Consider the following 129,422-nt stretch of genomic DNA (forward strand, 5'->3'; position numbering starts at 1 on the left):
AGGAAGCTTCTGCTCAGTGAGCTCAGGTGGACGTTCTGTGCCATGCAGCTTAAAGCATTGGAGTTTGTGCGGCTCTACACACCCCAGCTACAGAGCGTGGCGGGCGGAGGTGAAGTCTCTACTGACTCACGGATGAGGAAAGGGTCCTTCTTCAGAGATGATGACAAGAGCCCAGATCAGCAGGGAGGCAGCGCTGCCACCTGTCCTACCCATGGTGTGATGCACCAGGCCGGTGTGGGGTCTGGGACTCACCACGGTTGCCCTCCAGGATCGTGTCCCTTGCCTTCCTGACGCTCTTCCCTCCCCGTGGTACAAATGTTTAAAAAACTATGTAGGAAGGGGGATGTTTTCATTTTTCTCCTTGTATGTCATGTCCTGAACTTGACGAAAAAACATCAGTGCAGAAAAGTGTTTTTCTCTCAGACCTCGTAAAGATAGCTAGTCTAGAAAAACAGAATAGTCCTAGTCTCTTGCCAACCTGCCATTTTAGCTGTCAGAACACCTGCAGTTCACATATTTGTCCACTAGAAAGTAATACATTTTAGGAGAACAAGGATCTTTGTCTTGTCCCATCAGCCTGAGGGCAGTGGCCAGCACATAGGGTTTCTACAGACTAATCATTACTTTATCCTCTACTTTTGGAATTTAGAATAAGAAACAAGGAGTTGGGTAGAAGTCAAGGTGTCATCCCTATTCTTCAAAGTTCTGAGGCCAGGCTGGCTATCGTCGCTCACCCCTGTAATCCTAGCACTTTGGGAGGATAAGGCAGGTGGATCGCCTGAGGTCAGGAGTTTGAGACCAGCCTGGCCAACATGGAGAAACCCCATTGCTACTAAAAATACAAAAATTAGCCAGGTGTGGTGGCATGCACCTGTAATCCCAGCTACTCGGGAGGCTGAGGCATGAGAATTGCTTGAACCTGGGAGGCAGAGGTTGCAGTGAACCTAGATCTTACCATTGCACCCCAGCCTGGGTGACAAGAGCAAAACTGTCTCTTAAAAAAAAAAAAAAAAAAAAAAAAAAAAAAAAAAAAAAAAAAAACACCACTACACACAAACACAGAGGCAGGTGGCCTGTATCTGTAGCTTCCTAGCACTCTGCCACAATCAGTCTTCTGCCCACCCATCCCATCCAAAGCAAAGCTTGCTGCATGAAACAGGAAAGTGTGTACACATCTGGAGACAGGAAGCTTGTGAAGAGCACTTAGAAGGTTCACTTCCTCCCTCCTAGTCGTACCACATGGATAACTCCCTCCTCTACCTTTGGAGATGGCCAAGAGGCTCAAGAGAAAGAAACTCTTTTCTAACAGGCAGCAGTGAGAAGAACACAGCTTTCTGCCAGTGTGGAGCACATCAGATTCTAGGCGGTTTCATGGTCCTCCTCCTGGTGTTCCCATCCTGCCAGATCCCCTTCCCTCGGGTGTGGGAGGGGCTTTTAACTTACTTCTATTCAAACAGGATGCGGCAGGGTTGATGGAATCTAACTTCTGTGATGCCATGAGATTCTGTCTTGCTGAGCAACCGTCTGTCTTGCTGGCTTTGAAGATGCAGTCTGCCATATGGAGAAGGCCAAGCAGAAAAGAGCTGGGGATGGCCTGGGGCTGACAGTCGAGAAACCAAGGCCCTCAGTCCAGCAGCCTGAAAATAGATGCTCCCGGGACCTGCATGAACTTGGAAGAGGTCCTTGTCCCGGTTGGGTCTCAGATGAGACCACAGCCCTGGCCAATACCTTCACTGCAGCCTTGTGAGACCCTGAGACAGAGGATCCAGCTGAGTCATATCTGGACTCAAACACTGAGATCACGAGTTTTAACTGCTGAGTTTGTGGTAATGTTGTAAACAGCGACAGACAACTAATACATGTAGGTAAATATTGGTGGAGCGAATTCTCCAGCCACTTCTAGAGCTGCTTTACAGAGATTCATCTCTTCTTGAAACTAATTCTATAGGGTAAGAACAATTTCTCCCACTTTACAGATAAAAGCCCATGGAAGTTGACCTTTGTATAGTGTCACAAAAGTCACTCAGAGCAGCCAGAATTTGAACACAGGTCAGCATCAAAAACTTGAAGCCGGGCACAGTGGCTCACACCTGTAGTTGCAGCACTTTGGGAGGCTGAGGCAGGAGGATCACTTGAGCCCAAGAGTTCAAGACTAGCCTGAGCAAGATAGTGAGATGTTTCCAAAAAATAAAAAAAACATTGTTTCTAAACTTGACTTTTCCCTTTGACCTTCCCTTTGGCTGCAACTTTACATAGTGGGATATTTGTCACAGTTGGGGGTGGGGTAGCAGCAGTGCTCAAGGTAATTGACCGGACACAGGAGGAGGACATTGTGTATTTTTTAGCTATATATAAGGTGATAGACAAGACTAACATAGTAATGCTTTGTTAACACAAACATTAATGGTGTTTTTTTTTTTTTTTTTTTTTTTTTTTTTTTTTTTTTTTTTTTTTGAGACTGAGTCTTGCTCTGTTGCCCAGGCTGGAGTGCAGCGGCATGATCTCAGCTCACTACAAGCTCTGCCTCCCGGGTTTACCCCATTCTCCTGCCTCAGCCTCCCAAGTAGCTGGGACTACAGGTGCCCGCCACCATGCCTGGCTAATTTTTTGTATTTTTAGTAGAGACGGGGTTTCACCGTGTTAGCCAGGATGGTCTCAATCTCCTGACCTCGTGATCCACCTGCCTCAGTCTCCCAAAGTGCTGGGATTACAGGCCTGAGCCACCGCGCCTGACCTCCTTGCCTTGTCTTTATGTTAGATGGACATGTGTCCCATGTGGGAGAAAAGGTATCCTGAAGACAGATATTCTGATTCGGAAGGGCTAACTTTTCCCCCACTACTCTACCCATTCACCTCGTAAACCCCATCACATTGGTCCAATGTCCAAGTATTTTATAAACAAACACTCCCAGAACACACAAGCATTTAAAAAGTATTCCTGCAAAGAAACCATACATTGAAGAAGATAATCCTTATTAAGAACAAACTGCAGAGTTGACGTTTCTCCTATACCGATATAAACTTTACCAGCTCCATTGCAATGGGAGCAGAGAAGGGGGCATGCCAGTCCCTGTCTAATATATGCTGACAGGGAATGATGCTAACACATTCCCCAGTTTGAAAGGGGTTGTTGGAGTTATAGATTTACACACAGTACAGTGAGTGGTTTGTGGAAGGTGGTTGTATGGTAGAGGCAACATTTCAGTTAGTAGAATGAACCCCAGAAATGGATTTCCTGGGTCTGAATGGCAGCTCTGTTACTTATTGGCTGTGCATCCTTTTTTTTTTCTTTTTTTGAGATGGAATCTCACCTCTGTCACTCAGGCTGGAGCGCAGTGGCATGATCTCAGCGCACTGCAACCTCCACCCTCCTGGGTTCAGGTAATTCTCCTGCCTCAGCCTCCCAAGTAGGTGAGATTACAGGCACGAGCCACCACACTGGGCTAATTTTTGTATTTTTGGTAGAGACGGGGTTTCACTGTGTTGGCCAGGTTGGTCTCAAACCACCGACCGCAGGTATTCCACCTGCCTCCGCCTCCCAAAGTGCTGGCATTACAGGTGTGAGCCACTGCACCTGGCCTTGCTGTGCACTGTTATTTTCTGTACCTCAATATCCTCATCTGTAAGATGGAAGCAAGAACTATCCTTACCTCCAAGGTGTTGTAAAGACCAAATAAGTAATTCATACTGCTTAGGACAGGGCATGGTATACAGTAAGGGCTGTGTTAGATATCATCATTCATCACCATCATCATGGATGAGAGAAATAAATACAATAAATCATAAGAAGTACATTTTGGCAAGAATATAAGAGTTTTCCACTCTTCTAGGAATAGACCGATGGTTCTGTAGCCACAGTAATAAGTAACTACCTAGACAGGTTTAAATCCATTCAATGGATCCAAGACAACTTACCTCAGTGAACATGCTTCTTTACAAGCCAACGAACAGCTGCTCTTTGCATCTGAAATTCAGCCAGTCATGAAGGGATGCACTTTGATGAACACCCCTGTACCTATCAGCCTCACCTGAGTAACCACAGGCTACCTTATACCTTCAAGGTTCAGCCTCATTCTGTACCCTCCCCAAATTCCTGCCTACAAAGATCAGAAGTCTGCTCTACTCAGAGAGACTGTGGTAGACCAAGTTTTCATTACACTAAGGAACAAATTAGACTTTATGTTTATAGTTCAGATATTGAGTGACAGTAACCATACTTTGGTATTCAGGTATGTGCTTTAAAAAACCAGTAATTAGTTGGCCAAGCACGGTGGCTCACACCTGTAATCCCAGCACTTCGGGAGGCTGAGGTGGGCGGATCACAAGGTCAGGAGATTGAGACCATCCTGGCTAACACCGTGAAACCCCAATTCTACTAAAAATACAAAAAAATTAGCCGGGTGTGGTGGCGGGTGCCTGTAAGTCCCAGCTACTCGGGAGGCTGAGGCAGGAGAGTGGCGTGAACCCAGGAGGTGGAGCTTGCAGTGAGCGGAGATCACCCCACTGCACTCCAGCCTGGGTGACAGAGCGAAATTGTCTCAAACAAAACAAAACAAAAAACAAAAAAACACCACTAGTTGTGGTACCCAAATTCAGGGGCTGCTTTTGAAGATCTAGGTCCTCCTAACCTCTCTACTCCTAAACCATATCCTCACACTAGTTAAGAAAACCACTACTTGACACCTTTTCCAAATGCTCTGTGTTTATTTCATTCCCTCTGTATGCTTTGAGGTAGGACTGACATTTCACAGATACTCAGTCCTATGACTTGAAGGTCTCCAGCCTTCAAATCCAGTAACCAAGGTATATTGAACAAAGAATCACTACCATTGAGGGCTTCATGAGAATCAGAAATCATTCTCCATCTTTGAGAAGGAACTCCCAGGGGCATGGCTTGCTCTGAGAAAACAGCATTTAAAGTTCCTCCATTAGATGGGTGTGAGTGGGGCAGGTTTCCGTATCTTCAGTTTTTCCACCAGTACCGGTCATCTTCATCAAAAGAATGCCAACTACCGTCAATTACGATTCGGGGCTTGAGCAGCTGCACTTCCTCCAGCAGCTTCTTTATTTGCACAGGGTACTGCCATTTCCACAGCCTGGGGAGACAGAGAGAGGACTCGCTACTGAGACGTTGCTTTCGACTCTTCTCCCTTCCTCAAAATTCCTGGAAGCCTCATCAAGGATCTCAAACCTTTTCTTGTACTCTTAAGGAACAGTAGTTAAAAGAGTTAAAGAAACCAATGACTAACAGAAATTCTTGAGTTTGCAGGATGGCAGACAATAAAAGAAACAGCTTGCTGAAACATGTAGACTCCCCCACCTCTACTTATGAAAGAACTGGCTGAAATCGGCTAGAAAAAGTATGGCAAGGCTAGAGTTTGCAGAGAATGAGCTTGCTGATGTCACAGCCTGAATTTTCACCAGGTTTTATACTAACTCTCCCTAAATTGGCACATGCAACCCATGAGGTAGCATGAATAGATAATTACACATGCCCAAAGACTTTCCAGACCTCCCCTTTTCTTCTAATCACCTACTAATCTCAGAATCTACTTCTTGAACCTTTTCTAATAGAAATACTGCCTTGAAGCCAGCATGGAGAGACAGATTTGAGCTTGACTCCTGTCTCCATGTGAGCTGACCTGCAGTATAGGGCTTTTATTCCCCCTCAAATCTCCAATGTCACAGTACTGGCCTCTAGCACATCAGGCAGTGAGCCACTTTTGCTTGATAACAGTAGCATGTTCCCTATAGAATAAAAGTAATTCTCTGCCTGTAAAGAAACTTGGACATGTCAGATACTATGCTGAGCTTTTAAAGGCACCTGCTCCTCACAACAGTCCTAAGATGCAGGCATGATCCTTCAGTCCATCATGAATTCCTTCTTTAGAGTCTCTGTGTCAGGTCCTCTTACAGGGTTTGGGAAGGTACAGTAAAAGTTCTCCCTTAATGTCATTGATAGGTTCTTGGAAACAGTGACTTTAAGCAAAACTACTACAGCAGATTCTTAAAGAATGTCATTTTCTTAAGAGTCATTGTCATAACCACGAGAAAACATTGGTTTCATTATATGTCGTTTTGCTTAAAGTCACAGTTTCTAAGAACGTATCCATGACATTAAATGACAACTTCCCATATAGGGATGGACAAGGCAAAGTTCCCCCCCTTACCAAGCTTACAGTCTACTAGAGGAAAAATAAACATATTTAAATAGATACATAGCACCACCCCCATTTCACAGATAGGGAAACAGAGCCACAACAGGTCAATCAGTAAATCTAGGTCTGACTTCTATCCTACTTCAACTACTAAGTCCCAGTCACCACTGATCTTGTCAACTGCTATCATGCCTTGTAAGTCAAGGATACAAACACATTCTTTCAATAGCACTCCATCTTTTCAGCTCATTTTGTCACTAACAGTTCTGACCACACCAAGACTCCCAGATTCATTGAGCCATGTTTCTCAATCCATCTTCCCCACCCTGTCTTCACTTTCCTCCTATGATTCCAGGGTCTACCACAGCCACTTTTGACTTCTTCCTGGTTATACCCATGTGCTAGAATTTGAACCCTGGATAAACTCAACTGCCATCGGCTGGGCCATACCAGGGAAAACAGTTACTCAACTGAGAAATTTTCTATTGATTATAAATATACCACAAGGAGGTCGGGCGTGGTGGCTCATGCCTGTCATTCAGCACTTTGGGAGTCTGAGGCTGGTGGATCATATGAGGTCAGGAGTTTGAGATCAGCCTGGCCAACATGGTGAAAACCCATCTCTACTAAAAATGTAGAAATTAGCCGGGTGTGGTGGCACATACCTATAATCTCCACCATTCAGGAGGCTGAAGCAGGAGAATTGCTTGAACCCAGGAGGTGGAGGTTGCAGTGAGCTAAGATCACACCACCACACTCCAGCCTGGGCAACAGAGTGAGACTTCATCTCAAAAAACTTGAAGTAAAATACATAAATACACCACAACCAACCTCAAATGGGCTATCAATGCTACCAGCTGTGTATTTCTCAAGATTTTACTCCCTTCAAGTACAACTGTGTCCTTCATGCTCAGGGATATCTCTGAACTCCTGTTTGTCTATGAATATGAGGTCCTAAATGACAAATGCATTTTTTACCACTAAACACTGAAGACATCAATGAACTGCCACTTTCTCATGAAAGAAACTACTAGTCTTAAGAGATGGTCCTGAAGAACTTCTGTGAATTCCATCAACTCAGCCTTCCAGACTTGTACAAGGAGTGAGAGGGGAGGCTGAAATGTTGTACGTGAGCTACTGAAATTTTCTGCTAGGTGAATTGTTCAGTGGCGTTAAGTACATTCACATGGCTGTGCAACCATCACCACAACCATCTATCGCCAGAATTCTTCATCTTGCAAAACAAACTCTGCACCTGTTGCACAACTCCCAACCTCTCACCCCAATCCTTTGGAAATCACCATTCTGTCTCTATGAATTTCACTCTTCTACATACCTCATAGAGGTAGAATCCTACAGTATTTGTCTTTTTAGGACTGGCTTATTCTACTTGGCATGTCAAGATTCCATCATGTAGCATGTGGCATGTGTCAGAATTTTCTTTCTTTTTTTTTTGAAACAGAGTCTCGCTCTGTCGCCCGGGCTGGAGTGCAGTGGCTGGATCTCAGCTCACTGCAAGCTCCGCCTCCTGGGTTTACACCATTGTCCTGCCTCAGCCTCCCGAGTAGCTGGGACTACAGGTGCCCGCCACCACGCCTGGCTAGTTTTTTGTATTTTTTAGTAGAGATGGGATTTCACCATGTTATCCAGGATGGTCTCGATCTCCTGACCTCGTGGATCCACCCATCTCAGCCTCCCAAAGTGCTGGGATTACAGGCTCCAGCCACCGCACCCAGCCAGAATTTTCTTTTTAAGGCTGAGTACAATTCCATTGTAGGTATATATCACATTCTATTTATCCTTTCATCCATGAACGCCTGGGCTACTTCCACCTCTTGGCCGTTATTGTGAATTATGCTGCTATGAACATGGGTGTGAAATCTGAGATCTTGCTTTTAATTCTTTTGGGTACATACTCAGAAGTAAGATTGCTGGATCATACAGCAATTCTAGTTTTTCAGCATACACATTTATAATGTTCTTTCTGTACCTTTCCAACACACTCAGAAGTAAGCCATGATATTAGGCACCTGGCCTCTATCTCCAGTATTCCTGTATCTCCAGCATCCAGCATGGTACTCAGAATGTAGTGGTCACTCACCAACAGAGTAAAATCTGGCTGCCAAGCCATGACCTCAACTTTTCCCCTAAACTGCTTCTCCACCAGCTAACAAGCCTGGAACAGAAGCAGGTCTGTGTTTAAGACAATTGCTGGGGACTTACCCAATTATTTGTAGGTTAGATGTGGGACAGGCAAAGGCCGAACACAGCTTCATCATTCCTTCGGGACTGAAGTTATTCTGTACCAGGTTTAGACTGGTCAGGTGCCGGTTGCAAGAAAGGGCCAAGGAGAGTGCCTCACAGCAATCCGAAGTCAATCCACATGCCTTCAACCTGCAGGGTCAGGACACCCAGGAAATAACCCCAAAGATCAATGATGGATCCTTCGTTCAACCCATATGAATTTCACCTTGATACTTTTCCTTTGGGAAAAAAAAAAAGTGGTGGGCTCTGCCTCCCAGTTTCTGGTTTAGTTGTTCTGATGAAAGACCCAAATATTTGTTTTTTTGTTTGTTTTTTTTTGAGATGGTGTTTCGCTCTTGTTGCCCAGGCTGGAGTGCAGTGGTGTAATCTCAACTCCCTGCAACCTCCACCTCTGGGGTTCAAGCGATTCCCCTGCCTCAGCCTCCCGAGTAGCTGGGATTACAGGCACATGCCACCAAGCCTGGCTACTTTTTTGTATTTTTAGTAGAAACGGGGTTTCATCATGTTGGCCAGGCTGGTCTTGAACTCCTGACCTCAGATGATCCACCTGCCTTGGCCTCCCAAAGTGCTGGAATCACAGGTGTGAGCCACCATGCCAGGTCAAATATTTGCATTTCTAATGAGTTCCCAGGTAAAGCAACTGTGCTTGGTTCTCAGTTTGAGAAATGGCAGGTAACTCAAAGTAGAGATGTGGAAGACAATGAAAGAAAGGCTGAGCGTGCCTGTCGCGAGGGAACGTAACAAGGAACACAGACCTGCAGAGAAAGCAACACGGCACCTCAAGAAAGGTGAGATGGCAGGAAGGACATTGACAAAGGCACGGATATAAAAAATCACCTCTACACTGTGCTTGTGGAAAGAAGGGGACACATTTGAGAAACAAAGATGACTAGATGGCTCGAGCAGAGCCACAGACAGTGGTGAGAGTAGAGGCTGGGCACGTAGGTCATACTAAGGGTTTAGAATTTCACCTTAAGAGCAATAGAAAGCCAAGTGACCTCATTAAATATAATAACGGCATTATATAGGACTGTTCTCCTATTTTGAGGGGAGCACGCTGGTTATTTTGGGGCGGGATGTCAAAATCCTTAAGTTGCTGTGAAATAGTTCACCAGAGGCTGGGCGCTGTGGCTCAAGTCTGTAATCCCAGCACTTTGGGAGGCCGAGATGGGCGGATCACAAGGTCAGGAGATCAAGACCATCCTGGCTAACACAGTGAAACCCCGTCTCTACTAAAAAAATACAAAAAAAAAAAAAAAAAAAAAAAAAACCAAAAAATTAGCTGGGTGAGGTGGCAGGCGCCTGTAGTCCCAGCTACTCGGGAGGCTGAGGCAGGAGAATGGCGTGAACCTGGGAGGCGGAGCTTGCAGTGAGCCAAGATCATGCCACTGCACTCCAGCCTGGATGACAGAGCAAGACACCTTCTCAAAAAAAAAAAAAAAAAAAGAAATAGTTCACCAGATATACTAAAATACTAATCATTGTTTAAATTAGGTGGTAGCCATATAGGTTTTACATGTCCTAATCATTCTAGATTGTGCATTTTGGATTTTTTTTTTTTTGAGACTGAGTCTTGCTCTATTGCTCAGGCTGGGGTGCAGTGGCACGATCTCAGCTCACGGCAACCTCCACTTTCCCAGTTCAAGCGATTCTCCTGACTCAGCCTCCTGAGTAGCTGGATTACAAGAGCCCGCCTGTATTTTTAGTAGAGATGGGGTTTCATCATATTGGCCAGTCTATTCTCAAACTCCTGACCTCAAGTGATCCACCGGCCTCAGCCTCAGCCTCCCAAAGTGCTGGGATTACAGGCATGAGCCACCGCACCCGGCCAGAATTCTTATGATAGAGTAAAAAGTTAATGAGATGCAGCTCAAGTTATTTTAGCCACCTATGGCTAGATGGTGAGATTAGATTGTTTTTCATTTTGCCTTTAAAATAATATCTGAGCATTTATAAAGACAAAACATCCAGTAGGGAGGCTGAGGATAGATGCAAGGGGGAGGTATATCCGTGATGGTGAAAGGTGCTGCACACAAATGACTGTGGGATTCCCAATGTAGAAGAAACTAACCTTTGATTAACATGGGTCAAATTAACTACTGCAGGGATACTTTTGTTTTTTTGAAATGGAGTCTCACTCTGTTGCCCAGGCTGGAGTGCAGCGGTATGATCTCAGTTCATTGCAACCTCTGCCTCCCGGGTTCCAGCGATTCTCCTGCCTCAGCCTCCCGAGTAGCTGGGATTACGGGTGCCTGCCACCAAGCCTGGCTAACTTTTGTATTTTTAGTAGAGATGGGGTTTTGCCATGTTGGTCACACTGGTCTCGAACTCCTGACTTCAGGTGATCCAACCCCCTTAGCCTCCCACGGTGCTGGGATGACAGGCATGAGCCACCACGCATGGCCATGCTTTATTTATTGTGGGTAAATAAAGATATAGGGTAACCCTGTCTCTACTAAAAATACAAAAATTAGCCAGGCATGATGGCGGCGCCTGTAGTCCCAGCTACTCAGGAGGCCGAGGCAGGAGAATCACTCGAACCTGGGAGGTGGAGGTTGCAGTGAGCCGAGACCGTGCTACTGCACTGCAGACTGGATGAGAGCTAGACTCTGTCTCAAAAAAAAAAAAAAAAAAAAAAAAAAAGGAAGTGCTGATATATGCCACAACATGGATGAGCCTTGAAAACGAAGAAGCCAACCACAGAAGGTCACGTGGTATATAATTCCATTTGTATAAAATACCCAAAATAGTCAAATTCATACAGAAAGTAGAGAGGTTGCCAGGGCTAGAGGGAATGGGAAATAGAAGGGGCACAGCTAAATGGGTACAGGGTATCCTTCTGGGTTGATGGAAAGAGTCTGGAAGCTAGTAGAGGTGGCTGCACCGCACTGTGAACTGCTCTGGAATGGAATGTTTGCTACTACATGTGAACATTGACCATCCACTAGTCTTGTATGGATGCTGCTTATAACTCTCCGTGGCACCCGGGGAGGCGGTCATATTCCTATTGTGTTAGTAAGAGGCTTTAATCTAGGCACACACCTCCCTTTTTATTTTTTTGCGCAACAGAGTCTCTGTCACCCAGGCTGGAGCGCAGTGGCACGATCTCAGCTCACTGCAACCTCCACCTTCCACCTTCTGGGTTCAAGCCTCAGCCTCCCGAGTTGCTGGGACTACAGGTACCCGCCACCATGCCCGGCTGTGTGTACTGGTGCAGATCAAAGTTGGCTTCTTGAGACAACGTTGAGGGCTTTCAAAGTAAATGGTTTTATATATTTGAAGGGGTGGGGGTCGTTTGTTAAGCATCCAGAAGAGCAAGGTAGGTGCACATGTCTCCAGGGAATGAAATTGTTGTGAAATTGTCTCAGGTAGTGGGGAAAATGAGTGGACCAGATGACTAATGCTGGGAAAACAAGTTTATATCCATGACCCCTGATTGCACAGGACAGCAACTCGCCACGGCCTGTTTTGATCCTGCGATTCTCAGCTACCGAACGGCAGGTGCCGAGAGGGTGGAGAATGTGGTTCAGTGAAGCTTGGAGTGTTTGTAGGTGGACACACCCAAGAACAGAAGGCTAAGGGAGAGACTCCACATTTAAAAGAAAAACAGGCCGGGCGCGGTGGCTCACGCCTGTTATCACATCCCAGCACTTTGGGAGGCTGAGACGGGTGGATCACGAGGTCAGGAGATGGAGACCATCCTGGCTAACACGGTGAAACCCCATCTCTCCTAAAAATACAATAATTAGCCGGGCATGGTGGCGGGTGCCTGTAGTCCCAGCTACTGGGGAGGCTGAGGCAGGAGAATGGTGGGAACCCGGGAGGTGGAGCTTGCAGTGAGCCGAGATTGTGCCACTCACTCCAGCCTGGGCGACAGAGTGAGACTCCGTCTCAAAAAACAACAACAACAACAACAAAAATGCAGAAAAAGAAAAATAGAACATGGAGCCAAAAGATAAATGAAGGTATTATAGTAAGATAAAAAAGCCCTGATTTAATAAGAAATAAGATAAAGTTTAATAAAATCATAAAAATAAAACACAAAGCTAGATAGAAGGGGAACTAAAGAAGGGGCATGACCACGCAGAAAGAAGTTGAGGGGACAGAGAATCAAAGCGTGATGAACTCGAACAATGCATGACTTCAAGAAGGAAAGGGGTCCCGGCCAGACGCGGTGGCTCACGCCTGTCATCCCAGCACTTGGGAGGCTGAGGCCGGCGGATCACTTGAGGTCAGAAGTTTAAAAGCAGCCTTGCCAACATGGTGAAACCTCGTCTCTACTACATGTATTAAAAAAATTAGCCGGGCGTGGTGGCGGGCGCCTGGAGCCCCAGCTACTCAGGAGGCTGAGGCTTGAACCTGGAAGGTGGAGGTTGCAGTGAGCTCAGATCGTGCCACTGCACTCCAGGCCTGGGTGACAGAGACTCTGTCGCAAAAAAAAAAAAAAAAAAAAAAAAAAAAAAAAAAAAAAAAAACAGTTGGGGGGGAGCCCAGATAAAAGCCTCTTAACACAATAGGAATGTGACCCCCCCACCCCGGTGCCACGGAGAGTTATAAGCAGCATACATACAAGACTAGTGGATGGTCAGTGCTCACACGTGATAGCAAACATTCCATTTTAGAGCAGTTCACAGTGCGGTGCAGCCACCTCTACTAGCTTCCAGACTATTTCCATCACCCCAGAAGGAAACGCCAGACCCATTTAGCTGTCCCCTATTTCCCATTCCCTCTAGCCCTGGCAACCTCTCTACTTTCTGTATGAATTTGACTATTTTGGGTATTTTATACAGATGGAATTATACACACCACGTGACCTTTTGTGGCTGGCTTGTTTTCAAGGCTCATCCATGTGGTAGCACGTAGCAGGACTTTTTTTTTTTTGAGACGGAGTCTGGCTCTGTCACCCAGTCTGGAGTGCAGTGGCATGGTCTTGGCTCACTGCAACCTCCATCTCCCGGGTTCAAGCGATTCTCCTACTTCAGCCTCCTGAGTAGCTGGGATCACAGGCATGTACCACCACACCCGGCTAATTTTTGTATTTTTAGTAGAGACAGGGTTTCCCTATGTTGGCCCAGCTGGTCTTGAACTCCTGACCTCAAGTGATCCACCCGCCTCAGCCTCCCAAAGTGCCGGGATTACAGGCGTGAGCCACCGCGCCCGGCCTCAGCACTTTCCATTTTACGGCTGAACCACAGTCCACCATACTGGAGCTCTGTCTTAAGCTCCCGGGTGGTTCTGATGCTCAAAGAAGTTTTGAGGACCACTCAGGTCGTCCCTTGCTTTCTGCCCGTCTTTGTCTCTAGACTGTTCACACTACAACACCAAGGTCTTTTCACTTCCATACTTCTGCCACTTAGCACCAGGACTAGCACACAGGGGTCATTCAACGGGCAGCTGAGGATTTTCTACCTCCAGACCTTGTTCCCAAGCATTTGCCACTTCCTCCGTCTCATCCGTAGGAGCCGAGCTGGAACTCACACCCAGATCTGTGGTGCTGCAAAGGTTGCCCTCCATCTAACTTGATGGACTTACGGAAACCAGATCATCATCCTTGTTCAAGCAACCTCACGCTGGGGTCCTCCCGGCCCCCGCTCCTCCCAGCCCGGCCCGCAAACAGGCACCCCAGGAAGTTACCCGAGTCTCGTCAGAACGCTCTTCTTTTGCTTCAGTCCCTCGCACAGCGCAGTGACCCCACCGTCACCCAGGGCGTTGTCCGTGAGGTCCAGGCTCTTCAGGTGTCTGCTCCTTGAGATCACACAGGACAGACTCTCACAGCACGCGGCGGTGAGATGACACTTTACCAACCTGCAAGAGGCGGGAAATAGAGCTGGTCTGCTTCCCTCCAGGAAAGTGAAGCAGCGGGAGAAGGTTCAGCAGCATCGACTGCAGTTTCCTTTACTCCTTCCTGACAGGCCACTGTTCTGTCCACTCCTGTGAACGGCTTAGACCATGTGGTATCCGTTGGCTCGAGAGAGGGACGACAGCGGAGGGTGGGGAAGTGTCTGGTGTGATTGAAGGTATCTTTATTTTTTTAATTAATTATTTTTTTTTTTTTGAAGAAGGAGTTTTGCTCTTGTCACCCAGGCTGGAGGGCAATGGCATAATCTTGGCTCACTGCAACCTCCGCCTCCCGGGTTCAAGCTATTCTCCCTGCCTCAGCCTCCCAAGTAGCTGGGATTACAGGCATGCGCCACCATGCCTGGCAAATTTTGCATTTTTAGTAGAGACTGGGTTTGTCCATGTTGGTCAGGCTGGTCTCAAACTCCAACCTCAGGTGAGCCGCCCACCTCGGCCTCCCAAAGTGCTGGGATTACGGGTGTGAGCCACCTCGCCCACCCTATTTTTTACTTTTTCAAGACAAAGTCTCATTCTGTTGCCCAGGCTGGAGTGCAGTGGCACGATCTCAGCTCACTGCAACCTCCACCTCCTGGGTTCAAGCGATTCTCCTGCCTCAGCCTCCCGAGTAGCTGGGATTACAGGCGCCCACTACCACATCCGGCCTGGCTGAAGGTATCTTTAAAAGAAATGAGCACATCAGAGTTTGCTTCCACTTGGAGATGAGGTCAAGATTCTCCATGGGGGAGGAGGAGGGAAATGCGGGGAGGGGGAGAAATTGGAAAGCCTCTGACAGAGCCGAGATGGAGAGAAAAGGGGACGGAAGTTACTGAAATGCTGGTAGGTCTAGAATCCAGAAAGGGAAGCTTTGTGCTTGTATTCCTAGGGAAAATGGGGAAAATGGGGTGGGTGGCCCCCAAAATAACATCTGAGTGGTTTATCACAGGAGAAATGACTGAAATGGCCTCCAAGTCTATCTTTAGCTTGGGAGGCTAAGAGTAGAATGATAGCACTGGGGCTGGGAGGGTCCATCTTCGGGAGCCATTGGGTCAAGAATAAAGAGGGATGCAGCCAGGTGCAGTGGCTCATGCCTGTGATCCCAGCACTTTGGGAGGCCAAGGTGGGTGGATCACCTGAGGTCAGGAGTTCGAGACCAGCCTGGCCAACATGGTGAAACCCCATCTCTACTAAAAATACAAAAAATTAGTTGGGCATGGTGACAGGTGCCTATAATCCAAGCTACTTGGGAGGCTGAGGCAGGAGAATTGCTTGAACCCGGGAGACGGAGGCTGCAGGGAGCTGAGATTATGCCATTGCATCCAGCCTGGGCAACAATAGCAAAACTGTCTCAAAAAAACAAAAACAAAACACAAAACACACCAAAACCAAACAAAACACAAACACAAAGAAAACAATAAAAACGAAACAAAAAAACAAAACAAGAAAACCAGACGCAGTTGTGAGGGCCAACCCTTGAAGGTCAGGTAGGGGTGACCCAGTCTTTGGTGCCAGCATGGATAGTGATGGAGAGATCCAGATAACCTCCCAGCACTTAAATGCCATCTTAAAAAAAAGATGTCTCTAATTGACTAAGATTAAGATTCTACATCATGCAGAAGTAGGACTTGAAACAACTCAAACAAATGGTGGAATTAATACTTGGGGGCACTCAGAAGTTTGTGAACTAGAATCCATACCAAAGTCTGTCCTTTTATTCTTGGGAAGAGAGAGATCTCAAAATGAAACCTCACTCATGGACCATTAATTCTACCTTTGTAATGAAAATGCAGATGCTACCAAGTACACGAAGGTTTAGAATGAAATCATTTATGCTCATGATGGAAACACTAGATATAAGGTACGTGTCCAGCTTTAAGAGACTTTTAAAGTTTAGGAGATTTTTTTGTTTTTGTTTTTGTTTTTTTTGTTTTTTTTTTTTGAGACAGAGTCTGGCTCTGTCGCCCAGGCTGGAGTGCAGTGGTGCCATCTCGGCTCACTGCAAGCTCCGCCTCCCGGGTTCCAGGTTCACGCCATTCTCCTGCCTCAGCCTCCTGAGTAGCTGGACTACAGGTGACCGCCACCATGCCCGGCTTTTATTTTTATTTTTTGTATTTTTAGTAGAGACACAGTTTCACCGTGTTAGCCAGGATGGTCTTGATCTCCTGACCTTGTGATCCACCCACCTTGGCCTACCAAAGTTCTGAGATTACAGGCATGAGCCAACTGCGTCCAGCCAGAGATTTTTAAAGAACATATCATTCAATGGAATACCTCACCGTACTTCATTTATTATAAGGGACATATCCTTAGACGCAATGTGAGACCAATGCCAAAAGTTTTGGTTTCTTGGGAGTTCTAGTTCTCCACTGGATATGATGGGGGGTGGTGAGACTACATGAGGTTAGATATACAAAATATTTAGTGCTCTGCCTGCCACATGTTAAGAATGCATTAAGTGCTTGGCAGGGTGCGGTGGCTCACACCTGTAATCCCAGCACTTTGGGAGGCCAAAGCGGGTGGATTGCCTGAGGTCAGGAGTTCGAGACCAGCCTGGCCAACATGGTGAAACTCCGTCTCTACTAAAAGTACAGAAATTAGCCGGACGTGGCAGCACACGCCTGTCATCCCAGCTACTCAGGGGGCCAAGGCAGGGGAATTGCTCGAACCCCGTATGTGGAGGTTGCAGTGAGCTGAGATCATGCCACTGCATTCCAGCCTAGGCAACAGAGCAAGAGTCAATAAATAAATAAAAACAATGCATTAAGTTGCATTAAGTGCTGACTACTACGATCCTTTCTTTGTAAACCATCAAATGCACGTTTGCATCTAGGACGAAAGAACCCCAGAAGACATTCAAACCACTAACAGGGATGACTGCATCATTGTGAGACTGAAGATTGATTTTTGCTCACTGAGCTCTTTTACTTTTTCCACAGTCTGTTTAATGACAGGATATTCCTATTCAATAGAAACATTTCCACAAAGGGTGAAGACATTTGAGCCCCAGAGGGAAACAGATTAAGAGACAAGCACTCTCCCTTCTCCATATAGATAAATAACTGAAGATGAACTTAGGGCAAGATACCTTCCTCTGAGGAACGACAATGTTTAGGGACCAAGGGTGACTCAGAACTCATGGTTCCTCCCATGAGGCTCCACTGGCCCTTCCCGTGCTCACTGTGGTGTTCACACCTCAACTTACCTAGGGTGCCGTCAGAAAAACGAGTGTCAGAGCTCACCCTGAAAGCAGTTTTTGGTTCCAGTCTCCCTGCTCCTATCTCTTGACCTTTCAGGAACTCCAGACCCCCGTATGATAGAGTTGACCCAACACCCATGGGAAACTCACTCCAGGTCCTGGAGATGACAAGATGGTTCTCTCATGACCTCACACAGAAGCTTCATGCCGTTGTCTTCCACAGGGTTCATGCTAAGGCTCAGGTGCGTCAGCCACGCGTTACCCATCAGCGCAAGTGCAAGAAAACCACAGCCAGCCGTGTCCAGGTTGCACCGATTCAGCCTGTGGGCGCACACACGGGAAAGAAGATCAGGACACTCATTCTCCCGCATGACCTCAAGTGAGCTGCTGCTCTCTTCCCAGCTCCAGTCTGCTTCTGTGTAGGAGGGGTCATATTTGTTTTCTTTTTCTTTTTTTTTTTTTTTTTGAGGAGTCTTGCTCTGTCACCCAGGCTGGAGTGCAGTGGGGCAAGCTCTCAGTTCACCGCAGCCTCCACCTCCTGGGCACAAGCGATTCTGCTGTCTCAGCCTCCTGAGTAGCTAGGATTACAGGCATGCGCCACCACGCCCGGCTAGTTTTTGTATTTTTAGTAGAGATGCGGTTTTACGATATTGACCAGGATGGTCTTGAACGCCTGACCTCGTGATCCACCTGCCTCGGCCTACCCCAAGTGCTAGGATTACAGGCGTGAGCCACTGCGCCCGGCCAGGTTTAAGACCTTCCCTCTGACAGAACCTACCCAAATGAGAAGGAACCAGAAAACCAACTCTGGCAATACGACAAAACAAGGCTGTTTAACCTCCCCCCAAAAATCACACTAGTTCACCAGCAATGGATCCAAACCAAGAAGACATCCTTGATTTTCCTGAAAAAGAATTCAAGAAGTTAGTTATTAAGCTAATCAGGGAGGAATTAGAGAAATGTGAAGCCCAATGCAAGGAAATCCGAAATATGATACAAGCGAAGGGAGAAATATTTAAGGAAATAGCTTAAAGAAAAAACAATAAAAAAATCAGGAAACTTTGGACAAAATTTTTTTTTTTTTTTTTTTTTTGAGACAGAGTCTTGCTCTGTCGCCCAGGCTAGAGTGCAGTGGCATGATCTCGGCTCACTGCAGGCTCCACCTCCCGGGTTCACGCCATTCTCCTGCCTCAGCCTCCCGAGTAGCTGGGACTATATGCGCCCGCCACCGCACCCGGCTAATTTTTTGTATTTTTAGTAGAGACGGGGTTTCACCGTGGTCTTGATCCTCTGACCTCGTGATCTGCCCGCCTTGGCCTCCCAAAGTGCTGGGATTACAGGCATGAGCCACCTCGCCCGGCCTGGACACATTTCTAGAAATGCAAAATGCTCTGGAAAGTCTCAGCAATAGAATTGAACAAGTAGAAGAAAGAAATTCAGGCTGGGCACGGTGGCTCACACCTGTAATCCCAGCAGCACTTTGGGAGGCCAAAGTGGGAGGATCACCAGGTCAAGAGAGTGAGACCATCCTGGCCAACATGGTGAAACCCTGTCTCTACTAAAAATACAGGCTGGGCGCGGTGGCTCATGCCTGTAATCACAGTACTTTGGGTGGCTGAGGCAGGTGGATCACCTCAGGTTGGAAGTTCGAGACCAGCCTGACCAACATCGAGAAACCCCGTCTCTACTAAAAATACAAAAAATTAGGCAGGCATGGTGGTGCATGCCTGTAATCCCAGCTACTTGGGAGGCTGAGGCAGGAGAATTGCTTGAACCCAGGAGGCGGAGGTTGCAGTGAGCCGAGATCACACCATTGCACTCCAGCATGGGCAACAAAAGTAAAACTCCATCTCAAAAAATAAATAAATAAAATAAAAAACAAGTTAGCTGGATCTGGTGGCACGTACCTATAGTCCCAGCTACTTGGGAGGCTGAGGCAGGAGAATCGCTTGAGCCCAGCAGGCAGAGGTTGCAGTGAGCCGACATCACACCACTGCACTCCAGCCTGGGTGATGGAGCGAGACTGTCTCAACAACAACAACAAAAATTCAGAACTTGAAGCCAAGGTCTTTGAATCAACCTAATCCAACAAAGACAAAGAAAAAGAATAAGAAAATATGAACAAAGCCTCCAAGAAGTCTGGGATTATGTTAAATGCAAACCTAAGAATAATTGGTATTCCTGAGAACAGAAAGAATTCTAAAGGCCTGGAAAACATATTTGGGTGCATAATTGAGGAAAACTTCCCTGGCCTTTCTAGAGACCTAGACATCCAAATACAAGAGCACAAAGAACACTCGGAAAATTAATCACAGAAAGATCTTTACCTAGGCACGATGTCATCAGGTTATCTAAAGTTAAGATGAAGTTAAGATGAATCTTAACAGCTGTGAGGGCCGGGCGCAGTGGCTCACGCCTGTAATCCCAGCACTTTGGGAGGCCGAGGTGGGCGGATCACAAGGTCAGGAGATCAAGACCACGGTGAAACCCCGTCTCTACTAAAAATACAAAAAATTAACCGGGCGCGGTGGCGGGTGCCTGTAGTCCCAGCTACTCAGGAGGCTGAGGCAGGAGAATGGCGTGAACCCGGGAGGCGGAGCTTGCAGTGAGCCGAGATCGCGCCACTGCACTCCAGCCTGGGCGACAGAGCAAGACTCTGTCTCAAAAAAAAAAAAAAAAAAAAGAGCTGTGAGACAGAAGCACCAGGTAACCTATGAAGGAAACCCTATCAGATTAACAGAAGATTTCTTGACAGAAACCCTGTAAGCTAGAAGGGATTGGGGCCCTCCCTTCGGCCTCCTCAAACAAAACAATTATCAGCCAAGAATTCTGTATCCAGCGAAACTGAGCATCTTATATGAAGGAAAGATACAGTCTTTTTTAGACAAATGCTGAGATAATTTGCCATTACCAAGACTCCACTAAAAGGAGCTCTAAATCTTGAAACAAATCCTGGAAACACATCAAAACAGAACCTCTTTTAAAGCATAAATCACACAGGACCTATAAAACAAAAATACAAGTTAAAAAGCAGAAACAAAAAACAAAAACCAAAACCCAAGGTACACAGGCAACAAAGAGAACGATGACTTCAACAGTACCTCACATCTCAATCCTAACATTGAATGTAAACGGCCTAAATGCTCCACTTAAAAGATACAGAATGAAGAATAAAAAGAACTCACCAACCATCTGCTGCCTTCAGGAGACTCATCTAGCACATCAAGACTCACATAAACAAAGTAAAGGGGTAGAAAAAGGCATTTCATGCAAATGGACACCAAAAGCGAGCAGGGGTAGCTATTCTTAGATCAGATGAAACAAACTTTAAAGCAACAGCAGTTAAGGAGACAAAGAGGGACGTTACATAACGGTTAAAAGGCCTGTCCAACAGGAAAATATCACAATTCTAAACATATATGCGCCCAACACTGGAGGTCCTAAATCCATAAAACAATTACTAATAGACCTAAAAAGTGAGATAGACAGCAACACAATAATAGTGGGGGATTTCAATACTCCACTAACAGCACTAGACAGGTCATGAGGCAGAAAGTCGAAGAAACAATGGATTTAAACTATACTTCGGAACAAACGGACTTAACAGATCTATACGGAACATTTCATCCAACCACAGCAGAACACACCTTCTAATCGACAGTGCATGGAACTTTCTCCAAGATAGACCATAACAGGCCATGGAATGAGCTTCAATAAATTTAAGAAAATTGCAATTATATCAAGCACTCTCTCAGACCACAGTGGAATAAAACTGGAAATCAAAAGGAACCTTCAAAACCACACAAATACATGGAAATTAAATAACCTGCTCCTGAATAAGCATTCAGTCAAAAATGAAATCAATATGGAAATTTAAAAATTCTTCAAACTGAACAGCAATGACACAATCTATCGAAACCTCTGGGATATGGCAAAGGCAGTGCTAACAGGCAAGTTCATAGCCCTAAACGCCTACGTCACAAAGACTGAAAAAGCACAAACTGACACTCGAAGGTCACATCTCAAGGAAGTAGAGAAACAAGAACAAACCAAACCCAAACCCAGCAGAAGAAAGGAAATAACCAAGATCAGAGCAGAATTAAGTGAAACTGACACAAAAAAATACAAAAGATAAATGAAACAAAAAGCCGGTTCTTTGAAAAGATAAATACAATTCAAACACCATTGGTAAGATTAACCAAGACGACAAGAGAAAATCCAAATAACCTCACGGAGAAAGCGAACAGGAGATATTACAACTGACACCACTGAAATACAAAAGATAATTCAAGGCTACTTTGAACACCTTTATACACGTAAACTAGAAAACCTAGAAGAGATGGATAAATTCCTAGAAAGATACAATCCTCCTAGCTTAAATCAGGAAGAATTAGATATCCTGAACAGACCAATAACAAGCAGTGAGATTGAAATGGTAATTAAAAAAATTACCAACAAAAAAGTCCCAAGAACAGACAGATTCACAGAATTCTACCAGACATTCAAAGAAGAATCGGTACCAGAATTGGTACCAATCCTTTTGACACTATTCCACAGGATAGAGGAAGAAGGAACCCTCCCTAATTCATTCTATGAAGTCAGCATCACCCTAATACCAACATCAGGAAAGGACATAACCAAAAAAGAAAACTACAAACTGATACCCTTGATGAACATAGATGCTAAAATCCTTAATAAAATCCTAGCTAACTGAATCTGACAACATATCAAAAAGATAATCCACCATGATCAAGTGGGTTTCATACCAGGGATGGTTTAACATGTACAATAAATGTGATACACCACATAAACAGAATTAAAAATCACATGATCATTTCAATAGATACAGATAAAGCATTCGACAAAATCCAGCATCCCTTCATGATGAAAACTCTCAGCCAAGTTGGCATACAAGGGACGTACCTTAATGTAATAAAAGCTATCTATGACAAACTCACAGGAAACATAATACTGAATGGGGAAAAGTTGAAAACATTCCCTCTGAGAACTGGAACGAGACTGAGGTCTTCTGAGCAGGCTGCACCATGGTCAAGCCATCCTGACCTCTGTGACTCACACGTACACATCCAGAAGGCCTCTTGGAGCCAGAACGTCTAGGACAACAGGAAAACCACAAAAGAAGAAAAACAGCTAGCTCCTGTCTTAGCCAATTAGCCAGCCTTGAACATTCTACCATTGCAACATGCTGTACCCTAACTGATCAATCAACCTAGTGACATTGTGCCTTGTGACCCCTCCCCACCTTGTGACAATGTTCCTTGTGACATTCTTCCCCTGCCCACAATAAACGGCCTCAAACTGTAACTTTCCAGTGCTTACCCCTAAATCCATAAAACTAGCTCCAATCCCACCACCCTTGGCTGACTTTCTTTTTGGACTCAGCCCGCTTGTACCTGAGTGAATAAACAGTCCTGCTGCTCACACTTAGCCTGTTCAGGATGTCTCTTCACTTAGGGACGTGCATAACAAAGACAAGGATGCCCACCCTCACCACTGCTCTTCGACATAATACTGGAAGTCCTAGCCAGAGTAATCAGACAAGAGAAAGAAAGAGCATCCAAGTCAGTAAAGTGAAAGTCAAACTGTCGCTGTTGGCTGACAATATAATCCTTTACCTTGAAAGCTTTAAGGACTCCTCCAGAAAGCTCCTAGAACTGATAAAAGAATTCAAGTTTCCGGATACAAGATTCATGTGCACCAATTAATAGCTCTTCTATACACCAACAGCAACCAAGTGGAGAATCAAATCAAGAACTCAACCCCTTTTACAACAGCTTCAAAACAAAACACAACACAACAACACAACACAACTTGGGAACATACCTAACCAAGGAGGTAAAAGACCTCTACAAGGAAAACTACAAAACACTGCTGGAATAAATAGACAACACGAACAAATGGAAACACAGCCCATGCTTATGGAAGGGTAGAATCAATACTGTGAAAATGACCATACTGCCAAAAGCAATCTACAAAATTCAATGCAATCCCAATACCATTGTCATTCCTCACAGAATTAAACAATTCTAAAATTCAAATGGAATAAAAAAGAGCCCACATGGCCAAAGCAAGACTAAGCAAAAAGAACAAATCTGGAGGTATCACACTACCTGATTTCAAACTATAAGGCATAGTCACCAAAACAGCATGGTACTGGTACAAAAATAGGCACATAGACCAATGAAACAGAATAGAGAACCCAGAAACAAACCCAAATACCTACAGCCAACTGATCTTTGACAAAGCAAACAAAAACCTAAAGTGGGGAAGGACACCCTTTTTGACAAATGGTGCTGAAACAATTGGTTAGCCACATGTAGGAGAATGAAACTGAATCCTCATCTCTCATCTTATACAAAAATCAACTCAAGGTGGATTGAAGACTTAAACCTGGCCGGGTGCGGTGGCTCACTCCTGTAATCTCAGTACTGTGGGAGGCTGAGGCGGGCAGATCAGGAGTTCGAGATCAGCCTGGCCTACATGGCAAAACCCCGTCTCTACTAAAAATATGAAAATTAGCTGGGCGTGGTGATGGGTGCCTGTAATACCAGCTACTGGGGAGGCTGAGGCAGGAGAATCACTTGAACCTGGGAGGCGGAAGTTGCAGTGAGCCGAGATCACGCCATTGCACTACAGCCTGGGCGACAAGAGCAAAACTCTGTTTAAAAAAATAAAAATAAAAAGAAGACTTAAACCTAAGACCTGAAACTCTAAAAATTCTAGAGGATAATGTTGGAAAAACCCTTCAAGACATTGTCTTAGGCAAGGATTTCATGACCAAGAACCCAAAAGTGAATGCAATGAAAACAAAGATAAGTAGCTGGGACTTAACTGAACTAAAGAGCTTTTGCACAGCAAAAGGAACAGTCAGCAGAGTCAATAGACAACCTACAGAGTGGGAGAAAATCTTCACAGTCTACACGTCTGACAAAGGACTAATATCCAGAATCTACAATGAACTCAAATCAGTAAGAAAAAATCCCATCAAAAAGTAGGCTAAGGACATGAATAGACAATTCTCAAGATACACAAATGGCCAACAAACATATGAAAAATACTCAACATCACTAATAATCAGGGAAATGCAAATCAAAACCACAATGTGATACCACCTCACCCTTGCAAGAATGGCCATGATAAAAAAAAACAAAAACAAAAACAAAAAAAAACACAGTAGATGCTGGGGTGGATGTGGGGAACAGAGAACACATTTACACTGCTGGTGGGAAAGTAAATTAGTCCAGCTGCTATAGAAAACAGGGTGGAGATTCCTTAAAGAACTAAAAGTAGACCTACCGTTTGATCCAGTAATCCCACTACTGCGTATCCACCCAGAGAAAAAGAAGTCATCATTCGAAACAGATACTTGCACCCTTATGTTTATAGTAGCAAAATTTACAATTGCAAAATCTTGGAACCAACCCAAATGCCCATCAATCAATGAGTGGATAAAGAAACTATGGTGTGTGTGTGTGTGTGTATACATATATATCAATGAGTGGATAAACTATGGTGTGTGTCTGTATACATATATATATCAATGAGTGGATAAAGAAACTATGGTGTGTGTATACATACACACACATATATACATATACATATCACACACACACATACACACGATGGAATACTACTCAGCCATAAAAAGGAATGAATTAACAGCATTTGCAGTGACCTGGATGAGACTGGAGACTATTATTCTAAGTGAAGTAACTCAAGAATGGGAAACCAAAGATTGTATGTTTTCACTGATATGTGGGAGCTAAGCTATGAGGACGCAAAAGTGTAAGAATGATACAATGGACTTTGGGGACTTGGTGGGGAAGAGTGGGAGAGGGATGAGGGATAAAAGACTACAAATAGGGTGCAGTGTATACTGCTCGGGTGATGGGTGCACCAAAATCTCACAAAGAACTTACTCATGTAACCTGACCAGGCATGGTGTCTCACGCCTGTAATCCCAGCACTTTGGGAGGTCGAGGTGGGCAGATCACCTGAGGTCAGGAGTTTGAGACCAGCCCGGACAACATGGCAAAACCCTATCTCAACTTAAAATACAAAAATTAGCCGGGCATGGTGGCGCATGCCTGTAATCCACATTTACTCGGGAGGCTGAGGCAGGAGAATCGCTTGAACCTGGGAGGGGAGGCAGAGGTTGCAGTGAGCTGAGATCGTGCCACTGAACTCCAACCTGGGCAACAGAGCAAGTCTGTCTCAAAAAACAAGAACTTACTCATGTCACCAATCACCACCTGTACCCCCAATAACTTATGGAAAAATGAGAACTGCATTTGTCTCTATCACTAGCAATGAATAAACGTAGTAGTAATCAACACAATTGATCCTCGTTATTCATGGATTCTGTATTTGTGAATTTTCCTATTTGCTAAAATGTGTTGGTAATTCTCCAAATCAACACCGGGAATGCTCAGTCCTTCCTGGACACACATGTGTGCAGAACACAGAACTTGAGTCTCCAGGCGCCCATGTTGCTCCCAGTGGAGGCTGAACTGATTTCAGCTCTCCACTGTCAACAAGTGTCCTTTATGAGGGTCTTTAGTGCCATGTTTGTTAGATTTTTGTGCTTTTTGTGGGCAATTTTCTTTTCTTTTTTTTGTGTGATGGAATCTCACTCTGTCGCCCAGGCTGGAGTTCAATAGTGCAATCTCGGCTCACTGCCACCTCCACCTTGCAAGTGATTCTCCTGCCTCAGCCTCCTGAGTAGCTAGGATTACAGGCGTGCACCACCACGCCCGATTAATTTTTTTGTATTTTTAGTAGAGACAGGGTTTCGCCATGTTGGCCAGGCTGGTCTTGAACTCCTGAGCTCAAGTGATCCACCTGCCTCAGCCTCCCAAAGTGCTGGGATTACAGGCATGAGCCACCGCGCCCCGCTGCAATTCTGTTGTTTAAAATGACCTCCTAGCGTAGCGCCAAAGTACCCTCCAATGCTGGGGAGGGTGGGGAGGCTGTGAGTTCCATCACCTGTGTTAGGTGGACTTTGTCAGGCACGAGTCACGGTGCCGTTGGTCATGCGCTCAATGTTAACGAATGAACAATGTGTATCAAGTAAAAGCCATTGAACAGAAACAAGAAATACAAAGTTTTCGACTGATGAAAACGTGAGTAGAGGTTCACAGGAAGCTAACCCTGTACCTCTCCCAGGGGCAATGGCTCCATGACTGTCCTTGAACAAATGACTTCCCACTGTAAGATAACACAAAGGCAGACACAGAATTTTCCAAGAAAGGATGACATCTAGGAGATGTGAACAGAATTCGGCACATACTAGGTCCCTTCATATGACGATGTCCACACCCCACCCCACTGCTTTCTGCTTTGAGAGCTACACCACGCTATGTTAGAAAGCTAGGAAGTCCTCACAGGGGAGCAAGCCAGACTCACATCAGCCTCCGCAGACTACAGTGGGGAAGCCTCATGGATCGACACAGCAGATTCACACCTTCGTTCCCCAGGTCGTTGTTGGACAGGCACAGGTGTGTCAAGCTCCGGTTGCTGACGAGGGCTGAGGCCAGACTCTGGCAACCCGTGGCCGTGATGCCACAGTCCTCCAGTCTGCAAGGAGAGCACCCCAGAGAGGACATGATGAGGTGCGCCTTCTTCAAGTTCCATCTCTCCCCCTCCTTCGCAAGGAGGGGAAAGACATATCACCCCCATAGTTGGCATGTCCTTGCAGACATATAGTGAAGTCACATCCTCTGTGCCTTTGACTTGCAAACTCAACTCCAGTGTATCAGTCCCAAGAAAATACTCTAAGTATCGTGGGTGATTAGATCTGCCAGTCACAACGGGGAATGGCTGGGCAACCTGGGTCTGCTCTCTCCTTAGCCATTTCCAGTTCCCACATGGCCATGATGTAAGGCTTTGCCAAAATGAGTAATTTTTCCAATTTATTTATTTACTTATTTATTTTTATTTATTTGAGGCAGAATCTCACTCTGTTGCCCAGGCTGGAGTGCAGTGGCATGATCTCAGCTCACTGCAATCCCCGCCTCTCAGGTTCAAATGATTCTCCTGCCTAAGCCTCCTGAGTAGCTGGGATCATAGGCATGCACCAGCATGTTTGGCAAATTTTTGTATTTCTAGTAGAGACAGGGTTTCACCATGTTGGTGATGCTGGTCTTGAAGCTGGTCTCAAACTCCTGACCTCAGGTGATCCACCTGCCTTGGCCTCCCAAAATGTTGGATTACAGGCGTGAGCCACTGTACCACGCCAATTTTTCCAATTTGAAAGTACACTTAGGCCAGGCACCATGGCTTATAGGTTTGTAATCCCAGCACTTTGAGAGGCTGAGGCAGGAGGACTGCTTGAGCCCAAGAGTTCAAGACCAGCCTGGGCAACATAGCAAGACCCTGTCTCTAAAAAAATTAGCCAGGCATGGTGTTATGTGAATGTAGTCCCAGTTACTTGGGAAACTGAGGCAGGAGGATCCCTGGAGCCTGGGAGGTAGAGGCTGCAGTGAGCTGTGATTGTGCCACTGTAGTCCCGCTGGGTGAACAGAGAGCAAGACCACCCCCCAAAACAGGACATTTAACACATCATGACCCTGAGACATAAACTACATACTCTGTCCGCTTTTTTAAAGCTTAGGAAGTTGTTTTTTTTTTTTTTTTTTTTAAGACGGAGTTTCACTCTTGTTGCCCAGGCTGGAGTGCAATGGCATGACCTTGGCTCACTGCAACCTCTCTCTCCCAGGTTCAAGTGAGTCTCCTGCCTCAGCCTCCCGAGTAGCTGGGATTACAGGTGCCCTCCACCACGCCCAACTAATTTTTTTGTATTTTTAGTAGAGATGGGGTTTCACCACATTGGCCAGGCTGGTCTTGAACTGCTGACCTCAGGTGATCCGCCCGCCTCAGCCTCCCAAAGCGCTGGGATTACAGGCGTGAGCCACCACACCTGGCCATTTAAGCAGCTTTTTATGTAGCACTGAGGTGATTCCAGACACAGTCTGCTACATGAGTGATACACGTTTTGCTGTAACAAGAACTTGGAGTGAAAGCCCCTTCCCGTTGAGAATGACACCCAAGACTGAGAGCTCAGAGTGTGATGGGGCCACACCCTGTCACCCTCTAAGCCTGGATGTCTCATTGGTGACACCAGCACTGCCATCCAGCTAAGATTCAAGGTCACCTAGAGCTGTGCTGTCCCGAATGGAAGCTGCTAACCCCACGTGGTTACTGGGCTCTTGACATGGGTCTAGTATGATGAGGAGACTGACTTCCCCATTTAATTTAGATTTGGCTGGCCACACGTGGATACTGGCTGCCACACTGGGTGGCTAACCTGAATCGGACCCACCCTTGACTCCCGGCATCACCATCCAAGCTCCGTCCAACTGTGGGACAAGTGACACAGCCTTTCCGAAGCTGTGTCATCTGTCAACTGGGTTATCAACAGCACCTGTTCCGTAGACCTGTTCTGAGAACTCAGCGAGGAAGGGTTGGAGGGATTTTAGCGCAGTGCTTGGCACAGCTCAGTGAGCATTGAATAGTGGGTGCTGTAACTCTGCTGCTGCTTCTCCTCCCTCCCTTGATCAGTTATCAGTAAGCAAGTCATGTCCTTTGGGCCAGGCACAGTGGCTCACACCTGTAGTCCCAGAACTTCGGGAGGACAAGGCGGGAGGATCACGTGGGCCCAAGAGGTCGAGGCTGCAGTGAGCTAAGATCTTACCACTGCACTCAGCCTGGTCAACAGCAAAACTCTAACACGGAAAAGGAAAAAGGTGATATCCCTTTAGGCGTCAGGGTGCAGAACTGCCGCCCCTCGCATTTCCACTCGGAGGCATTTCTGCTAGAATAACACAGGCCTGGGCTCATCCCTGCTCTGGGCTCCCTTGTCTCCAGAGGTGGTGGTGAGATTGGGATTTTGGGTGATGCTCTGCTCAGACCCTCCTTTTTGAGTCTCTCTGTGTCTGGAAGCCCAGAATGCACGAGCTCTGGCCTGGACTTTATCAGGCAGAGGGGAGCCTGACCCCCACCCACGTTGAGTGACTGAGTGGGCGGGCATCTCTCTCCAGTCGTGGGGACAAGCATTCACTAACCCACGGTGTAAGCTGCACACATAAGCCTCATGCCCAAGAGCGCTTTATCAGGAGGGAAGGTCATTATTCAATTTCCATCTGGCTGATTCCCACTTCCACCTTGTATCTCCCATTTAGAGTTTGGCAGCAAGAACAGATGTTTATCAGGTCACTCTTACACCCTGACACTGGGGCAGTCTCGGGAGGTCCCAACTTCCTTCCTCACCCTGTTTGTGCATCTGCTCATTCCCCTCCCACCATGACTGGAGAATCGAAGTCACGATAATCCCAGTGGAAAGGAAGTGGCACTCACGTCAGCTTCTGCAGGGCGCACTGGGAGACCCTCAAGGCATCACTGAGGGGCGTCACTCCCTGGTCTGTCACCTCGTTTCCTGCCAGGCTCAGAGACTTCAGGCTGGGAGAGGTCGTAAGGATTTGGGAGATCTTCAGGTAACAGGCGTGGGTCAATCCACAGCGATCCAGCCTGCAGAGACAGGCAGCATCTTTTCTGACAATGTGTATCTTATTTATTCTTTGAATCTAAGCTCCAGCTCTCTGCACTTGTGGTGCAGAGAGTGAGCAAAAGAGTGAGCATGTAGCTTCCTCCAATCTGTTCCCAGATAAACCCCACACGAGGCCAGGCACAGCATTTCCGTCCTGAGACAACGTCTATGCTTTGGCCAATTTCCCTGGGTTACATCTTTTTAAAGTACAGTTCCCTGGCTACCAGGCAAACACACACATGGTGCAAAGCAAATTCTTCTTATTATTCTTCGATGTTAGTTGATGTGCCAACTAACAAAGCTCAAAGCAGGGCTTGTACTTGTCTGTCTCAGAATACTATATTTGGGAGGGTGCAGCAGGTGGATCACTTGAGGTCAGAAGTTCGAGTCCAGCCTGGCCAACATGGTAAAATCCCCATCTCTATTAAAAATACAAAAATTAGCCAGGTGTGGTGGTGCACGCTTGTAATCCCAGCTACTTGGGAGGCTGAGGCAGGAGAATCACTTGAACCCGGGGGGCAGAAGTTGCAGTGAGCTGAGATCACACCACTGCACACCAACCTGAGCAACTGAGCTAGACTCAGTCTCAAAAAAAAAAAAAAAAAAAAAAAAAAAAAAAAAAAAAAAAAAAGGAAAAGAAAAATGGAAAAGAATACTATATAAACATTAAATAGTTGTATCTCTAGACCAAGCTAATCTAATGAACAAACCACCTTCCCAGGACTTACAAACCACAGTGAGAGCCCCAAACCGGAACCAACCAACCAACCAACCAACCAACCAACCAAGCAACGTGTCCCTGGACAGGGGAATGGTTCAACTGCGGTACTTCATAGCATCGAATGGCTGTCACCAAGAGAAAGGAAGAAAATGTTGAACACTTGACTGCTTGGATGGATCTCAAGCACTGATGGAGCAAAGCCCGTCTCAGGCAACGATGTACCACACTGATTTCACTGTAAGAGCATTGTCGAGGCCGGGCGCGGTGGCACACGCCTGTAATCCCAGTACCTTGGGAGGCTGAGGTGCACGGATCATGAGGTCAGGAGATCAAGACCATCCTGGCTAATATGGTGAAACCCTGTCTCTACTAAAAAAAAAAAAAAAAAAAAAAAAAAAAAAAAGAAAAATACAAAAAATGAGCCGGGCGTGGTGGTGGGCGCCTGTAGTCCCAGCTACTCAGGAGGCTGAGGCAGGAGAATGGCGTGAACCCGGGAGGCAGAGCTTGCAGTGAGCCGAGATCGCGCCACTGCACTCCAGCCTGAGCGACAGAGTGAGACCCCATCTCAAAAAAAAAAAAAAAAAAAAAAAAAGACCAGACTGGGCAACCGAACGAGACCTTGCCTCTGCATAATTTTTTTCTTTTTCTTTTGAGATGGAATCTCGCTCTGTCACCCAGGCTGGAGTGCAGTGGCGCCCTCTCGGCTCACTGCAAGCTCTGCCTCCCAGGTTCAGGTCATTCTCCTGCCTCAGCCTCCTGAGTAGCTGGGACTACAGGCGCCCGCCACCACGCCCGGCTCATTTTTTTTTGTATTTTTAGTAGAGACGAGGTTTCACTGTGTTAGCCAGGATGGTCTCGATCTCTTGACCTTGTGATCCGCCCCCGCCTCGGCCTCCCAAGCATAAAAATTTTTTAATGAAACTGAGTTTTTATTGTGATAAAGCATTTATAACCAAAAATGGACTATTTTAATTATTTAGGTGTGCAATTCAGTGGCATTAAACTCCTGCAACCATCACCACCATCCATCACCAAAACTTTCTCATCTTTGCAGCTCTTTAATTTTTGCCTCTTTCTGTAATCATTTCAAGCAAAAGTAAAAACGAAGAAACGAAAGGCAAAAGCCCTACCAGAGACGTACCTCAAAGACTCCAACAAACATTTTGGGTGTTTTAAGGCTTCACACGCCATCCTTACATCCTCTTCCTTCAGGTGGGTGCCTCCCAAATTGAGGGATCTTAGGTTACGGTTGGCAATGAGGGTTCTCCAGAGGTGCTGCAGACCAGAGGCAATCTGTGCATTCCTGAACCTGCAGGAGACAGGAAAGGGGAGACACATGTGACACTGGTGACGTTTTGTTGTGACCTCACTTATCCTTCCCATCCTTCTCCCATTCTAACTTGCAAATTTCTAATTGTATTTCCTTGTAAAGCAACGAATACCTGAGTGCCTGTGATGGGCCAGCTACTGGGAATAGCGTATTAATCCTTGCCTTGAAGAGTTTAATCCATCCAAACCCGTCCAAACCTGGTGTCAAGGAACCTGCTTCAGTAACACCACAAGGTTTTTGTTTTGTCTGAGATAGAGTCTCGCTCTGTTGCCCAGGCTGGAGTGCAGTGGCGCGATCTTGGCTCACTGCAACCTCCACCTCCCTGGTTCAAACAATTTCCCTGCCTCAGCCTCTCAAGTAGCTGGGATTACAGGCACGTACCACCACGCCCTGCTAATTTTCTTTTGTATTTTTAGTAGACCTGGGGTTTCACCATGTTGGCCAGGCTGGTCTCGAACTCCTGACCTTGTGATCCTCCCACCTTAGCCTCCCAAAATGCTGGGATTACAGGCGTGAGCCACTGCGCCCAGCCGATCACAAGGTCTTTAGCAACTCCCCACTCTGTGCTTTTGGGAACTTGGTTCCTACACCTTTGGTGGCACTGATGCCCTCAGGCTGAGCTTGAGGGGTTTCAGATGGGTCTCCTCTCAGGAGCAGGGGAGAGCTGGGACAGCGTCATGGGAAGGGATTCTCTTGTAGGGGGTGGGCAGTCTTACATCAGGGTCTGTATCTTGCAGGTGGAATGCCTCAGCTTGGCACACAGGGTCTTCATGGCCCGCTCTGTCAGGATGCTGCTGCCCAGGTCCAGCTGCCGCAGGTGGGGGTGGGTGCTGAGCACAGAGCAGAAATCTTCCCACTGATCCTCCATGAGGGTCTTACCCCGCATCCTACATCAGGGGACAGAAATGGGCTCGTGGGATGGAGTTTAACGTGAGCAATCGTGGTAACATGTCGGAGAGGGACAGAGCTATCGAGGCACATCCTATGTTTGGGGGGGGGGACAGAAATATGGGCTCGTGGGATGCAGTTTAAGGTGAACAATTGTGGCAACACGTCGGAGGAGAGGGACTGAGCTATCGAGGTGAGACCGGGGCAGCTTTAGAGACTCTGAGGCAACTTAGCGGCTGCCATCAGGCTTTGCACGACTAGCCCTGCGTCCACCCTGCCTCCTGGATATATTGATACCCGAGGGGGTATGCAGGCATGACTAGGAACTGCCAGCTCCTGAGTCAGATTTTTTTTTTTTTTTTTTGAGATGGAGTCTCACTCTGTTACCAGGCTGCAGTGCAGTGGCGTGATCTCAGCTCACTGCAACTTCTGCCTCCCGGGTTCAAGCAATTCTCCTGCCTCAGCCTCCCGAGTAGCTGGGACTACAGGCGCCTGCCACCATGCGCAGCTAATTTTTGCATTTTTAATAGAGATGGGGTTTTACCATGTTGGCCAGACTGGTCTCAAACTCCTGATCTCATGACCTGCCCCTGCCTCGGCCTCCCAAAGTGCTGGGATTACAGGTGCGAGCCACCGTGCCTGGCCCTGCATCAGGTCTTTGCTTCAATTCCAGCTCCACTTGAACGTAAAACTGTGCAACAGCTTTGGAAAACAGTACAGAGGTTCCTTTAAAAATGTTGAAATAGAGCTACTGTAGGACCTAGCAATCCTACCTCTGGGTGTAAGCCCAGAAGAACTGAGATCAGGATGCGGAAGAGGTATTTGGTCTCCCACGCTCACTCTGACATTATTCATAACAGCTCAGATGTGGAAAACTTACATGTCCATCCATGGATGAACAGATAAACAACATGCGATACGGCCAGGCGCGGTGGCTTATGCCTATAATCCCAGCACTTTGGGAGGCCGAGGCGGGCAGATCACCTGAGGTCAGGAGTTGGAGACCAGCCTCAACATGGAGAAACCCCGTCTCTACTAAAAATACAAAATTAGCCAGGCATGGTGGTTCATGCGTATAATCCCAGCTCCTCGGGAGGCTGAGGCAGGAGAATTGCTTGAACCTGGGAGGCAGAGGTTGCAGTGAGCCGAGACCGCGCCATTGCAACAAGAGCGAAACTCCATCTCCAAAAAAAAAAAAAAAAAACAAACACGCTATACATACGTAAACAGAATATTACTGATCCTTAAAGAAGACATTCTACCGTTTTTGACAGCGTGGATCAACCTGGAGGATATTGTGTTAAGTGAGCTATACCAGTCACAGAAGGGCAAATACTGCATGATTCTACTTTGTTTTGGAGACGGAGTCTCTGTCGCCCAGGCTGGAGTGCAGTGGCATGATCTTGGCTCACTGCAACCTCTGCCTCCCAAGTTCAAGTGATTTTCCTGCCTCAGCCTCCCAAGTAGCTGAGATTACAGGTGCCCACCACCACGCCCAGCCAACTTCTGTATTTTCAGTAGAGATGGGGTTTCACCATGTTGGTCAGGCTGGTCTCAAACTCCTGACCTCAGGTGATCCACCCGCCTCGGCCTCCCAAAGTGCTGGGATGACAGGTGTGAGCCACCACCACACTCGGCTCATGATTCTACTTTGAAATATCTAAAATTACAGAAAGTAGAATGGAGGCTGCCAGGTGACTGGAGAGCCGGGGAGATGGAGTTATTCTTCCATGGCTGTGAAGTTTGAGTTATGTGAGATAATGTGACATTATCTGCTGTACAATGTCATGCCTGTAGTTAACATTGTATTGTACACCTAAACATTGGAGCAATTAGTCTCCCATCCACTGGCAGTCATCTCCTGTCTGAGTTTATACCTTCCCACGTTTGTGAACAGGGAGTTAACCTCATGGGTTTGCCCTGAAGAATAAAAGAAACAGAAGCTGGGCACGGTGGCTCACGCCTGTCATCCGAGAACTTTTGGAGTCTGAGGCGGGAGGATCACAACGTCAGGAGTTTGAGACCAGCCTGACCAACATGGTGAAACCCCGTCTCTACTAAAAGTACAAAAGTTAGCCGGGTGTGGTGGTGGGCAACTGTATTCCAGCTACCCAGGAGGCTGAGGCAGAACTGCTTGAACCCAGGAGGCAGATGTTGCAGTGAGCCAAGATCTTGCCACTGCATTCCAGCCTGGGTGACAGAGTGAGACTCCGTCTCAAAAAAAAAAAAAAAAAAAAAAAAAAAAAAAAAAAAAAGATGAATAGATGACCCTGGAGGACATTAAGTGAAACAAGCCAGGCACACAGAAAGACAAATACTGCCTGATGTTCCTTACACATAGAATCTAAGAACATGAACCTCACAGAAGCAGAGAGTGAAATGGTGGTTACCAGAGACTGGGAGGGAGGGACTCGGGAGATGTCGGTCAAAGGATGCAAAATTTCAGTTAGGAGGAATAAATTTTAATGACATACTGCACAGCAGGGTGATTGCAGTTAATAATGTGTATCTTAAAATTGCTAAAAGGGTAGTTTTAAAATATTCTCACCACCAAAAGTTACAGAGGGTAAGATAATAGATGTATTATCATGATTTAATTATTCTACAGTGTATATACATGTATCAAGCTATGACAGCACACCCCATAAATACACACAATTATTTGTCAAAGAAAAAGGTGAATACAGCTGGGGGTGGTGGCTCACGCATGTAATCCCAGCACTTTGGGAAGCCAGGGTGGACAGATCACCTGAGGTCAGGCATTTGAGACCAGCCTGGTCAGCATGGTGAAACCCTGTCTCTACTAAATATGCAAAAAATTAGCCGGGCATGGTGGTATGTGTCTGTAATCTCAGTTACTCGGGAGGTTGAGGCAGGAAAACTGCTTGAACCCAGGAGATGGAGGTTGCAGTGAGCCGAGATCATGCTGCCGCACTCCAGTCTGGGGCAACAGAGGGAGATTGTTTCAAAAAAAAAAAAAAAAAAAAAGAGAAAAAAGTGAATGGTAAGTGTAGCATGGGGTTTGTGAACACAAGTAGCTGTGATTTTTTATGACATGTAAATTTCCCATCTCAGTGCTTAGCCTTGTGGTTGTGCACGTTTTCAGTCAATCTACAGGAAAATTGCCCAGGTTGTAACTCCCCTGATTGTGGAAAGAACATAACGGGCAAGCCGATCTTTTTCTGCACTGACATGAGCTCTTCTCTCACAAAGCAAGCATCTGTACTTAATTGTTTTCCAACCAAGGGTAGCTGCCATGTTATCAAGGCCTTAGCACACACCAGGAGTTGTGCTGGACCTGTTTCATGTGAGGTGTTTGTTTTTGTTTTTGTTTTTGTTTTTTTTTTAGACGGAGTTTCGCTCTTTTTGCCTAGGCTGGAGTGCAATGGCACAATCTCGGCTCACCGCAACCTCCGCCTCCTGGGTTCAAGCGATTCTCCTGCCTCAGCCTCCCGAGTAGCTGGGATTACAGGCATGCGCCACCATGCCGGCTAATTTTGTATTTTTAGTAGAGACAGGGTTTCTCCATGTTGGTCAGGCTGGTCTTGAACTCCCGACCTCAGGTGATCCACCCGCCTTGGCCTCCCAAAGTGCTGGGATTACAGGAGTGAGCCACCACACCCAGCCTTTTTTTTTTTTTTTAAAAAGACAGAGTCTCACTCTGTTGCCCAGGCTGGAGTGCAGTGGCATCATCTCGGCTCACTGCAACCTCTTCCTCCTGGGTTCCAGCAATTCTCCTGCCTCAGCCTCTCTAGTAGCTATGATTACAGGAACTTACCAGCATGTCCGGCTAATTTTCGTAGTAGGTGATCCACCTGCCTCGGCCTCCCAGAGTACAGGGATTACAGACATGAGTCACCATGCCCAGCCCCACTTGAGAATCTGATGCTGTTTTAAACCCATGAGGTTGATGCCATTTCCGCCATATTGTCAATGGCAACAGGGCTAGTTAGTGGCAAAGCTAAAATTCAAAACCAGGTTTGCCCAGTGTACCATATACACCAGCACTCCATTTAGCTCTGGTAGTATCATTAGCTGACATCTATTAGTAAGTGCCAGGCCCAGTTCCTGAGTGCTGCGGCTGTGTATACTGTCTCCTGACAACTGGATAGGTAGCTGCCATGACCTCTGTTTTACAGATGGGGAAACTGAGGCACAGAGCAGCAGAGTAACTTGCCCAAGGTCACACTGCCAGGAAGTAGCAGACCTGGGCTTCACTTATTAGCAGATGGGTGGCCATGGTCACTTTTTTAAAAAAATTTTCCTAACAACTAGACCACCAGGGAATGTCCACATTCTTTTTATTATTATTTTTTTTTTTTCCAGGGACAGGGTCTCACCCTGTCACCTATGCTGGAGTGAAATGGTGTGATCATAACTCACTGAAGCATTCAGTTCCTAGGCTCAAGTGATCTCCCTGCCTCAGCCTCCTGAGGAGCTGGGACCACAGGCACACACCTCCACCGTGGCTAGTTTTAAATTTTCTTGTAGAGACAGGGCCACACTTTGTTGCCCAGGCTGGTTTAAAAAACCTGGCCTCAAGCAATCCTCTTCCCTCGTCCTCCCAAAGTGCTGGGATTACAGGTATGAGCTGCTGCACCCAGCCTGTCCACAGAGAGGGTCTTACTTTGTTGCCCAGACTGGTCTCAAAAACCTGGCTTCGGGCAACCCTCTTCCACCCAGCCTGTCCACATTCTTCGCTGCTGTGTTTTGGGTCATAGGATAACGTTGAGATGGTCCAGCAAAGTGTGTTTTCTAGACCGGCATTGTTCAGTAAGCATCAGCCACGTGCGGCTATTTAAATACAAACGAGGCCAGGCACGGTGCCTTACGCCTGTAATCCCAGCACTTTGGGAGGCTGAGGTCAGGAGTTTGAGATCAGGCTGGCCAACGTGGCGAAACCCCATCTCTACAAAAAAATAGAAAAGTTAGCCAGGTGTGGTGGTGCCGCCTACAATCCCAGCTACTTGGGAGGCTGAGTCAAGAGAATCACTTGAACCTGGGAGGCAGAGGTTGCAGTGAGCTGATATTGTGCCACTGTACTCCGGCCTTGGTGACACAGTGAGACTCTGTCTCAAAAAAAGAAAAAAAATACAAATGAGTTGAAATGGAGTAAGATAAGTTTCGCCTCCACAGTCTCACTCACCACATTTCAGGTGCTCAACAGGCTTATGAGGCTGGTGGCTGTCTTACTGGACAAGGCACGTGGAATATTTCCATCACAGAACCCTCTACTGGACAGCACGGCCCTGGACTCCATACCAAACAAGCAGTCCACAAACCTGAGTGATCACATTGACAGGAGGAGCTTGCTCATGCCTGTAATCCCAGCACTTTGGGAGGCTGAGGCCGGTGGATCACCTGAGGTCAGGAGTTCGAGACCAGCCTGGCCAACGTGGCAAAATCCCATCTCTACTAAAATTACAAAAATTAGCTGGGTGTAGTGGTATGTACCTGTAGTCCCACCTACTCAGGAGGCTGAGGCAGAAGAATTGCTTGAGCCTGGGAGGTGGAGTTTGCAGTGAGCCGAGATCGTGCCACTGCACTCCAGCCTGGGCAACAGAGTGAGACTCTGTCTCAAAAATAAAATAAATCACATATTCCTGGGTTTCAACCCCAGATCCTTTCCTTTAGAGTCTTGGGTGGGGCCCTGTATTTTGAAAGACCTTTCCCAGGTATGGACAATGAGCCAGATTCAGGTCCTAGCATTTTAGCCAGCTAGACATCATCTGGGGGATTCATCCTGAAAGAATTATCTGGGACCTTGAAGTTCCTAGAAGTCTTGTCAAGTCCCAGCAGTAGGGACACAGAGCTCAGCACAAGGAATAGGATAAAATTGCCTGGGGTACTCACCATTGAGGAACCACAGGCCACGCCTCAGCTAACTCATCTCTTGGGAAGATCCCTTTGACATCTACCCGAATTTTCCGCAAATACGGACCGTGCTGGAGGCAGAAGGAAGATGCTATCAAGTCCAGGTTCTGGTTAATCGGAAGCCACACTTCTTGGAAGCCGTTTAATGCCGAGCGAACAAACTCTTTGTCTTGAGTCTCGAAAAGACAGCGGAAGGCATCCAGGGTGTCTCCCGGGGTGGCGGCATTGGGCTGCTGACCCAACAGAGACACCCAGTGCAGAAGCTTCTGCTTCACCCCCAGGGGAACGGGACAGCCCAGCAGGACCTCCAGTGGCCTCCTTACATCTTCGCTCACCAGGCCAAACAAGAAACGCTTCATCCAAAGCAAGTGGATGTGGAAGCCTGCTTGTTGAAGCTCCATGGACCTCTTCGTCTTCTCAACGAACAGAGGGCAGAGAGCCGGCTCGATCTCCAGCCCCTCTAACACGTAGTACAAGGCAGCACAGAAGTCCTGGAGACTGAGGTGGAAGAAGGTGTAGAACTCCTCGCAGTGGCTGTCTCGAAGAAGGATATTCATGTGAAACAGAGTACGGAGTTCAGACTCCCCGAGTCCGTGAACCATGAGGTCGTCACCATCAAACACAGACTTCATATTCCACACTCCCTCCACAGCCATGCGGCAGAAACGCTTCAGGACAACTCTCTCCTCCAGATTGAGGCAGCGCCGGGCCACGCCTCGAGGGGTGAGCTGATGAAACACAAAAGCCGCGTACAAGCCTGTGAGCGTTTGGCCGAAGGGGGCGATGCTCTCCCCCACCACATCCTGCAGCTGCAGAGCCACGCAGATCAGAGAGCCCACGGCAGGGACCTGACACTGGTCGAACAGCTTACGGTCGTTCATTATCGCACACAACCCTTGCGTCTTCTGATGCTCACCGATCCCACGCTCGAGGAGCAAGTGGATTCTTTGTTCTGCGGTGATTCCTCTAACAAACAGGTAACGGGGAGACACGACCTCCGACGTGAGCTTCTCTATGCCCACGTCTCTGACGGTGACCATCAGGAAGGACTCTGGGAGCAGGACTTTCCTCAGCAGACTCTGGATGAGGATGAACGGGGGCTGCTTCTCAGCCCAGTCTTTGCAGAGCTTCGTGTCACTGTTGAGGACAGAGCCCAGGTCATCGAAACCATCAATGATGAACAACAGCCTTTCCGGTCGGGACATGATCTCCGTCACTGGAGCCTGGGCGTCTGGCCATTCCCTGGAGATGAACTCTGCGACACTGCTCTCCTTCTTCTGCTGCATCTCTCTAACAGGGAGGAAGAAGACGTAGGAGAACATTCCCTGGTAGAGTCCACCTTGTGCCCAGCACAGCACGATCCTTCTGGCCAGAGCCGATTTCCCAATTCCTGACTTTCCGTGTAGAACCACCGTGTGAGGCCGGAAGCCCCATTGGTCTGAATTAAAAGCACCAGCCAACATTTGCATTTCTGGCCAGTCAGCGGTTTTTTCAAAACCACGACGTACATCCTCCTTCACGGCGAATTTGGTCACCACGTGACTCTTGTAGTCCCATTTGTCACCTCCACATTCTGAAGTCAGAGAGGGTAGAAAGAAAATCAGGAAACAGTTTGAAGAAAGCACTTGACCACTCTTGGCCGTATGTTTAGCATCCATCAAACAAAGTTATGGTTGACTCGAGTCGCCTAGAATTATGGGTTCTTTAGAATTTTGTCTTCATAGTATCTGACTGTAGATAATCACAGTAAATGTGCATAGCTCTATCCATGGGACTGATCGAGAGCGTGAAGGAAAGGGGTTGATGCCAGAGACAAATGAGAATGAAGAAAGGCAATCTAAACTATATACCCTTGCAACTAAACTACTTACACTTCTTTCACCCAACTTTCTTCCAGGAGGGCAACCAAGGAATAAATCTGTTTTCCTCACCTTGTTCTTCTGTCTCAGCTGCTGTGGCACCTTCTTGTTCCATAGCTTGTGAAATTTCTGCAAAAGAAGAATGAATTCCAACATACTTGTGTTTATTATTCAAATCAGATATGTCAGACACCCCCAAGATAAGCTCAGTCATGCCATATTTAGTTTTCTGGCCAGTTTAAAGCATGGCAACCACTGGCTCAGCTGGAAGACAGAATGTGCTAGTACAATGAGCACTAATTCAAGGCTTGAGGGTGAGAGTCCCAGGCTCATTTCACCTTGGAGAGCCTTGCACAAGTTATTAAAATGAGGGGTAGGTCGGCTTGGTGGCTCACGCCTGTAATCCCAGCACTTTGGGAGGCCAACGCGGGCAGATCATGAGGTCAGGAGTTCGAGACCAGCCTGGCCAATATGGTGAAACCCCATCTCTACTAAAAATACAAAAACCAGCTGGGCATGGTGATAGGCACCTGTAATCCCAGCTACTTGGGAGGCTGAGGCAGAAGAATCGCTTGAACCCGGGAGGCAGAGGTTTCAGTGAGCCAAGATCGTGCCATTGCACTCCAGCTTGGGTGACAGAGCAACACTCCTTCTCAAAAAAAAAAAAAAAAAAAAAAAAAAGTCATGAAGGCAAGACATGTTTTTCTTACCACTGTAATTCCATCACAATTCTTCAAAGGCAGGTAGGTGTTCATGTACATATTAGTTGATAGAAGGAATTAAGAAAATTACTGCCACTTAAGTTTGAAGAAAGCACTTGACTATTCTTGGCCATATGTTTAGCATCCATCAAAGTTATGGTTGACTCAAGTCGCCTAGAATTATGGGTTCTTTAGAATTTTGTGTTCATAGTATCTAACTGTAGATAATCATAGTGAACTTGTGTAGCTCTATCCATGGGACTGATCAAGAGCTTGAAGGGAAGGGGTTGACACCAGAGACAAATGAGAATGAAGAAAGGCAATCTAAACTACATGCCCTTGCAAGTAAACTACTTACACTTCTTTCACCCAACTTTCTTCCAGGAGGGCAACCAAGGAATAAATCTATTTTCCTCACCTTGTTCTTCTGTCTCGGCTGCTGTGGCACTTTCTTGTTCCATAGCTTGTGAAATTTCTGCAAATGAAGAATGAATTCCAACATACTTGTGTTTATTATTCAAATCAGATATGTCAGACACCCCCAAGATAAGCTCAGTCATGCCGTATTTAGTTTTCTGGCCAGTTTAAAGCATGGCAACCACTGGCTCAGCTAGAAGACAGAATGTGCTAGTACAATGAGCACTAATTCAAGGCTTGAGAGTAAGAGTCCCAGGCTCATTTCTCCTTGGAGAGCCTTGCACAAGTTATTAAAATGAGGGGTAGGTCAGGCATGGTGGCTCACGCCTGTAATCCCAGCACTTTGGGAGGCAGAGGCAGGCAGATCACCTGAGGTCAGGGGTTCAAGACCAGCCTGACCAATATGATGAAACCCAGTCTCTACTAAAAAAATACAAAAATTAGCTAGACGTGGTGACATGTGCCTGTAATCCCAGCTACTCAGGAGGCTGAGGCAGGAGAATCACTTGAACCCGGGAGGCGGAATTTGCAGTGAGCTGAGATCGTGCCACTGCACTCCAGCCTGGGTGACAGAGCGAGACCCCGTCTCAAAAAAATTAATAAGAATACAAAAATTAAATGAGGGGTAAAACCTACAGTTAAGAATTAAGGATCTTAGAGCCAGATGTTGTGATACATGCCTGTAGTCCCAGCTACTCGGGAGGCTGAGGCAGGAGGATCACTCGAGCCCAGCAGTTTGAGGCTGTAGTGTGCCACGGTCGTGCTTGTGGATAGCCACTGCATTGCAGTCTCAGCAATATAGCAAAACTCTGCCTCTTAAAAAAAGAATTAAGGATTTGAGTCAGACACAGGATTCAAATGAATTGTCATATACTACTTGTAAGATCTTCATCAATTACTGAGGTTACATGTTTCTGGATGTTCATCTACAAAGGCGAAGAAATTATTCCTACATTGTTGAGTTGCTGTGGAGATGATTTAGTAGAGTAATAACACAGCCTCTGGCACATAGTAGCTACCACTGACTGAGAATAACAACTATATATATTTATCAGGACATAGTTACCATGTGAGGCTAAATACAAATTCCTCTTAGGATCTATGAGAATAGATTTGCCATTTTAAAGAATAATCATTAGGGTGGTCTTTGTCTTGTAAATTAGAGAAAAATTATCTATTTTTCAAAGAATCACAAACAGAATAAAAACCATTTAAGGATTTTTAAGCAGGGGAGTAAAGTTACAGATGTAAATTTTTAGATCACCTTGGTTATTGTATGAAAAATGGATTGTACGTAAAAATGAATTGCATTTGAGATGCAAATGAAATGCCTTTAAATACAGCAGATGGGAAGAACTGTGAACAAATGGGTCATATATTACAGGTAGAGACCATGTGATTTTCTGATTTGCTAGATATAAGGTGGAGAAAAGAAATATTAAAAAATACAGCTACTTAGGAAGTCGAGGCACGAGAATTGCTTAAACCTGGGAGGCGGAGTGAGCCAAAATTGCACCACTGCACTCCATCCTGGGAGACAGAGTGAGACTCCATCTCAAAAGCAAACCAGAAAAAAAAGTGACTTGAAGCTTTTGGTGTAAATGACCAGGCATATAGTGATGCTATGTACCGACACGGAAAACAGTGGAGGCAGGTATCAAGCGAACCCTCCACCCAGAAGCAGAAAACATGCCCTTCTCAACTGCAAACAGACCTTCTCCAAGATAGACATATCAGGCATAAAACATGCTTCAAGTTGATGTGCTTTGAAATTATACAAAGTATGCTCTCTTAACACAATGAAATAAGATTAGAAATCAGTAAGAAAATTTGAAAATTTCCAAATACATAGAAGTGAAGCCACAATCGTGCGACCTCAATAGGTCAAAGCGGGGAAACAAAAGGGAATTAAATACTTTGAAATGAGTGGAAACAAAACACAGTAGTATTTACGGTGTGTAGATAGAGCCGTGCATAAAGGAAAATTTATAGCTATAAATGCCCAAGATCTGAAATATAACATAACTTCCCACCTTAAAGCAGCAAAGAACCCTTTTTGGGGTTAGTGAGCAGCAAACTAACCCCAAAATGGACAGAGAAAGGGAATAAAGAACAGAAGTAAACAAAATACAGAATGGAAATACAATAGAGAAAACAAACCCAGCAGTTTGTTTTTTGAGAAGAACAAAATTGACAAACCTTTAGCCAGACTGACCAAGAAAAAAAAAACAAAAAAAACAACAAAAAAAAACCAGACGGCTAAAATTACTGCAGTCGGGAATGAAAGAGGGTCACAACTAACAACCTTAAAGAAATGAAAAGGATTTTGGCCAGACACGGCGGCTCATGTCTGTAATCCCAGCACTTTGGGAGGCTGAGGTGGGTGGATCACGAGGTCAAGAGATCGAGACCATTCTGGCCAACACGGTGAAACCCTGTCTCTAATAAAAATACAAAAATAGCCAGGCATCATGGTGGTGGGTGCCTGTAGTCCCAGCTACTCAGGAGGCTGAGGCAGGAGAATGGCATGAACCCAGGAGGAGGAGGTTGTGGTGAGCTGAGATTGTGACACTGCATTCCAGCCTGGGTGACAGAGCAAGAATCCCTTTCAAAACAAAACAAAACAAAAAAGATGTGGTATATATACACAATGGGTTATTCAGCCCAAACACACAGGAAATTCTGTCATTTGCTACAACGTCAAGGAACCTAGAGGACATTATGTTAAGTGAAGTAAGCCAGGCACAGAGAAATACCAGAGGATCTGACATGTGGAACCTAAAAATGTCTAACTCAGAATTGGAGGGTGGAACGGTGGTTACCACAGGCTGGTGGGGCAGACAGTGGACCGGGAAAGGTGGAAAACATTAGTCAACAGGTACAAAGTTACAGCTAGACAGGAGGAGTAAGTTCTGGTGTTCTACTGCACAACAGTGGTGACTGGTTAATAACAATGTATATTTCAAAATAGCTAAAAGAGGATTTTAAATGTTCTCAGCATGGCTGGGCGCGGTGGCTTAAGCTGGTAATCCTAGCACTTTGGGAGGCTGAGGCAGGCAGATCACACGAGGTTGGGAGTTCGAGACGAGCCTGACCAACATGCAGAAACCCTGTATCTACTAAAAATACGAAATTAGCTGGGTGTGGTAGTGCACTCCTGTAGCACCAGCTACTTGGGAGGCTGAGGCAGGAGAATCGCTTGAACCCAGGAGGCGGAGGTTGCAGTGAGCCGGGATCATGCCATTGCACTCCAGCCTGGGCCACAAGAACAAAACTCCGTCTCAAAATAAACAAAATTTTCTCAGTACAAAGAATATTTGAGGTGATGGATATGCTAGTTACCCTGATTTGATCATTCTACAATATATACATGTATTGAAGCCTCATGAGCCCGTAAATATATACAATTCTTATTTTTCAGTTAAAAATCAAAAAACAGTAGTGTGAATAATCAGAGAACATGCAAGGTTCTGTCCATGGTGCTGATCCCAAGATCTCTTAGGGAAAGGACTCATACACCAGAGACAAATGAGAATGAAGAAAGGGAAAGTGGATTTCCCCGTCATTTGAACTGCATGGACTTTTCTCACCCAGCTTTCTTCCAGGAGGGCAACAAATGAATAAATCTATTTCCTTCACCTTGTTCTTTTGTCTCTGCCGCTGCAGCACTCTCTTGTCACACAGCTTGTGAAATTCCAGCAAAAGAGGAGGGAGAAGAAGAAACACAAACATACTGTCTATATTATTCAAATCAGAGATGTTGGTCACCCCAGATAAACTTAGCCATGCCATATTTAATTTTCTGACCAGTTTAGAGGACAGAATCACTGGCTCAGCGCCAGGGCAGAGTGTGCCAGTAACATAAGCCCTGAATTCAAGACCAGACTATTCAAAATCAAAAGTATTTCTATACACTGGCAGTAAACAAAATAAAATGAACAACTTGGTCTGGCACAGTGGCTCATGCCTGTAATCCCAGCACTTTGGGAGGCTGAGGCAGGTGAATCATTTGAGGTCAGGGGTTTGAGACCAGCCTGGCCAACATGGTGAAACCCCATCTCTACTAAAAATTCAAAAAAAATTAGCCAGGTGTGGTGGCATGTGCCTGTAATCCCATGTACTGGAAGGCCGAGGCAGGAGAATTGCTTGAACCCAGGAGGCAGAGATTGCAATGAGCCGAGATCACGCCACTGCACTCCAGCCTGGGCAACAAGAGCGAAACTCTGTCAAACAAACAAAAAAAGAACTCCACTTATAATAGCATAGAACAAAAAATTTCAGAATAAGTTTAACAAATGAAATGAGAGACTTGTATCCTGAAAGCCACAAACATAACAGAAAAAAATTAAGAAAACCCTAAATTAATGGAAAGACCACCATGTGTCCATTGGTTGAAGACTTAATGTTGTTACTGTGTCATATACCCAACATTAATCTACATGACATAATGCAATCTTATCAAAATCCCAGCTACCTTTGTTGTTGGCAGAAATTGTCAAGCTGATTGATACTAAAATTCACATGGAAATTCAAGAGACCCAGAATAGCCAATCTATCTTGAAGTCAAGTTGGAGAATCACACTTTGAGTTCAAAACTATAAAGCAACAGTAATTAAGTCAGTGTGGTTCAGGTATAAGGTCAGATATAGAGATCAACGGAATAGACTTGAAAGTTTAAAAGTAATCCCACACATCTCTGATTTTAGACAAGAATATAGACAATGAGAAAGAATAGTGTTTTCAATAAATATTGCTGGAGAACTGGTTATCTACAAACAAAAGGATGAAGTTGAGCCCTCTACTTCATGCCATATACAAAATTAGCTCAAAATGTTTAAAGACCTAAATGTTTTGGCCGGGCGCGGTGGCTCAAGCCTGTAATCCCAGCACTTTGGGAGGCCGAGACGGGCGGATCACGAGGTCAGGAGATCGAGACCATCCTGGCTAACACGGTGAAACCCCGTCTCTACTAAAAACACAAAAAACTAGCCGGGCGAGGTGGCGGGCGCCTGTAGTCCCAGCTACTTGGGAGGCTGAGGCAGGAGAATGGCGTAAACCTGGGAGGCGGAGCTTGCAGTGAGCTGAGATCCGGCCACTGCACTCCAGTCCGGGCTACAGAGCAAGACTCCGTCTCAAAAAAAAAAAAAAAGACCTAAATGTTTTTAAGAGCTGTAACTACAAAATCCTTAAGAGGAAATATTGGTGTAAACCTTCTGATTTTGACCTTCTGATTTTGGGTTAAGCCCAATTTTTTTTTTTTTTTTTTTGAGATGGAGTGTTGCTCTGTCACTAGGCTGGAGTGCAATGGTGTGATCTCAGCTCACTGTAACCTCTGCCTCCCAGGTTCAAGGGATTCCCCTGTCTCAGCCTCTCAAGTAGCTAGGACTACAGGCATGTGCCACCATGCCCAGCTAAATTTTTGTAGAGATGGGGTTTCACCATGTTGGCCAGGATGGTCTGGATATCCTGACCTCATGATCCACCGCCTTGGCCTCCCAAAGTGCTAGGATTACAGGCGTGAGCCACCGTGCCCAGCCAGGTTAAGTAATTTTTTAAAGATATAACACCAAAAGCACAATCAATCAAGGAAATAAATTTATCTTCATAAAATTAAACCCCGCTATGCTTCAAAGGACAACATCAGGAATGTGAAAAGACAATCCAGAGAACAGGGAAATATATATTTTAAATCATGTCTCTATATAATCTGGATAGAACCTTAGTAAATTATTGCAAATCAACAATAAAGTTAAAAATGGACCAAGAATTTGAATATACATTTCTCTGAAGATACAGAAGTGGCCAGTTAGCACATGAAAAGGTTCTGAACATAATTAGGGAGATTCAAATCAAAACCACAGTGCATATTTCATACTTACTACGATAGTTACAATAAAAAACAGAGGAGCAAATGTTACTGTAGCTTTCATTAAGGTGTTGGTGAGGATGCAAAATGGTGCAGTCACTTTAGAAAAACCGTTTGGCAGCTCCTCAAAAAGTTAAACACAGTTGCCATATGACCCACCAATTCCACTCCTAGGTATACGCCTCCCTGAATCGAAAACACGTCTACACAGACAAACACGAGAATCCACAGCTGCATCATTCATAATGACCAAAAAAAAAAAAACAAAAAAACCCCCAAATGTCCAGTCCATCATGTGATAAATGAACAAGAAGTGTTTTATATACATTTATATATGTAAATGGAATACCTTTTTTTTTTTTTTTTTGAGGCAGAGTCTCACCCTGTCGCCCAGGCTGGAGTGCAGTGGCACCATCTGGGTTCACTGCAAGCTCCGCGTCCCAGGTTCACACCATTCTCCTGCCTCAGTCTCCCGAGTAGCTGGGACTACAGGTGTCCGCCCCCACGCCCGGCTAATTTTTTGTATTTTTAGTAGAGACGGCGTTTCACTGTGTTAGCCAGGATGGTCTCGATCTCCTGATCTCGTGATCTGCCCGCCTTGGCCTCCCAAAGTGCTGGAATTACAGGCGTGAGCCACCGCGCCCGGCCGGACTACTGTTTAGCCGTAAAAACTTATGAAGTCCTGAAACAGGCTATGATACTGACAAATCTTTAAGGTATTATGTTAAATGAAGGAAGCAAGTTGCAAAATACAACAAAGCATCCAGTTTCATTTATATGGAAGGTCCAGAAAAGGCAAAAATCACAGACACAAAGTAGATGACTGATTTCCAGGGCTTGGGTGTGGGGGGATGACGGCTAATAGGTATGTGGTTTTCTGGGATGATGAAAATTTCCCAAAATTAGATAGCAGTGATCGTGGCACAACTTTGTTAATACACTAAAACACTGAATTGTATTAGGATGAATTTTATGATATGTGAATTTTCTTTCAACTTTAAAAAAGCAAGGAAAGTATGACGAGATTACAGACCGGTTCACTCAAACACAGACGCCAAATTCGAAGTGATTTATCAGCAAACTGTGTCCAGAACTGTATCAAAAGGTATGTAATGCTGCTTATGTCACATGTATTTCAGGAAAGCAAGAGTGGTTTAACACTAGAAGGAAGTCATTCATTGTTCTTTGAATGACACTAGTAAGTGTCATTCATTCCAGTAATAGGTTCAGGAAAAGTAATTTTAAGTTCATTCCAAATTATGCAAAAATAAAACATGCCAATTTTCTCCACCTTGTTCTTTTGTCTTTCCTGAAGGATGTTTTTTTGGGCGATAGAAAAATCCTAAGACTGGACTGTGGTGATTGTTTCATGTTTACAAATTCTTGAACTGTATTCTTAAGGTTTTATGATATGTAAACCGGCATTTAGTTATCTGGAAAGAAAAAAAAAAAAAGGTCGGGCACAGTGGCTCACGCCTGTAATCCCAGCACTTTGGAGGCCAAGGTAGGTGGATCACGAGGTCAGGAGATGGAGACCATCCTGGCTAACATAGTGAAACCCCACCTCTACTAAAAACACAAAAAAATTAGTCAGGCGTGGTGGCAGGTGCCTGTGGTCCCAGCTGCTTGGAAGGCTGAGGCACGAGAATGGCGTGAACCTGGGAAACGGAGCTTGCAGTGAGCCAAGATCGCGCCACTGCACTCCAGCCTGGGTGACAGAGCGAGACTCTGTTTAACCAAAAAAAAAAAAAAAAAAAAAAAAAAAGCAAAACAAAAAAAGCCACTAGGGGAATACCTTTCCTTGTTGGGGTGGATTTCCATTAGGAGCTATGTTGTGAGCATAATACATTTGATCTATTAGACTAAATAGATTCGTCATGTAAGAGATGAAAGAATCTGAAGTTACATAGAATTTATAAGATCTAGGCCAGGCGCAGTAGCTCAAACCTGTAATCTCAGCACTTTGGGAGGCCGAGGTGGGTGTATCACCTGAGGTCAGGAGTTCGAGACCAGCCTGGCCAACATTTTTAGTAGACAGTAGCCTGTCTACTAAAAATACAAAAATTAGCCGGGCATGGAGGCGGGTGCCTGTAATCCCAGCTACTCAGGAGGCTGAGACAGGAGAATTGCTTGAACCCGGGAGGCAGAGGTTGCAGCGAGCTGAGATCCTACCATTGCGCTCCAGCCTGAGTGACAGAGTGAGACTCTGTGTGTGGGCGGGGGTGGGGAGGTGGAGAAGGAAAGAAATAGAAAAAGAAAAAAGATCTAACACAAAGATGACGTCTCAGTCTGGGGGGGAAAAAAAAAAATCAGACTTTCTCTCAACTGATCTACCATGGGCAAATCTGTCTCTGGGCTTTGGAGTCATCATGTATACAATGCTGACTTCAGATGGATGTATCTTATTGCCTTCTCTACGGTTTTGTGATAGATTTATGGAAACAAATTTCACAAACCATACAATTCACCCATTGAAAGTGTGCAATCGTGATTGAGAATATTCAGATTGTAACCATCCCTACAATTTTAGAACGTTTTAATCACCCTCAAAGAGAATCCCTGCCCTTAGTCCTCACCCTCTAAGTTTCCCCATTCACCCCAGCCCTAGGCAACCACTAATCTACTTTTAGTATTTAAATGGATTTGCTGATTCTAGACATTTTATATGAATGGAATCATTCAATACATATCCTTTTGTGATGTGTTTCCTTCAGTTAGCCTAGTGTCTTCAAGGTCCATCCATCTGTAGCATGTATTAGTATATATATTTTTTAAGACACAGTCTTGTTCTATCACCCAGGCTGGAGCACAGTGGCACAGTCATGGCTTACTGCAGCCTCAAGCCCCCTGGACTCAAGCAATCCTCCTGCCTCAGACTCCCAAGTAGCTGGGACCACAGGTGCTCACTTCCACACCTGGCTGATTTCAATTTTTGTAGACATGGGGTCTTGCTACATTGCCCAGGTTGGTCTCAAACTCCTGGGTTCAAGCGATCTGCCTGCCTCAGCCTCCCAAAGTGCTGGGATCACAGGTATGAGCCACCTTGTCCAGCAGTCACATCATTCCTTTTTTTTTTTTTTTTTTTTTTTTTTGAGACGGAGTCTCACTCTGTCGCCCAGGCGGGAGTGCAGTGGCCGGATCTCAGCTCACTGCAAGCTCCGCCTCCCAGGTTTATGCCATTCTCCTGCCTCAGCCTCTCGAGTAGCCGGGACTACAGGCGCCCGCCACCTCGCCCGGATAGTTTTTTTTGTACTTTTTAGTAGAGACGGGGTTTCACCGTGTTCGCCAGGATGGTCTCGATCTCCTGACCTCGTGATCCGCCCATCTCGGCCTCCCAAAGTGCTGGGATTACAGGCTTGAGCCACCGCGCCCGGCCTCACATCATTCCTTTTTATGCCAAGTAATATACTATTATATGCATATACCACATTTGATTCTATAGCTTGATAAACAGCTGCATTTATTAGGTTGGCTTAGTTTTAAGGGACATCTTTCTTTTTCCCTCCCAGATGGAGTTAACCTCTTGTTGCCCAGGCTGGAGTGCAGTGGCGCAATCTTGGCTCACCACAACCTCTACCTCCCAGGTTCGAGTGATTCTCCTGCCTCAACTTCCCAAGTAGCTGGGATTACAAGCATGTGCCACCACGTCTGACTATTTTCTTTTCTTTTTGTATTTTTAGTAGAGACGGGGTTTCTCCATGTTGATCAGGCTGGTCTCGAACTCCCACCCTCCAGTGATCCACCCACCTCGGCCTCCCAAAGTGCTGGGATCACAGGCATGAGCCACCAAGCCCAGCCTTTGAGGGACATCTTTCCATACCCAGCCAATTAGTGATGACAAAAGCTTGTGACCCCCTATGATGTAAGCTTCTTGAGGGTAGCGTGTCTGTCTCTGATGGCCCTAGCCTTTGCACATAGGTAACACCTGGAGTCAGGTCTTTCCGGCACAAGCCGGCCTTGCCTCAGTGTAACCATGTAAGATTTTAGCGTGCCATTGAGCTCCTGGGTCTCAGCGGACAACTAACGACCGTCACTACCACGTAGAATTGAGAAACATGAGCTTCTCACGCACTGGCACAGTACGTGATCCACAGGGTCTCGAGAAGCGGTAGTTCTTGTGTCCAGGAGTTCAGAGGGATTTCTTAATGTGGCTGACAGCAAGACCCCCGGCTTTTGCCAGGTTTGTTTCAGTCCCACTGTCAAGGTTAGTCTGTGTGTTTAGTTTATGCTATCTCTAAGCCACCGTTCAGTAACTTATAAAACCTCTAAGACGCAGTGTTTTTCTGTTTTGTTTTGTTTTTGAGATGGAGTTTCACTCTTGTTGCCCAGGCTAGAGGGCAATTGGCACGATCTCGGCTCACTGCAACCTCCGCCTCCCAGGTTCAAGCGATTCTCCTGCCTCAGCCTCTCAAGTAGCTGGGATGACAGGCATGCGCCACCATGCCAGCTAATTTTGTACTTTTTTTTTTTTTTTTTTTTTTTTTTAGTAGAGACGGGGTTTCTCTATGTTGGTCAGGCTGGTCTTGAACCCCCAACCTCAGGCGATCCACCCGCCTTGGCCTCCCAAAGTGCTGGGTTTACAGGCGTGAGCCACCGCACCCGGCCGTCTAAGACGCAGTTTTATCACATGAAGGATAACACGTCACACTCACCTTGTGAAACCTGGATTGACATCAAACTCTGAGCAATGCCGAAATTTTGGGACTCAGCCTCTGGCTCATCTAGATGCCTGTTACTCAGATGTTAGCTTTGAATAGTTCTTTCCCACCCACAGCCTGAGCAAATCTCCATCAAAACGGAGGTTGGTTTCAACCCCTTCCAAACCAGATTAGGTTTCACAGTCAACACTGGCTACTGGGAGATGAGCAAGACGGTGGTGGTGGAGGTAGCAGCAAAGAATGTATGTTGTCTACACAAGCCTGCCTTTCTCCCTGTGTATTTTGCCTTCCCTGGTGTCATCTCAGTTTTTTCGTTTATCTTTCCTGTCCCACAACGTGTGAATTTCATGAACACACGTGCTTCAGCCAACGATGTATTGTAAATATGCAGAGCGGTGGCTGGCACGTGGTCAGTGCTCAGATGTTTGGGGAATTGTATTGAATCTGGTTTCATGCTATCTGGTTCTTTCCACCAAAGCCCCCAAACTGGGTTATTGGGAGGAGCTTGTCATAGTAGGGTCATAAAGGTTACCCAAACTGAAGATGACGGGAAGTCCTCAAGTTGTAAGAAAGCCTTAAGACCACAGAACTCTTTTTTTTTTTTTTTTTTTTGAGATGGAGTCTCGTTCTGTCACCCAGGCTGGAGTGCAGTGGTGCGATCTTGGCTCACTGCAACCTCTGCCTCCTGGGTTCAAGCGATTCTCCTGCCTCAGCCTCCTGAGTAGCTGGGATGATAGGCATCCGCCACCACGTCTGGCTAAATTTTTTGTATTTTTAGTAGAGACAGGGTTTCACCATGTTGGCCAGGCTGGTCTGGAACTCTTGACCTCAGGTGATCCACCCACCTCAGAGTGTTGGGATTACAGGCATGAGCCACCAAGCCTGGCCCCAGTTGAACTTGAAAAGAGAAAGACCAGAATTACCAGGTCCTCAGAACCCATCTGGTCAGCTAATGGCAGGGTAGTGAGACTAGAAAGGACACTGGACTACTGGAAGTCATGATTCTAACCCCTAGAGATGCAAACTGGCTGCCACGTGTCTTTAAGCACATCTTATTTCCCCCGACTCCACCCCACTCACCTGGCACTTCTTCCTTGCTTGGTCCTTGGCCAGTCGTTGTTGGTTCAAGATCTTCTGGTGAATGTCCTACAAGACAAAGAAAAAGGGAGATTGGCCTCAATGAAGTCACTGTAATTACCCAAGCCAAGGATAATAATGTCCTGTGCCCAAATTACAGGGGGGAACCAAGCCAAACCTCAGGATCTCAGTTTATTCCATGATTGGCCTCTAATAGAGACCACGGAGTCAGACCTTCCTGTGCCAGCCGCGGCACACTTCAGTGTGAAGTTTATAAAGAATCCTCTGACCTCAGTTTTGCTGGATGGCCTTGGGTAAGTCACATAATTAGGTTAATCACAGTGATTAAGTGTTTCTTTTCAGTCCTCCTCAAGACCTGTTTTTTTTTTTTTTTTTTTTTTTTTTGAGATAGAGTCTTGCTCTGTCACCCAGGCTGGAGTGCAGTGGGGTGATCTCAGCTCACTGCAAGTTCCGTCTCCCGGGTTCACGCCATTCTCCTGCCTCAGCCTCCCAAGTAGCTGGGACTACAGGCGCCCGCCACCGCACCCAGCTAGTTTTTTGTATTTTTTAGTAGAGACGGGGTTTCACCGTGTTAGCCAGGATGGTCTCGATCTCCTGACCTCGTGATCCGCCCATCTCGGCCTCCCAAAGTGCTGGGATCACAGGCTTGAGCCACTGCGCCCGGCCTCAAGACCTGTCTTGAACGCCAGACCCAGTTTAGTCAATGACTCACTGCGTGTCTACGAGTTACCCAAATACAGGTGCCTTCAACATAGAAGATCCAACCTTGACTACCCACCCCCCAATCTACTTTTCACAAAACATCTCTTCCATGGGGTGAGGTCATGGAACCCATCCACTCAGTTTATCATGCCAGAAACTTGGGGATCACCCAGGACACTGTATTCTCTGAATTTAGTTCTTAAAAACTGTCTTGTATACTTCTGAAGCATCTTCCATTTCTACTTCTTTCTGGGCCATCACCCTATGCTAAGCCACCGTTATTTATCTCATGGACACTACGAAGATCTCAGACTCGTCTCCCTACGTCTGTCCACTACTCCCTCTGGGTCACTCGACACTTTGCAACAGTGCTGAAATAAAAGTTTGATTATTTCTACTACCACCCCTTTAAAACTATGTAATTGCTTCTACTTACTATTGCAAACATTTTCAAGATGCCATGTTATCTGACTTCTAGTCTCTCCATCTTTATCTCCTGCTCATTCTCCGTGGCCCAGCCAAGCGCTCCGTTAAAGGCTTTGGAATGTTCCTACTTTATGCTCAGAATGTTTTTCTCTACCATGCTGAGGCAACTTGGCCAACTCCTTTTCTTTTGTCTAAGCCTAAAGCTCACTTCTTCTAGGAAGTGACTCTAGACTTCCCTGTAATCTGGAATAGGAACTCTAGTTTTCTCTCTCTCTCTCTCCCCCTTTTAAGACAGAGTCTCACTCTGTCGCCCAGGCTGGAGTGCAATGGCACGATCTTGGCTCACTGCAACCTCTGCCTCCTAGGTTCAAGTGATTCTCCTGCCTCAGCCTGAGTAGCTGGGATTATAGGCGCCCACCAAGCCCAGCTAATTTTTTGTAATTTAAGTAGAGATGGGGTTTCACCATGTTCGCCAGGCTAGTCTTGACCTCAGGATCCTGACCTCAAGTGATCTGCCCACCTAGGCCTCCCAAAATGCTGGGATTACAGGTATGAGCCACTTTGCCCGGCCATAAGACATTTTTATATAACATCTTTTTTTTTTTTTTTTTTAATAAGGAGTCTCACTCTGTTGCCCAGGCTGGAGTGCAGTGGCTTGATCTTGACTCACTGCAATCTCTACCTCCGCAGGTTCAAGCGATTCTCCTGCCTCAGCCTCCCAGGGAGCTGGGATTAGAGTGTGCCACCATGCCCACCTAATTTTTATATTTTTAGTAGAGACAGGGTTTCACCATGTTGGCCAGGCTGGTCTCGAACTCCTGACCTCAAATGATCCACCCACCTTGGCCTCCCAGAGTGCCGGGATTACAGGGATGAACCACCCCCACCTGGCCTATATCATCCATTTTCTCTCTCTACCTCACAGAAAGCTGCAGCTCTCTGACACTTGACATATGAGAATTCAAACATATGCCATGGTAGATGAACGTTAACAACGAATCTCATCTTTGTCACGTATTAGCCCATGAAGTTGGTCAAGTTATGCAACTTGGAAGATCTTCTATTATAGCTTCAGCCACGGGGAACCCATTTCATTGGGTGGGGTTGAGTCAGATGGGGGGGGCATGACAGTTTCAGTGCAGTGCTGACTTGATAAACCCCAGCTCTCATTTAATTTTTATGCCTTCTTCCTGTGAATAATACCAAATGCCCTCCACAGGGGACCTCTTCCAAGTTCAGAAGACAGAGCTCTTGAAGTGCTTTACAGCGAACGCTGCTGAGCTGCATCAGGTGACTGATGTGCAGGCATGCCACCTGTGTGTGTGTGTATAAATTTACATGTTTATCTACATATGTGTATATATAAACATGTGTATAAACATGTGTGTGTATATATAAATATGTGTGTGTATGTGTGTGTGTATGTGTATATAAGTATATACGTGTATATATATATACATGTGTATATATGTGTGTATGTGTAAATATACATGTGTGCATATAAATATGTGTATGTGTATATATAAACATATGTGTATATAAATATATGTGTGTATGTGTATGTGTGTATATATGTGTGTGCATGTGTGTATAAATATATGCATGTATATGTGTATATAAATATATGTGTGTATATATACGTGTATGTGTATATATGTGTATATATAAAAATATATGCTTGTGTATATATATACATATATATGTATATATGTGTGTGTATATAAATATGTGTGTATATGTGTGTATATAAAAATATATGTGTATAAATATATGTGTATAAATGTGTGTATATATAGATATGTATATATGTGTATATATAATATGTATATGTGTATATACACATATATATGTATCTATATACATTTTTTGAGACAGAGTCTCACTCCACTGCCAGGCTGGAGTGCAGTGGCATGATCTCAGCTCACTGCAACCTCCGCCTCCTGGGTTCAAGCGATTCTCTTGCCTCAGTCTCCCAAGTAGCTGGGATGACAGGCATGTGCCACAACGCCTGGCTAATTTTTTGTGTTTAAGTAGAGACGGGGTTTTGCCATGTTGACCAGGCTGGTCTTGAACTCCTGACCTCAAGTGATCCTCCCACCTCAGCCTCTCAAAGTGCTGGGATCACAGCTGGGAGCCACCGCGTCCAGTCCACACCTGTATTTGTAGGGCCAATTCAGGGGCTCAGTCAAGGGATTTGTTTTCAGTCTACAGTGGAAGGGATTCTCCAGATAAAAAAGAACTACTATTTTCTAAATGACCTTTCTCCTAAATACCCTAAAATAACCACAGAATCTGATCTGAATTCTTGCTGCACTATGGACACCAACAGTCTAAGAAAGACCAAGCTTTAGATCAGCACCTGGAACCTCAGTCCTTCATCTCATGGCCAAGTGTGAGACTCACACCGAACCACTATTAGTGTTCTCAACCAACGAGGTTCTTAGCCACTTTCTACTCATTGCATTATTGAGCTTTTGCAATGGCACACACAGTATCACATTTCCTGTTCCAAGATGTGGGAACCAAGGGTCAGAACAGAAGGAGACCTTCCCAAAGTCTCACGACAGACCCATGATAGTGCCACTCAAGCTTAGCACTTACACCTCAAATCCTATTAACTTCAGTGGAAGTCCGTGTGAGTGGAGCCGTTGTCGACCCATTTCTCCCTCCTCCGTCACTTTCCAGGCTAGACACTGCACTAATTTCCAGCCAATGACGATGACCAATGAGATCCTTCTCACAGCTCAGACTCACACTGCAGAGGTCGACCCGGTTACTGAACAATGATCCTTCCCTGTTCCCATGAGAACCTGAAATCATCTCCCCTGCCCTGGACTTGCCCCAAGTCTCACTTACTTTTCATGTCATCCCTTGCTTTCTCCGAGAGGGTTGGCAGGTTCATACTTTCAAAGATGCTAATGGACGTAGCCCAGGCGAGCGACGCTCCGTAATACTCATGCAAGAGGAGTGCCAGGCATTCCACGTTGGCGTTCTCGATTTCGAACTGTGGAATAGAGCATGTGGTCGATTCTGAAGATTTCTTCTTTAGTAATTCCTTAAATGTCTGAAATTCTTCCTTGTCTAGCTCATGGAGACACCATTGCAGCCCGTAGCTGGAAAAGGTGAGCGATTTGTCTCCTTCCATCTTGAGACAAGGCTGAGAACTCAGGTTTTGGGGGAAAAGTGGATTCTTTGGTAACATGGAGCAAGTAGGACCTGTGGAAAGAGTGACAAGATTCAAAAGAGGATCTTGCAGCAAATCCTCGAGTTGATACAACTAATGTCAATCACCGCACTAGATGAACAGCCTTCTCTCCTTTCAATTCTTCATGGATGAAGCATTTGTTGCCACAATATCTGTTTATCCCGTTACTAGAACATCAGTGCTGGGATATTTTGTTTTCTGTACCCTTAGTTCTCAAACAGCATCTTAGAATAAAATTGGACATGCATGCCGCAGATGCTCTTGGCTAGTATGTCGTACTCAGAAACGCTGGCTGTGGCCAGGAACAGTGGCTCACGCCTGAAATCCCAGCACTTTGGGAGGCTGAGGCAGGTGGATCGCTTGAGGTCAGGAGTTCGAGACCAGCCTGGCCAACATGGTGAAACTCCATCCCTATTAAAAATATATTTAAAAAAATTAGCCAGGAGTGGTGGCATATGCCTGTAATCCCAGTTACTCAGGAGGCTGAGGCAGGAGAATCGCTCGAATCTGGAAGGCAAAGGTTGCAGTGAGCTGAGACTGCGCCATGGCACTCCAGCCTGGACAAGATTGAAACTCTGTCTCAAAAAACAAACAAAAAACCACTGGCAAATAGATTCCTACCAGTTACTAGTAACCAGTTACGGGATTCTTCCATCAGTTGATTTTTGTTATGCCTGTTAACATCGAGTTCCATAAACACAGTAAACAGTCTTGGTGTAAAAATAAACTGATAAATACTTGAAAGTCATATCTGATAAGGGATTTACATCTAGATAATATACATGCAGTAATAGGGAGACAAAGAATCCAATTTAATATGGGCAAAGGGTCTGAATATCCATTTCTCCAAAGAAGCTATGCAAGTGGCTAACACGCACATGGAAAGATTAACGTCGTAAGTCACCATCAGGACCAATTCTACCCCTATTTGCTAACTCGTTTTACAGATGAACATCCAGGACCTCTGCTATGAATTGCTTCTCCAAGTTGTCAAGAAGCCTGGTCTATGATGACATCAAAATGTAGCAGTTGTTATAAGACCCCACGAATAATTCCTAAATCTCTCAAATGTTTTTTGTCATTATAAGAGCTCTATAAATAGTGACAACCAGTACTGGTTGGCCAGTTAGAGCAAATCTTGTTTGCCCCCACCATTACTTTGTGGTAGACAAGAAAGCAATCGAAGGCATACTACATAATAAAACATTTTAAAGACTCACATAGACAGCAGCTTGTCATTTTCTGAGGGGCGGTATTGGTGTGAGGTCACCCTTGCTTGACACCTGTGCATTTATAGTTTTTGAGCTAGACTTGCAGATATGCAGTAAGGTCCTGTCAAGTCACCTCCCTGGACTTGGAAGCATCCCACCAAGGAAAAAAATCAACCTGCAGGGGGCAGGTTCTGTTAACACTGATTTTTTGCTCCGCTCGCTTAGACAGGGCACCTGCTTTACACTCCCTCGACCTGCAGGGACAAACTCGTCCCCAGTAGTTAGCCCCTGTCTTTCCTTCTGCCTACCGTTCTTTCCATGGGAAAGTTTTAAGATGGGCTTGCTGAGATTACTTCAATTAATTACAAGAGTCAGAAGATAATTTATAAAACACACAGAAGAAAATATTTAAAGGAGGGTAGAGATGGGAGACAAGAGCCTAGAGATGTCATGGTAGCTAAAATCTATTCAACGAGGTTTTTTTTTCCTTTTTTTTTTTTTTTTTCCCCTGAGTCTTGCTGTTGCCCAAGCAGGAGTACAGCAGTGCAGACAGAGCTCACTGCAGCCTTCAACTCCTGGGCTGAAGCAATCTTCCTGCCTCAGCCTTTCTAGTAGCTGGGACCACAGACTTGCTGTCACTGCACCAGATTTTTTTGTTTTTTTTTTTTCTTTTTTTAAGTAGAGACAATGTCTCACTATGTTGCCCAGACTGGTTTCAAACTCCTGGGTTCAAGCAATCCTCTTGCCCTGGCCTCCCAAAGTGTTGGGATTGCAGGCTTGAACTACTGCACCCAGCCAAATTTGAATTTTTTTTTTAGACGGGGTCTCGCTGTGTCACCAGGCTGGAGTGCACTTGCGCAATCTCGGCTCACTGCAACCTCTGCCTCCCAGGTTCAAGCGATTCTCCTGCCTCAGCCTCCTGAGTAGCTGGGATTACAGGTGTGCACCACCACACCCAGCTAATTTGTGTTTTTAGTAGAGACAGGGTTTCACCATGTTGGCCAGGATGGTCTGGATCTCTTGACCTCGTGATTCACTAGCTTCCCAAAGTGCTAGGATTACAGGTGTGAGCCACCGCACCCCACCAGGTTTGACTATTTCTAACCCGGTTCTGATTTAATAATTTAATTTGCTTTACAAGATGAGGCAATACCTGTGGGTACACGTTTTCCCGAGGCGCAGGAAACAGGTTATCACAAATACCCTTTTTACGGGAGGGGCCTCTGAAATGAGTGGAGAGGTGACAGTCCCTGGACAACTGTTACTGAAATGAGTGGAGAGGTGACAGTCCCTGGACAAGTGTCACTGAAAAGAGTGGACAGGTGGCATTCCCTGGAGAACTGTCACTGAAAAGAGTGGAGAGGTGACAGTCCCTGGAGAACTGTCACTGAAAAGAGTGGAGAGGTGGCAGTCCCTGGAGAACTGTCACTGAAAAGAGTGGAGAGGTGGCAGTCCCTGGACAGCTGTCACTGAAAAGAGTGGAGAGGTGACATTCCCCAGACAACTGTCATTGAAAAGAGTGGAGAGGTGGCAGTCCCTGGACAACTGTCATTGAAAAGAGAGGAGAGGTGGCAGTCCCTGGACAACTGTCATGGGTGGACCAACTTCCTGGAGAAGCGAATATGGCTTTTTCCTACATTCTTTTTCTTTCTACCGCGGGGAGTGTTCTGCCACAACGGATTGCTAATAACATTGCAGCAAACAGCAGCTAAGGCAGGGAATTAGATCCACATGTCATGGTACCAAGGCTGAGGGTTGCTTTCCTCATAGGTAACTCAACTCTAAGAGGCTGTCGACTCCTCCTCCTGTAGTGAACCTCAGAGCAGAGGGACAGCTCCAAGTTGAAGTCCTTCTGCAACCTTCATCACACATCCCCGTGGAAAGTACCTGAACATCTAAGGCTGGGCTCTCCTCTGGAAGCTGGAAATCAGAGTTCCTGCCTCTTCAAGGATTGCTGTGGGGTTTCAGTGAAGCAACAAATGAGGCAGAAGGGCTGGCACAGAACATGCATGGGAACCGTGACCACCACCTGCTCTAAAGCTACCTGCCAGACCGAGATGTCCTGAGCAGAACAGTATGTCACAGCACACAAGCACTCAGGCTTAAGACGCTACTGCCGAGGACAGATCACCTGAGGTCAGGAGTTCGAGACCAGCCTGGCTAACATGGTAAAACCCCATTTCTACTAAAAAACACAAAAAATTAGCCAGGCATGATGGCATGCACCTGTACCACCAGCTACTCAGGAGACTAAGGCAGGAGAATCACTTGAACCCGGGAGGCAGAGGTTGCAGTGAGCTGAGATTGTGGCATTGCACTCCAGCTTAGGCAGCAAGAGCGAAACTCTGTCCGCCTCCCCCCGCCCCACCCCCACCAAAAAAAGATTTAGTAGGATCTCAATTATGTGGATTCTAAACCAATCAAATTCATAGCAGCAGAGGGTAGAATGGTGGTTGCCAGAGACTGGGGAAAAAATGGGGACAAAGGAAATATTGATGAAAAGATACAGACAAGTTTCAGTTAGATCAGAGAAACGAGTTTTAGGGATCCCCTGCACAGCACGGCGACTAGAGCTAATAATGATGTATTTAACCTGCCATGGAACTCAAGAAAAGATGTATTAATATACATTCCAAAATTGCTAAGAGTAATTTTAAACATCCTCACCACAAAAAGTAACTAAGGTGATGGACATGTTAGCTTTATTTCTGCAATGTATACATATATCAGAACATCACATTGTTCCCCGCAAATATATACAATTATTGTCAATTAAAAATAAAAGTGGATTTAGGATTGCTTCGATTTGTCAATCTGCGGGTGAGGCTAAAGTGTGTGTATATATATATGCCCACATATATTTTGAGATGAAGTCTCGCATTGTTTTCCGGGCTGGAGTACAGTGGCACCATCTCAACTCAATGCAACCTCTGCCTCCTGGGTTGAAGCAATTCTCCTTCCTCAGCCTCCCAAGTAGCTGGGATTACAGGCACCTGCCACCATGCCTGGCTAATTTTTTGTATTTCTAGTAGAGATGGGATTTTACTAGGTTGACCAGGCTGGTCTCAAACTCCTGACCTCGTGGCTCGCCCGCCTTGGCTTCCCAAAGTGCTGGGATTACAGGTATGAGCCACCACACCTGGCCTCATATATATTTTTAGAGACAAGGTCTCAACTCCGTCCCCCAGGCTGGAGTGCAGTGACTATCATAGCTCACCATAGCCTTGAACTCTTGGGCTCAAGTGATCTTCCTGCCTCAGACTCCCAAGTAGCTGGGACTACAGGTGCATGCTACCACAGCTGGTTTCTTATATTTTTCTAATTTTAGAATGTCTGAAATTCAGGCCTGAGATAAGATAAATCTAATCCAATCTTTGTAATTCCTACTTGATTTCATTAAAAGAGGCAAGGTTTTCATTAACCTACCTACCCTCCAGGAAAAGATGTTTTCTTTGTGTGTGTGTGCTACCGTGGTTGTTTTGACTATTTTGATTATAATAAAACTGTTTGTAAGAGTAGATAGTACTTCCTGCCCTTCTACCTCCAACGTTCAGAGAATAAAATACAGCTTCAATGGATGTATAAATAGTATCAACAGAAACACTTTACAACCTAGGACTAGATATCCTTCAAATTAGTTTTTTTTTTTTTTTTTTTTTTTTTTTTTTTTGAGATAGAGTGTCACTCTGTCACTCAGGCTGGAGTCCAGTGGTGCAATCCTAGCTCACTGCAACTGCTGCCTTCTGGGCTCAGGTGATCCTCCTGCCCCAGCCTCCCAAGTAGCTGGAATTACAGGTGTCTGCTACCATACCCAGGTAATTTTTTGTATTTTAACCAAAACTTTTGATTTTTGGTATTTTGGTAGAGATGGAGTTTTACCATCTTGGCTAGGCTGGTCTCGAACTCCTGTCCTAAAGTAATCTGCCCACCTTGGCCTCCCAGAGTGCTGGGATTACAGGCATGAGTCACCTTGCCCAGCTATCTTTTAAACTTTTACAGAACTCATACCAATTCTTCTCAAACTATTCCGATAATTGAAGGGAAGGGAATTCTTCCTTATTCTATGAACCAAGCACTGTCCTAATACCAAAACCAGACAAGGACACACACACACAAAAACTACAGGTCAGTATCCCTCATGAACATAGATGCAAAAATCTTTGACAAAATTCTAGCTAACCAAATCTAAGAACACATCAAAAAGATCATTCCCCATGATCAAGTGGGATTCATCTCAGGGACTCAAGGATGGTTCATCAGCAGAATGAAGGACAAAAACCACACAATCATCAAGACATGCAGAGAAAGCATTTGATAAAATTCAATGTTTATAAGAAAAAAACATTTACAAGAAAAATACCCCATCAAAAAGTGGGTGAAGGATATGAACAGACACTTCTCAAAAGACGACATTTATGCAGCCGACAGACATGTGAAAAAATGCTCATCATCACTGGCCATCAGAGAAATGCAAATCAAAACCACAATGAGATACCATCTCACACCAGTTAGAATGGTGATCATTTAAGAAGTCAGGAAACAACAGGTGCTGGAGAGGATGTGGAGAAACAGGAACACTTTTACACTGTTGGTGGGACTGTAAACTAGTTCAACCATTGTGGAAGACAGTGTGGCCATTCCTCAAGGATCTAGAACTATAAATACCATTTGATCCAGCCGTCCCATTACTGGGTATATACCCAAAGGATTATAAATCATGTTGCTATAAAGACACATGCACATGTATGTTTATTGCAGCACTACTCACAATAGCAAAGACTTGGAACCAACCCAAATGTCCATCAATGATAGACTGGATTAAGAAAATGTGGCACATATACACCATGGAATACTATGCAGCCATAAAAAAGGATGAGTTCATGTCCTTTGTAGGGACATGGATGCAGCTGGAAACCATCATTCTCAGCAAACTATCACAGGAACAGAAAACCAAACACCGCATATTCTCACTTACAGATGGGAATGGAACAATGAAAACACTTGAACACAGGAAGGGAAACATCACACACTGGAGCCTGTTGTGGGGTGGGGGAAGCGGGGAGGGATAGCATTAGGAGAGACACCTAATGTAAATGACAAGTTAATGAGTGCAGCAAACCAACATGGCACATGTATACATGTGAAACAAACCTGCATGTTGCACACATGTACCCTAGAACTTAAAGTATATATAAAAAAGATGAACAAAGAAAAAAAATTCAATATCCCTTTATGATAAAACGCATAAGAAACATAACTCAGAATAATTAAGGCCATATATGACAAACCCACAGCTAGCATTATACTGAATGTGGAAAAGAAGAAAGCCTTTCCTCTAAGAACTGGCACATACGGTGCCTACTTCCACCACTCCTATTTAACACAGTACTGGAAGTCCTAGCCGGAGCAATTAGGGAAGAAAAACAAAGGGCATCAAAATTGGAGAAGTCAAATTGTTCTTGTTTGCAGGCAATATAATCTTACATTTAGAAAAGCCTACAGACTTCACCAAAAGACCGAGAACTGATAAATGAATTCAGTAAAGTTGCAGAATCAACATACAAAAAATGTTGATTTTTGGATAAATTTTTCAGTATGATGCAAGTTTTTGCATAATAAATGAACTCAGTATGACGCAAAAAAACATAAAAAACAGTAGCCTTTCTACACACCAATAATGAACTAGCTGAAAAAGAAAGCATTGTCCTTTATAATGGCTGCAAAAAATACCTAGAAATACATTTAACTAAGGAGGTAAGAAATATCTATAGTAAAAACCACAGAATACTGAAAAAAATTGAAGAGGGAACATAAAAATGGAGACATCTACTGCTCGTGGATCAGAAGAACGTTGTTAAAATGACCATCCTGCCCAAAGCAATCTACAGATTCAACGCAATCCCTATTAAAACATCAATGACGTTCTTCACAGAAATAAACAATCCTAAGATTTGTATAGAACCACAAAAGATCCCAAATAGTCCAATTTTGAGCAAAAAGAACAAAGCTGGAGGTGTATTACCTGACTTCAAAATATACTACACAAAGCTATAGTAACCAAAACAGCATGGCACTGTCATGAAAACAGACATAGACCAACGGAATAGAGAACTCGGAAATCCATATATTTACAGCCAACTCATTTCTTTTTTAATGTATTACTCAGAACTTGTTAGAATATTTTAATGTTTAAATTTTTTTTATACTTTAAGTTCTAGGGTCATGTGCACAACATGCAGGTTTGTTACATATGTTTACATATGTATACATATGCCATGTTGGTTTGCTGCACCCATTAACTCATCATTTGCATTAGGTATTTCTCCTAATGCTATCCCTCCCCCATTCCCCCACCCTATGACAGGCCCCAGTGTGTGATATTCCCTGCCATATGTCCAAGTGTTCTCATTGTTCAATTCCCACCTGTGAGAACATGCAGTGTTTGGTTTTCTGTCCTTGCGATAGTTTGCTCAGAATGATGGTTTCCAGCTTCATGTCCCTACAAAGGACATGAACTTATCCAACTCATTTTCAAAGGCACCAAGATTAGGGAAAGCATGTTCTGTTCATTAAGTGGTACTGAGAAAACTGGATAACCGTATGCAGAATGAAACTAGACCCCTGTCTCTCACCATATATGAAAATCAACTCAAGACAGATTAAGCACTTAAACACAAGACTTGAAACAATAAAACTAGCAGAAGAAAACACAGGGAAAGCTCTTCTGAATACTAGTCGAGGAGAATATTTTGTGGCTAAGACTTCAAAAGGACAGGCAACAAAAGCAAAAATAGACCAATGGGACTACATCCAACTAAAGAGCTTCTGTATAGCAAAGGAAATGGTCCAAGAGTAAGAGACAACCTGGCCGGGCACAGTGGCTCACGCCTGTAACCCCAGCACTTTGGGAGGCCCAGGCAGGTGGATCATGAGGTCAGGAGATGGAGACCATCCTGGCCAACATGGTGAAACCCCAACTCTACTAAAAATGCAAAAATTAGCTGGGTATGGTGGTGCGTGCCTGAAATTCCAGCTACTGGGGAGGCTGAGGCAATCACTTGAACTAGGGGGTCAGAGGTTGCAGTGGGCCGAGAACGTGCCACTGCCCTACAGCTTGGGTGAGTGCAAGACTCTGCCCACCTCCCCCCCCAAAAAAGAAAAAACCTGCAGAATGGGAGAAAATATTTGCAAAATAATCATCTGGGAAGGGACTAATACCCAGAATATACGAGGAACTCAACTGTATAGCAAAACTCCAAGTAATCCATTAAAAATGTGAGCCAAAACCTGAACAGACATCTCTCGAAAGACCAACAGATGAAAAAAGATTCAACATCGCTCATCATCACAACCTCACTGTGGTTTTGATTTGCATTCCCCTCTAGTTAGAATGGCTATTATCAAAAAAGACCAAAAATAAATGTTAGCAAGGATGTGGAGAAAGCAACTCCTCTCCACGGTTGGTGGAAATGTAAATTAGCACAGCCTTTATGGAAAACAGTTGTCTCAAAAACCTGAAAATACATTAATACCATATGATCCAGTGATCCGATGATTTACCCGAAGTGTATCAAAAGCCTGTCTGCACTCCCACGTTTACCACCCCAGTATTCACAATAGCTAAGATACAGAATCTACCTGTCCGTCAACAGACAAACGGATCAAGAGAACGCGGTACACACACAAGGGAACATGATTCAGCCTTCAAAAAATCCTGCCATTTGTGAAAATATGAGTCTGTAGTTCATTAAGTGAAGCAAAATAAATCAGGCACGGAAATACTGCATATATTTTACTCATATGTGGGAGTTAAACTGAGCGAATGGGACCATGGAAGTAGGGGATATAATTGTGTGTATTAAGGCTGGGAAGGGGAGGAGCAGGGGAGGAGCAGGGGAGGAGCAGGGGAGGAGCAGGGGAGGAGCAGGGGAGAGGATGGCTCATGGGTGCTAAAATTACAGGCAGACGGGAGAAACAGGTGCAGGCACTCTGCAGCACTGCAGGTGAATATGGTGAACCATAACTTATTGTCTATTCTCAAGAAGCTAGAAGTGAGGACCGTGTTCACAACACAAATGTTCGGGGTGATGAATATGCTAAGTCCCCTGATTTGATCATGACACACTGTATATAGGTATCAAAATATCACTCGTGGGCCGGGCACGGTGGCTCATGTCTGTAATCCCAGCACTTTGGGAGGCCGAGGCGGGTGGATCACTTGAGGTCGGGAGTTTGAGACCAGCCTGATCAACACGGAGAAACCCCCTCTCTACTAAAAGTACAAAATTAGCCAAGCATGGTGGCAGGCACCTGTAATCCCAGTTACTCTGGAGGCTGAGGCAGGAGAATCGCTTGAACCTGGGAGGCGGAGGTTGTAGTGAGCCGAGATTGCGCCACGGCACTCCAGCCTGGGCGACAAGAGTGAGAATCCATCTCAAAAAAAAAAAAAAAAAAAATTCCTCCCATAAATATGTACAGTTGTGTGTCAACTAAAATAAAGGAAAAACTGCAGCAAATACACATATTTTTGACAAAGATCAGGGGCCAGCAAATCTCCCGAAAGGAGCCAGGCATCTTAGGATTTGGGGGCCATTTGCTCTCTGCCACCACTGCTTAGCTGCTCCTGTGGTATGAAAGTAGTTGCAGACAATTTGTCAACAAAGGATAAAAGCTATGTTCCAATAAATCTTTATTTGCAAAGGACTGGATTTGACACACAAGCCCTACAGAGAAACCCGTAAGAATGTTAGCTGTCATTATCAAAAAGTCAAAAAACAGATGCTGCTGAGGTTGTGGGGAAAAAAGGGAATGCTTACACAGTGTTGACAGGAGTGTAAACCAGTTCAGCCATTGTGGAAAGCAGTGTGGAGATTCCTCAAAGAGGTAAAAGCAGAAGTAGCACTGGACCCAGCAATCCCATTACTGGGTATATATACTAAGAGGAATATAAAGCATTCTATCATCAAGACACATGCGTGCAAATGTTCACTGCAGCACTGTTCACAATAGCGAAGACATGGAGTCAACCTAAATGCCCATCAAGGGCAGACTGGATAAAGAAAACATGGTACATGTACACTATGGAATACTATGCAGCCATAAAAAAGAATGAGATGTCTTTTGCGGGAACATGGATGGAACTGGAGGCCATCACCCAGAGCAAACTAAGATGGGAACAGAAAACCAAATACCGCATGTCCTCACAAGTAGGAGCTCAATCAGAACACTTGGACACAAAGAGAGCAACAACAGATAATGGGGTCTACTTGAGGGTGGAGGGTGGGAGGAGGGTGAGTAGCAGAAAAAAATAACTATTGGGTACTTAACACCTGGGTGATGAAATAGTCTGTACAAACTCCCACAAGTTTACCTGTGTAACAAAGTGTACATGTAACAAACCTTCACACGTACCCCCAAAACTAAAAGGTAAAAAAAGAATGTTAGCTGTCAGCACTTCAGTTTTCTATTCTCTCCACTATTCTTTATATTTGACATTTCACTTTTATATTTACCTAATTTATATTTGCTAGGAAAACAATCAGATAAAGAAGAGGTATAAAAGTGGAACGAAGGTGAAAATTAACATTGGTATGTAGGTATGTATGCCTCGTAAATTACTTGAACAATTTTAAATTATATGCAGTTATTAAATTGGGCTGGTAACAAATATAACTATAAAAATCTCACACAAAATCTAATGACCAGTTAAGCATGATGAGATCAAATGAACAGCAACTATAGAGGTAAAAAATGTGCATAATTTAGAAAAGTGGCATATCTGTTTTGAGGGCTTTAAAATGCTGCTGCTAGATGAAAGGCTTGATGTGGTGAGGCAGAGGCAGATTCCCAGCACACCAACGATCCTTCATTAGCATAATATAATCCAAGAAGTCCTGCCGATATTTTTGTCAGGACAAGAAACTATTTCTGTGAAAAGCCAAAACTAGACAAGAGAACTCTAAAAAGAATGTTACTCACTCTGTTGATGTCTAGGCTGGACTTCAACATCGACGACAGGAGGTCACCATTTCCTGGGGCTGTACACAGATGTGCTAAATTTTGAAATATTTATGTCCATGAATTCCTACTTTACATTTAGCCCCCAAATAATGAGCAAATGGAATAGAAGGTCTCAATCAAATGGTATAAAAGAGACAAGATGACAGATTAACTCAGTACAGTACCCTCCTCACTCTAGAAAAACAAATCTTTCAACTCCCCTTGAAAAAACTGCTGTAAATAAATTTGAGACTATGACAAAGAATGCATTATGTAAACAGCTCTTCCAACCCATGATAATAGCTCAGTATATTAAAATAATTCTTTTTTTTTTTTGAGATGGAGTTTTGCTTTTGTTGCCCAGGCTAGAGTACAGTGGTGTGATCTCGGCTCACTGCAACCTTCACCTCCTGGGTTCAAGTGATTCTCCTGCCTCAGCCTCCCCAGTAGCTGGGATTACAGACAGCCACAACCACGCCTGGCTAATTTGTATATTTTTATTGGTGGGGGGAGTTTCGCCATGTTGGTCAGGCTGGTCTTGAACCTCTGACCTCAGATGATCCACCTGCCTCAGCCTCCCAAAGTGCTGGGATTATAGGCATGAGCCACTGTGCCCAGCCTATTAGAAGGATTTTGAAGAGTTAAAAAACTGCATATGACTTTTGCAATCCCAGCACTTTGGGACCCTGAGGCAGGTGGATCACCTCAGGTCAGGAATTCGAGACCAACCTGGCCAACATGGTGAAACCCCATCTCTACTAAAAATACAAAAATTAGCTGGGTGTGGTGGCACATGCCTGTAATCCTGGCTACTCAGAAGGCTGAGGCAGGAGAATGGCTTGAACCCAGGAGGCAGAGGTTGCAGTGAGCCGAGATTGTGCCACTGCACTCCAGCCTGGACATAGAGTAAGACACTGTCAAAAAAAAAAAAAAAAAAACTGCGTATGACTCTTAAATGTACTTTAAAAAAACAATGTTATTACTGATAAAATAGTCAAAATGATGTTAAAAAAACAACGTTATTACTGATAAAATAGTCAAAATGATGTACCACGTTTGACATGTGAGGCTGACAATGTCCACAATGCATGACTGGACCCTGCTTTGTGATGGGTGAAGGGAAACGTGCTCCTACCTTAGTGGAAGTGTAAATGCATGCCATCCTTTTGGACGGTACTTTGGCAATCTTTACCCATCTTAATTGTAAATATTAGACCCAGCCTTGTGTAAAGCAGCAAGACTGAAGACCATTTAGGAGTCGGTTAATAACAGGTGGATTAATTTAAGCACCAAAGTACCCTGCGTCCTTAAAAATGCACAAGGATCAGCACAGAAAGGTGCCCCACCTGTAAGGCTCTCAACACCACACACATGCGCAAAACGCCTTTGGGTGAGGAGCAGAAAATAGGGAGCAGACACTAAGGGGGGGCACGGAAGGACACACTTCACACCACACCTTCTCGTATTGCTGCTTTCAAATTAATACTGAAAAAGCCCGGGCGTGGTGGCTCATGCCTGTCATCCCAGAACTTTGGGAGCCTGAAGTGGGTGGATCACCTGGGTCAGGAGTTCGAGACCAACCCGGCCAACATGATGAAACCCCGTCTCTACTAAAATTACAAAAATTAGCCAGGCTTGGTTGCAGGCGCCTGTAATCCCAGCTACTCAGGAGGCTGAGGCAGGAGAATCGCTTGAATCCAGGAGGTGGAGGTTGCAGTAAGCTGATATTGTGCAACTGTACTGTACTCCAGCCTGGGTGACAGATGGAGACTCCATCTTAAAACACACACACACACCCCAAATCACCAAATTAATACTAAAAAGTACCTCCCATTAAAAAATCATTTGAGTAGAAGCTAAGTAGACATAAATGAATTTCACCAAAACAATAGAGGTATTCTTACCATTACCCATCCATGGAAGACCAAAAACCTAGGTAACACGTGAACACTGATAGAACATTGAAGTTTATGTGCTGTGTTGCTCAAAATAGAACCGTAGCAAGAAAATAAGCTTTTCTACACATTCCTATATTTAGGGACAATATTGGTCATTGGTAAATGGAAAAATACTTATTTCTGAGCACCTGTTTAAAAGCTAACATCCTAACCACAGAACAATTAACATTTTCTAGGTTTTTCTCCCCCCCTTCTAAGTTAACATAAAGCACCTGGATACATGGAAATTGAAAGCAAAACACAGAAGACAAAGACTCTCAACGCAGGCAATGAAATTAAGAGGGGAAGGTTATTTAAGAGAATGAATTTCGGATTGTCATATGTAAACACTTCTATATATACATAATTTGAATTAAACATTTGCCTTACCACACTGCACAATCCTTTGAAGGGGCTGGAGGACCAAGAAGTGAACCAGGGCTGTAAAAATCAACAAAAACCTCAGGGGTGGGTAAGGAAATGAATGTGGTCTGTGGATGATTTTATTTTTAGGATGAAGTGATTGAGCAAGTTCATACATTCAGAGCTGAGAATAAAGGTAGAAGCAGCAAGAAGATGACAAAGACTCTTGTCTATATCCTGCCTTAGGTGACTCAAAGCTTTTCCTTTAAACTTTATGTAGCACAGATATAGTTTTTCTTGACATGGAGTCTTGCTCTGTCACCCAGGCTGAAGTGCAGTGGCATGATCTCAGCTCACTGCAACCTCCGCCTCCCAGGTTCAAGCGATTCTCCTGCCTCAGCCTCCCGAGAAACTGGGATTACAGGTGTCCAGCACACCTGTTTTTTTGTTTTTTTTAAGTAGAGGAGGAGTTTCACCATGTTGGCCAGGCAGGTCTCGAACTCCTGACCTCAGGTAATCTGCCCGCCTCGACCTCCCACAGTGCTGGGTTACAGGCGTGAGCCACCACGCCCGGCCTTACGTGGCATATTAATATACAAAGGGCATCACCGTCCTCACTCCAGAGTTCGAAGCTGAGGTTCTGTGATGTTGACAGGGTTGCTCTGTTTTAGGGGAAGGTGCATTAATGCATACGGGATGATAACGCCCTGTATTTCCCTTGAACTGATTAATCAAGCCCCAGAGAAAGATGACTGGATGGTGTAGGGATTACTTTGGGATAGGCACAGTCACTTTCTCCTGAGTGAAGTCAGGTGGGTGAGGAGTTGGGGAGAAGTTTTTCAAGTCCAGGCAGGATTACAGCCGGAGGCAGGTAAAGGAAAGCTGCTGGTTGAGGTTATTTTCTGAGGATGAGTGACTTCCCTAAGCTCGCACTTTGTCGCTATGCTTTTTCTACAGACCGTACCTCTCCCACCACGCCTTTCTACGCAGGTGTCCTGAATGATTAGAAAGCAGCAGTTAAGATTACAGGGCTCGAAGTCTCAGACCCAGTTTTGAATATTGATTTGCCGCTTTCTGCCCCAGGCAAGCCATTTAATTTATCTGGGGCTCAGCTTCTTCCCTTGGTAAACAGGACAAACAACACTGTCAGAATGATACGGCATTTCAGTAACTAAGTTACAGTTATCATATTATTAGCACAATTAGCACCGTAACACCCGCCACCCCAGACTCCTACTAAATGCACACATTTGCTAACCCTGACATTCAAGTCGCAGTACCCCCACTCTGTATTCTATTTTATTTTTGAGATGAAGTCTCACTCTGTCACCCAGTCTAGAGTGCAGTGGTGTGACCCTGGCTCACTGCAACCTCTGCCTCCTGGGTTCAAGCAATTCTCCTTCCTCAGCCTCCCTAGAAGGTGGGATTATAGGTGCCTGCCACCACGCCCGGCTCATTTTTGTATTTTTATTAGAGACAAGGATTTCACCATGTTGGCCAGGTTGGTCTTGAACTCCTGACCTCAGATGATCCACCTGCCTCGGCCTCCCGAAGTGCTGGGTTTACAGGCAAGAGCCACCGTGCCCAGCCCTCTGTACTGTATTTTAGACCGAATGTCTGGAAAAGACAAGAGACTTACCTAAATATCCCAAGTAAATATGAGGTTTTAGAGGAAAATCTTTACAGCAAAATGGGGCAACTGGACTTTGTTCTTTCGAGGAACCCTTTGGTCCCGGGCTTTGAGCAGCCAAAAGGGAGAGGGTGGGGGCAGCTAGTAAGCTCAATATGCAGGTTCTAATCAGCAGTGGAGAACAAAAGCGGGAAGGACAGGGAGCAAGACAGGAGGAATACTCACCAACTTCACACCTCGCCTCCAAGAGCAGGTCCTGCGCTGGGCCCACTGGCAATCACAGAAAAAAGGCGGCCACGCCCAGCTTCGTGCCCACGAGGCGATAATCCTTGGGGAGCACTGAGCCCGTGATGTTGCTGCTGCCTACTGGCTGCAACCGGCCCCAGGGAACAGGCACTTTTCTGCACCTGTGTGCACCATTTACAGGTGCTGCTGCTAGCAAGAGGCGGCCTTGCCCCACACACCTGCGCTCAGGGCGCCCGGATGCTAACAGCCTTCAGCTGGCTGTCCTGGAGCAATTAGTGTGTGTGTGTGTGTGTGTGTGAGAGAGACAGAGAGAGTGCATGTGTGTGTGAGAATGTTCAAGACAGAGACTGTGTGTGAGAGAATATGTGTGAGACAGTGTGTGTGCATGTGAGAGTGTGTGTGAGACAGAGTGTGACTGTGTGTGAGTGTGTGAGTGTGTGAGAGAGACAGTGTGTGAGAGGATATGTGTGAGACAGTGTGTGTGAGACAGTGTGTGAGAGAGACAGTGTGTGAGAGAGACAGTGTGTGAGAGAGACTGTGTGAGAGGATATGTGTGAGACAGTGTGTGAGAGAGACAGTGTGTGAGAGGATATGTGTGAGACAGTGTGTGTGAGACAGTGTGTGTGAGAGACAGTGTGTGAGAGAGACAGTGTGTGAGAGGATATGTGTGAGACAGTGTGTGAGAGAGACAGTGTGTGAGAGGATATGTGTGAGACAGTGTGTGAGAGAGACAGTGTGTGAGAGAGACAGTGTGTGAGAGAGACAGTGTGTGAGAGGATATGTGTGAGACAGTGTGAGAGAGGATATGTGTGAGACAGTGTGTGTGAGAGTGTGTGTAAGAGACTGTGTGTGTGTGAGACTGTGAGAGAGAATGTGTGAGAGTGTGTGTTTGTGAGACAGAGTGTGTGTGTGAGAGACTGTGTGTGAGAGTGTGTGAGACTGTATGAGAGAGAATGTGAGAGTGTGTGTTTGTGAGACAGAGTGTGTGTGTGAGAGTGTGTATGAGTGTGTGAGAGACAGAGTGTGTGTGTGTGTGTGTGTGTGTGTGTGTTGGGTGCCCTTATTTTACATAATCCGGAAGTTGCACTTGGCATTTTTGTGTGTGTGTGTATTGACAAATTATAATTGTATATTCTGGTGGGGTCCAGTGTGATCTTCTGTGTACACAATGTCAAATGGTTAAATCAAGCTAACAAACACATCCGTTGCCTTGAATACTTATTTTTTTTTTTGTGGTGAGAACACTTGAAATGTACTCCCTTAGCAATCTTGAAACAGAAGTTTATACTTTTGATAAAGTCCAATGTATTTAGTTTTAGTTTGTTTTGATGTGGACTCTTGCTCTGTGACCCAGGCTGGAGTGCTCAGTGCAAACTCCGCCTCCCAGGTTCAAAGGATTCTCCTGCCTCAGCCTCCTGAGTAGCTGGGACTACAGGTGTATACCACCACTCCCACCTAATTTTTGAATTTTTAGTAGAGAGGGGGTCTCACTATGTTGGCCAAACTGATCTCGAACTCCTGACGACAGGTGATCCACCTGCCTCGGCCTCCCAAAGCGCTGGGATTACAGGAATACTGTGCCTGGCCAAACGTGTTTGAAAATTCAATTTGAAGAATTTATGGTGAACGCATATTAAATTTATGGTCTCTCCTTAGGCCATGAATGTCTTCTGATTAGTTCACTTTTAGAAAGTATAGCGTCTTTCCTTTCACATTTAGATTTATACTATACTTGGAATTAATTTTGTATATGGTATGAGGTAGGAATTCAGATTTTTTCTTCTATGTGTGACCTGGCACCATTTGTTAAAATACTACCCTTACTACCCTTTCCCTAGTCTTTTGGAGTGTCGGTTTGTCAGAAGTCACATGATCATGTTTGTGACCTTCTGTTCTGGACTCTATTCTGTTTCCCAAGTATATTTCTCCAATCTCTAATTAAATGCATGGAAAATACCATACTGTGCTAGCTATCCTGAACTCTTTGTATTTCTTTTTTTTCTTTTTTTTTTTTGAGACGGAGTCTTGCACTGTCACCTGGGCTGGAGTGCAATGGCATGATCTCAGCTCACTGCAACCTCCGCTTCCCCAGTTCGAGCGATTCTCCTACCTCAACCTCCCGAGTAGCTGGGATTACAGGCACCTGCCACCACGCCTGGCTAATTTTTTGTATCTTTAGTAGAGATGGGGTTTTGCCTTGTTGGCCAGGCTGGTCTTGAACTCCTGACCTTGTGATCTGCTCACCTGGGCCTCCCAAAGTGCAGGGATTACAGGCATGAGCCACCGTGCTTGGCCACTTTTCTTCACATACTTTAGAATTTGCCTGTAAATTTCCATTTGTGTACTTTGGGAATTTTATGGTCATTGCAATAACTTTATGAATACAGCTGAGGAAAACTGTCATCTTTGAAAGACAGTGTTCCTATTCATGAAGTTTGTATATTTCTCCATTTATTAGGTATTCTTTATTTTTGTCTTTTGAGACAGGGCCTCACTCTGTTGCCCAGGCTGGAGTGCAGTGGTGCAAACATGGTTTACTGCAGCCTTGACCTCCTGGGCTCAAGTGATCCTCCCACTTGGCCTCCCAAAGGGGTGGGATTACAGGCATGAGCCACTGGGCCTGGCCAAGGCACATCTTTTTTTTCTTTTTCTTTTTTTTTTTTTTTGAGACAGAATTTTGTTCTTGTTGTCCAGGCTGGAGTGCAATGGTGCGTTCTCGGTTCAACGCAACCTCCACCTCCTGGGTTTAAGGGATTCTCCTACCTCAGCCTCAGGAGTAGTCGGGACCACAGGTATGCACCACCATGCCCAGCTAATTTTGTATTTTTAGTAGAGACGGGGTTTCTCCATGTTGGCCAGGCTGGTGTCAAACTCCTGACCTCAGGCGATCCACCTGCCTTGGCCTCCCAAAGTGCTGGCATTATAAGCGTGAGCCACCGCACCCGGCCACAACTTTTAAGTTTATTCCTATTTGAGATTATTCATACCAGTATAAAAGAAATTTTGTTATGCTTTTAAAAACTGCTTAATAGTACATAGGAATACATTTTTATTTTCATATATCGAGTTGTTGTGTGTAGGATCTTATTAAATTCACTTTTTGTTATTTTTTAATTCCCTGAGTTTACCAGGCTTATCAGTTCTTGTTCTACATATGTAATCATATTGTTTGTGAAAAATGACAGCTTTATTTCCATCTTTGTAATGTTGTATTTATTATTCCTCTTATTGCCTTGTTACACTGACTAGGACCTCCAGTACGAAGTTAAATAAAAGTTGTGACAGTGGCTGGTTCCTTTTCTTTCTGTCTCACTGTTATGTTAGGGAAAGAATTTTCACTACTCTCCAATAAACACATTAGCAGTAATTTTTTAGAAGCCCTTCCTCAAATTAAATAAGTCACCATCGGTTCCAAGTTTGCTAAGTGTTGTTTAAAAATCATAAATTGATGTTGAATTTTATCAACTTTTTTTTTTTTTTTTTTTTTTTTGCGTCTACTAGGTTGGTCTTCCTGAATCTGAAATAGTTCCTGCCGACTTTGTGTTCTTGTTCTTTCATGTCACTGAGGCCCTGTCATGTTTATCTCAGCACATTCTATCCGCAGGCACATGATATCCATTTGTCTTCTTATTGGTGATGTTAACTTTGAGCACTTGGCTAAGGCACCATCTGCCCTGTTTTCCCACTACTCTTACTTTGTAATTCACACGTAGTTTCTGGGGAGAACCTTAAAGACTCGAGTACACTGAGTCTCCATCTACTGGTTTCAGCACCTCCTGATGGTTTCTCTAATGTCTCCTTCCTTCCTTCCTTCCTTCCTTCCTTCCTTCCTTCCTTCCTTCCTTCCTTCCTTCCTTCCTTCCTTCCTTCCTTCCTTTCTTTTTCTTTTCCTTTCTTTCTTTCTCTCTTTCTCTCTTTCCTTCCTTCCTTCTTTCTTTCCTTCCCTTCCTTCCTTCCTTCCTTCCTTCCTTCCTTCCTTCCTTCCTTCCTCCCTCCCTCCCTCCCTCCCTTCTTTCTTTCTTTCTTTCTTTTTTTGAGATGAGGTCTCACTGTATTGCCCAGGCTGGAATGCAGTGGTATAATCTTGGCTCACTGCATCCTCCACCTCCTGGGTTCCAGTGATTCTCCTGCCTCAGCCTCCAGAGTAGCTGGGACTACAGGCATGTGCCACCATGCCTGGCTAATTTTTGTATTTTTAGTGGAGACAGGGTTTCACCATGTTTGCCAGGCTGGTCTCGAACTTCTGACCTCAGGTAATCCACCTGCCTCAGCCTCCCAAAGTGCTGGGATTACAGGCATGAGCTGCTGCGCCTGGCCTACTTTCAAAATATTCTTTTTCCTTTGCAATAAATTTCCCTATGCTGCGCCTCCTTTGCTGTATGTCTATTGTTTAAATTCTTTTAAACGAAGACAAGAACTGAGGTCTCATAACTGCCATCCACATTTCTACCATTATTTAGTTTGATGATTAAATTATTCCAGATTTGGCCAGTGAGAACTCATTCAATCAGGCTCCTTGTTCCTATTGCTATGTCTCCATTATTATTATTATTATTTTTCAGAGACAGTGTCTCTCTCTGTTACGCAGGCTAGAGTGGAGTGATGCATCATGGACCACTGCAGCCTTGAACCTCTGGGCTCAAGTGATTGTCCCACGTCAGCCTCCCAAATACCTGGGACCACAGGCATGCACCGTCAGGCCCAGCTGATTTGTAAAACATTTTTAATGTAGATGGGGTCTCCCTGTGTTGCCCAGGCTGGTTGCTAACTCTTGGGCTCAAGTAGCCCTCCACCTTAACCTCCTACAGTGCTGAGAACACAGGTGCGAACCACTGGCCTGGCCCCATTGTTCTCTGAGCATTGTCTTACTTCTGGCACAAGATGTTCCAGACCCATTCTGTACATTCCCAGCACCACCTGTGGAGTCAGCTCTTTTTCTGAAGATTCTTGGTTCCTTTAATGAGGAACGGTACTTAGAAAACAATACCTGAGTACCAGTGTACTGTTTCTATGATACCATTGTTTCTACACTTAGGTTTCTTTTTCATGGCTGAATAGTACTCCATTGTGTATAAGCACCACGTTTTCTTTGTCCATTCATCTGTTGATGGACTCTTAGGTTGCTTCCAAATCTTGGCTATTGTGAACAGAGCTGCAATAAACGTGGAACTGCAGATATCTCTCTGATTTACTGATTTATTCGGGGTATATACCTAGCAGTGGGATTGCTAGGGTTGGGGTTGAGGACCCCAACTCCTCTGGCTTTTGAAATAAAATTTCTTCAGAATTAAGAAACCAACCTGGGCCTGGTGCAGTGGCTCACGCCTGTAATCCCAGCACTTTGGGAGGCCGGGGCGGGGGGGCAGATCACGAGGTCAAGAGATCAAGACCATTCTGACCAACATGCTGAAACCCTGTCTCTACTAAAAATACAAAAAAATTAGCTGGGCATGGTGGTGCATGCCTGTAGGCCCAGCTACTCAGGAGGCTGAGGCAGGAGAATCGCTTGAACCCAGGAGATGGAGGTTGCAGTGAGCTGAGATCATGCCACTGCACTCCAGCCTGGCCACAGAGTGAGACTGTCTCAAAAATAAATAAATAAATAAATATAAATAAATAAAATAAAATAAAAAGAAAAGAAAGAAACCAACCTGAATGATACCTGATTGTTACGTTGTAAAAAGATGGCTGTTTCAGAAGGGGAAAAAAAAAATTGTGATTGCTTTCTAGATCTTTGAGTTCTAAATGCTGCCATAACTAATTTAAGAGTGTAGTAGTTAGTTAGGACCTTAAAAAGTTAAGAGTTACACTTCATTTTTAGAGCTCCTTAAACACGAGGTGGTTTCCTTTTTCCAGTACTTGCCACATTTATTATCTTCCTTAGAAGTTCCTTGTGCACACTTTCCCCAGACAAGTAAAGGAACAGGTTTCTTCCTTAATAGTTGATGGACCAGTCTACCAGTAAATAAATCACACTCTAAAAAATTTCCAATTTAATTCATGCATATTTTTAATTAAAATTTTCTAGTACCTTGAAGATATGAAGACATATCTCCAAGAGGAGATGTTTACATGACATATTCAAAGACATTTTGGTAGCCAGGAGTAGATGTGGGTTGAACTCGCCTTACGTTGGTGCCCCAGTGCAGTGACTAATCTGTGTGTTAACACATGACACTCCGTAACATTGATACGGTTATTTGGAGGTCATGCCCTACACCAGTTTCCAGAATGAATGGAGCCATTCCAGACTCAGGACGGCCCACAAAATAGGCAACTGTTTCCCAATTTCTCATTAGGAAAAAAATACCCAGAGGACCACCAGATCCGTCGCCAGAGGGTCCAGGTCGATTCATCCCTATTGCTTCACCGTAGCGCTAAGAATTCCAGTCCTGTATTATCTTCAGGAAGTCCCTTTCCACTGCAGGACCCTCCAGTCTTACCAGCATATCCACTTCATTACTGTCTTTCTTCTCCCTGGGAAGGATAAAAACAAGGTTTTGTTTTCTTACATTTGGTTTTCCTTTGCAGCCCTGAAACAAGGAGGCAAAACTCTAGAACAGAAATTTACCACCTAGGAGACCACCCTGGCCCCATGCAGTTGGTCAAAATGAATAGGGGTGCTCTCAGGAGCTCAGGAATGAATTTGAAGTGCCTTGGGGTTCAACCAAGACAGCCTCAATGATCCCTCCTTCTGTAAATCACACCCTTGGGTGGCTCCCTCTCTCACTGGACCAGGGCTAGACTGTGTGGCCAATAGAACAAGGCAGATGTGATGGGATGTCACTTTCAAGATTAAGTAATAAAAGACTGTAGCTCTGTTTTGGGCTGTCAGTCATCTCTCTGTGCCATCGTCTCCCTCTGCCTCTGCCTCTCTCAGCCTCTCGTTCTGGAGGAAGCCAGCTGCAATGTCATGAGAAACTCCCTGGAGAACAATTGAGACCCCCAGCCCACAGCCACACAAGTGAGCCTGGAAGCAGATTCAACAGCCGTCATCAAACCCCAGCCAGTGGCTCAACTGAGACCTCGGGAGATACCACGAGCTAGAACCACCCAGTCACATCGCTGTCCTATTTCTGACCCTCAGAAATTGTGTAAGACAATATGCCTTTATATTGCCTTAAGTTACTAAGCATTGAGGTAACTCGTTGCATAGCAATAGATGACTAATACACCAGGAAAATTGTATCCTTCACCTGGAACCCACCACTGGTTGAGAACATGTGTTAGGCACTGTGCTAAGTGCCGTGTGTGTGTGTGTGTGTGACTTTTCTTTCAGTCATCATTAAATCTCCATGGGGAAAGACACCATTTCAGTCTTAAGGATGAGCAAATCAAGGCTTAGAAAGATTGACTTGTTCACTGCTACGTAGCTGGTAAGTGGTAACATCAAACTCAGTTGTTCAGGAAGAAAAGGTAAAGAAATGAAGAAAAGAGAAGACAAAGACAAGAAAGAAGATATCAGACAGGTGAATCCCAGTTAACAGTTCCTTTAGGTAAAAGTGGGAGTTGGGGGTTTGAACAGCTACACGGAGGGAACTATAAATCCCCAGGAAACAAAAGCAGAATGGTAGCAACACCGGAAACAATCGCATTCCAGGTCCACCATCTCACTTTCTATTTTTAGAGTCAGGGTCTCACTCTGTTGCCCAGGCTGGAGCGCAGTGGTGTGATCATGGCTCACTGCAGCCTCAACCTCCTGGGCCTAAGTGACCCTCTCACCTCAGCGTCCTGAGTAGCTAGGACTACAGGCATGCACCACCATGCCTAGCTAATTTTTGTATTTTTTAGTAGAAGATAGGGTTTTGCCATGTTGCCCAGGCTAGTCTGAGCTCCAGACTCAAGCGATTTGCCTGTCTCAGTCTCCCAGAGTGCTGGGATTAGAGGCATGCACCACCACACCCAGTCCAGCATCTCATTTTTTTACAAGGAGCTTCTCTTGGGTGATTGGTTTTGCACAGGGAACCCAGTGGAGACTTACAAAATGACCTCCTCTCTCTTCTTTTGACTTGAGAAGGCCTCACACAAGGTCAGAATACCATCAACTTCGATCACGTTCTTGCTCAAGTCCAGATGTCTCAGATGTTGGTTTTTACAGAGCATGGAAGCCACGGCCTGGCAGCAGATGGAGGTGAACAGGCAGTTTTCCAGCCTGTGACACAGAAACAGACAGCAGAGAAGTCATCATGACTCATCTGAGAGCTCAGCTGGTGTGACGGCTTACAGCCGAGAAATCACACTAACAGGAATGCGTACTGTTGTTTCAACCATGTCTCAAAGAGGTGCCGTGCATCATCAATACAATGCTGGCCCATGAGAGTTCTTGAACAAAGAGTAAAATTCATGGATTATTAGATTAATGGGTTAATGGGTTATTATGGGAGTGGGATGAGTGGCTTTATAAAGAGGAAAACAGATCTGAGCCCGTATACAGTATGCCCAGTGACTCACTAGTGACCCTGCAGAGAGTCCGCACCAGCACTAAGGCTCTCACCAGATGCAGCCCCTCCACCTTGAACTTCTCAGCCTCCATATCCCTTTCTTTATAAGTCATGCAGTTTCAGGTATTCTGTTATAAGCAACAGAAAACAGACTAAGACGGATAGGGTCCATGAATTTTATACTGAGCCAAGTTACTGCTCATGGCCGAAACTAGATTAAAAAAATAATGTCATACAAGCAAAGACTTAGAAAATACTGCATAAACACTTTCAGGTATAGAAAGTTCTTTTCTACCTGAAAATATATTTCACTCAATCTAAGAGATAAATCAACATTTAAAACCCAAACTAGATTTGAGGAGTCAAAGAATCATGACTGGCAGTGATTCATACTGAATTTAATTTGAGAAGCAAATCATCAACAAAAATGAACACCATTATCCAAACTAATCCTAGAAATGAAAGGTGTACTACAAGACAATAATTTAAACGAGCCAGATTAAATACCAAGATTACACTAATGGCGAGCAAAAAATTTGGATCGAAAGAGGCAAAATTAGTTTCATTTTTTGATCATGAGAGATGTTTACAAATCTTTTGCAAATACTAAAGGTAACCAAAGAATTAAAAGGAGAATGAATGCTTTTATATCACTGGCTGGTGTACATGTTAGCAAAGAGACCATAAAAAACAGGGAAATATATACATTATATATTTTCATATATAAATATATTAATGTAATTAATATAAATATTTTAAATATATATAAATATATAATAGATATTTATATAATATAAATTATGTATATATAAATATACAACATATAATATATAAGTATATAATATATGAGAGAGGTTCCAAGATGGCTGAATAGGAACAGCTGCAGTCTGCAGCTCCCAGTGTGAGCAATGCAGAAGACGGGTGATTTCAGGATTTCCAACTGAGGTACCGGGTTCATCTCACTAAGGCTTGTCAGACAGTCAGTGTAGCCCATGGAGCCAGGTGGGGCATTGCCTCACCTGGGAAGCGCAAGGGGTCAGGGAATTCCCTTTCCTAGCAAAGGGAAGCTGTAACAGACGGTACCTGGAAAATCAGAATACTCCCACCCTAACACTGCACTTTTCTAGTGGTCTTAGCAAATGGCATACCGGAAGATTATATCCTGCACCTGGCTTGGAGGGTCCCATGCCCATGGAGCCTCACTCATTCCCAGCACAGCAGTCTGAGATCGAACTGCAAGGCAGCAGTGAGGCTGAGGGAGGGGCACCCACCATTGCTGAGGCTTGAGTAGGTAAACAAAGCAGCTGGGAAGCTCAAATTGGGTGGAGCCCACTGCAGCTCAAGGAGGCCTGCCTGCCTCTGTAGACTCCACCTCTGGGGGCAGGGCATAGCTGAACAAAAGACAGCAGAAACTCCTTCAGACTTAAACGTCCCTGTCTGACAACTTTGAAGAGAGTTGTGGTTCTCCCAGCACAGAGTTTGAGATCTGAGTGGGTCCCTGACCCCCAAGCAGCCTAACTGGGAGACACCTCCCAGTAGGGGCCAACTGACACCTCATACAGCCGGGTGCCCCTCTGAGATGAAGCTTCCAGAGGAAGGATCAGGTAGCAACATCTGCTGTTCTGCAATATTTGCTGTTCTGCAGCCTCCACTGGTGATACCCAGGCAAACAGGGTCTGGAGTGGACCTCCAGCAAACTCCAACAGACCTGCAGCTGAGGGTCCTGACTGTTAGAAGGAAAACTAACAAATGGAAAGGACATCCACACCAAAACCCCATCTGTACATCACCATCATCAAAGACCAAAGGTAGATAAAACCACAAAGATGGGGAGAAACCAAAGCAGAAAAGCTGAAAATTTTAAAAATCAGAGCGCCTCTTCTCCTCCAAAGGAATGCAGCTCCTCACCAGCAATGGAACAAAGCTGGATAGAAAATGACTTCGACGTGTTGAGAGAAGAAGGCTTCAGACAGTTGGTAATAACAAACTTCTCTGAGCTAAAGGAGGATGTTCAAACCCATCACAAAGAAGCTAAAAACCTTGAGAAAAGATTAGAAGAATGACTAACTAGAATAAACAGTGTAGAGAAGTCCTTAAATGACCTGATGGAGCTGAAAACCATGGCACAAGAATTACGTGACGCATGCACAAGCTTCAGTAGGGGAGTCGATCAAGTGAAGAAAGGGTATCAGTGATTGAAGATCAAATGAATGAAATGGAGGGAGATGAGAAGTTTAGAGAAAAAAGAGTAAAAAGAAATGAACAAAGCCTCCAAGAAATATGGGACTATGTAAAAAGACCAAATCTACGTCTGATTGGTGTACCTGAACGTGACGGGGAGAATGGAACCAAGCTGGAAAACATTTCTCAGGATATTATCCAGGAGAACTTCCCCAACCTAGTGAGGCAGGCCAACATTCAAATTCAGGAAATACAGGAATGCCACAAAGATACTCCTCGAGAAGAGCAACTCCAAGACACATAATTGTCAGATTCACCAAAGTTGAAATGAAGGAGAAAATGTTAAGGGCAGCCAGAGAGAAAGGTCGAGTTACCTGTAAAGGGAATCCCATCAGACTAACAGCAGATCTCTCAGCAGAAACTCTACAAGCCAGAAGAAAGTGGGGGACAATATTCAACATTCTTAAAGAAAAGAATTTGCAACCCAGAATTTCATATCCAGCCAAACTAAGCTTGATAAGTGAAGGAGAAATAAAATCCTTTATAGACGAACAAATGCTGAGAGATTTTGTCACCACCAACCCTGCCTTACAAGAGCTCCTGAAGGAAGCACTAAACATGGAAAGGAACAACCAGTACCAGCCACTGCAAAAACATGCCAAATTGTAAAGACCATCAATGTTAGGAAGAAACTGCATCAACTAATGAGCAAAATAACCAGCTAATATTATAATGACAGGATCAAATTCATACATAACAATATTAACCTTAAATGTAAATGGGCTAAATGCTCCAATTAAAAGACACAGAATGGCAAATTGGATAAAGAGTCAGGACTCATCAGTGTGCTGTATTCAGGAGACCCATCTCATGTGCAGAGACACGCATAGGCTCAAAATAAAGGGATGGAGGAAGATCTACCAAGCAAATGGAAAACAAAAAAAGCAGGGATTGCAATCCTAGTCTCTGATAGAACAGACTTTAAACCAACAAAGATCAAGAGACAAAGAAGGCCATTACATAATGGTAAAGGGAACAATTCAACAAGAAGAGCTAACTATCCTAAATATATATGCACCCAATACAGGAGCACCTAGATTCATAAAGAAAGTCCTTAGAGACCTACAAAGAGACTTAGACTTCCACAAAATAATAATGGGAGATTTTAACACCCCACTGTCAACATTAGACAGATCTACAAGACAGAAAGTTAACAAGGATATCCAGGAATTGAACTCAGCTCTACACCAAATGAACCTAATAGACATCTACAGAACTCTCCAAATCAACAGAATATACATTCTTCTCAGCACCACATCACACTTATTCCAAAATTGACCACATAGTTGGAAGTAAAGCACTCCTCAGCAAATGTGGAAGAAGAGAAATTATAACAAACTGTCTCTCAGACCACAGTGCAATCAAACTAGAACTCAGTATTAAGAAACTCACTCAAAACCACTCAACTACATGGAAACTGAACAAACTGCTCCTGAATGACTACTGGGTATATAACAAAATAAAGGCAGAAATAAAGATGTTCTTTGAAACCAATGAGAATGAAGACACAACATACCAGAATCTCTGGGACACTTTTAAAGCAGTGTGTAGAGGGAAATTGATAGCACTAAATGCCCACAAAAGAAAGCAGGAAAGATCTAAAATTGACACCCTAACATCACAATTAAAAGAACTAGAGAAGCAAGAGCAAACAAATTCAAAAGCTAGCAGGAGGCAAGAAATAACTAAGATCAGAGCAGAACTGAAGGAGATAGACACACACACACCAAAAAAACCCTTAAAAAAACTAATGAATCCAGGAGTTGGTTTTTTGAAAAGATCAACAAAATTGATAGACTGCTAGCAAGACTAATAAAGAAGAAAAGGGAGAAGAATCAAATAGATGCAATAAAAAACGATAAAGAGGATATCACCACTGATCCCACAGAAATACAAACTACCATCAGAGAATACTATAAACACCTCTATGCAAATAAACTAGAAAATCTAGAGGAAATGGATAAATTCCTGGACATATACACTCTCCAAAGACTAACCAGGAAGAAGTTGAATCCCTGAATAGACTAATAACAGGTTCTGAAATTGAGGCAATAATTAATAGTCTACCAACAAAAAGAAGTCCAGGACCAGACGGATTCACAGCCGAATTCTACCAGAGGTACAAAGAGGAGCTGGTACCATTCCTTCTGAAACTATTCCAATCAACAGAAAAAGAGGGAAATCTCCCTATCTCCCTAATTCATTTTATGAGGCCAACAGCATCCTGATACTAAAGCCTGGCAGAGACACAACAAAAAAAGATAATTATAGACCAATATACCTAATGAATATTGATTCAAAAATCCTCAATAAAATACTGGCAAACCAAACCAAGCAGCACATCAAAAAGCTTATCCACCACAATCAAATTGGCTTCATCCCTGGGATGCAAGGCTGGTTCAACATACTCAAATCAATAAACGTAATCCAGCATATAAACAGAACCAAAGACAAAAACCACATGATTATCTCACTAGATGGAGAAAAGACTTTCAACAAAATTCAACAGCCCTTCATGCTAAAAACTCTCAATAAACTCGGTATTGATGGGACGTATCTCAAAATAATAAGAGCTATTTATGACAAACCCACAGCCAATATCATACTGAACGGGCAAAAACTGGAAGCATTCCCTGTGAAAACTGGCACAAGACAGGGATGCCCTCTCTCACCACTCCTATTCAACATAGTGTTACAAGTTCTGGCCAGGGCAATCAGGCAGGAGAAAGAAATAAATGGTATTCAAGTAGGAAAAGAGGAAGTCAAATTGTCCCTGTTTGCAGATGACATGATTGTATATTTAGAAAACCCCATTGTCTCAGCCCCAAATCTCCTTATGCTGATAAGCAACTTCAGCAAAGTCTCAGGATACAAAATCAATGTGCAAAAATCACAAGCATTCCTGTACACCAATAACACACAGAGAGCCAAACCATCAGTGAACTCCCATTCACAATTGCTTCAAAGAGAATAAAATACCTAGAAATCCAACTTACAAGGGATGTGAAGGACCTCTTCAAGAAGAACTACAAACCACTGCTCAACGAAATAAAAGAGGACACAAACAAATGGAAGAACATTCCATGCTCATGGATAGGAAGAATCAGTATTGTGAAAATGGCCATACTGCCCAAGGTAATTTATAGATTCAATACCATCCCCATCAAGCTACAAATGACTTTCTTCACAGAATTGGAAAAAACTACTTTAAAGTTCATATGGAACCTAAAAAGAGCCTGCATTGCCAAGACAATCTTAAGCCAAAAGAACAAAGCTGGAGGTATCATGTTACCTGACTTCAACTATACTACAAGGCTACAGTAACCAAAACAGCTTGGCACTGATACCAAAACAGAGATATAGACCAATGGAACAGAATAGAGCCCTCAGAAATAATATCACACATCTACAACCATCTGATCTTTGACAAACCTGACAAAAACAAGAAATGGGGAAAGGATTCCCTATTTAATAAATAGTGCTGGGAAAACTGGCTAGCCATATGTAGAAAGCCAAAACTGGATCCCTTCCTTACACCTTATACAAAAATTAATTCAAGATGGATTAAAGACTTAAATATTAGACCTAAAACCATAAAAACCCTAGAAGAAAACCTAGGCAATACCATTCAGGCCATAGGCATGGGCAAAGACTTCATGACTAAAACACCAAAAGCATAGGCAACAAAAGCCAAAATTGACAAATGGGATCTAATTAAACTAAAGAGCTTCTGCACAGCAAAAGAAACTACCATCAGAGTGAACAGGCAATCTACAGAATGGGAGAAAAATTTTACAATCTACCCGTCTGACAAAGGGCTAATATCCAGAATCTACAGAACTTAAACAAATTTACAAGAAAATATCAAACCACCCCATCAAAAAGTGGGCAAAGGATATGAACAGACACTTCTCAAAAGAAGACATTTATGCAGCTAACAGACACATGAAAAAATGCTCATCATCACTGGCCATCAGAAAATGCAAATCAAAACCACAGTGAGATACCATCTCACACCAGTTAGAATGGCGATCATTAAAAAGTCAGGAAACAACAGGTGCTGGAGAGGATGTGGAGAAATAGGAATGCTTTTACGCTGTTGGTGGGACTGTAAACTAGTTCAACCATTGTGGAAGACAGTGTGGCCATTCCTCAAGGATCTAGAACTAGAAATGCCATTTGGCCCAGCCATCCCATTACTGGGCATATATGCAAAGGATTATAAATCATGTTGCTATAAAAACACATGCACACGTATGTTTATTGCGGCACTATTCACAAGAGCAAAAACTTGGAACCAACTCAAATGTCCATCAATGATAGACTGGATTAAGAAAATGTGGCACATATACACCATGGGATACTATGTAGCCATTAAAAAGGATGAGTTCATGTCCTTTGTAGGGACATGGATGAAGCTGGAAACCATCATTCTGAGCAAACTATTGCAAGGACAGAAAACCAAACACTGCATGTTCTTACTCACAGGTGGGAATTGAACAATGAGAACACTTGGACACAGGGTAGGGAACATCACACACCAGGGCCTGTCGTGGGGTGGGGGGAGGGGGGAGGGATAGCATTAGGAGATATACCTAATGTAAATGACAGGTTAATGGGTGCAGCACACCAACATGGCACATGTATACATATGTAACAAACCTGCATGTTGGGCACATGTACCCTAGAACTTAAAGCATAATAATAAAAAAAGAATAAAAAAGTATATAATATATAACATATTGTATATTTACAAATTTTATATGTATTTTAATATATTTATTTATATATACTTACATATACTTATATGTATAATATATAAAATAAGTATATACATATAAATAATATCTATAAAATAAGTATCTATGTGTCTGTACATATATATGTATATAGATATGCATATATGTATCTTTATATACATATATGTATATGTGTATATGCATATCTTTATATACGTAGGTATGTATATGTGTATATGCATATCTTTATATACGTAGGTACGTATATGTGTATATGCGTATCTTTATATACATAGGTATGTATGTGTATATGCGTATCTTTATATATGTATATATGTATATGTATATATGTATCTTTATATACATATGTGTGTATATATATCTCCTAAGTATAAAATTCAATTTCAGAAGACCAATCATATCAGGTATCAGTCTAAAACTGACAAACTCTGTTATCTTTTATTCAACTAGAAGAATATTTTCTAAAACAACTGTTAACACAGATTGCTGCATCCCACCCTCAGAGTTTCTGATTTCCTAGGTCCGAAGTGGGGCCCCAAAATTTGTATTTGTCCTGCCCAGGTGAAACTGCTGCTGATCCACACTTTGAGAACCACTGCTCAGAAGCTTCCCAGTTCTCCAATTCAATGGAGGGAACAATCCAGAAACTTAAAAAGACAGCACTTTCCTGTTATATATTCCATCCTGAGAGATGCTTATATACAATTTCTCCTTATCTCATAGGAGGAGATGAGGGGCTACTTACTCCAGGATCTGTAATGTACAGTCAGGGTTCTTCAGGGCCTCACACAGCAGGATCACTCCATCATCCTTCAGGCTATTAAAACTCAGGTCAAGACTTTTCAGGGTTTTATTTTTACAGAGCGCAGAGATCATATCCTGACAGCAATTAAAGGTCAAGTCACACTTTCTCAACCTGCAAAGAAACACAAGTAAAAAAAAAAAAAAAGAAAACACCCTTAGGTTTTACTTCTTTGTTTTTGGGTTCTGTTTTTATTTGTTTGTTGTTTGTTTTTTGTTTTTGCATAACGGCATAACCAAGATGCAATTAATATACCACACAATTCACCCATTTAAAGTGTACCAAACATTGGTTTTCAGTCTATGTATAAAGTTGTACGATCATCACCACAATTTTAGAATATTTTTGTAAATTCAGTTTAGAATATTTTTGTCACCCCTCAAGGAAAACCCTGGACACTTTAGAAGCCACTTCTCCCTTCTTCCCTCAACCTACCCCTACCCTAACACCACTAATTTGCTTTCTTTTTCTAGATTTGCCTATTTTTGGCAAGTCATTTAAATGGAATCATACAATATGTGACCTTTTGCGTTTAGCTTCTTTCATCTACCACAATATTTTGAAGATTTGTCCATGTTGTAGCATGAATCAGTATTTCATTTAACAAATAACATTCCATCACGTGAATACACCACACTTTCTTTATGCCTTCATCAGGGCACAGACCCAGGTTGTTTCCAGGTCTTGGGTATTATGAGTATTATGAATAATGCTGCTGTGAACTGTGTGCAGGTTTTCATGTGGAGGTGGGTTTTTATGTCTGTTGTGGATACACCTACAAGTGGGACTGATGGCTCACAGATTAAGTCTGTGTTTCACCTTTTGAGGAATCGCCACAGCTGCTTTCCAAAGCAGTGGCACCCTTCCCTGCTTCTTTTCGGGAAGCTAAAAGTATCGATGTTTTGGGGCTATTTTGCACCACCTCATTCCTCTCACAATCATTTGCTGAGATTTACTATGCTTTGGGCATTGAATTAGGGGATGAGAATTAAAGGCAGGAATTAGGGCCCCTGCCTTTTAGCAGCTCATATTCTCATGTGAGACAAGAAACAAAGAGGCAGATTCAATGGTTATGGTTCAGTGATGTCCTAGTAAACCAGCTCTCTAGAGCAAACAAACAAAAGCCCTAGGGTGTAGTGACTGCCAGTTTCCATGGTACAAACACTTCTGCCATGGCTGATTTCAAGCTATGAAAATGAACTGCCTTGTGACAGAGCAGGAACATCGTCATCTTGGACAGACACTACCACTTTAAGTTCCAGCTCCCTTTCTAGCCTCATGCATTTCCAGGAAATCACTTCTCTCCTAATTACAAAGAGCAGACAGTAAAACACAGATAAGACAGCTTGGGCACAGAGGGAGGTTGGGGGGGAAAGTCTCTCAGGTAACTGCCAAACTCCCCCCTCATACCATGAGCCCCAGGAAAACAGCAGGCCTTAATAGCACATTCCTTTCCCTTCAGGTGCACTAAGACAGGGAAGCTAAAAGCAGACTCAGCGGAAATGCCTGCAGCTGCAGGAAGATGTATGAGAACAGACACACAACTTTCCCTCCCAGATAAGCACAATCAAGAGTCACAGAAGCAGTCCAAGCCTCTGATAAACTCTCCCACCCTGAATCCTTAAAAACTCTTAGTCTATAAGAGAGTGTAGCTCTAACCTAACTCGGTCAGAAGCCCCTCTTAGGTTTGTTTTCTCTAAAATAAATCTGTCCTTAACTGTCAAGCCACCTTTTGTGTTTCTTTCCTCTTTCTTCAATTCTTATACCTCGAGGTAGTCGTTCTTACAGTGATGAACAGATAGATGTCAATATTCCTTACATTTAAAACACCCTGCAGTCCCTCTCAGTTCACTCCTGGGTATCTTGGTACACAGTTTGAGAACTCTGCCTCTAGATCATTTGCCTCTGAATCAGAAATAATAACCCTCCTCTTTATTATGCTTTTCCCCTCAGTACCAGCACCATGCCTAACATGTAGTAGGCACCTAATAAATATGTGACATAAATGAACATATAACAGGTTCTCTCCATCACCCTGTTCTGCTCCAGGGAGTTCCAAGAAGAAAACATTCTGGAACTTACACCAGCCTCTGCAGAGGACATCTCAGGTGTGACAGGGCATTCCAAATATGCTTGACCCCTTCATCTTTCAAGGCATTTTCCGCCAAGCTCAGGTGGGTCAGCATCTTACTCTTCCTGAGACAGGAGGCAAGGCTTTCACAAGAAAGTTGTGTAAGCTTGCAATTCTCTATCCTATGGGAGAGAAGCACACAGATGACTAAATGGAGAGGGGTCTTTGTCTCACACAGAAGGGTGATCATCTCAGTCAGGGCTCTCCCTCTGAATGCAGAAGCATCCTCATACCTCTGTCATCACCACTTAGGACTTCCAAGCTTTAAAGGAAAGGACAGCAGCTTTGATATGGGAATGGTGGGGTGAAGAAATCGGGGATCAATAAAATTGTTAGACTAAAAAGCTTCTGCACAGCAAAAGAAATAATCAGCAGAGTTAACAGACAGCCCACAGGATCAGGGGAAACCAGTCCCCGATATTTCAACGTAGGTTCTTTTCTATTTTTGCTAAGTGTCAGCTGGTCTGAGAAATAAAGGGAAAGAGTACAAAAGAAAGAAGTTTTAAAGCTGGGTGACCAGGGGAGACATCACATGTCGGCAGGTTCCGTGATGCTCCCTAAGCCGTAAAACCAGCAAGTTTTTATCAGCAATTTTCAAAGGGGAGGGAGTGTACGAATAGGGTGTGGGTCACAGAGATCACATGCTTCAAGGGCAACAAAAGATCACAAGGTCAGGGCAAGATCACAAGGTCAGGGTGAAACTAGAATTACTAATGAATTCCCATGTCCCACTGTGCACACATTGTCATTGATAAACGTCTCAACAGGGTTCAAGAGCAGAGAATCAGTCTGACTAGAATTCACCAGGCTGGAATTTCCTAATCCCAGCAAACCTGGTGAGCGCTGCAGGAGGCCAGGGCGTGTTTCATCCCTTATATGCAACTGCATAAGGCAGACACCCCCAGAGTGGACATTTTAGAGGCCCCCCTCCCCACCTCCCTGGGAATGCATTCCTTTCCCAGGGCTGTTAATTATTAATATTCCTTACCAGGGGAAGAATTCAAAGATATTTCTCTTACCCGTTTTCGGTAATAAGAGAAATATGGCTCCATCCTGCCTGACCCACAGGCAGCCAGACTTTAAGGTTATCTCCCTTGTTCCCTGAAAATTTCTGTTATCCTGTTCTTAAGGTGCCCAGATTTCATATTGTTCAAACACACATGCTTTACGAACAATTTGTGCAGTTAACGCAATCATCACAGGTCTTGAAGTGACATACATCCTCAGCTTACAAAGATGACAGGATTAAGAGATTAAAGTAAAGACAGGTATAGGAAATTAATAAGAGTGTTGATTGGGGAAGTGATAAATGTCCATGAAATCTTCACAATTTATGTTCTTCTGTTATGGTTGCATCAGGTCCCTCCATTCAGGGTCCCTGACTTCCTGCAACACCACAGAGTGGGAGAAAATCTTCACAATCTATACATCTGACAAAAGACTCATATTCAGAATCTACAAAGAACATATCAGCAAGAAAAAAAAAAAATCCCATCAGAAAGTGGGCTAAGGACATGAATAGACAATTCCTAAAAGAAGATATGCAAATGGCCAAAAAGCAAATGGAAAAATGCTTGACATGAATAAGTATCAGGGAAATGCAAATCAAAACCTCAATGAGATACCACCTCACTCCTGCAAGAACGGCTATAATAAAACAATTAAAAAAATAGGTGTTGGTGAAAAGGTAACACTTTTACACTGTTGATGGAAATGTAAACTGGTACAGCCACCATGGAAAACAGTGTGGAGATTCCTTAAAGAACTAAAAGTAGAACTACCATTTGATGCAGCAATCCCACTACTGGGTATCTACCCTGAGGAAAAGAAGTCATTATATGAAAAAGATACTTGCACACACGTGTTTATAGCAGCACAATTTGCAATTGTAAAAATATGGAACCAGCCCAAATGCCCATAAATCAACGAGTGGATAAAGAAAATGTGATACACACACACACACACACACACACACACACACACACACACACACACGCACCCCATGGAATACTACTCAGCCATAAAAAAGCAACAAAATAATGGCATTTGCAGTAACCTGGGTAGAATTGGAGACTATTTTTCTTTTTTTTCTTTTGAGACAGAGTCTCGCTCTGTTGCCCAGGCTGGAGTGCAGTGGTGCGACCTTGGCTCACTGCAAGCTCCACCTCCTGGTTTCACGCCATTCTCCTGACTCAGCCTCCCAAGTAGCTGGAACTACAGGTGCCCACCACCGCAAATTAGCCTGGCTAATTTTTTGTATTTTTAGTAGAGACGGGGTTTCACCGTGGTCTCGATCTTCTGACCTCGTGATTCACTGCCTCGGCCTCCCAAAGTGCTGGGATTACAGGCGTGAGCCATCGCGCGTGGTGGGAGACTATTTTTCCAAGTGAAGTAACTCAGGAATGGAAACCAAACATAGTATGTTCTCAATCATATGTGGGAGCTAAGCTATGAGGACACAAAGGCATAAGAATGATACACAGGACTTTGGGGACTCGGGGGAAATGGTGGGGGGTGGCAAGGGAGAAAAGACTATACATTGGGTACAGTGTACACTGCTTGGGTGTTGGGTACACCAAAATCCCAGAAATCACCACTAAAAAGCTTATGCAACCAAACACCACCTGTTCCCCCAAAACTTATTGAAATAAAAATTAAAACCTGAAAAAAAAAAAGACTAGGTGCGGTGGCTCACATCTGTAATCCCAGCACTTTGGGAGGCCAAGGCAGGTGGATCACCTGCAGACAGGAGTTCAAGACCAGTCTGGCCAACATGGCAAAACCCCATGTCTACTAAAAATACAAAAAGTAGCTGGGCATGGTGGCAGGCACCTGTAATCCCAGCTACCCAGGTACTCAGGAGGCTGAGGCAGGACAATCACTTGAACCCAGGAGGCAGAGCTTGCAGTGAGCTGAGATCATGCCACTGCACTCCAGCCTGGGCAACAGACCAAGATTCTGTCTCAAAAAAAAAAAAAAAAAATTAAAACATAGAAAATAAATATATGGGATTAAGAGGGAAGAGAAAGAGACCACCAATAATCAAAGAACAAATAGCAGACATGGAGATGGCCTAAGAAGAGACATAATTTCCAAAGTTATAATAAAGGAAAGACACATTAAATACATGGGAAGACATGCAAATTAGAGAAACTAAGATGAACAGTCAGATGATAAAAAAATAGTCACTAGTAATCAAGGAAATGCAAATTAAAACCGTAAGGTACCATTTCCTGCCCAACAGATTGTCAACAACAGTAACAAAAACACTGATAATAATAAGACTTGGAGAAGAATTTGGAGTTAGGGGCACTTTCATACCCATTGCTCTGGCCAACTGGTACATGCTGGAAACAAATCCAGAAAAACTGAAGATGAATACTTACCATGGCCCAGCAATTCTGTTCTTAGAATGTTCATCACAACGTGTGTGCATGTGCGTGTTGTGTGTGTGTGTGTGTCTCTGTGTGTAGCCAACAATTGGAAGCAGCTCAAACCTCAACTGTGAGTAGAATGAATAACTAAATTCTTGGATATTCATATCAATATCATTCTGTAGTGAAGAGGAATTAACATAGAAGCAACTCAACAGATGAACACTAAGATAGAGATCAGGAAAAAAAAACACATCACAGGTGATGCTTTTATGTAAAATCCTTTTTTTTTGAAATGGAATCTCACTCTGTCATTCAGCGTGAAGTGCAGTGGTGAGATACCGGCTCACTGCAACATCTGCCTCCAGGGTTCAAGCGATTCTCCTACCTCAGCCTCCTGAGTAGCTGGGATTACAGGTGCACACCACCACGCCTGGCTAATTTTTGTATTTTTAGTAGAGACGGGGTTCCACCACGTTGGCCAGGCTGGTCTCAAACTCCTGACCTCAGGTGATCTGCCCGCCTCGGCCTCCAAAGTGTTGGGATTACAGGCGTGAGCCACCACACCTGGCCTTTTTATGTAAAATTGAAAGCAACGCAAAACGATGTGATGCCTGTTTAAGGATACATGGGTAGTAATATTAATACTATACATAAATTAAGGAGCCTGATCAGCCTGATTAAATATGTCATCATAGTAGGGTCAGGGGCAGGGTTGATAAAACCAGTGAGGACAGAGGAAAACAGAACTGATGACTTCTATTTCATAAACGGGATGATGGATACATAGGACTCACTATGCTTGATATATTATAGCATATTAGGTATAAATCCATACTTTTATGTAGATATGTTCTTTCTCTTTCATTCTTGGCTGGACCCTTACTGACCTATCTATATAATTACATCGATCACAAGACTTACGTTTGCTCCTATACATGTACCTTCCCTATGACTGCTTTTCTCACAGAAGCACTAAATCTACCAAACCACCACCACCACCACCACCACCACCACAACCACAGCCACCAGAAAGACTTACGACAGCCTCTCCAGCTGGGCCACGGACAGGTAACACGCCCCACAGTTCTCCAGGGAGTTTTTTGTTAGTATGAGAGTCTTTAGATGTCTGTTAACTTGAAGATTACTGCCAAGATCAGTCCAAATTCTAGGGGTGGCCAAGCAGTCTTCCAACCTGTAGAAGCCAGACACAAATACTGAGCCGTGGCTCTGGGGAAAATGGTACCCGTAGAGCCTCTAGGATCCCACTGTCTCACATCTTGGTCTTCACAGCAGAGCCTCGGGGGATTATTTCCAACTTTCCAGCCGGCACACCTGCACCAAGCTCAGGAACTTCCTACCAAGTCATCAGCAGAAAACAACCCCCTCTTGTCATCAACTGGACTACAATAACGACTGAGATCTAACTCTCTCCATTCAGCTCCTTGAAATACAAATTTCAAAACAAGTTGGCTGGAAAATGATCATGGTGTATATCTATGGGGTCCAATGTCATATTTTCATGTATGTGTACATTATAGAAAGAGTCAATCAAGCTAATGAACATATCCATCATCTCACCAACTTAATTTTTTTGGCAGTGAGAATGTTAAAAATCTACTCCTTTAGCAACTTTGAAATATCACATTATTATTAGTTAGAGTCAGCCTGCTGTGCAGTAGACCTCAATGCTTACTTCTCCTGTCTCATACTTTGTGCATTGATTTGCCAGTCATCATCAAGGTGAAGAACTTAGATTCAGTGACGTCAGGGAATTTTTCCTAAGTCTCACGGCCACTGTCTTCTCAGGCTGGATTTCGGCCTCAAGGTGGGCTGTTTATATAAAGACATTCAGTGAAGCATTGTGCTTACCACCCTCCAGGTTCCAGTCACCTGAGCTTTCTGTTCTGTGCAAGAAAGGCAATGAAATGCAGAGATCATCCAAGCTACATTCAGCTCTGTTGGATGTAAAGGAGCAACCATGGCAGATGAAAACAAAACGAGAGGTCATACAAATTCTGTTGAGAGAAGGTTCACACATGGAAAGGCTGGAAAGTGGGGTCTGAACTAAAAGTGGAGCTACCATTCGATCTTTGGGCAACTACACAAAGGAAAAGAAGTCTTTATGTGAAAAAGATACTTTCACATGCATGTTTATAGCAGGACAATTCACAATTGCAAAGATATGGAACCCACTTGAGTACCAAAGAGTGGATAAGGAAAATGTGGTATATACACACCACGGAATACTACTCAGTCATGAAAAAGGAATGAAATGATGTCTCTTGCAGCAACTTGGATGGAGCTGTAGGCCATTATTCTAAGTAACTCAGGGATGGAAAACCAAACATTGTATGTTCTCATTTACAGGTGGGAGCTAAGCTATGATGATGCAAAGGCATAAGAATGATATAATAGACTCAGGGGACTTGTGGTTGGGGTGAAGGTTGGAAGGAGGTGAGGGATAAAAGACTACCTAAGGGGGACAGAGTATACTACTCGGGTAACAAGTGCACTAAATTCTTAGAAATCACCACTAAAGAACTTACCCATGTAACCAAAAACCACCTGTATCCTAAAAACTATGAATATAAACAAACCAAAAAAGTAGAGTCTGAGTAGGCACATGGCACTAAATGTTTAACCACTGCCGTTCTGGAGAAGGGAGTCCTGATGTGCAGTGTTTGCCGGTGCCTGTGGTATAAATGCCTCTGCCATGGCTGATTTTCAGCTCACAGTGGGAGGTCACTGAGTGAGGAGCTGGCAGGAGGTGCAGAGCAGTGCCCCATGACATCCTGTTTCCACCAAATGGGTACGGTAGACGGTGGCAGCAGCCCCAGGGCAGTGGTCAGGAGCTGGCAAGCGGTGGCTCGTGGGACTCCTCTAGAGTACCACTTGGTTTTCTACAGCATTATCAACTAAGAATGTTTTCAAATAAAACATTATTTTATTTAATTTATTATTATTATTTTTGAGACAGAGTTCTGCTCTTGTTGCCCAGGCAGGAGTGCAATGGCACAGTCTCGGTTCACCGCGTCCTCCACTTCCTGGATTCAAGTGATTCTCCTGCCTCAGCCTCCTGAGTATCTGGGATTGCAGGCATGTGCTACCACAACTAGCTAATTCTGTATTTTTAGTAGAGACAGGGTTTCACCATGTTGGTCAGGCTGGTCTCAAACTCCTGACCTTAGGTGATCCACCCGCCTCGACCTCCCAAAGTGCTGGGATTACAGGCATGAGCCACCGTGCCCTGCCTATTTTATTTTATTTTTTTTGAGATGGAGTTTTTGCTCTGTCACCCAGGCTGGAGTGCAATGGAGCAATCTTGGCTCACTGCAACCTCCGCCTCCCGGATTCAAGCAATTCTCCTGCCTCGGCCTCCCGAGTAGCTAGGATTACAGGTGCGCACCACCACACCCAGCTAATTTTTTTATTTTTAGTAGAGAAGGGGTTTTGCCATGTTGCCCAGGCTGGTCTTGAACTCTCAACTTCAGGTGATGCATCCGCCTCAGCCTCCCAAAGGGCTAGGATTACAGGCATGAGCCACCTTGTCCAGCTCCCACAAAAATGTTTAGATGGTTAAAAAATGATTAAAAGAAGAATATTTTGTGACATATGAAAATTGTATTAATTCATGTTTCAGTGTACATAAAGTTTTATTGGAACATAGCGGTATCCATTTGTTTACCTACGAACTCTGGCAGCCTTGGCACTGCAATGGCAGAGAGGAGCCATCAGGACGGAGACGGCATGGCCCCAGAGGCCAAAAGTGTTTCTTATCTGGCTTGTCATAGAAAAAGTTTGCTGAACCCTAGCAGGGATAATAATGAACCATAAAATAATTAGGAAACAATGCATTTTGATTCTCTATGACTTTTGTTGTTTAATATATTTGTAAGCCTATGATTTCATTTTTGAAAACGTTAACAGTTGGCTCATGAAATTCTTGAATGATGAAAAATCAGCTCGTGCAGGCTGCCATGTGATCCAGTCATCCCTTGCTGGTGTATACCCCAAGAAAAGGAAATCAGTCCATCAAAGAGATGTATGTACTACCACGATTGTTGCAGCTCTGTTCTCAGTAGTTAAGATTCAGAAACAACCTAAGTGTCCATCAGATATATGGATAAAGAAAATGTGGTACATATACACAATGGAGTACCATTCAGCCATGAAAGAGAGTAAGATTCAGTCATTTGCAATGACATGGATGGAACTGGAGATCATTCTGTTAAGTGAAATAAGCCAGGCACAGAAAGAGAAACCACAGGTTCTCACTTATTTTTTGGGATCTAAAAATCAAAACAATTGAACTCATGGACATAGAGAGTAGGAGGATGGTTATCAGGGACTGGGAAGGGTAGTGGGAGGGTGGAGAGCAGGGGAAGGTCAGGATTGTTAAAGCCATTTATGCCTAGTGTTCCATTATTGGAACACTAAGCATGTGGGAGTCATTTATATCTCACTGCTCAAGGTCATCACCAAGGTCTGATTGAAAAATTTCAAAACATTGCAGCCTTAGGCATAAACAGGTTAACAGGTTAAAAAAGAATAAGACCTAGTATTCGCTAGCACAACAGAGGAACTATAGTTAATAATAAATTGTACATTCCAAAATAACTAAAAGTATAAATCAATTGTTTGTAATACAAAGGATAAATGTTTGAAGGGCTAGATCTCCCATTCTCTAAGATGTGATTATTTCACATTGCAAGCTTGAACCAAAACATCTTATGTACCCCACAAATATGTACACCTACTATGTATTCACAAAAATTAAAATAAAAAGTTAGAAAATATCCAGCTTTTACAATCCAGAAGGAGGTGCTACGGTTCACTGCTGGGGCTCAGGTTTCCTGGTATCAGATGGATCTAGAACATGGTCAAATAGTACTTTTTTCTTTTTTTTTTTTCTTCAGACTGAGTCTCGCTCTGTCACCCAGGCTGGAGTGCAATGGTGCAATCTTGGCTCGCTGCAACCTCCACCTCCTGGGTTCAAGCGATTATCCTGCCTCAGCCTCCCAAGTACCTGAGATTACAGCCCATAATTACAGTAGCTGAGATTAGCCTGTCACCACACCAGTTAATTTTTTGTACTTTTAGTAGAGATGGGGTTTCACCATGTTGGCCAGGCTGGTCTCTTGACCTCGTGATCCTCCCGCCTCGGCCTCCCAAAGTGCTGGGATTATAGGCATGAGCCACCATGTCTGGCTCAAATTGTACTTTTAAAGTTGAACAAAGCCAACAACAGATCAAATAAAAGAGAGGGAAACTGAGCCTCTCAACACCACCCCTGAAAAGACCATCCCGGTACCCCGATTCCCACTCCACCTGCCGTCTCAAATCTTACCTGAGACATTGCAGACGGCACCGGGGGGATCTCAGCGCTTTGCACAGAAGCTTCACAACATTGGACTCCACTTCCACATGTTGTATTTCCAAGTATCTCAGATGCTGGTTCCCCATTAAAACACCGATTAAGTCCTGATTCAACATAGCGCTATTCACACGCCTTAAGCTGGAGAGGGAAGAGCGTCTCCTTGGAATAGGGTCCTGTGTACACTTGTAGAATTCTGCGGCCTCACAAAGGAGGCTCCCGGAAGCTACAGCTGCATGTGGGACAGGTGCGGTCCCACCCTCAGGGGGTTTACAACTGAATTCAGGACACAGACATTAAAGAGTGATATAAACCTGTGATTATTCAGGTCCTATCCTGGGAAAACTGTAAGCCAAAATGAATGGCTCATTTTCTTCATCTGGTCTAACACTGATGGGCATTTGGATTGGAAACATCATTCTCAGCAAACTAACACAAGAACAGAAAACCAAACACCGCACGTTCACACGTGTAAGTGGGCGTTCAACAAGAGAACACATGGACACAGGGAGGGGAACATCACACACCGGGGCCTGTCGGAGGCTGGGGAGCCAGGGGAGGGAGAGTATTAGGACAAGTACCTAACGTAGATGATGGGTTGATGGGTGCAGCAAACCACCATGGCACGTGCATACCTATGTAACAAACCTGCACGTTCTGCATACGTACCCCAGAACTTAAAGTATAATAAAAAAATTTTTTTTAAATGAATGACTTGGCTGGGCGCAGTGGCTCACGCCTGTAATCCCAGCACTTTGGGAAGCTGAGGCGGGCGGATCAGGAGATCGAGACCATCCTGGCAAACATGGTGAAATCCCGTCTCTATTAAAAATACAAAAAAATTAGCCGGGCGAGGTGGCAGGCGCCTGTAGTCCCAGCTACTTGGGAGGCTGAGGCAGGAGAATGGCGTGAACCTGGGAGGCGGAGCTTGCAGTGAGCCGAGATTGCGCCACTGCACTCCAGCCTGGGCGACGGAGTGAGATTCCGTCTCAAAAAAAAAAAAAGAATGACTCACAGGATCAAATTCGATTAGGCTGAGGTCCATGAAGCCTTTCCTAAAGCAAAGGGAATGTCATCCTATTCCTGAAGGTTCAGAGGACTATTTTTCCCCACACTCTCCTAAAATCATGCTTTTTGTTTTAAAATTTTTATTTATATTTCTTTATTTTAATAACAAAGCTCAGCTACTTTTTTTCCCCCTTGTGAGACGGAGTCACTCTGTTGCCCAGGCTGCAGTGCAGTGACGCGATCTCAGCTCACTGCAACCTCTGCCTCCTGGGTTCAAGTGATTCTCCTGCCTCAGCCTCCCAAAGTGTTGGGATTACAGTCATGAGCCACCACTGCTTGCTATCATGCTCCTTTTCTAAAATTAGGGACACAGATTTGCTCTGCACCTCTAATGCTTACATTTGATGCTGAACCTCTTTCTAATTAGTTGTTTAAAAACAGTTTGCTTGAGGTATAATTGATATACAAAACCCTGCATATATTTAATATATACAATTTGATGAGTTTGGACTATGCAGATATTCGTGATGCCATCATCATAATGGAGGTGGTTAACTAGTTATTTTTTTTCCTTTCCTTTTTTTTTTTTTTTTTTTTTTTTTTTTGAGACAGTCTTGCTCTGTGACCCAGGCTGGAGTGCAGTGGCGCAATCTTGGCTCACTGCAACCTTTGCCTCCCAGGTTCAAGCAATTCTCCTGCCTCAGCCTCCCACGTCACTGGGATTACAGATGCATGCCACCACACCCAGCTAATTTTTTTTTTTTTATTTTTAGTAGAGACAGGGTTTCACCAGGTTGCCCAGGCTGGTCGCAAACTCCTGAGCTCAGGCAATCTGTCCGCCTCGGCCTCCCAAAGTGCTGGGATGACAGGTGTGAGCCACCGCGCCAGGCCAGCTAACTAGTTCTTCTGCATTTAATCAGTCCATGAGGAGGGGCCCCTTCTGTGCAACATGGAATTCAGAACTGAGTTCTCAGCTCAGTTCAACAGCCCTAGTCGCACCACCTTTCACAAGTCACGTAACCTCCCTAAAGTTCAGTTTCAGGTCTAGGAGGGAGAGCATATGACATGTTCTCCTTAGGATAGCTGTGAGAATTCATGCCACGAACTTCTCAGCCCAGTGTTTGTCACATAGAAGGCACCCAGTAAGCAGGAGCGAATAATAACCATTATAGTAACAGGAGAGAACATATATCTGATAATGGCCAGGAGCCATGTGGATGCCTGGTAGCTTATTTCAAGGAAGGGGCCAGTGGTTCACATGGTGAATTATAGGGTTTTTGGATCTTAAAAACTCTAGAGAGACAGCATATGGAGTAGTGGCTAAGAGAACTGATTCTGGAGCCAGATTTGACCGCTTAGTAATGATGTAACCTCATGCCTCAGTTTCTTCATCTGTGAAATAGGGACACCTACTGCTTGGGGTGAGTTTTAAGAGCATTCATGTGCAAAGAACCTAAGATAGCCTAGCAGACGGTGGGGAATGCATACATGTTCACTCTTATGTTGTTAAAAATAGTGGCTGGGTGCGGTGGCTCACACCTATAATCCCAGCACTTTGGGAGGCCGAGACGGGTGGGTCACTTAAGATCAAAAGTTCGAGCCGGGTGCGGTGGCTCAAGACTGTAATCCCAGCACTTTGGGAGGCCGAGACGGGCGGATCACGAGGTCAGGAGATCGAGACCACCCTGGCTAACATGGTGAAACCCCGTCTCTACTAAAAAATACAAAAAACTAGCTGGGCGAGGTGGCGGGCACCTGTAATCCCAGCTACTCGGGAGGCTGAGGCAGGAGAATGGCGTGAACCCGGGAGGCGGAGCTTGCAGTGAGCCGAGATCCGGCCACTGCAGTCCAGCCTGGGTGACACAGCGAGACTCCGTCTCAAAAAAAAAGAAAAAAAAAAAAAGATCAAAAGTTCAAAACCAGCTTGGGCAACATAGGGAGACCTTGTCTCTACAAAAAAATTTTTAAAAAATTAGCTGGGCAATGGTGGGATATGTCTGTGGCCCCAACCACACGAGAGGCTGAGGTAGGAGGATTGCTTGAGCCCAGGTCAAGGTTGCGGTGAGCCATGATCATGCCACTGTACTCCAGCCTGGGCAAGAGAGCAAGATCCCACTTGGAAAAGAAATGAAGCAGTGTTTCTCCTCCTCCATGTAAATCTCTTCCTTCCCAACCCAGTTCAAACATGCCCTCTTTGGTGAGGCTTACCCTACGCAGGCACCTGCTAATGGTGGTGAGTTAGAGAAGCACAGTGTTGGTGAAGATGAGCTTTGGGCTGTCTGCGGTGGAGTGCTTCACCTAAGACTTGTCAGTTGCAGGATCTTAGACAAATCACTTAACCTCTTCAGCTCTCACTTTGCTAAAAAAATAAAAGGGGGGGCTGGGCGTGGCAGCTCACATCTGTAATCCCAGTACCTTGGGAGGCTGAGGAGGGCAGATCACTTGAGGTCAGGAGTTCGAGACCAGTTTGACCAACATGGTGAAACCCCATCTCTACTAAAAATACAAAAACTAGCCGGGCGTGGTGGTGCATCCCCGTAGTCCCAGCTACTCGGGAGGCTGAGGCAGGAGAATCACTTGAACCTGGGATGGGGAGGTTGTAGTGAGCTGAGATCCCCCCACTGCACTCTAGCCTGGACAACAGAGTGAGACTCTGTTTTTTAAAAGAAGGGGGAATAATAGTACATATTAATACTTTAAAGGAATGCAGCAGTGAACCATACTCAGTGCTCAGGTCACACGCGGCTTCCATAAGGCAGTGTCTCTCCACAGAGTAACCACCACACCCTGGGTCACGCAGTGCTGGTTCCACTTAGGGCACGGTCCTACAGGCTTCGCGTGCAGGACTGCATTTAATCTCTCCGTCATGATGATCATTTAATTTTATTTATTGTTCGTGTGTTTTGAGACAGGGCCTCACTCTGTCACCCAGGCAGCAGTGCAGTGGCCAGATCACAGCTCACTGTCACTGCAACCTCTGCCTCCTGGGCTCGGGTGATCCTTCCACCTCAGCCTCCCAAGTAGCCGGGACTGGTCTCGAACACCTGAGCTGAAGTGAATAGGCATGAGCCACAGCACGACGCTGATCATTTTATGGACGGATGCGTTGACACACATCAGGAAGATGCCAGGAATTCCATGACACATTGTATATACCATTCACTTAAGGACACAGAGTTATTAGGTTGGTGCAAATATCACTAATGGCAAAAACTGCAATGGCATTTGCACCAACCTCAGAGTAACTAGAGACAGGTCGAGCCGGCAGCCTGGCTCCAGTTTGTGGTTTCCCTCACCACGCACCCCATGACTGACTCCTCCCATGCCTCTGTCCAAGGCTGGACATGGGTACCTTCGGGAAGTCTAGTGTGAGTGGAGAGGGAATGAAGAAAGTGGATGGGAAACAGCCCATCTCCATAGAATTCCTTCCAGTGGGATTTGTGTTATACTCACAGTAGCTTTTGCAGTTTACACTGAGGGTGCTTCAGTGCGGCAGCAAGAGCCTTCAAAAAGGGAGGCCCCAAAGCACTGCTGGTCAAAGTCAGGGCTTCCAGCTTATCATTCGTTGCAAACACAGAGCATAAGTCTTGCCACCAGCAATGGAGCTCTTTGCTCTCTGGTGCTCTGCACGGAAGGGAGAAGAGAGAAAACACCTCTTCGTTAAACTGGAGAAAACCTACTCGGAAACCCAGGGCTGGTGTTCCCTACCCAGGTTAGGGCCATAGGGCTCTGGTGACTCTAAGATGTCCTCATTTAAATAAAACACTCAGAAAAACCATCATGAGATTTCTCATTTCATTCCTGGAAGACTCATGGCCTCAAATAAGAGCCCTGTATGTTTCCATGACTTGGAAAAAAGGAAGTTGCTTTTATTTTGTATTTATTTTTTTGAGACAGGGTGTCACTCTGTCGCCCAGGCTGGAGTGTAGTGGTCTGAACACAGCTCATGGCAGCCTCTAACTCCCGGGCTCAGGTGATCCACTCCAGCTTCCTGAGGAGCTGGGGTTACAGGCACACGCCACCACACCTGATTAATTTTTGTATTTTTTGTTGAAACAGGGATTCTCCATGTTACCCAGGCTGGTCTTGAATTCCTGGGCTCAAGCGATCCTCCTGCCTTGGCCTCCCAAAGTACTAGGGTTACAGGCTGAATCACCGTGCCTAGACAGGAATTGCTTTTTTAATTACATGGGATTTATGTGGGGGGCAGAGATTGAATTATATTCTGTACCTCCATTCTTACCCTGTGTATATACAATTTTCTTTAAAAAAACATATAGGATCAGAATAAAGGAAAAATTAATCTTTTTGACACAGTGAGTATAAGAAAGAAAAATCCAGAGCTAGAGTGGCATGTAGTTTGGCCGTAGAAGGACCTGCTGACTTTCTCTTTCATTCTTCCCCATACAGTCCTTTCAGGGAGGCTGACCAAGATGTACATGTGAAGACTGTTGTTGGTTGCATTAAAGAAATAGTTTAAAGTGGCCGGGCATGGTGGCTCATGTTGTAATCCCAGCACTCTGGGAGGCCAAGGCGGGCAGATCACAAGGCCAGGAGTTCGAGACCAGCCTGGCCAACATAGTGAAACCCTGTGTCTACTAAAAATACAAAAAAAATTAGCAGGGTATGGTGGTGGACACCTGTAATCCCAACTACTTGGGAGGCTGAGGCAAAGAGAATTGCTTGAACCTGGGAGGTGGAGGTTGCCGTGGGCCAAGATCATGCCATTGCACTCCAGCCTGGGCAACAGAGAAAGACTCCGTATCAAAAAAAAAAAAAAAAAAAAAAAAAAAAAAAAGAAAGAAAGAAATAGTTGAAAGCAATCCAAAAGTCTATCAAGGAGGAAATAGTTTAATCATCTCTAGCACACCTATTTTTCAAAGAATACTTCATTGAAAAGGTGTGCATAGACATTGCCGACACAAAGATGAAAAAAGCAATTTTTAGAATATTTACACTAGCATGCAGTTTTTGTATAACATTTAAACCCCATGAAATGGATTCATCCATTTTCGCATCCATCAAATACATAGAAATGCAAATAAGTAGGAATGATGTCAACTCCCTCCAGGAACCCACACAAAAAAGATCAGTGGACTAATCAACGTGAAAGAAATGTGTCATGTCTTAAGATTTCTGCGGATGTCAGGGCTTAAGATTATGCAGCATCATAGAAAGACATTGTAATTCATTATGATTAGATTCCTGAGGTCTTAGCCGGGTGACCGACAGTTATCACCAAGTTGAACATCAAGCTCTGGTGTTCATTCCCCTCCCTAATAACAGGTCCTCGGGGACTGGAGGGCTCCTTAAATGTGATTTTGTGACGTGCGTTGGAATTGCCCACGTAAGTTGGGAGTAGACGTAAGAAAAACATGGTTCGGTGTAGCCATTCAATATAGGAGTGAATAGAATTCATTCTACCTGTGGCACACCTGGTCTCACTAGCAACTGAACAGGTAGGCCTCCGTCACAACTGTTTCGGCGCTGACTGGGTGGGGTAAGTTAAATCTTAAAAGCTGACAGAGCCAGTGCCCTCATACGAAGGCTGAAATGTAACAAAAGCCCACCAAGAGTTTTGCCCAGGCTTTTCCTGGGCCTTGAGATATGACAAGATAATGCAGAAATTCTCTGGCTGGGCGCGGTGGCTCAAGCCTGTAATCCCAGCACTTTGGGAGGCCGAGACGGGCAGATCACGAGGTCAGGAGATCGAGACCATCCTGGCTAACACGGTGAAACCCTGTCTCTACTAAAAAATACAAAAAACTAGCCGTGCGAGGTGGTGGGCACCTGTAGTCCCAGCTAGTCGGGAGGCTGAGGCAGGAGAATGGCGTGAACCCGGGAGGCGGAGCTTGCAGTGAACCGAGATCGTGCCACTGCACTCCAGCCTGGGCGACAGAGCAAGACTCCATCTCAAAAACAAAACAAAACAAAACAAAAAACCAACGAAAAACAAAAAATAATCCCTGGCTGGGCATGGTGGCTCACGCCTGTAATCCCAGCACTTTGGCAGGCAGAGGCGAGAGGATTGCATGAGCCCAGGCTTCAGGACCAGGCTGGGTAACAAAGTGAGCCCCTCATCTCTACAAAAAACACCACCATAAATAAAAATATACGCTAGAGCAGGGGTTGGGAAACTTTTCCTGTAATTGACCAGGTAGCAAATATATTCAGCTTTTCTGGCAGTGAATTTCCTGGCAATGACTTGGTCCTGCCACGGCAGTGGGGTAGCAGTCACAGACAACATGTCACAAGCACGGCCAGGCTCCGATCAAACTGTATTTACCTAAACAAGCAGAAAAAGCTGGGTCTGGCCTCCTGGCTGTAGCTTGCTTAGCTCTGCCCTGGAGAAACTCAGCCATGGCTGAGGAGACCTGCACACTGCCCGTCGTGGCGAAGAACGGAACAGAACTTACATTACTTAAAATTTAAATGTCTCATCACGTAAAGTTGGTAAGGAGAGACCAACTTTTATTTCTCTATCCACACACTAGACCAGTATATGTCTAGGATGAACATTAATGCTACATATCCGTCTGCTGAAGACTCAGGCAGTCTTTCATGGAAAGACAGGAATCTGGAAGAGATTGTGGTTCCTTTCTGCAGAGCAGTTAAGGAACAAGAAGGCATTTCCCTTATGCAACAGAAGGACAATGTCCCCCCTCTTGCCAGGAGTCAGTCTGAATCGCCTCTCTCTTCTCATCATAGCCTTTGGGGTCAAATTTTACTTCGTCTTAGCTTCGACCAGACGTGTGAGCTCGGACAAGGTGCTTCGTACACCTCCAGTGCATCATGGAGTTGGGGGCAGAAATAATTCACATAAAGTAAGTGCTTGACATTGTGTCTGCCACATGGCAAATGCCAAATAAATATCAACCGATATGAAGAAAGGAGTAGTCAGCGCTTTTTGCCACTTCTTAAGAAAAAGAAATCCATTATATTTGCCAAAATAAAGATCTTCCAGGAGAGTTTTGGTGGAGTGGAGGGGATGAGGAATTACTTGAGTAGTAACAGTTTGTATCTTCTTAGCACTAAATGAAGGACTGGACTTATTCAGTATGCTGTAGATTTTAACATGTTTAACAACCTTATGAGATATGTACTTTTTTTTTTCTAAGACAGTGGCGTGATCTCGGCTCACTGCAGCCTCCGCCTCCTGGGTTCAAGTGATTCTTCTGCCTCAGCCTCCCAAGTAGCTGGGATTACAGGTGACCACCATCACACCCGGCTAATTTTTGTATTTTTTTTTTTTTTTTTTTTTTTTTTTGAGACGGAGTCTTGCTCTGTCTGTCGCCCAGGCTGGAGTGCAGTGGCACGATCTCAGCTCACTGCAAGCTCCGCCTCCCGAGTTCACATCATTCTCCTGCCTCAGCCTCCTGAGTCGCTGGGACTACAGGCGCCCGCCACCACGCCCGGCTAATTTTTTTGTGTTTTTAGTAGAAATGGGGTTTCACCATGTTGGCCAGCCTGGTCTCGAACTCCTGGCCTCAAGTGATCCACCTGCCTTGGCCTCCCAAAGCGCTGGGATTACAGGCACGAGCCACGGCACCCAGCCTGTTTCTTTTAATTCAAGATGGACGAGATATTTTTACACGGAACGAAAGACCCTCTAGAGGTGTGCTGTCTGATGTGGTAGCTACTAGCTGCATGTCGCTATCTACACTTAAATTCACTAAAGTTAAATACAATGTAGACGTTCATTCACTCATTCACACCAGCCACATTCCAAGAGCTCAGGGGTCACATGTGGCCAGCGGGTCCCGTATTGGATAAGACAGATTCAGGATGTCTCCATCATCACCTTAAGTTCCACTGGGTAGCACTTGCCTTGAGACAAAAAGCTTCTGATACACAAAAGTAGGAGTGAGGCTGGGTGCAGTGACTCGTGCCTGTAATTCCAGTGCTTTAGGAGGCCAAGGTGGGAAGATTGCTTGAGGCCGCGAGTTGGAGATTAGCCTGGGTGACATAGAGAAACCTCATCTCTCCAAAAAATAAGAAAATTAGCCTGGCATGGTGGTGCATGCCTGCAATTCCAGACACCTGGGAGGCTGAGGTGGGAGAATCACGTGAGCCCAGGTGTTTGAGATTGCAGCCAGCCATGATCGTAGCACTGCACTCCTGGGCAACAGAGAGACGCTGTCTCAAAAAAAGAAGTAGGAGTGATAGATGAAGCAAAGTCCCATCTTTATGGGCATGCAGCACATAGGGAAGGAGGGTGAACCACGTATCTTTTTGCCCAGGATTCTCCCAGGTTTAGCATGGAAAGTCCTATATCCCAGGAACACCTTCAGTCGTGACAGTAAAACAAAGCTCTGGGTCCCAGAAATCTCCTTAATCCTAAACAAACTGGGACAGTTTGTAAAACAAACATCTACCACCCTAGATACATGTTTATCTTAAAACAGAAATACTGGCCGGGTGCGATGGCTCGTGTCTGTAATCCCAGCACTTTGGGAGGTCGAGGCAGGAGGATCACCTGAGGTCAGGAGCTCGAGACCAGCCTGGCCAATATGGTGAAACCCCGTCTCTACTAAAAATGCCAAAATTAGCCGGGTGCAGTGGCATGCATCTGTAATCCCAGCTACTCAGGAGGCTGAAGCAGGAGAATGGCTTGAACCTAGCAGGGGAGGTTGCAGTGAGCCGAGATCGCACCACTGCACTCTAGCCTGGGCAACAGAGTGAGACTCTGCCTCAAACAAAACAAAACAAAACAACAGAAGTACTGTGCAAACTAGGCCAGGGAAGCGATCAGAAAGGTTTGCAGATTGACCCGTAAACACCCAGGAGACTGTAGTCAAGGGCCCCGGGTAGGACGGGCTCCCCAAGGACAGAAGCACTTACTCAGAGCCAGGATGGGAGCCGGAGCTGAGCTTCCACACGTTCTTGAAGCTCGGGGTGACGGTCAGCTCCACCTCCTGCAAATGTGCACAGCGCTTCAGGCAAAAAGCAGACACCTGAACGTCTTTACTGTTGCCAATTTTCAAGACAACTTTACGGTAACCATTTAGGGCTTGGCTTACAAAGGCTTCCTCCCGGATTTCACGCAGACAGTAGAATAACTGCGGGACCCCAGAGCACGGAGAAGGCGGCTCGCATTTCTGCAACAGAGGTATGACTTTCAGCAGCTTCCTCTTATTATTGAAAGACACCTTGCACTGGAATGACTGTTCCACGGCCGACGCGCAGGTCCCGTTCAGAAAGCCGAATAAGAAAAGTCCCATGTGAGAGAGATAGCTCTTGCTTCCTCTGGGACTCGCTATCAGGCGCTGGATATTCACGTGGCTCAACACATGAAAATTTTGGAGTCTTTGTGGGAAACAGAGAACATAAAACAAGGCCGCAAAAAATTCCTGAAAAATCAGGAGGGTAAAGGTGTAGCGGTCCTCCTCACCCGCAATTCTTCGAAGAACACTCATGCCGAGGAAGGCGGAGACTCCCGTCTGATCCAACTTGGCTTCCTCAAGGTCTTCTTTACCAAACACCCATTGCCTGTGCCACATACCGTCTGCGGCCAAGTGACACAGACCCTCCAGTTGCGCTTGGTGGAGCTTTCTGGAAAAGTTCTCAGCTCTGGTGGGAAACAAGCTGGAAATATACCGGACGAATACAGAGGTGGCATTTGGACATGCCTGTGTGAGATTGTTTCCTCTCTCCATTTGCTGTTTCAGACCAGAGCAGACCATCCAGCAAACCACAGGGACCTGGCACATGGAAAAGAGAATGGTGTTTTCCATGGCGAAACTCAAGACTCGATCTGTCTCTCCGTATCCAAAATACATCTGGAAATACTTGATTTTTTCCGTCGTATTAAACCCCGGAAGGGTGATGAGAGAGGGACATTTCAACAAGGGCTTGCATGTCGGCCACGAGGTACATCTTATCATGATCAGTAGCGTGGCCTCCGGAAGCATCTTTTTGCTCAGCAAACTGCTCAGTAGGACAGATCCAGGCAATTTCTGCCTCCAGTCTTCACTCAGGTCCTCCGGTCTGTTGATGAGGGTAGATGTGAGCTCCTCAAAACCATCCAACAGCAGCAGAAGTTGGTCTGGTTTGGACATAATCTTCGCCACAAGGTCCTGAGATCCAGGCCACTTGTGCTCAATCAGCTCGGAGAAGCTATGCTCCGTTGTCTGGTTCATCTCTTGGCAATGGAAGTAGAAAGCACACCAGGGCTTGTGGGCGTAGAACCTGTTACTGGCCCACTCCAACATCACCGTTTTAGCCAGGGTTGTTTTTCCAATCCCAGAAACTCCCTGTATGACCACGGTCTTGGGCTGTCTACCCTGGGGTCTTTTGGGTAGAAGCAGACATGGTAAGTACTCCATGTGCCTGTGTACATCTTGGTAAAAGAAGTCCCTCTGGTTTCCAGGCCAAATCATAAAGTCCCATGTGGGGAAACACTTGACTATCACATTCAATTTGTACTGCTGTATTTTACCTAGATTTGTGAGACGGGAGAAATAAAGGGTACGGCATCACAGTTAATCATGAGAACTAACGGAGCAATAAGAAAACCAGTCTCCACATCTACCTGAAGCCCCGTGATGCCCTGGCATAAATGAAATAACCTTTCCTGATACTGTTGCATCCATTAGGAAGCAGCAATGAACAGAAAACTCAACTGGAAGTGGCTTAAATGAAACAAGGACTGCTTTCTACACGAGGAGTATGGCGGGTGTAAAGCTGTTGAAATTACATTCAGTGGCGCCATAGTTTCAGGTCCAGCAGCATCACGATTCTCTCAGCCCTTTCTTTGTATTTCTTGCCTCACAGATATAAGATAGCTGCTGTAGTGTCAGCTGTGTCATCTGCATTCAAACCAGAAATACTTGGGAGGGCTGGGCGTGGTGGCTCACACCTGTAATCCCAGCACTTTGGGAGGCTGAAGAGGGTGGATCACTTGGGGTCAGGAGTTCAAGACCAGCCTGGCCAACATGGTGAAACCCTGTCTCTACTAAAAATACAAAAATTAGCCAGATGTGGTGGTGCACACCTGTAATCCCAGCTACTCAGGAGGTGGAGGCAGGAGAATTGCTTGAATCCAGGAGGCAGAGGTTGCAGTGAACCAAGATTGCGCCACTGCACTCCAGCACAGGTGACAGAGTGAGACTGTGTCTAAAAAAAAAAAAAACAGGCCGGGCGCGGTGGCTCATGTCTGTAATCCCAGCACTTTGGGAGGCCAAGGCAGACAGATCATGAAGTCAGGAGTTTGACACTGGTGAACCCTGTCTCTACTAAAAATACAAAAGTTAGCTGGGCGTGCAATCCCAGTTACTCAGGAGGCTAAGGCAGGATAATCACTTGAACCTGGGAGGTAGAAGGTTGCAGTGAGCTGAGATCATGCCACTGTACTCCAGCCTGGGTGACAGAGCGAGACTCTGTCTAAAGAAAGAAGGAAAGAAGGAAGGGAGGGAGGGAGGAAGGAAGAGAAGGAAGGAAAGGAAGGAAAGGAAAGAAAGGAAGGAAAGGAAGGAAGGATTGTGTGTGTGTGTGTGTGTGTTTTGTTTTGTTTTGTTTTTTTGAGATGGAGTCTCATTCTATCACCCAGGAGTACAGTGGCACGATCTCACCTCACTGCAACCCTCCGCCTCCCAGATTAAGCAATTCTCCTGACTCAGCCTCCCGAGTAGCTGGGATTACAGGTGCCCACCACCACGCCCGGCTAGTTTCTGTGTTTTTAGTAGAGATGAGGTTTCACCATGTTGGCCAGGCTGGTCTCAAACTCCTGACCTCAAGTGATCCACCCCTGCTCAGCCCCCCAAAGTGCTAGAATTGCAAGCGTGAGCCACTGCCTAGCCTGGTCTGCTTTGTGTCTGTTTTGCTTTTTCTTCAAGGTGGAATCTCTCTCTGTTGCCCAAGCTGGAGTGCAGTGGTGCGATCTTGGCTCACTGCAACCTCCGCCTTCCAGGTTCAAGCGATTCTTCCACCTCAGCCTCCCAAGAATCTGGGATTACAGGCACCTGCCAGCACGCCTGACTAATTTTTTTATTTTTAGTAGAGATGGGGTTTCCCCATGTTGGTCAGACTGGTCTCAAACTCCTGACCTCAGGCGATCCGCCCTCCTCGGCCTCCCAAAGTGCTGGGATTACAGGCGCGAGCCACCTCGCCCCGTCTCTTTTTGCTTAAGTTCTGATTGCAGAAGAGACACTGGATACGGTAACTTACAATCTGCCTTGCCTTAGGAACTGAGTGGCTCATCCCAATCCATAGCCCATGTTTTCACCAGGGTCTGCTACGATGCAGGCACATACCAGAGTCTCCTTCTTCCAGATTCATCTGTGTTTCTCCCACATTCAAGTCCTCTGGTTCCAAGGTAGGTAGAATGGCTGGAACAGAAAAAAGGAGCCTGTTTCATGGGAATGATGAGATCTTGGTAGCAGGGAAACAGCATGGAGCCAATGGCCTATTTAGGACAGAGGCGGCCACACATCTTAAGAGTCTCAGGATGAGTTTGTGTCCTTTGTAGGGACATGGATGCAGCTGGAAACCATCATTCTCAGCAAACTGTCGCAAGAACAGAAAACCAAACACCACATGTTCTCACTCATAGGTGGGAACTGAACAATGAGATCACTTGGACTCGGGAAGGAGAACATCACACACCGGGGCCTATCATGGGGAGCGGGGAGGGGGGAGGGATTGCACTGGGAGTTATACCTGAATTAAAAGACGAGTTGATGGGTGCTGACGAGTTGATGGGTACAGCACACCAACATGGCACAAGTATACATATGTAACAAACTTGCACGTTACGCACATGTACCCTAGAACTTAAAGTATAATAACAATTAAAAAAAAAAAAAGGAGTCTCACCTTCTCACCACCTCCGTTCAGGGAGAAGAAAAATCACCTAGATCTATCTCTATCACAGGAATTTTAGGAAATGAGAAAAGATGTTGTTCTGTGATGCACTAAGTAAGGTGTTCAATAACATGTTATAAATGCATAGCACAGCCAGACACTGAGGGAGAAACATAGAGAAATACACACATACTCATACACACATATGTGTCTGTAAAATATATGCAGTTTAATATCTATGTAGCTGTGTATCTATGCATCCAGTCAGCCCTTCATATCCACGGGTTCTACATCTGTGGAATCAACCAACTGAGGATGGAAAGTAAATTAAAAACCCAATAAAAATACAACAATAAAATAATACAATTGAAAAACCAATACAAGGCTGGGCACTGTGGCTCACACCTGTTATCCCAGCACTTTGGGAGGCTGAGGCAGGAAGATCGCTCGAGTCAAGGAGTTTGAGACCAGCTTGGGCAACATAACAAGACCTCAACTCTACTAAAAAAATAAAAAATAATTAGCCGGGCGTGGTGGCACACCCGTAGTCCTAGCTACGTGGGAGGCTGAGGCAGGAGAATCACTTGAGCCAAGGAGTTTGAGACCAGCTTGGGCAACATAACAAGACCTCAACTCTACTAAAAAAATAAAAAATAATTAGCCGGGTGTGGTGGCACACCTGTAGTCCTAGCTACTTGGGAGGCTGAGGCAGGAGGATCACATGAGCCAAGGAGTTTGAGACCAGCTTGGGCAACATAGCAAGACCTCAACTCTACTAAAAAAATTAAAAAAAATTAGCTGGGCACGGTGGCACACCTATAGTCCTAGCCACTCAGGAGGCTGAGGCAGGAGGATCGCTTGAGCTCAGGAGGTAGAGGCTCAAGTGAGCCATGATCGTACCACTCCACTCCAATCTGGGAAATAGAGTAAGACCTTGTCTCAAAAAATAAAAAAGACCAATACAGGATAACAACTATTTACATAGCATTTACATTGTGTTAGGTATTATAAGTAATTTAGAGTGATTTTAAGTCTGCAGGAGGATATGTACAGGTTCTATGCAAATACGATGGCATTTTATATGAAGGAGTTGAGCATCCATGAATTTGTTCAGTACCCTTGAGGGACAGCCTGGAACCAATCCCCCATGGATACCAAGGAACTTCTAGTTTAATATCTATGTATGTGTGCACATATGTGTACACATGTATATCTATATACACGCATACACATATAGTCATTGATTCTTGTTATGCCTGGTAGTTCTCGTCTGTAAAATTCTTGTGAACACCGAATTCGCTAATACGGAACCATTGGTCCCAGGAAAATGCAGGGTTTGTTTCCTGCTCATCTCTGGTTACATTTTCATCGACTGATCAATATAAAAACTTGTTTTACATGTGTTTTTGTTTAAATACACCTTACTTAGTATGTATTGTTGATTATTAACACTGAGCTCATGGCCAAGCACACTGATAAATCCTGCCTAAAGGAAGCTCAGCTAACACATATGTTTTCTCCCTAAGGCACAGCACAGCCTTCTTGCCCTGAGGAACACAGAAAGGCACATCAGCACTAGTTTGGGTACCTTTTTTTTTTTTTTTTTTTTTTTTTGAGATGAAGTCTCACTCTGTGGCCCAGGCTGGAGTGCAGCGGTGTGATCTCAGCTCACTGCAACCTCTGCCTCCTGGATTCAAGCGATTCTTCTGCCTCAGCCTCCCGAGTAGCTGGGACTACAGGCACCCGCCACCACACCAGGCTAATTTTTGTATTTTTTAGTAGAGATGGGGTTTCACCATGTTAGCCAGGCTGGTCCCGAACTCCTGACCTCACGATCCTCCCGCCTCAGCCTCCCAAAGTGCTGGGATTATAGGCGTGAGCCATCATGCCCGGCCTGGGTACTATTTTAAAGAGCAAAACCACCAACTCAAAGCACAGACGTGGAAATGACACTGGCTTACAAGGTGACAGCTGAAGCCAGAAAGCAGAGCGTCGCCTTGTTTGACCTTGGCTGGGAGGTCAACCTGATGTTTTTGCTGCGTTGCTGTCTGGGAATGATCTTGAAAGCGCTGTAAGTATTGATTTGGGGGTTACAAATACCTTTTAATGAGTAGGTACATTCACAAATACAGAATCCATGCAAAATGAAGATCAACTGTGTATGTGTGTGTGTGTGTGTGTGTGTGTGTTTTTCTTGAGATGGAGTTCTGCTTTTATCACCCAGGCTGGAGTGCAGTGGTATGATCTCAGCTCACTGCAACCTCCGCCTCCAGGGTTCAAGCAATTCTCTTGCCTTAGCCTCCCGAATAACTGGGATTACAGGTGCCTGCCACCATGCCCAGCTAATTTTTTTTTTTTTTTTTTTTTGTACTTTTAGCAGAGACCAGGTTTCACCATGTTGGCTGGGCTGGTCTTGAACTCCTGACCTTAGGTGATCTGCCCACCTCTGCCTCCCAAAGTGCTGGGATTACAGGCATGAGCCACCATGCCCGGCCTCTCTGTGTGTTTTCATCAGGTTTTAGTAAATATTAACATTTTGCTGTTTAACACTAAGATTTTCTCTACCACTGGGCCGTGGAGTTTCCATCCCCTCTGATTTTCTTTTCCATTGACTCTCTCTCTCCTTTCCACAAGATGAGCTATGTCCTCCCGTGTTAGGTCTCAACCTTAGCGTCACTTCCTTAAAGAGGACTTCCTGGGCTGCCTTATCAAAACAAAGTTCCTTTTCACAATCAATTACTCTCTAGCCATCTAATATTCGAGCAACTCTAACATGCTAGGTGCTGAGCCAGGTGCTGGGGTGCCAGTAGCTAAGGAGTCATTGGGCACCCAGTCTCCTGTTTTTTATGTTTAAAATTGTGGAGCTGATGTCTTCTCCATTCTTACTGATGAGACTGACTACTTGTAACATCAGCTATTGGGAGAGGCGGGTTCACAGCTCCTATCATGTTTCTGGATTGGTGTATTTTCCCTTTAATACAGTAGTCCCCCCTTCTCTGCAGGGTCTACGTTCCAAGATTCCCAGTGGATATCTGAAACTGTGGATAGTCCTGAACCATGTAGACACTGATTTTTAAAAATACATACCTAGGCTGGGCGTGGTGGCTCACGCCTGTAATTCCAGCACTTTGGGAGGCTGAGGCAGGCAAATCACCTAAGGTCAGGAGTTCGAGACCACCCCGGCCAACATGGTGAAACCCCATCTCTATTAAAAATACAAAAATTAGCCGGGCATGGTGGTGTGCACCTGTAATCCCAGCTACTAGGGAGGCTGAGGCATGAGAATTGCTTGAACCTAGGAGGTGGAAGTTGCAGTGAGCTGAGATCGCACCACTGCACTCTAGCCTGGGTGACAGAATGAAGACTCCGTTTCAAAATAGAAAAACAATACATACCTAGTTATGATAAAAGTTTAAATTATAATTAGGTACAGTAAGAGATTAACAATAATAATGAAATAGAACAATTATAATACTATACTATCATAAATGGTATGTAAATGTGGTCTCTCTCTGTCTCAGAATATCTCACTCTACTCTACTCATCTATTTTTGACGATGATCGGCCATGGGTAACAAACTTCAGAAAGAAAAACCTTGGATAAGGGGACGATTGTAGTCCAGCTCTGCTTTATACATACGGAAGATGAGCTTTTGGATTACAGCATCCTCCAGTGGGATTAACCCTTTGTTGCTGTAAAATGGCCTTTTAAAATCTTTAACCTTCTTGCTTTAAATACAGCACTGCTGACATCACCATAGCCACACCAGCTTTCTTCTGTTTACTGTTTCCACAGCATACGCTTTTGCACTATTTTACTCCCTACTTCTCTATGTCTTCCTTTGACGTTCACCGCATATAAGCAGTATTCAGTTAAGTTTTTAAAAAATATGCCCATATGGGTTGGGCGCAGTGGCTCACACCTGCAATCTCAGCACTTTGGGGGACCAAGGCAGGTGGATTACCTGAGGTCAGGAGTTCGAGACCATCCTGGCCAACATGGTGAAACCCCATCTCTACTAAATATAAAAAAAAAATTAGCCGGGTGTGGTGGTGGGCGCCTGTAATCCCAGCTACTCAGGAGGCTGAGGCAGGAGACTCACCTGTATCTGGGAGGTAGAGGTTGCCATGAGCCGGGATTGTGCCAATTGCACTCCAGCCTGGGTAAGAAGAGCGAAACTCCATCTCAAAAAAAAAAAAAAAAAAAAAAAAAAAAATTAAATGAAAAGAAATGCCCATATGAGAGTCTTTGCCTTTGGGTTATATCTAGTATCTTCCTCCACTATTTGCATTCTTGCTCCGATGGCCAATAAGCGATAGGGGTGGCGAGTAGAGTATTTAGCTGCCCAGCAGCCAAGCCCACCCCGAGTTTATCCACCAGATCAACACTCACCATTTATCTCTCTGTGTACTAGAGCACACATTTTATCACGGTTCATAACAGCAAAGATGTTTGAAGTCACATCCCAAGCTCGTCGTCCGGGGAAACGCTCTATCAAGAGATGAACCACCTCTGCCCAACTGGCTCTCTTGACCTGGTCCCAGGTGATGGGCGTGGTGCCAGCTCTGAGTTCATTCAGTAAGAACTGCTTGAACCATTGTAGCTCCTTGTTGCTCACATACCTCATGTACAGCATGACCCCATTTTCACAGGGGGAGCCGGGGTAGCAAGAGAATGTCCAGGGTGGATTACAAGAACTGTGAGTGGAGGAGGATGAAAAGGGAACGGGGGTGTCAGAGGGTGGATTCACATCACTCATCTTTAGTCAAGGCAGAGAACACCTCAGTGTCTACGATAAACACAACTGATCAGAAGAGAGAAACACGAGACCTGCGGAAACATAAAACAATAAAACAAGAAGATGAAAACACCACCCAAGAAGACAGATTAATGTAAGGCTTACTTGGCAGAGTATTCTGTGTGCCATGTACTCCCTTTACCTCCTTTCCTCAAAGATTCTCTGCCCTGTGGAAAAACTGAAGATGCATTGAATATTTGGGATTAGTCCATTAGACTGATGGATTGTTTGTAGTTTTTATTCTCTATGCCTCCTTTTGGGAAGGAAGCAAGCAAAATATCAAAACCTTCACAAAAGGTTAGCACAGGTTACCTGTTCCTGTGTTAATTTGCTAAGGAATAATGGTCTCCGACTCCATCTATGCTCCTGCAAAGGACATGATCTCATTCTTTTTTATGGCTGCATAGTATTCCATGGTGTTTATGTACCACATTTTCTTATCCAGTTTATCACTGATGGGCATTTAGGTTGATTCCATGTCTTTGCTATTGTGCAAAGTGCTGCAATGAACGCTTTTCACAATGAGATGACACCTCATTGTGGTTTTGATTTGCATTTCTCTAATACATGATCCATTTTTTAAGAATAAAAACTTTGTTGAATTTGAGATCACTTTTAATCTAATGGAGCCTTCTAACCAACCATATATTTTCTAGATTTTAGCTTCACTGAATTATTTTACCTGCTTCTCATTGTTCTTTTCGCTAAACCTTTTGTGAAGGCCTTTGGGAGGCCAAGGCAGGTGGATCACCTGAAGTCAGGAGTTCCAGACCAGCCTGGCCAACATGGTGAAACCCTGCCTCTACTAAAAACACAAAAATTAGCTGGGTGTGATGGTGGGTACCTGTAATCCTAGCTACTCAGGAGGCTGAGGCAGGAGAATTGCTTGAACCCAGGAGGCAGAGGTTGTAGTGAGTGGAGATTGCGTCACCGTACTCCAGCTGGGGTGACAGAGCAAGACCCTGTCTCAAAAAAAAAAAAAAAAAAAAAAAAGAAAAGAAAAGAAATTTGCAGAGCAAGGGAGGATGTTGACAATTACATCATTGTTTTGCTTTACTTTCATTCACTGCCGAAGGGAACATAAGCAGGGGGAACCTCTCTGAAAGGCCTTTTCACAATATCTAACAATCATGTGTGCACTGCTATGGAACCCAGTGGTTCTACTTCTAAAACTGCAACCTGAGCCTGGGTGTGGTGGCTCATGCCTGTAATTTCAGCAGTTTGGGAGGCCAAGCGGGGAGGATCACGAGGTCAAGAGATTGAGACCATCCTGGCCAACATGGTGAAACCCCATCTCTACTAAAAAAAAAAAAACAACATACAAATATTAGCTGGGCGTGGTGGCGTGCACCTGTAGTCCCAGCTACTTGGGAGGCTGAGGCAGGCGAATCACTTGAACCCAGGAGGGGGACGTTGCAGTAAGTGGGCTGAGATCCCGCCACTGTGCTCCAGCCTGGTGAGAGAACGAGATTCCGTCTCAAAACAAAAACACAAAAGGCAGGCGCAGTGGCTCACGCCTGTAATCCCAGCACCTTGGGAGGCTGAGGTGGGCGGATCATGAGGTCAGGAGATGGAGACCATCCTGGCTAACACGGTGAAAACCCCATCTCTACTAAAAATACAAAAAATTAGTCAGGCGTGGTGGCAGGCGCCTGTAGTCCCAGCTACTCGGGAGGCTGAGGCAGGAGAATGACGTGAACCTGGGAGACAGAGCTTGCAGTGAGCCGAGATCGCGCCACTGCACTCCAGCCTGGGGGACAGAGAGTGACTCTGTCTCAAAAAACAAAACAAAAACAAAAACTGCACCTCACAGATGCACTTGCACATGTGAGATGGTATCTGCACAGGCCAGTCTGTCTTAGGCTGTCTGGACTACCATAACAAATACCATACACTGGGTGGCCTAGTAACAACAGACATCGATTTATCTCAGCTCTGGGGGCTGGAAGTCCAAGATCCAGGTGCTGGCAGATTTAGTGTCTGGTGAGGGCGGCTTCCTGGTTCGTGGACAGCACCTTCTTGCTGTGTCCTCCCCACATGGAGGAAGGGGTGAGGGAGCTCACTGGAGTCTCTTTCATAAGGGCTAGAATCCCAATCATGAGGGCTCTGGCCCCATGACTTAATCACCTCCCAAAGGCCCTGCCTTCTTCTGCCATTACCTTGGTGGTTAGAGTTTCAGCCTGTGGATTTGGGGGAGGACGCAGACATTCAGTTCATAACACAGTCCTTCCGGATTCACTCACTGAAATATCCCAGTGTCAAATATTATGCTCTCTACTTTTGGCACTGGGGATATGTTGGTGAGCAAAAGACACATAAAAAATTGTCCTCATGCAGCTAACATTTCAGTGGATGAAAAAGCGTAGGGGAGGAAAAACTTTTCTCTCTCTCTTTATTGATCTTAGATTCATTGGCTGGAGCCTTGGATGTTATGCTCATGAAAGACAGATTCACGAAAGCACAGCAAACAGAAGTTTATTTCTGTGTGCATGCCCATGGGAGCACACTGTGATGTGATGGAAGATTATATGCACCATGGATAAAAGAGAGAAGAGAGAGAACAGGAGGTGAGAAATACCCTGCTGCAATTTGTAAAAGGCTGACGGAAGGGCTCACTGAAGCAGGGATGTCTGAGCAAAAGCTCGGAGGAGAGGAGGAGGTAAGAGGTCACGGACTGGGCTGTGTGGATATCAGATGAGTTCCAGACAGAAGGGCAAGGACCACGGCCCTGTGGCCAGGATGTGCCTGGAGCTGTTGAGAAACCGCAGGACCAGCGTGAGTGGAGGTGAATGGGCAAGACGAAGACAGTGGAGATGATCCCAAGAGGTCACGCGGGACCTGATTGGACTGGCGTGGGATGGCCATAACTTTTAAAAGGATCATTCTGGCTGGCTCTGCTACCGAAAACAAGGGTAGGGAGCTATAGACATAATCCTGGAAAGAAGAATCGTGACCTGTTGCACTAGTGTGACAAATTTACCATGAATTTGGTGGCTTAAGACAACACAGTATTTTTTTTTTTTTTTTTTTGAGACGGAGTCTCACCATGTCACCTGGGTTGGAGTACAATAGTGCAATATTGACTCACTGCAATCTCCGCCTCCCAGGTTCAAATGATTCTCCTGCCTCAGCCTCCTGAGTAGCTGGGATTACAGGTGTGCACCACCACGCCCGGCTAATTTTTGTATTTTTAGTAGAGACGGGATTTCACCATGTTGGCCAGGATGGTCTCGATCTCTCGACCTCGTGATCTGCCTGCCTCAGCCTCCCAAAGAGCTGGGATTTCAGGTGGGAGTCACTGCACCTGGCCGACAACACAGCATTTTTAAGATAAAACATGCAGTTATGGAGGCTAGAAGCCTGAAATGGGCTAAGATCACTGGACTAAAATCGAGGTGTTGGCAGGGCTGGTTCCTTCTGGAGGTTCTAGGGGGAGAATCTGTTCCTGGCCTTCTCCAGCTTCTAGAAGCCACGTGCAGTCCTTGGGTTTCTGCTCCTTCCTCCTTCTTCAAAGGTAGCAGTGGGGCATCTTCTATCTCATTCCCTCTTCCATTTCTAATACCCACGAACCAACCTCTCTTTATCCCTCCTCCCTGCCACCCTTGCCATAAATACACAGTTATTATGCACCAATAAAAAAAAAAAAATCAGGCCGGGTGCAGTGGCTCACGCCGGTAATCCCAGCACTTTGGGAGGCTGAGGCAGACGGGTCACAAGCTCAGGAGTTTGAGACCAGCCTGGCCAACCTGGTGAAACCCCGTCTCTACTAAAAATACAAAGATTAGGTGGGTGTGGTGGTGAGCGCCTCTAATCCCAGCTACTTGGGAGGCTGAGGCAGGAGGAGAATCACTTGAACCTGGGAGGCAGAGGTTGCAGTGAGCCGAGATCGCGCCACTGCACTCCAGCCTGGGTGACAGAGTGAGACTCCGTCTCAAAAAAAAAAAAAAAAAAAAAAAAAGATTTTCTTAAAGATGGAAATGCTGTGGGATGTCTGTACATCCAAGGGGGTAGAGAAGAGAAAAGCAGTGTTGGCAAGTGAGGAAATAACAGCAGGAGAAGGGGATAATTGGGGACACAGGCTGGGTCTGAAGCGCTCTTGGCAGGAAGAGGGTGGAGAGCAGGTGGGTTTGTGGGTCTGAGCAGGGAGTTCCTGGCTTTTCAGAGAAATGCAGGATGGCAGAATATACCACCCTCAAATATTCCAGTTTGGCGTACTGAGTTGTAAAAATTGGTACATGGTAATGGTACATATTGACAGGAAAGGCAGGTGGGAGGGGCTGGATGAAGAGGGGTTGGTTAACGGGCACAAAAATACAACGGACAGAAGGAGTAAGTTCTAGCGTTTGATAGCACAGTAGCGTGACTATAGTTCATAATAATTTATTGTATATTTCAAATGGACTATTCTGAGCTGCAGATGCTTGAGAAGGAGCAGACACAAGAAAAATTCTCTGCCTTCCCTTGATTTGCCGAAAAGCAAGACATCAGTTTGTAAAGGTGCCCCCTTTCCCCTTCTCTACCAGGAAACACAGAAGTTAATCACCGGAGACAGCTCCCGACACGTACAGCCCTGAGAAGGCACCAGAAGAATCTACACAACAAACCCTTATGAGCCAGCCCTCATCCTCCAGTTTTTCCCCCACACATTTACCTTCTCACAATTTACCATCCCAGGAATTTGAGGTCTTTCTCATCTGTCTTTTCACTTTTCTAAGAATGTATTGTTCTGGCCAGGTGCGATGGCTCACGCCTGTAATCCCAGCACTTTGGGAAACCGAGGCGGGTGGATCACCTCAGGTCAGGAGTTCGAGACCAACCTGGCCAACATGGCAAAACTCCGCCTCCACTAAAAGTAGAAAAATTAGCTGGGTGTGGTGGTGGGCGCCTGTAATCCCAGCTACTCGGGAGGCTGAGACAGGAGAATCACTTGAACCTGGGAGGCAGAGGTTACAGTGAGCCTGGGCGACAGAGTGAAACTGTCTCAAAAAAAAAAAAAAAAAAGAATGTATTGTTCTTTTGTTAGCATGACAGATAAGCCTAAGTTCTAACCACGCCTTAGTGTTACTCATCGCTGAGTGCTCCCATGGGTATGCACACCTAAACTTGTTTGCTGTGCTTTTGTTCATCTGTCTTTCATGAAACTAATGCACAGGTTCCAGCCAATGAATCTAAGATCAATAAAGACAGAGAAAGGGAAAAGTATACTTCCTTCCCCTACGGAAGTATATCAAGATCATCTACACATGAAATAAGCCAGGCACAGAAAGACAGACATTGTATGTTCTCACATATTTGGGGGATCTAAAAATTAAAACAGGTCGGGCACAGTAGCTCAAGCCTGTAATCCCAGCACTTTGGGAGGCTGAGGTGGGCAGATCACTTGAGGTCAGGAGTTTGAGACCAGCCTGACCAACATGGTGAAACCCCATCCCTACAAAAAATACAAAAATTAGCCAGCTGTGATGGTGGGTGCCTGTGATCCCAGCTACTCGGGAGGTTGAGACATGAGAATTGCTTGAACCCGGGAGGTGGAGGTTGCAGTGAGCCGAGATCGCACCACTGCACTCCAGCCTGGGTGACAGAGCGGGAACGTGTCTCTAAAAAATAAATATCAAAACAATTGAACTCATGGATATAGAGAGTAGAAGGATGGTGACCAGAGCCTGGGGAGGGTTGTGGGGGGTGGGGAGGAAAGTGGAGGATGGTTAATGGGCAAAAAAAATTAGAAAGGATGAATAAGACCTTGTATTTGATAGCACAACATAGTGACTATAGTCTATAGTACTTTAATTATACATTGAAAATAACTAAAACGGTATAATTGGATTGTAACACAAAGGATAAATTTTTGAGGGGACGGATACCCCATTCTCCATGATGTGGTGATTATGCATTGCATACTTGTGTCAAAGTATCTCATGTACCCCATAAATATATACTTCTACTATGTACCCAGAAAAATAAAACATTAAAAAGCAGGCCGGGTGTGGTGGCTCACACCTGCAATCCCAGCCCTTTGGGAGGCCGAGGCAGGCAGATCACCTGAGGTCAGCAGGAGGAACCGTCATACTGTTTTCCATTTTCCATCCCCATCAACAGTACACTAAAGTTTCATTTTCTCCACATTCTTGCCAACACGGATTATTTTCCATTTTAAACATCGCTATTCTAATGGGTAAACATTTTTAAAAGATAAAAGTCTGTCATCTCCATCTGGTTCTGTGGTCGAGTCTTGATCACCCTAGAGTCCATATAACTTTAAGTTTTGGTAAGAATTATATCCCATGAATCCTTTTCTGTCCATTTTACAAAGGAGAAAACGGAAGTTGAACTAAGTTAATTCAGCCCAAGCTGTGAGTGTTGGAAACCAGCAGTTGGAACCTGACCAAATTCCTAAGCCCATGAGCCAAGCCATGTGGGTGACTGACACCTGCGTTTATTGAGAAGGAATATTTGCAGAGGGGCAGTGTCAAAGTCAGTGCTGCTGAATCCTGCAGCTTTCTTCTCTGTGCCTCGCGATTTCTTCTTCACGTCTACAGCTATTTTGATTTTTTTCTGACTGCATCTGCCAGTGGCGACCCTAGACCTCTGGACACCTGGAGACCCCACAATGTCTCTTTCAGGTCTTAGAATTTTGCTAGTGCTGTGAGTCTCCTGGCTCTCAGATCCTCAGAGCTGAAAGAAAACTTGGGAATTTAGGACTCCACTTTGGGGTCAGAAAAGCTGAGTTTCAGAGATGGGCAAGGATTTTCTGAATGAGAGTTGGTAATGTCTGCAGTTGAATCTCTAGCTCTCACTTGTGATTTTCAATATGGACCCACTGGGTGCGGCCAACTGGAGGGTCTAGCCATTGTAACTGTAAGGAAGTGGATGATGAGGAAAAGAGAACAAAAAACAGAACTCACCCCTGCAGAGAATTATTCTTGCTGGCTCCTTCCTGTCCAAAGCATCTCCCAAAGCAGAGACATCACCTGGTCTGCCCCACCCCCCCAACCCTTATAGGGGCCGGGGAAGTCAGGCAATTGGCACCTTCTCTTCCCATTGGCGGAGGTTGGCTCACTAGAATTCCTCTGCATTGCACCGATTGGAAGGCATTTAGCTCCCTTGATTCAGAATGAATGGGCTGCAGGTCTTGATCCTACAGGTGCTTCCAATCTGTAAAGGAACCTCTCCCTTGCCTCTTAGGTCTAGAAGAGCAAGCAACAGGAAGTTACATGTTTCGAGAGCTTCCCAGGCTCCTTAGAAGGCTAACACCGTGTTCAGTCCGAAAGAGCCACTTCCCATTTGGAAACATCGAGAGCCATTCATTGGCTCATCTTGTTTACATGTTCATCTCTTCTACTTAGGATAGAATTGTATCGAGCAAAAGGCGGGTCTCAAGATCATCAGGGCCCAGTCTAGGGCCCACATACAATGGGCTGAGTCTCAGGGAGACCCAGAGACAGAGCTTGTGGGAAAAGGAAAACTCACCAGCAGAGTACAAGGGAGGGGTGTTGGGAAGGACTGGCTTGAGGAATTTTCTTTAAAAAAAAATCACCTACAGTTGGCCGGGCACCGTGGCTCATGCCTGTAATACCAGCACTTTGGGAGGCCGAGGTGGGCGGATCACCAGGTCAGGAGATTGAGATCATCCTGGCTAACACGGTGAAACCCCGTCTCTACTAATAATACAAAAAATTAGCCAGGCATGGTGATGGGCACCTGTAGTCCCAGCTACTCAGGAGGGTGAGGCAGGAGAATGGCGTGAACCCGGGAGGCAGAGCCTGCAGTGAGCCGAGATCGTACCACTGCACTCCACCCTGGGTGACAGAGTGAGACTCCATCTCAAAAAAAAAAAAAAAAAAAAAAAAGTCGCCTATAGTTGTTGGGGAGAAAACCCACAAGATAACCAACTTTATCAAGTTTGCATCAACTCATGTTGGAATATCAGTAGTTTTTACATAGGAGTTTTAAATTTTTTTCAATTTTATCTTACATATTTTTGAGACATGGTCTCCTTCCACGGCCCAGGACAAAGTGCAGTGGTGCGATCATAACTCACCCCGCAGCCTCGGCTTCCTGGGCTCAAATAATCTTCTGCCTCAGCCTCTCAAGTAAACAGCATTACAGGAAAGGGGTCCCGGTCCAGACCCCCAGACAGGGTCCCTGGATCTCGTGCGAGAAAGAATTCAGGGCGAGTTTGTAAAGTGAAATCAAGTTTATTAGGAAAATAAAGGAATAAAGAATGGCTACTCCATAGACAGAGCAGCCTGGAGGGCTGCTGGTGGCCCATTTTGATGGTTATTTCTTGATGATATGCTAAACAATGGGTGGATTACTCATGCCTCCCATTTTTAGACCATATAGGGTACTTCCTGACGTTGCCACAGTATTCATAAACTGTCGTGGTACTGGTGGGAGTGTAGCAGGGAGGATGACCAGAGGCCACGAACTGTCATGGTGCTGGTGGGAGTGTAGCAGTGAGGACAACCAGAGGTCCCTATCATGGCCATCTTGACTTTGGTGGGATTTGGCGGCTTCTTTACCGCAACCTGTTGTATCAGCAAGGTCTTTATGACCTGTATTTTTTTGCTGTCCTCCTATCTCATCCTGTGACTTAGAATGCTTAAATATCTGGGAATGCAGCCCAGGAGGTCTCAGCCTCAGTTTACCCAGCTCCTTTTCAAGATGGAGTTGCTCTGGTTCACATGCCTCTGACAACAGGGACCATCAGTGCATGCCAGCACTCATGGCTAATTTTTTATAGAATCGAGGATATCACTATGTTAAACAGCCCGGGCTGGTCTTGAACTTCTGGCCTCAAGGGATCTCTTGCCTCAGCCTCCCAAAGGGCTGGGATTACAGGCACATGCCATCAAGCCCGGGCTATGTATGAGTTTTATATTCACAAAGGGTATGATGATGTGTCTTCAGACATCAGCAGAGAGAAAAGTCAAAGGTAAAATAGTTTTCATTAGGTTTACAGGAAATAGCCAAGAGTGTGTTGTCAAACTTTGAGGATTTTTGGCCATCTCATAAGTAAGTAATGAGACTTCCATATAATTGTGAACTTGCATTTCTCTTAATATATAGGGGATTCAGCACGTTTTCAGTTGGTTAAGAGTCATTGGTATTTCTTTGCTTACAAACAATTATTAATTTCTTCATTTCATTTTGCTAATTTTTCAAAGCTCTTTATAGATTAGACATATAGGCTGGGCACGGTGGCTCACACCAGTAATCCCAGCACTTTAGGAGGCTGAGGCAGGTGGACAATTTGAGGTCAGGAGTTTGAGACCAGCCTGACCAACATGGTGAAACCCTATCTCTACTAAAAATACACACACAAACGAAAGATTAGTTGGGCATGGGAGCACATGCCTGTAATCTCAGCTACTTGGGAGACTGAGGCAGAAGAATCACTTGAACCCGGGAGGCGGAGGTTGCAGTGAGTGGAGATGTCACCCCTGCACTCCAGCCTGGGTGGCAGAGCAAGACTCTTGTCTCTCAAAAAAAAAAAAAAAAAAAAAAAAAAAAAAAAAAGAAAAGAAAAAGAAAAGAAAAAGAAAAAAAAAGTTAGGCATGTAAACTCTTTCTGATATAAGTTGCACATATATTTACCAGTTTATAGTTTGTCTTTTTACCTTGCTTAACACATCTTTTGTTATGAATGCTTAAAAAACATTTGTAATAAAATTTGTTTATTTTTTCTCTAATTGCTTTTGAATTTTAAATCTTAGCTAAGAAAGCTTTCCCCACCATCAAGTTTGAGAGGAATTCAATTGTTTTCTTCTGGTGCTTCTCAGGTTTTATTGATGCATTTAAATCTCTGATGTGCTTGAAAATTATTCTGTTGTGTAGGAAACAGATCTAGCATCACCACGCTTAGTAAAAATCAATTTTCCTCACTTATGAGTGATGCAATATTTATCAAAGTTGTATATGTTAATAATTCTATTTCTGGATTTTCTACTCTGTTCCTTTGCTCAGTCTATTTGCACATGTGCCAATACTATATTTTAATCATAAAGGCCTCATGGTATATTTAAATATCTGCTAGGTTTAGTCCCTCTTCCTTACTCCTTCTTTTCAGGATTTTCCAGGCCATTCCTACAAATTCGATTTGTCCAGTTGAATTTTATAATCAACTTCTGCACCACCAGGTAAAACCTTGATGTATTTGTATTAGAGAGAAGTGATATATTTATGTGGTGGAGCTTTCCATGCAAAAACGTGGTATTTATTTCTTTAAGGCTTAAGTCTACTTTTGGGTCTTGCAGACATGCATTTTATAGTTTTTCTTATGTCAGTTTTGGATATTAAGTTTTTAAGCAAGCATTTTATTTTCCTTTTTTTTTTTGCTATAGTAAATAGGGGTGTTCTTTTCCACTGTTTTATTTTTGTTTGCATATTTGAAGTCTATTGATTTTTGAATACTTATTTCATTACCTGCTGTATTACCAATTTCTCTTGTCATTAGGAGTTTTCTCATGCAGTCTTTTGCATTGTCCAGATAGGTAATGAAGTTTGCACATATAGTTTTACCTGTTGTTTTTCAA

General features: G+C 44.8%; 2 protein-coding genes across 2 annotated transcripts; both read right to left on the reverse strand.

The window, feature by feature from the left end:
* Nucleotides 1-4,963: 4,963 nt before the first annotated feature.
* On the reverse strand, nucleotides 4,964-57,719 carry NLRP5 (NLR family pyrin domain containing 5). The gene is given in 14 exon segments (XM_038006379.2): nucleotides 4,964-5,096; nucleotides 8,382-8,552; nucleotides 14,058-14,228; nucleotides 17,605-17,775; nucleotides 26,881-27,051; nucleotides 29,830-30,000; nucleotides 31,882-32,049; nucleotides 32,787-32,957; nucleotides 38,812-40,405; nucleotides 40,764-40,820; nucleotides 41,811-41,867; nucleotides 45,449-45,508; nucleotides 53,417-53,479; nucleotides 57,416-57,719. Coding segments are annotated over 14 exon segments (3,447 nt in total). The 5' UTR covers nucleotides 57,705-57,719.
* Nucleotides 57,720-79,527: 21,808 nt separating this feature from the next.
* On the reverse strand, nucleotides 79,528-118,916 carry NLRP8 (NLR family pyrin domain containing 8). The gene is made up of 10 exons (XM_073017230.1): nucleotides 118,479-118,916; nucleotides 113,536-113,610; nucleotides 110,126-111,722; nucleotides 104,738-104,908; nucleotides 100,250-100,417; nucleotides 95,942-96,094; nucleotides 91,477-91,647; nucleotides 89,338-89,508; nucleotides 81,132-81,302; nucleotides 79,528-79,627 (listed from the first exon to the last, which is right to left on the reverse strand). The coding sequence occupies exons 1-10, from the start codon at nucleotides 118,843-118,845 to the stop codon at nucleotides 79,528-79,530; spliced, it is 3,144 nt and encodes a 1,047-aa protein (XP_072873331.1). The 5' UTR covers nucleotides 118,846-118,916.
* Between the last annotated feature and the right edge of the window lie 10,506 nt (nucleotides 118,917-129,422).

Source organism: Chlorocebus sabaeus, chromosome 6 (genome assembly GCF_047675955.1).
Source record: "Chlorocebus sabaeus isolate Y175 chromosome 6, mChlSab1.0.hap1, whole genome shotgun sequence".
Lineage (NCBI taxonomy): Eukaryota > Metazoa > Chordata > Mammalia > Primates > Cercopithecidae > Chlorocebus > Chlorocebus sabaeus.

Excerpts from the sequence above, each read along its gene's own strand:
- NLRP8 (XM_073017230.1), bottom strand. The coding sequence starts at position 118,845 with ATGAGTGATGTGAATCCACCCTCTGACACCCCCGTTCCCTTTTCATCC. Across the intron at positions 111,723-113,535 it reads TCTGGAAGAAGGAGACTCTG|GTAAAATACAGCAGTACAAA; the intron begins GTATGTGCCTGC and ends TCACAAATCTAG. Across the intron at positions 79,628-81,131 it reads AAGAGAGAGGAGGTCATTTT|GGAGAAGAAAGACAGTAATG; the intron begins GTAAGTCTCCAC and ends TATCCTTCCCAG.